Genomic DNA, 114942 nt, shown 5'->3' on the forward strand with positions numbered 1-114942 from the left:
GCAAGACTCACCCAGGCCCCAAGGCACGTGTGTGCATCGAAGTGAGGGGGCAGGTGTTTGTGGGAGCAGCATGTGTGTGCATATATCTGTTACCCAGGAGGGTGTGTTCATGTGTTTTTGAGTCCACACACAGATGGATGCATGTTGGGAGTGTGTATGGAAACCTACGTGTGCCAAGGTTGTGAGCTGGCAGGGGAAGGGAGGACAGGAGCTTCTGGGCAGGAGCCCGTGGGTGGGAGGGGGCGGTGTGTGGACCCATGGACTAGGAGTGGCATGGGCATGGGAACACAGATGTACATGCATATACATGGGGGAGGGCTTGACCCCCTGGCCTCTCCATGGCCCCAGCTGCTGGACCTGTTCCTGGAGGCCCTACCGGAACCACCGTCAATCAGCCAACAGCCCCAGCGGGAAAGCTGATTGCCACGGCCCAGCCCAGCCCTGCCCTTCCCAAGCTGATTACATTTTTCTGTTTGTTTCTGCTTTTGTCGTTGATTAATCACAGCCCTATCTTGGGGCCTGGGGAGAGGGGGCTCAGGGACAGATGTCAGCCCTGGCCCCCAGCACTCCTCGGCATGGCTTGGGAGGGAGATACCAGCAGCGTCCCCAACCTGCAGAAGAGCCAGGAAAGACCTCAGCTCTTTGTCTGTCTCCCCAGCCTCTATGGATCAGCTGGGTGCCCCTTAGAACCAAGGGCCAGGGGTGGGAGAGGCCCCCCAAAAGCCCTACCCCAAAGCCCTCCTCATCCATCTGTCTCCCAGTCTGACGATGTACTGTCAGACCGGAATGTTTTGAGTTCCCTAGGTCTTCTGGTGCAGCAGAGGAGTGGGGAGGAAAGAACCCAGAACTTGGAGCCAGGCAGACCTGGGGTTCCTGTCTCTACCACCTCCTTGCTGCCATGGGACCTTAGTCACCTCCCTTAACATCCCGGAGCCTTGGATCCGCCCCCCCCCCCATGAAGTGAGGGTTGGCAGTGCCACCTTCCAGGCAGTGGTAAGGATGGAGTGATGTAACATGGGAGAGGTGCCTGACAGAGTATCCCCTGTAGCTCTTGGGAGTTTCCTATTAGCATGAAAATTCCCCCCAAGGAATATGAATTAATAATAATTATAGCTGCTATGTATTGATCAAGAGCTTGAGCTACAGCAGCTCTCTTTCGTTTTTTCCTGAGTGCTCAGGCTGCACCAGCCCAGGGCAAGTAGTTCTAAATCAGGACCCCCGCACCAAGGAAGGCTGGGCTGGAGCTTGCCAAGGGGTTGATGGGAAACCCGGCTCCCAGCCGCTTCGAGAGGGGCTGTTAGAGAGCATGTGGTCACCCACCTGACAGAGGCTATATCCTCTGTAGCTCCCAGCCCAGCGGAGAATTTCCAAAGGATGGGGCAGAAACGGTCCTTGAATAAATTAAGCAAAAATCAAGTGAATGGGTCTACCCAACACAGCCCGGTCCTGAGAATCTGCCCTGAGGGAGGGCATGAGTGTCCAGGGAGACAAAGCCCTCCTTCTGGTCTGTAAATAAGGGTCAAGTTCTACATCTTGTGACCAGGCTGCCTCCTCGGACAGGCTCCCACCAGGCCAGAGGGACAGGACCTTATAGGGTTTATAGCCCCAAGGTCACGGTACACCCCACTGCTTGGGCCATCCCTGACATCCTTGTCTCTGGTGACTCAGGCCAGTCCCTGTGTCTCCCCTGATCCAAAGCCACGACCCACAGAGCTGACTGTGGGTCCAGGCGACTTCCATGTGTCACCAGCCTCACCTGTCCCCCCTTCTTGATCTGCCCATGGGTACTTGAGCTGTGCACATAACCTGAAAGCCATCCCCTGAACCTCTGAAAGCAGTTTGTCCTTGCCTCCATGTATGGTTGAGGGCAACCCTGCTAAGGGACAAGGATAGGTCGTGTATCCTTGTGAGGCAAGGCAGGGGTTCGAGCCCAAGGCAAGAGCTGGGTTAGGGTAAGGGTGAGAGCTTCAGGAACCAGGCTCTGGGTCATTCTGATTACATCCCTCTGGGCTCAGAGGTTGGCTGCCTCTGCCGGGAGCCATCACAGACCTCCGCAGCCCTCCAGCACTGTGACCCTCAGGTCACGGGGCAACCCCTGGGTGCTAGGTCCTACAAACAAGTCAGGCCAGGAGTCAGAGGACGAGAGGGAGCTGCTTGTACCCGGAGCTCACAGAACAGCATGAGAATGTTGAGTAGCGTGGTCAACCTGGCAGCTCGTTGTCTGGTGAAGGGCTGGGGGAGGGAGGGCAGCTTTTGTAGAGGAAGGTCACAAAACCAGCTTGAAAAGCCTTGGACATGGGGTGGCTGAGGCAGTGCCACAAGGTCGCCTTGAGAACCCAGGCCTGGGCATATGCCTTTGGGTGACTACACTTACCTCTCTGAGCCTCAGCTTACTCACCTGTTAAATAGGAACAGATCTAGTTCCCAGAATGAATGCTTAGATCCTGCATGTGAAGTGTTCAGCGCACAGGACTTGATAGTTCTTACTACGAGTCAAGGGAACTCCAGGAGGAAAAGCCAGGGTAAGCAAAAGCTCAGAAGTGTGAGAGGACCACCCTTAGCCCTGGAGGGCGGGGTCTGTATGCCCCAGATCTTTTGTCTGGCACAGGACTCAGCTGGGCGTGGGAAATTGGCAGGGGCTGCCTGAACCTCTGTTGGATGAATGAAGGAGAGAACGAATGAATGAATGATCACCCACCAGCCCACCAGCCCTTCGGCATTGCAGCCCCGTCCTCTCCTCTGCACGTCACTGGGGAGCAGATGGCGTGATTGCAGGGTGTGAATTATGTCTGTCGCTCCCCCATCTGGGGAAGGTGCTGCCGCCATCACACTACACTCCCTGGGGTGCCATCGGGAGACTCAACTCATGGGCCCCTCCAGAGGGGGATCTCCACAGACTTTGCCCACAAGTCCTTGGCTCAGGGTGCTAGAGACACCAGGAGAGGTGAGCCCCAAGCGACCCTGGGAGAATCCACCCAGTGGCAGAGAGGAAGGGAAGAGAAATGGAGACCACCCTGTCCAGAGGCTAGGTGCCTCCCTTCCAGAGACTGGAGCCCTCTCCTCTCAAAACTAGCAGGCTTGCCACCCTCGCTGGCTGGAAGCAACTCCTCCGAGGCCAACATTCTCTTGCCACCCACGTTCAGCACCAGGGAGAGCTCCTGGCAAAGCCCTGGGCCCAGCCACGTAGGGTGCAGTTGTGGAGGCATGGAGAGCCTGACAGGGCAACAAAGGAGCCCACTGTCCAGAAGAAGATATCAAAGTGGAGGGAGGGCAAGTGCCAAGCTCAAGGTCAATCCGGGACTGCTAACCACAATGCTGTCCAAACTGTGGGGCCTGTGGGGGTAGCTGCTGAGGGGAAGGGGGTATCCAGGGAGGGCAGAGGCTCTGGCCTCTGCCCCTTGGCTAGGGAGCAATATTGTTCCAAGAAGCCTCTGGGGACAGTGTCTGGAGGTGAATAAAATATTCATCGTCTAGGCAAACTCACACAGTCACTTGATGAATAATGGAATTTATAGACTTGCAGAGGCTGACCCAGCTGGGAGGGTGTGTGGGCCAGAATCTAGAGGCCCCTGTCTGCTCTGATCCCGCCCTGCCATGGGCACCCAGTCTAAGCCTTCAGATTTCCAGCTCCTGTAGATGACAGGGGTAGACAGGAGAGAGCACGAGACAGAGCCCATCAGAGGGACACAGAGCAAAGGGGACAGGTCCTTGAATTTATTGCTCCTTGAGAAGAAACTTGGTGATGGAAAAAGAGCACTGGACTCAGAGTCCGATGTGGCTGGGATGAATGCTGAGTGCTGTTACGAGTTCTGTGTCCTGAGTATGTCAGTTCTGCCTCAGTTTTCTCTGCTGTGAAATGGGGTTGACGCAGCCACCACACAATTAGGGTTGCTGAGATCTGATGAAGTGAAGAAGGTGGCGGTACCTGGTGCCCCTGTCCCTGGCACACAGTGCTGAGACCTGTTGCTGAAAGGCTGGACCTTTAGAACCTCTTTCTCTGGCCCCAGACTCTCCTAAGCCCAGGAGCAGTCTAGAAGGCAGAGAGAGGCGTGGCCACAGAAGTAGACAAGCTTCTAGTCCGCAGGGCAGGGTTTGCTGTCAATATGTGCAAAAACTTGGCCCAGGAGAGATGGGCACAGGAGCTCACGCAGGCCCCCCCTACCCCAAAGTCAGCTTCCACGGAGCTGGGCATGGGCCTGGGCAAAGGTATTTTTAAAATGCTCCCTGGGAGCTTCTTCTAAGGTATAACCAGGTTTAGAACCACTCACTGCTCCAGAGGACGAAGGCCTGGAGGGGAAACAGTGTAAGCCGCGGTAAGAAGAACTTGGGAATGTCCCACCCAGGAAATGACAGAGATCCGTGTCCCTCATCCCCTTTGGGGCTTTGGCTCCCGTTTTGGGAAGTGGGAGCCTATGCCCAGGGTATGGTCAGTCTGCTGGCCGCGAGTGGGACATGGGTACCTCTGGTCCAGACCCTGCTCCAGCCCTACTTCCTGAGTGACAGCTGTGGCAGCTGGCAGGAGACAAGGCGCGAGCCAGCTCCTAATTGCTCTGGGCTCCCAGATCCCTGCCTCAGTCTGTTGCCTCTGATGAGACACTCGACTGACCTGCCCAGGGCGGCTGCTTCACCCAGAAGAGGCCCCGTCTCTGGCTGGCCCTGGCATCGTGGGGGTGGGTGGCAGAAGTTGCCTCTCCTTGCAAGGTCTTGCTACCTCTGGAGTCAGGTGAGGTCGGGACCCTGCAATTCCCCCAAGAGCCTGGCCTGCCCCCTCCTCTCTGCCTCTCTCTGTGCGACATGAAGAGCTGGGTGTAAACTTCCCTTTGAACATCAGCTACACAGGGCCTGTGGGTGAGCTCTGCGGCCTCACCTGGCATACCCTGTCCCTTCCAAGGGGGCTGGAACATGTCCTCTGGGGTCAGACACAAGAGAAGAACTGTGTGATCTCAGGCAAGTGGGGACTTGGAGTCTTGGTCTTGGTCTTGGTGTATTTGTCTGTGAGGGTAAGCATGGCCAGAGAAAGGCACGGAAGGCGCTGAGCCCTGGGCCCAGGGTCCTTGAGATGCTGCAGACCAGCAGCCTTTAGCATACCACCTGGGGCTGAGTTTTTAGGTTCCTTCCTACCTCTGTCTCTGGTTGCCTGGACCCCTCCCACTGCCCCCTTCCTGGCCCCTGGCTTTCTCTTTCTTCGGAAGCAGCTCTAGGGCAAGATGTGGAGAGCAGAGGACTGAACCCTCTGGAGATTCTCAGACCCTGATCTCTCCAGTTCTTTCTCAGGAGGACCAAGTCATTTACCTGGTTGCGGCGATTGAGCCCCAGGCTTAGCCTTCCCCATGTGTGAGCTGCTGTCTCCCCCTGCTGCCACATGCCAAGTGGTAGCTGGTGTTTGCACACCTCCAGGGACAGGAAGCTTACCCCTCCTCTGAGGCAGAGCCACCACTTGCCTATTCCCTGGGCTCTTTGTCCTCCAAGATCTCCCCTGTTCTGAGGGAGAGGGGCCCCCAGAACTGTCATCTGGAGACAGTACTGACCTCTGAGCAGCTCATCAGAGTGGCACCCCTGCCCCTACAGTGGGGACATGGAGTAAGAACAGCACCTCAAGGGGCGCCTGGGTGGCTCAGTGGGTTAAACCCTCTGCCTTCGGCTTGGGTCATGATCTCGGGGTCCTGGGATCGAGCCCCACGTCGGGCTCTCTGCTCAGCAGGGAGCCTGCTTCCCTCTCTCTCTCTGCCTGCCTGTCTACCTGTGATCTCTGTCTAATAAATAAATAAAATCTTAAAAAAAAAAAAAAGAACAGCACCTCAAGCCTGTGGGCCAAGGAGAGGGCTCTATGGTGGCAGAGAGGGGGCAAGGGGAGTGGGGGCCAGACTTTCCGAGCCCCTCCTGCCCTGGCCACCATGAGTTCTCTAGGAAACCAGGCTGTGATCCTCTCTGATATTGAGAGACAGGTCTGGGACAGGGTCCCAGGATGCCAGGGGTGGTGGATAGAAGACTTGCTTCTGGGTGTCTGTCCTCCAAGGCTGAACTAAGCCTCCTACCCTGGCCCCAGCCAGCACCTCCACCCAAAGGCCTCCTAATGGGCCTCTGTGGCCCACAGTGCCCTGGTCCTGTCGAGCCTAAGTGATGATAAAATCGACAGCAGTTTAATTGGTAATTTTAATCCTGGACAGAGCAGTAATGGCGTTACTAATTGGATCGTTAGAGATTTGTGCTTTATGGCTGTGTAATTAGAGGACCTGTGGGGGGCCGGGGTGAAGTGGGGGGCCATGTGGCCAGGGGCAGGGAGCAGCAGGCAGGACCCTTTCCCGGCTGGGGCTGCGTCACCACTGGGACCTCCTGCTCATCGACTGCTCCTTCCCAGCAGGGCCCCTGGGGTAACTGGGTGAGGTCCCAGTGTGGGGGACTTGTGCCCCTCCCATGCCCCATCATGTTAGGAAGAGGAGGCCTTGGAGACCACTCCACAGAAAGACCCCAAAGCTCACACCCCAGCTCCTCATAGAACAGGCTGGAGGGGTTCCCACAAGCCCAGTCCTTCCCCGTATCCTTATATGTGTGTTCCCTGAGCTCATGTGGGCTCACGTGGCTCTGTGCAGCCTTACCCGTGTGTTTACCGTGTGCACCGAAGTCCCTGTCCATGCAGGTAGAGCCGCAGCCCTGTGTCCTTGCGGTCTGGCCCCCAGGACTCTAGGTAGCCACAAAGTGTCCTCATTTAACATAGGGAAGGGTCTTAGGTCCTCTGACCCTGCTCGTTTCTCATACAGGGAAACTGAGGCCCGGGGAGGGGAGAGAACATTCTGCCTGTGTTCCGTGCTAGTCTCATCCATGCGTGTGAGGCTTCCCCGCCCTGAACACCAGTGTTTGGTAGGTTTTCTGCACATGTGCCACTGTCATTCTGCACCTGGGTGAGGGACATGTGGGCTGACATGCGGGCCCAGCCCCCACCCCAGGCACCTGGGGCAGACGTGGTGAAGTGTTCAGGGGAGGCAGGATGGAACGTCATTTGGATTGAATTCACAAAAGGTTAGAACAGCGCCTGGCGCTCCACAAATATTTGCTGTATTAATTAATAAAGAAAAGAAAGAAAAATAGAAAAGAGAGGAAGGGATGGAGGGAGGACAGGGAGATCATGGGCCATGGCCCTCGTCACATGGTCCCTCTCCTTGGTCCCTAACCTGCCACTGTTTGTCCTTCTAAACTCTGGTGTGGTCCCCTTAAAACCCCACCATGGTATCCGCCTTATTCCAAGAGAGAGTCAAAGTCACAAGGGGCCCAAAATGCCTCGCTTCTCACCTCCTGGCCCCCACCTGCTCCCCAGCTCCAACTGCCTTACCCAGGTGTTCCCAGCAGAGTGCCAGGCCCACGCCTACCCCAGAGCCTTTGCACTGGCTGTGTTGTTTGCCAGGAATGCACTCCCCCTAGACATCTTCATCACTCGTGCCTTAAACTCTTTTCTCAAAAATCACCTTCCCTATGGGCCTTCCCTGATCACCCTAGCTTAAAACATTTAAAAACACACACACAGAGAAAGACAAATGGCGCCTATCCTCCACAGCCTTGCTTGTCCAGGCTTGCACGTACCACAGTGTAACATACTGTGGACTCTTCTTTCTTTTTTTTTTTTTTTTAAAGATTTTATTTATTTATTTGACAGAGAGAGATCACAAGCAGACGGAGAGGAAGGCAGAGAGAGAGAGAGAGAGGGAAGCAGGCCTCTTGCTGAGCAGAGAGCCCAACGCGGGACTCGATCCCAGGACCCTGAGATCATGACCCGAGCCGAAGGCAGCGGCTTAACCCACTGAGCCACCCAGGCGCCCCTCTTCTTTCTTGCCTGATCCTGGATTCTGCTCACTGCTGCATCCCTAGTGTTGTGACATACAGGAGGTGCTCATACATAGTTGTTGGATGAATGAATGAATGAATGAATGAATGAGAGGCTCCCTCCAGACTCAGCCCTGGGAGCCGAGGGCAGGTTGTGGAAAGTGTGCTGGCTGAGGGGGCTGGAAGCTGATGCCAGGCGGAGATGATGGCCAAGGTACCCCTAGCTGTGAGCCCTTCTCTCTGGCTGACGCAGCCCCCAACCCTGTCCAGTACCTCAGTTAGGAGATGGGGCCCTAGTGACCCACATCAGCAAATGAGGCAGGTGGGCACGGGGGAGACAAAATGCTCTGCCTCAGTGTCCTCCACCTGATGGCCGACAGCCCAACCTCCCCTCCCCTCTTGCCAGGTCATCCCGTGATCTCTGACTGCCTCCCCCCACAAGAAGCGACTACCTCTTGGGGAGGAGTCTTGGGGACTCCCAGGAGACCCCTCTTCTGCTGGCCCTAGCTCCCTGTGCCTGAAGTGCCACCCCAGCCCTGAGGTGGCTCCCACATGGGCAGAGCACGGGGGTCTGAGCTCTCAGCAGTGCCCCACCCACCCACCCTGCCCGGCTTCCTCAGGCGTCAGGTGATGTACGGCCCACTGGCCCTGCCAGGAAGTGACAGCAGATGGATGGGCAGTGCAGAAGGGTGGGCTCAGAGCCAGGAACAGGGGGGAGGGGGAGGTGCCTGGCTCCAGAGAAAGCCATTCCCGGAATGCCATCCTCCCTGACTAAGGGCGGGACTGGGAGTACCGGAGTCCTCTCAGGCATGGCTCCCACACAGGGGCCCTTCTTGTGAGGAAGTACAGGAAGCTGGGGGGCTCTGGAGGCTTCAGGGCGCCTCTCCCCAGGCCTCAGTTTCCTCATCTGTAAAATGACAACGAAGCACCCCTGGGAGGTGGCAGGTGCACCAAGAGAAGGCACACGAAACACAGTCCCCAGACTCAGGGTGCTCTAGTGACCACCCACCCACCTTGCTAGGCTTGGTCCCTAAAATTCTTCTTCCTTCTCCCAGTATCTTCCAACCCAACCCTTTCCCCCATCTTCTCTCTCCTGGCCTTCAGGAGACTCGCACAGTCAGAAATGTATAGGATCTTGGCAAATTTCTAGTTCGACTTCCCTCCCATTTTCCAGAGGGGAAGACTGAGGTCTTGAGAGAAGAACCTGCTCAGGGTTGGTTAGGAGGGCCGGTAAGGCTCACCACCCCTTGCAGTGATTCCTGAAAGAAACACTTTCTTCGCCATGGACCCGGGAAGGTGGTGAGTTGGCGGTGGGTGGCGGTGGGGGAGCTCATGCAGCTGCCAGGGGGTGAGAAATGGCGGGCAGGACAGGGCTGGGCACAGGGAAGGGGGCTGGGGGGTGGGGGTGCAGTGCCGCTGCTTTGGCCAAGTCCGGAGGCGCCAGACGCTGCCATGGGCTCTGTCTGCGTCCAAGGAGACCAGGACATTGGGCGGGCGGACGGCATGTCCTTGCTGGCTGGTCCTGGAGGAGGGGTGGAGGGGGGTGTCATTCTGGGAACCCGGGCCGCCTGCAGGGCCAGGCAGCATCTCCCGGCATCTGTTCACCTGCCCTGCTCCCCAGAGCAGCCTGGACCTCACGTGGGTCTCCCGACAGTTGTGGCCATGTGACCCAGATGTACACTGCCAGGTCTGGTGGACATGTGAGGGGGTGTGGGCGTGCATGGGTGTGCATGGAGGTGTTGGCACAGATGTGTGCATCTGGGGCCGGGTTTGTATGCATGCGTGGGGCTTGATATGTGCGTGCAGGGGTCTTAATGTCCCGACCCCAAAAACCTGGGGCATTGCACGCACCTGCAGGAGCATTGCACTTTGCATTCCCGGGCCCCACACTCCGGCGTGGATGAGAGGATGGCATGTATCAGTGGGTATGAGGCAAGACGTGTGCTCAGTTGACACCCGACAGGTCCTCAGCTTCAGGCAGAAGGAGCAGTGACAGCCCCCCCTTGTCAGGGAGGAAACCAAGGACAGCAGCCTGTCTAAGGCTACTGGGGTTCCTGCCTATAAATCCTCCTTACCAGGTGGGGTTCAGACAGGAAAATGTCCCACCCAAGTGGGAAACGGGTTTGGCCCCGAAGAAAGGCTCTGCCCAGATCACAGGCCCTATTCTGGAATGTGAGGCTTGCTTTGGACTTGTTCTTCTGTGTAGGGACAGGGCAGGGGGCCATGGAATCCTAGGGTTGGATGGGCCTTTGGGGTCACTCGGGACAGCCCTCTGCTGCTAACGTGGGGGCTGATGGCCAGGACCCTTGCAGAGGAGGGAGCCCCAGTTGGAGGGCCTCGCTCCCCCTACTCCTTGGAGGCTGCTTCCTCACCTGTAGAAAGGAGCTCCCCCTCTACTCCTTTGGGAGGGGGTGCCCTGCTGGAGGGCTGAGACCCAAGGTCAGCTCAGGGACAAGTGGGTGGTCCTTGCCTGCTCTCCTGCCGGTCTGGAAGGGGAGATGAGCTGGTGGGGCCATGGGGAGGGGGCAGGAGGAAGGAGACTGAAGGGTTCTGAGGCGGGGAGGCAGGCCTTCCAGTTCAGTTAGTGAAGGGATTTGTCATTTTAATGATGTGATATTTCTTGCCTGGCTCTGGGCGGTGGCAGCACGGAGGGGACAGCTGCCTCCTTGAATGAGGAGGCGCCTGTGGTGGGGGCTGTCCTCAGGCTTCTGCGCTTACCCCAGCCAGGGTCTGGGGACAAGACCTGGATACCGGGGGTTGGGGGACCATTGGCCATCACACAACCCCATCTCCAGTCCAGCTCTGCTTCTCCCTCCCTGGGGGACCTGGACAAGCCCTTCCCCAAGCTTAGTTTCCTCATCGACGAATTGGGGCCAGTACTGTCACCCCTGGCTCCCAGCACTGACCACCATTGACTCCAGAGGCTTTCACATCCTCCCCTTTGCTGTCTCTTCTGGTCCTACCACCCAGAACCCCTCTGCTGCTCCTATGTTTCTGCAGACCCTCAGTAGGTCCCCTCCCCCAAGACAACAGGGTCTTTTGGAAGTGCTGACCTGGTTCCCTCACCCCCTGCCTCCCTGGCCCCCTGCCCCCATCCCAAGTCCACGCCTCTGCCTCCCCTCCCTGGCTGCCTCCCCTCCCTGGCGTCTCTCACAGCCACTGTCTATTTGTCACATGGGAGAGTGACAGCTGGTTTCCCATTCAGTCTTGCCTGCCCCATGTTCCGGCACATAGTAGGCTCTCGATAAGTGTGTGTTTGTGGAACGATTGGAGGGGCCACACAGCTGCCCTCCTGCCCCTGGTGGGCAGCGGCGAGGTTGAGGGCAGTGGCTGCAGCCAGTGTGGCCCGGTGGGTGGCCTATCCTTCAGCTTGGCTCTGTGCCTGACCAGATGGCATGGAGCCCCTGGGGAGGGGAGAGGAAGAAAAGATCCATCACCCAACCGGCTGGTTCTGCGGGTGTGTGGGTGTGTCGCACCTGCCCCCCACGAAATCCCCATTCATCATGCTGTCCCTGGGATGCTGGGACAGGATGAGCAGGCGGCACCCACCTCTGGCGGGCTCTGTGGGGACCCAAACCTTCAGGATGTCATCAGAGCTCTCCCAGGGCACGGGGGAAATTGAGGTCTGGAAGAGGGTGGCCAAAATTCAAAGTGGGGAACCTGGGGCCAGACTGACCAGTGTTTGAGTGACAGCCCTGGGACCCACTTCTGTGACTCTGGGTAAGTTCTCTGGCCTCTCAGAGCCAATGTCTTCATCCGTAAAATGGGGACACAGTAGTGTCCCCTCACCCAGAAGAGGAGAGGATTCCTGGAGATGAGGCCCCCCTTCTGTCTCTTACCCAGCTGGCCCCCGCTCCTCCGGCTGATGGCAGAGGGGGTAGGCAGTAACTGGCCCACCAGATTCAGGCGGGACCCGCTCATTGTCTGGGCATCAGGGAGAAGGAGACATTGATGGATGTCCCTCTGGGCCAGAGGGGCTGGGGAGGGGGAAGAGGGGCACTGAGTGAGGACCAGGTCCCTGGTGATTACAGCTCAGCTGATGGGACCAGCTGGCTAGGGGACATCGTGCCCCAGACTCTCTCCCAGCCCCCCTCAGCTGGTTTGCTGGGAAGTCACAGCCTCCCTCCTCCTCAGCATTTTAATGATAAAAGCAAACACTTTCTGAGCTAGCCTTTCATCAGAATCACACAGCAGCCTAGGGAGTAGGGTAAGATCCTGGGCCTTAAGAACCTCATTGCACAGACAGGGAAACTGAGACCCTTTCCCTCACTCAGCAAATATGGACTGAGCTTCTGCCTACTCAGAGCCAGGCACTGTGCTGGGCACGGGGAAGTCGGACCAGAAGGTTTTGGCCACGTGCTTGCAGCCGGGTATTCTGGAAGTTACAGGTGGATCGGGACTGAGTTTGGCATCAATGAGGATGTGGCGGCAAGCAGCCCTTCGGGTAGCAGATACTCCCCCCGGCAGTCACGGGGCGCACTGCACTCAGTGCCTGGTGCTGTGCTGACCCCTTAAGGTGCATTGTCTCATTTCCTCATCCAAGGCAGGCACTGGCGACCCTGTTTTTCAGCCTCAAGAACTGGAGCTTCAAGCGCTGATGTGACTGGCTTGGAGCCCCCCAGCTGGGACGAGGCAGAGCCCACCTGTGCACCCAGAACTTGGGTTATTTCCACCCTCCCCCCGGGCCCACGTATCTGGGCCAGGCCTGGCTCAATAAGGAGCTGCCAAGTGGGGGACTCAGGAATGAGCTAGCCCAGGCATCCCAGCAGAGCTAAGCCCAGCCCAGAATCCTCCATTCCTTCTGTGCCTTGGGGGGCTTCCAGAATGTGATCCCACCCCCAGACAGCCCCTCCCACACCTGTCCTGTCCTGGGCTTGGCCCCACTGCTGGGCCCCTTCAGATAGCACATGGCCACCTGGAGGTAATGTAAGGAGGGGTGGGGGCTCTGTTCCATCCACTCTGAGCTGGGCCAGGGGGAGGAATTCTCCTCTGAAACTGAGAAGCAGAATGATCCGGATCCCTGGATGGGGGAGGGGGGAGGGGCAGATGGGCACCCTGAGCTCAGGCTCCTCCCATCTCACATGGGGTCAGTGCAAAGGGCTCTCTTGGGGCCTCATGATGCCACCTGGTATGCAAAGTGGTGAACGTGGCCCTCCTCGGGGCCACTGAGATTAAAGAGAGAGACCCAGAACGCCAAGCCAAACACAGATCAGTGCTATTCTTTTCACACTCCTAAGTGTCTGGCCAGAGCAGGGGCTCAGGGGACCCTGTGGCCCTGACCCCAGGCAGACAGGGTCGGTCACTGCTGGGGTGGGGTTTTAGAATTTGCTCTCCTGAACCACGCCTGGTGCTGGACCGGCCCGAAGGAGGTGGGGGGCTCTGGGAGGGGGCCGTGCTTGGCCTGTACTGACCTACCCAGCAGAGCAGAGCTGGCTGTAATGAAGTGGGCTAGTCCCAGGCTGTAATGAAGTGGGCTAGCCCCAGGCTGGCCCTGATTTCACATCTCGGTGGCCACTTCCCAGCCGGTAAATGTCACTGGAGAGAGCAGCAGTGGCACCTGGCATGGGACCAGTCAGTGGTGGGGGTGGACAGGCTGCCAGAGAGGCTGGGGATGCCTGTGGAATCCTGATGCTGGCTCAGGGTTCCCAGACCCTCCAGACACCCCTCCAGGTCCCAAGGGTCTATGCCAACCAGCTGCAGCTGTCACCCACTCAGGTACCTTTGCCACCACCAGCGCCTCTCCAGAGTCAATCTACGAATAGCCTGAGCTCCAGTGCTAGGAGGTCTCCCTCACACCACCACCCCTGCCATTGGCCCCCTCCCTTCCCTACCCTACACTTCTCTGGGGTAAGCTCAGGGAGGTTTGGAGAGAAGCACAGCTGCCCAGGACACCTGAGTGGGAGGCTGAACTCTGGGAGAGCCTCTCCCAGCCCTGAGCTGTCTCCTCTGATCACTGAGTCTAGAACAAGCTAATAGTAAAGGGCTATAAACCACACGATGACTGTCTTGTTTAATAAACTCTCGCTGCAGCAGGCACTTGCTCAGAACCCGGTGTCCGTGACCCTGTTTGTCCCCCACGATGACCCTGTAGTCAGTGGGAACTGATTCCGCTGTGCAGGAAAAAATGTGAGAGAGCTAAAGAACATGCCACAGGAAGCAGGATCCCACCCCCTCCAGCTCTGCTGTGCTACCTGGAGTCCTCAAGGCACCCTCCCTCTGCTCAGCTCCCCACCCCGGAGGAGATGGGGCTGTCTGCCCTGCATCGTCTTCATCTTCCCCTGTCTCCTGGGGTTGCCAGGAAGCAGGAGGTGGGATGGGAGGTAACCTGCCCGTTAGGCTGTTCCACTGCTCATCTTGGACTCTGAGCAGCCCTCAGCTTCGAATCCGGGCCAGTGAGTGCTGTGGGGAGGGAGATGGGGCACAAGTCCCTTCCAGGTCTGAACCCAAGGAGGAGCTGGGCCTCCTGAAGGACTAGAAAGCAAAAAGGGCTGATGTGTCACCACTTACTGTTCTCTGCCCCGTCCCCGTGTCCCCTTTCTCTCCTAGAACCTCCTTTGAAAAACCACAATCTGTCCAACCCACACCCAACCTAGACTCAACATTTCCTGGGTGCACCCACCCTAAGTTGCACAGATGGGTTCTTGGCTGACAGGACATGGGGGTGGCTGACGCCAGGCCTGCTGCTGGAGGGTCTGGGACCAGTGCACCTGGGGCAGACACGCAGCAGCCCCTGAGTCAGGCCTGCCTGTAACGCTGTGACTTCCACATCGTGACTGCTGGGGCCCTTTGGCCCTGTGGGAGCCACCCCCTGAGTTATCTGTATTTCCTGGCCCCCTTTCCTGCCCAGGGAGCTCCTCCTCTGTGGACACCCATTGCCTTCCCAGGCCTCTCCACCCTACACCCAGCACTGGCTGGCCCCAGAAGAGAGTGGCGGATGGGGGGTCCTGGCTTTGGCCCAGAGAGGGGGCTGTCCCTGGCATGGGGTGGCCTCTCAGAGCGGGGGATGGGGAGGTTAGGGGACAGCTCACAGGCCTGCTTTGTGGGCAAGAGGTGCCCACTCCACCTGGCAGCTGGTCCCTGCTCCCCCTTCCAGCGGTTCCCTGGACACTCCTACGTGGGGCGGGGAGCCCTGGCATCCCCAGCCGCTCTCTCTCTTCCATGGGAAAGAGGAGGGAGGAGAGAAAAGCCGTATTAATAAAAGAATAGGATACTGCGACTAACTCCGCAGCGTGTGTCGCTCAGAATAGCAATGTGCTTTCTCAAGGCAAACAGAACTCCCCAGGTGTTAATGCAAATTCACTCCAGTTAAGATGAAAGAGGGTTGTTTCCCCCTTTGCTGGCTAATATGAAGGACTTAATAGATTCAGCTTCGGGAACTTCAGGCTGGGAGCAGGAGGCTGGGGGAGGGATGGAGGCGTGGGCGAGGAAGGGAGGTCCCCATGGGATTCAGGGCACCGCGACTGCCACAGTGCAGCGGTCCGGCTCCTGCCGCCTCAACCTCTCTCCCTGAAGTGGACAAGAGCCCCGGCTCAGGAGGAGGCCCTGGGAAAGCCCAGGGGGCCCTGCCCCGTGCCCGCTGCCCTTCATATTAACTTGGGGGCTGACGCCACAATCGTCAGTCCTTCATTTGTGCCAGAGGAGCGTGGAGCTTGGAGAAGGGACTGACTGGGGCGAGCCTGGCTGGCTGTGCTGGGTACCCGGTTCCAGGGTCCAGTCCAGCTCAGCTGGCCGTGACTGCCCCTGTGGGAGAGAGGGTCCCTCACTTCCCATCAGGCTCCTTGGGTGGTGAAACTGGTTTGACAGGGCCTGGGGAGACCAGCCTGAGGAATTCCTTTAGAAACATGCAGTTCGAAGACTATTGGAACAAGAAAGGGTTTCAGAGTTCCTCTGGCCCAAACCTGACCTTTTATAGCCAAGGACTTGGAAGCCCAGAGAGTAGAGGGACTTACTCAAGGCCACACAGCTGCAAGCAGAGAGCCTCTCAAGGACAATACTCCAGGCTCTGCTCTCCTGGAAGCCTGAATGGCCCTCTGTGGCACACAGTCTGGGGGACTCCACCAGCCACAGGCCCCTTCATCCCATGACAGAGGAGGGGAGAGTGGGGGCACCCTTCTCCCACCCCGGGGTCCCTGGGCTAAGCTGTCTATCCCAGACCAAGCAGATTTGGCACACATATTTTCCCCAGAATCATCCTCCATTGAAAATTGCCTGCGGTCCCAGCTGGGCCAGTCCAGGGAGGGGAACAGGGACACCACACAGGGGCTGGTCTGAGGCTGGGACCCTGGGAGAGTGTCTCCTGGCTCAGCCGGGGACAAAGGGCAACTTCAGGGAGATCAGGAGGGGGATGGGGGGTAGTGGGGGGGAGGCTGCCCCCAACCAATCCTCTTCTCTCATCTGCATTTAACTCCTTTCTCTCGGGGCAAATGGCACAGCAGGTTCCCGAAAGGAGACACCTCCGCAGCCTTTTCCCTTTTGTTTACGGACTTAATTCCTTCGGATCAAAGAGTGCCCCTTCCTCCCCTAGCAGGCAGGCGGGGGAATTACATTATTTATATTGGAAATGGGCAAGACTCCATGGGGACTTCTTCCTTATGCCTGATAAGAGAAAATCAGGTCACTGCCATGCCTCCCTGGTGTCTGCGGTTGGGTTCTGACAGCTCGGGCACCCACAAGCTGGGGAAGAGCGCCAGGTGCGGAGCCAGTGCGGCCCACCTAGCCCCTCTCTTGCCCTGAGCCTCCGGTAAATTATTGACCAGAGCAGTGGGCATTAATGTGACAACACTAGAACATCCTTTCCATGCAGCCCCAGCCTGGGTTATCTATCATCTCCAGGGCTTTGCAGCTGGCACTGGGCAAACACAGTGGGGAAAAACAAGCCAGATGCAGGTTCATTAAAGCTCCCGGCACAGGTGGAGGGACGGCTCCCCCGCACCCCCGACTGGGGGCAGCTGGTGGGCTTGATCCCTCGGAGCCACGGCTTCCTCTGGTCACCACTGCTCTTTTCTCTGCTTCCTCCTTGCAATGCCCACCCCAGCTCCCCCAGCGCCCCCTCCAAAGAGCCACCCTCAACCAAGTGGCACCGTGCTAAGAGCTCTCTTATTAATCCCCACAAAAACCCTGTAACTTGCCTAGGGTCACACGGCTGGCAAGTCGCCGAGAAGGGATGGGGACCCAGGTCTGAGTTCCAAGTCAGGAAGGGCTGAGCCCTTCAGCTCTATGGTTTCCTTAGCCCTCTCCCCGGCTGGGTGTCAAGAAAAAAAAAATGTGCCGCTTCACGAGTGCCGCTTCTATTACTTGTAAATAATGGTGACAGTGACCCACGTCCTCCCTCTTTTTCTTAGAAATCTGAGTACTGCTCAGAATCTGCTCCTCACGTTATTCGGACAACATTCCAGAGGTACCCAGAGAGGTCACTGTCAACCCTCTTTTTAGAGGGGGAAGCGGTTTGGAGAAGCAGAGCCCCTGGCCCGACAGGGATAGCAGGGACGGCAGGGACAGCAGGGACAGGGACGGCAGGGACGGGGGAGCCTCTCCCCGCTCTGACTGCGGCATTCCTCACAGGTCTGGATTTCTTCAGCTTGGAGGCAAGATGCCAGGTGCTATTCTGGGGCTGCTGCCCCAGTGAGACGGGCATCAAGTGGGCACCTGGAGAGGACGCGGCGAGGGTTCCGCTCTGAGTCAGCTCAGGGGCTGGTGGCGCTGATGATCCGCCCGAGCCGGCTCCCTGCAAGCGAGCTCCTGACTCCCCAGCCGAGCCCGGACTGGACTGCGGCCGCAGCCAACCTGCCATAATGCAGTCATGACAGGCTGCCAGGGAGCCCCGACGCGGCGGGCCGGCGGGCCAAGTAGGGAGAGGAGAGGGAGACAGAGGATATGCGGACGGCTCGACTCTCCCTTACCCGGCTGTGCAAGAAATTGGATTTGACGTGGTTGCACCAATACCTTTCCACCCAGCGTCCTGCTGGCAGGATTCACCGTTGTATGTGGGTGGCTCGCTATCCATTCCTCCAAAGTGAAGACTTCTGGGGTGGGCAGCTCTGGGAGCAGCCACCAGGCACTTGGCTCTCAGGCGATGACCAAAGGCCGACCAAGTGCTGGTGGGGAGGTCAGAAGGGGCCACCTGGGGACCCCACGGGACCCTGCTGCAAACACTATCATTGAGCCCTGAGGTCCGGCCAGCGGCTTTGGGTTTACAGCACAGTCAAGACAAACAAACAAAAAAAGCAGAGTAGAACTCAACTGGTGTCTCCAGTACCAAAATACCAGGTAATATTATTGCTCTCACCCCATTTAATGGAGCTTTCAGGATCTGTATGGGAATATTACTATCTTTAGGGGGTTGGCTTTAAACGGTCAGGTAAAAATATCATCTGGGCAGCTTCAAATGACCAGTATTTACGAAGTACTTTCTCTGGCTCACACTATAAGGGGCAATCAAACTATTTCCAATCACTGAAAATAACAATCTACATTTTTTAAGAAGTGAAGCACCTTCATATTATTTAAGTCTAATTAGCTACCAATTTTATAAATTTAAAACAAAATAAATATTTTTGTGCCACATGGCTCGGCATTTTCCGGACTTGGAACACACACACAAAATAAATAAAAATTTTGGCCATTTTCTAATTCTATGCCTTCAAACATATCTTTCCAAAATAGATTTAAAAATATATATGTATCTCCACCTCCTGAAATTTTTGTGAATTGTGATAGCTTATTTTCGGGATTGGCCTGTACAACAGAGACCTGAAATGTATTCTGACGTGTGGCAGGCCCCCGAAAAGGCCTGATAACGCATTGTGCCGCCTGAATCTTTCATTTTAGGCTGCATGATTTGAGACAGAGCTGTCCCATGGTAGTTGTGGTCTTCAAGGATTTTTACTGATAAAAAAACAAAACAAAACCCACAGAAACAGGACAGAAAACTATGAGCTCTACAACAATGCTTCCTGACTTAAAGTGTGACTGCCACGTGGCCTGTGACAACAGCATACTTCATCTGTCCAGTGGACTGTGCCCAGGGCCCTGCGAGTCCCTACCTCCCACCCCCTCCTCTAGCGCCCAGAATGGGGACAACTGGAAGCAGAAGCACCTGAAGGGGTTGCTGAGTCCAGCACCCTAGTTGTCAGGTCTGGCATTGAGGATAGGCAGGGAGGAAAGGAAACACAACGGGACCCTCTCCAGGGCCCTCTCCGAGACACTGAGTGCCCCACGGGGTGTGGTAGGGAAGGAAGAGCATTCCCAGGTGAAAGTACAGTAAGGGGTGCTCTCGTCGACCTGGAAAAGGTGATCCTTCTGTTACAGGTGAGGTCCCTGGGGCAGGCAGGGAGGGCGGAGGCCAGGTTTCCTCAGCGCCCACAAGAGCGAGCCCTGCCACCCAGGCTGGGGCGGCAAGCAAACCAAAGAAGCCCAAGACACTTTTGACAGCTTAGAATTTTTATTAAAACAATCATTTAAATTACAACAATCCCCCGGAATAGAAAATAGCCTTCCGTGGTCAGGCCCTGACAGGAAACGAGACTCAGACCCCACTGGAACAAGTGTGGTCTGACATCTTTGAAAAGGCATGGAGCTTCCCTGGAAGCCCACGGGGGGTGGGGGGTGGGGGGGCCTGCCTGGCCCCAGGGCAGCTGGGAGGGGCTGTCCCCACACTGAGGCGGCCCCTGTAGCCCCAGCCCTAGCGGTGAGCAGCACTCTATCCCAGTCCTGGCTGTCAGCCTCTGGATTTGCTGTTCTGATTTGTCAGAGAGAAGAGAGGGAGAGAGAAGCCTGTCCCCAAGATTACAAAACACCATCACTTGAGAAGTGTTACATAATGGCACAGGGTGTTGTCTAGCGGGGCCTGGCAGGTTCGTGAATAACTGAGTGGACGCCACAGGTCAGAGCGCTGCTGCGGCTGACGCGGGGCCCTGGTCAGGACGGACGAGGTGGTCTGTGCGCAGCAGCAAAGGCCAACGGCGCAGCCACATGTAGTGTCACCAGTGGGGCAAGGACCATCAGCAGCGGCCAAATGAAACTGCTCTGAGGGGGCGCTCAGAGGCCTCTACCTAATAAGCTCCCATGCCCCCAAAATGTTCACTTGAAAAGAACACAGTCACCTGAGCCACAGGCACGAGTCCCTGAAAACCACATTCCTCTTTTCATTCCTTTTCCTTCTGCTGTGGCTCAGGGCCTTTCGGAGGGCCATCACCCTCTCTGCCCAACCGTCTCTGGGAGGTACACGCCAGCTCCCGCCTCCAATGAGAGCTGAAGTGTTCCTGGTTGAGTGAGGCTCTGCTGCGCCCCCCCCCCCCGCCCCGCAGTCTGCTCTTGGGCCCGAGGGTGCTCCTGCCACAGCTCAGATGCCAGCTGGCTCCCTTGTGGCCACATGGCTCGGCATTTCCCGGACTTGGAACACACACACAGCAGTTAAATAATAAAAAAAAAAACAAAGCCTGACAACATTTATATAAACCACTACCATGCTCCTGTGCCCACAGCCACTGTTACAGATTCAATTTGCAGGTCGGAAAGAAAGGAACTCGTCATGGAAATTCAGGGGTGGGTGGTGAGGCCAGGGAGACAAAGCCTCAACACGAGAGCCAGGCCCTACATTACAAACGCCTCAGGACTCGCTTTACTGGGACCACATCTAGGGGGAATAGGGTTTTGAGGGACAAGGAAACCCTGTCAGCCACAGCCATCCACACTTAGCACTGGAGGTGGAGTTCCACCCTGCACGCCCCAAGCTTGAGTACACACACGGCTGCCTTCCTCAGGGCAAGGGGGTCCCAGGTGTGTGTGTGTCGGGGGGGGGGGGGGTGGCCAACAGGGGACATCGTCAGGTCAGCCTGACTGCGTAAAGGCAGGATCTTTGTTTCTCGGAACCACACAGGACAATCATAGACCCCTCCTCTCCCAGGAAATCTCCAGACCCTCACTCACATGTCTACACTTAATAAGCCTCTTCTCGCTGGTTCGGACTTATCTCCTACTCTGTGTAATACCCCACTGGAGGGATCCGAATGGCCAGTGGGTCACAGCAGCACCACCAAACCAGAGAAGAGAAAGTGGCCCCGAGCTGAGCAGCACGGTGCCTGGGGTGGCTCTGGGATCCGCTGCTGCCCGAGAAACAGGGAGCCGTGCACAGCCGACGCAGAGCACCAACAGCGAGGGGACACCCGGCTTGTGCACCTGGCTTGCGCTGGGACCCCGCACGGCCCAAGGGGGAATATAAGATAAAGGGCTGCCTGGGCTGCAAGGGCAACACCAAAAGGAGGCCCCGTACAATCAGGGCTTAGGAAGGGCTTGCTGGCACGCGGCCAGGACAGGTGATCTGGGTCAGCCGCACAGACGTGGGGCTCAGCAAGAAGTACGTGGGGGGACTCGAAGCCCTAATGGAGCCTGGCTGGGCTACCAGGGGCTAACTACCAGTGACCAGGGAGCTCCCCAGCCCGCCACAGGCAGGAAAGACTAAGGCTGAAGGGAGGTAAGGAAGACACACAGCTCCTGCCTGCCTCCCTGGTCTGAGGCGTGAGCACGTGTTCTGTGGAGCAGATTCCCACACAGCTCTGCTGGCCTCCCTGCCCCTCTGCTGGCAGTCGGCCCGTCATCACAGCCTCAGCCTAAAGTCTTCCCCCGGTCACAGCTGTCTTCCCCATTGCCCACCAGCTGGCATCCAGAGCGCGGCCTTGGGGGTGCCTGGGCTGAAGACCCATTGCGTGGCCTGTCACGAGCCACACGCCAGCTCACCAGTGACATGCATGCAGCAGGCAGGCTGGCAGGCAGGCCGCTCCGGGCCTGGGCCTAGGCAAGCCACACTTCTTTCCATGCCAGTTCCTCACCAGTGGAGATGAATGTTCTGGAACCCAGGGTGGGGTGGGGGCAGGGGCACCAGCCTCCCTGTCTCTGGGGCTCCCGTGCACCGCACTCCCTGAAGCCACTTCCCTGGGTTGGGGAGGTCAGCGCTGGACAAGGACCCACATGCCCCAGGGTGCCTTTGACAAAGGAAGTATGGAACCCCACATCAGATGAGGAAAGACAAATACTTCTTTAAAAATTTTAAAAAGAGCTAGAACCCCACAAGAGAGCTCTCTGCAGGTCACAGTTCAAGGCAATTGCACATGAAGGGGGTTGGGCTCTCCACTCAGCTGGGGAAAGTTCCAGAGCTCCCACAGAAGCTCCAAGCCAGCCCACCTACGAGGACTCCCACGGTGTCTGACCCATCCCTTTGGCGCCGGGAGCAGCAGACGTGACAGATCTTGGGGTGGCTGGGAACCTGCTAGAGCTCTTCAAAGAAGGCCACTCGGGACTTGGCGCTCTGCAGGGTGAGCTGCAAGGAAGCAGAGAAGAAGTTGAAAGGCAGCTGGATTCCTGCTTTCACGATAGGTGCCATCCTGCCTTGGGCACTAAGGGTCCAACCTCAGGGCTGGTTTGGGGTGAAAGGGAAGACTGCTCAGAGAGACGCTGAAGAAGCTGGCGGCCAGTCCCAAGTAAGTTTCCAGATTTGCCCAGGAACTCAAATGAGGAAGTGACAAATGAGGACATGCCAGGAAGGATGGCTGGTGGACAGAAGCATGTCAGCAGGAAAATGTCATCAATATCATCTTTTCACAGAGGGCAGGACACTGGACACTGTAAGAGAGTCTCATGTCCCCTGCAAGAGTCTCTAATGTGCCTCTGTGGGGCCCTGCCTGTGGTCATGTCAGGATGGGATGTTCATCGTCTCCAGGGCTCAGAGGACCAGCTTGGCAGCACAAGCCTCAGGCAAGGCAGGCCTGTGTCAGACAAGGAGGAGTGTGTCCCTTCCACTGCTGGTTCCCCTGGTGGCCCCAAAGCAGATTTGCCTGTGACCTGGCAGCTCAGAGTGGGCTGGGAGGCAATGCTCTTTCTAGTTGAGGCTGGTTTTGGCAAGGAGGATGGTGTCCAAGGGGCAGTGCTCTGTCTGGAAACTACAAGGCCTTCCCAGGAAGGCTGCTGCCCTGAGAAGCACAGGGTGGGGAAGCAGCAGAAGGGAAGGGGAGGATCAGGGGTTGAGCTCTTGGTGTGGTGGCAAGGCACGAGAGTTTGTGACCCCCTGGAGTGCTGAACCCCTATCCCCTGACTCAGGAGGCCACCTCCCAGATCTCCCCCAACAGAAGCATCCGACTCCTGACATCACCCACCTGGGTGAGACTGTGCTCTACATCCAGCTCCTGGACTTGACAAAGGGGGTCTTTAGGGAAGGGGGACACTGATCACCTTCATATCCCCTAAACCTAGTTAGTTTACTGTTTCCTACCTAGTAGCAGCTCCAGTGTTTGCTGAGTGAATCAGACGTAGGCTAGAAAGGGTGGGATGCACAGGAAAGGCAAGAGCTCCACATGGGGCTGAGAAGACCTGGGCACTAATTCTCCTTTGTCACCAGCTTGCTGTGTGGCCTCAGTGGACCTCTCTGAGCCTCTTCCCGCTGGAGTTAAACCACGGAAGCCGGCTGGACAGTCTGGCCATTCCCTCGAGCTCTGGCAGTCTCTAAATCTGAAAAGTCCTTGGTACTATCTCTGCTCCCTAAAGGTGGGGGAGGGAGGCTCAAAACCCATCGCTTCGCCATCAAACACAGGCAGCGTCGGTGTGCTCAGATGAGACAGCTTGAGAGCCGGCTCTTTAAACCCTGCCAAATCTTGTGGCCTTGAAGTTCCTGACTAACAAGCTGAGTGTAGGGAGGCGTCTGAGCTGTCTTCTTCGGTGGAACCAATTTCAGAAGCCCTGTGGAAGAGCCAGCTCTAATAAGACTGGAGAGAGCTTTCATTTCTTTGCTTAAATGGAACTCCCTCTAAAAGGGAGCCAAGTTTGGATGGGTTTCTCCCTAAACGCAGTCAGAGGAGAACGGCCAGGAGTTATGTGTTGTGTGATAATGGGACTCAAAACGGTAACCAGGAAAGAACGAGAACCGAGACTCACTGGGACAAAATCCTCTCAGGGGAGAATTTAAATCAAAAAGTATGAAACCAGGGGCGCCTGGACGGTGCACTCATGAAGAGTCCAACGTGGCTTCTACTTGGGTTCTGATCTCAGGGTCCTGGGATTGAGCCCCGTGTCGGACTCTGCAGTCAGGATGGGGTCTACTTGAGATTGTCTCTCCCTCTCCCGCTGCCCCCTGCCTCCACTCATGCTCACATGCATGCTCTCTCGCTCTCTCAAATAAATACACTTTTTTTTCCCCCTAAAAAAAAGGTGTGAAAACCCAGTGTTTCCACTGAGGTTTCTTAGACCTCAGATGGGCTCCTCAGGGGGACAGGGAGACACCCACAGCCCTTCCCCACACTGAGTCACACACAGGCACAGCCAGGCTGCCTGATCCAAAGCCACTGACCAGCTGGGTGGCCCTGGGCGGGTCACTCACTTGCTGTGCCCTCAGCAGTCTGCTGTGAAGCGGGGGTGGTGGCGCCCCTTCCTCACAGGGGGACACGTAGTTACTGGGAAGCACCGTGAGGCACTCAGCAGCATGCGTGAGGTGTGCCGAGAACTCAACAGCTGTTGTTACTCACCACGGCACCCCGCTTTCCCCCAGCTCTGGCTCCTCTCCTTCCAGGGGGGGAGCAGGGCAGAGTGCAGGCTGGAGGCGGTGCAGGAGGGGGCAGGCTCAAGCTCTGTGCCGGCCTTCACGGCCTCCGAGATCGGGCACGAGGCTGCCCCCGAGAGACCTGACCACTTCCCCAGGCAGGAAGCCCAGGCTGCGGGGGCCTCCGAGAGCCTTCCGCTCGTTTGTATGATGTTGGCTCCAAGAATTCCTGGATCCTCTACCAAGTTGCGTGCTGGCTGTCCCCTTGAGGTGCCAGGGGAAGGTTTTGGCAGCTCCGTCAGCGCCACATTCCAGTTACTCAACCCTGTGTTTGTTGGGATGCAAAACCCTGTTCCGGTGGGCCAGAGGCTTCCTTAGATCCGCACCCGGCACTGCAGGCCAGGGGCTCGGTCTGACCTCTGATCTTGCAAGAGCAGAAGTGGCACCGCAGCCCGAGGAAAGGTTTGGAGTGAAGTCAAATACTCTGGCCACACAGAAGTAGCAAAGCACCGTAGACCCGTGCCCTCAGCAAGAGGAGAGAGTACCATGGTCTTCCATAAGGCACTAGGCTGCTACAGCGACAGGCAGACCCACCAGACGGAGGTGGCTGACCACAATGCTGCCACTGAGGATGCTGGGAGCCTCCCGCATTGGGCCACAGGCAGACCTGACTGTTGTGTGGCTCCTGGCGGTCCTAATTCCATTAGGGACCCTGCTGTCTGAGAAAATTACCTCCATAAGCCCACTTATCTGCTGCTGGAACCCATCCAGTCACCACCCTGGCCTCTGCCTGCTCCCCCTTTAGCAGCATTCTTTCTCTTAGACATCAAAATGTCCTCCTCCTGAGTCAGCCAGCCAGCTCAACCTGTGCTCGTGCAGGAAAGCAGGTGGGGGAGGCAGCCAGTGAGAGAAGTGTCTGCAAGAAGAAGCCCTGGGGTTCCTTCCTCTGGGCGGCAACTCAGAAGCCCAGGGGCAGAGGTCAGGAGGGCCTCCTGGACACTGCCAACAGCAGCTCCCAGCTGTGCTCCGGCCTGGTTCCTCTCACCTGTGGGATCTGTCACCACCTGCTGTTTCTAGAAACCTCACTGACTGTCACGTTTACTGTACAGCTACAGGCAGGAGGTATTCATAAGAGAGAAGGGGAGGGTTCAGAGGATCACAGCACAAAGCGAGCCCTTCAGAAAACAAATGGCCTCTGTGTGTCTTTGTGTGCTCATGAGAATTGGCTAACAAGCGTCCTGGTTTCCCTGCCACCCGTTCATGCCCTAAGGTGTACGAGCCCATGTCAGTGTTTGGTCTGCCTTGTCGTTCAACGACAGGCCCAGCTCTCTCCTCACAGCGCCACGGAGCTGGCCTGACGAATGCCCTCACCTCGCTCCTGCGGGTCAGCTCCCATGGGTCACACCATGAGAACTGAAGCCAGTTTCTCAGCTCCCCCACCACCACCCTGCACTCTCTTTAGCGGCCCAGCACTACCCCTCCTTACCCTCCAGCCTGACCAGCTGCGGGAGGGGGAGCACGGCCTCTAGGAGCCAGGAGAATTCCCCAAGTACTCGGGGCATAGGCTCTATGACCACACCGCCACGGCTTATCTCCACGTGTGACCAGGAAGAGGTCTCCTCCGAGCTTCAGTAGGTGTTGAAGCAGAAAAGCCCCAGGATGCCTCGCAGACAATGGCTGCATCATTCTGGAACGGGCTGAATCTGGTCCGCCTTTTCGGATTCCTCCCGAGGACAGGCGGCAAGAGGTCTGTCTGAACACAACTAGTGACCATGTCTGCCACGTGCCATTCCCGTGCCGTTCAAAAGTCACACTGAATCCAGACAAGGGCCAGCCACGGGGCTCTTGGAGGTCATGCCCAGCGCCTTGGAGAAGCGGTAAACCACACAGGCCCTGCACAAAGCCCCCAGCCCGCAGTGCTCTTGCCAGTTCCCTGAAGATGACTAAGAGAACATGAAGTTTCCTCACCAGGCACTGGGCTGACCCGCTTCTCTCTTCCAGCTGTCTCTTCACATCTGATTAAAATCAGCCGTGTGAATAATACAGGAGGAATTAAGTTCTCTCTCGACCGAACCGGCTGTTCAAGTCTGTCACTAATCCAATTCCACTCTGAGGAGACAAACTTCCTCTGCTTTCCCTGCCGCAGATCTATACAGCTTGGTTTTTATCTTACAGGGGCTCTGATCCACCTGTTGGGCCTGGACCCTTCTTCCTGCCCAGCATCAACAGCCTCGAGCCTGGCAGAGTCCCCCTCGCCTCCTGCCCATTCGTCCCTCAAACTGCCAGTTGTCTGTGGCAGCCAGCAGGCTGGGAAAGGGCGGGAGAGGGAGCCACCCAGAGAGCTACACCTCTTCAAGCAATCACAAGTGTGTGTGGTGTCACCACGTGGACGCGTCCACGTACTCCCAAGTTCGGCAGACATATATGCCTCCTTAAAGAGACAGAGGAGGCTGGCTGCTCTCAAGCCTTGGCAGGACTGGGTGCCCAGCAGGCGCTCCCTAACCCGGGCATGCAGGCCAGATGCAGACTCAACTGGTTCCTGCTCAGAAGGTCAGCATTTCGGGCAGCCCCTTGGGATGCAATGATCTGGCACTTGCCCGCTCCTAAGAAATAGCTCCAGGGTCTGGGGACACCAAGCCTGGAAGGCACCTGTGACAAGCCCAGGCTCACCAACCCTTCCCTTCCCCCCCTCCCAGGGGAAGGCACCCAGCTACAAAGGATCCTCCAGCATCATTCCCAATAGTGCCCCCTGCTGGAAAAACAAAACACGAGGCGATCTGCCAACTCTCCTTCCAGCTCTCCTCTAAAAGTCCTTTTGGGGGAATCATTTCCCAAAGTGATGGGAGGGTAACGAAATGTATTCCGGCACAGAGCCTGCAGCAGCAAGGCTGCTTGATTAAGAATGAATTACACTTTCATCAGCACATAGGGAAAATTGATTCACAAGCCTGCATTGTGATAATCTTGTTCCTAAAGCAAAAAGGGGTGGCGTGGGGGTGGGCAGGACACAGAGCCACTTCGGCTATCAGTGACGAGAGAAAGGAAGTGCTACAATTAAGCTGGGAGAACAAAACTAATCAGAGCGCCAGGATTCATCCAACTTGTCTCTGGAGGCCTTGCCTCAATCCACTCATCCCCAGGGAGGAGAAAGGAAGGTGGGAGGGGGACCGTCTAATTCATTTTCAACAATAAGACCCACAATGCTGAACCCATTTTAGATACTAACCTAATAACTCTAGGCTCGGAGACTCTGCTTGTCCCATAAAAATGCAGTGGAATTGAAATGCAAGCCCTAAAATCATGTTATACTTCCTCTCCGCCACTACATATTGAAAATGAAGGAGCGGGGGAGGGCACAGATTCAAAAGGACATGCAGATTCTCTGGCGCTGGGATCCTCCAGGAGAAAGCCAACTCTGGAGCAGAAAGGTGATAGCCAAATCCAGCAGCGGCAAATTCCAACATAATCTTTGGTTTTGGGTGTAATCAACATTCCCCCTTCCAAATCAGAGCTGAGGGGGCAGGGCCAGGGAAAGGGGACAGTTCCTGTAAGGTGGCCAGATTGAGCATTTCTGCCATCTTGCTAGTGACGGCTTACACCCAGATGCCATCTGGCGATGTCCACGGGGAGAGAGCTGTGCGCACACTTACCCCTAAGCAGGGGTGGGATGAAAGGCCAAGTCCATCCCAATTAACACATTCATTCAATTTGCTATTAGCTTCTTCATCTGCTCTGGAGAGAAATCGGCCAGGGAAAACCCCGAGGGCCTCTTTCGTACACTAATCCTTTAGGGACCTAAAGCAGGAAGATGCCTGGAAACTGATGCGTGCCTGTGTCTTGAGCTGCCCGTGTGATGCTGGCAGGGCCCTTTGCTACCCCGTTCCTCTGCCTGGAAAATGGACTAATCAGCCTGATTGACCTCACTGGGCAGGTAGAGGCTAACTCACAGCTAAGGCGTACTCTGAGGACCGAGTACCTCTGCAAGAAGGTACAGATATCCTGGTGTTGTTTTCAAATCGCCACTATCGGAAGGGAAATCACGGCAAGGATCGTAAGAACAGAACCTCCAGACCGCAGAATGAGTTTGCATCCCGTCTCTTCCCTCCCACTGTTGCAGTAACAAATCAGGTGCTGGAGGAGAGCTGCACTGAAACACATCTCCAGTGCTGAGGGACCAAATGGAATGTTTTACTGCATCAAATAAGGCCCAATAATGTCCTCAGGCACTTCCAAATGGTTGTAAAATATCCTAGGAGGGCAAAGCAGGTTTTGTAGGCTACTCAACGCCTCCCCAAAGGGCAACTGCTTGACGGGGAAAAGTCTTCCAACCAAAAAGAGGAACTAGGTCATGGTCTTTTGGAAGAGAGGCTGACAGAACCTTCTACCTAGAGAGCTACCAGAAACAAGCAAGAGAACAGTAAGCCCACCCCAGTGGAGAGGCCCGTGGACATCTAGCTGGTGCATGTATGAGGTAGGAGTGGCCCTCGGGGGGTGAGCCCCTGCGCCACGTCCAGGGAGACCACATTCCCTGAAACCAGGCCACGCTTCCCAGCGCCTTCCCTGGGCTTCCCCCAGAGTGGGGAGGAGTTCACCACTGCCCTCTCTTCCATGTGTTTTCTATCCTGCCAGTGCTGCTGCACCTTGCTAATCCTTGCTTCCACCCTGCGCCCACCCCCCTTTCTTCTCCTGCCCTGCTCCAGCCTCTGTCACCCTTCAACAACAGCAACAACAGAAGATTCTGGAGCCGGGGAGCCAGTGCGCTGCCTCTTATGTCAGGGCGGAGGATGCTGCAGCGGTCAGGGTCCAGTCTGCAAAGCAGGCGGAGCCACTTGGCTTGAGCGACCGTGGTCACAGAAGGGCTGAACGCATGAACACACCAGCAACAGAAACTGTTCAGAGGCGGCTGACCAGAGGTCACCAGGGAGGCTCTAGCCATTTGTTTTAATTGTGGGAGACGCCTTTCACGCATACGCAGTCTTGCCCTGTGATTTATCACTTCCCAGGGTGTTTTAAGTGTTCTACTTCACTTCGCCAGCCCTGCGTCTCCAAGGGGAGTCCACGCAAATTGAAGATGACATTGGACTTTTATGTCTTCCTGATTCAAGAGGCAGCTACGGCTTCAGAGTACTGTCAGGGCTCCTCATTCCTGCTCCTCCACCAGCGCAAACCACAGCTGGATCTTGAAGGCTCAAACCATTTTACTAATAAAACAAGCGCTCTAAGCTCCATGACCCCCATGATTCTCATCTGTCAATTTCCTTTGAAATCCCATGCTTCCTTGGAGATCGGGGGCACAAAACTGATGACAAGTCTGGGGGCACTCAGATCCGCTCGGGATCAGTGGAGTGAAATCTGTCCCTTGAGAGGAGATGAAAGCAAGACCCTGAAGTGTGCAAGCTCCCGGACTGCATTTTCGCCTCCCAAGTGTGCAGCACAGCTGGCCACTGCTCACCTCATTAGCACTGTGGCTCTGAAGCCCATGACACCTGTGTCCCCCTCACCCCAGTCTCACTGCTAGAACTCGCTCCCTCACTTGCAAGACTCAGAGGCCAGGAATACGTGTCACTGTCGCTCTCCCTGAGAATGAATGAGTCTCCGTTCAGGGGTGGGGGAGATGGCTTTTGATCACTACGTGCCAATCTGGGTCACGCGCAAATGCTAAACCAACTGCACTGATTGTCAGCTGAGGGGGAAAATGTGGGGAGTTAAGATCAGCAGGAGGGGCAAAATACACCCTTGCAAACTCAAATCAGATAGTAAAAGAACCAGGGAAGTTAATTCTGGCTTTTTCTAAGTTTTTATCTCCAAATACACGGAAATTAATTGCTGAAGTCTTATGGTGAGCTATTTCCTGTGTATTACCTCATTTACTGCTCAAAACAATCCTGGGGGTTAAGGACTGTTTCATTCACTTTTTATAGTCGGTGAGGACACTGGGCTTTAAGAGAAAGTAAGAATTATGGAGAAAGTAAGTGGCAAAGCAGTGGTAAATAAGCTCAGTTAACCAGACCAGACAGCCTCTTGGCATTTCTAAGGGAACATGGTAACCCCTGAACCAAAGGGTAAACCCCTGGAAATTAGCACCCCCGAGGGTACTGCGCAGACAGTGTCAGACACAGAAGCCTCATGGTCAGTCAGAAGAGCACTGAAGGCGAGGAGGAGGAGGAACGTGCCCGGATCACGGTAGGTAGGTAGGCAGACCCATTCTTTTCTTGAAGAAATCAATGATCAGAAAACATTAAAAACAAAACAAAAAGCAGGGCAGGCTGCTTTGAACCAAGACTCAGGAGTGAAACTCTGTAGTTCGCCACTAGCCTTCCACATCCCGGACTTTGCAGATGGAGTTCTGCCCTTTACATTCTCGGTGGTCTCACTTCCAAAGCCCACCGTGGTGTTTCCTCTTCAGTTAGGCTCACTTTGGCCCAGACAGGAGCAGGCATGACCCCAGAGCTACCTCTGAACAGGCAGGTGGCTGCTCGGCAAGTGTGGTCACTGGCCCCAGGGACTACCGAAGTCCAGGCAATGGAAAGGGTATCAAACTTCAGGTGTAGCAAAAACTCCATTATTTCATCTAGTGATCCTGAGATAAGTCCAGCTGTATTAAAAGCCAAGTACATGCTTTTATTAACCCTCGAGTAATCAGAATCCTTGATTAACTGGAACATGGAAGCCTGCTTTGAAAACAAGTTCACATCAAGATGTTTTTTTTTTTTTTTAAAAAAAAGGCTTCTGTGAATGTCCTAGGAGCAGTACAAATTTGACTACAAATCAAACCTCATTTGTCTATAATAAGAGCTCAGTGAGAACTGACGGTCAAAATCAGGCCCCTGAAGAATCTAATCGTTCTGAATCATTACAGGAAGAAGAACGATGAAATCTTCTCAAGGTGGAATGGTAGGGTCATATGCAGGCATAGCTGACAGCACGGGCTGAGACAGGAAGGGACTTTCTGCTGGGCACGGTGCCAGCCACAAAGTCCAGGAAACCACGGTGGATCCACCCCATGGTCTTCTGGGCACCACGGGGTCATGAGAACAGATGATCCCCCTGGTCTGCCTAATTCTGGGGTTCGGTCATATCGCCCTGTTCAGAACATGCACGGCTTGGTGTTGGGGCATTTGATGTCAACGTGTGGTATGAAAGCCAAAGAAACAGGAGCCTGCTAACTCAAAGCATCACACACAAATCGGGGTTCATGCTATGGGATCTTGGAGCCACTGACAGATAGAATCCATCTTGTAATGAGATCCATCTGGGACTTTAATAGCGAACCTCTCTTGCTTGGATAATAACCGCAAATAAGATCTATCTTACGCCGATCTCGCTTTTTGGTAGAAAGCTTCCAATGTGGGGCGCCTGGGTGGCTCAGTGGGTTAAAGCCTCTGCCTTCGGCTCAAGTCATGATCTCAGGGTCCTGGGATGGAGCCCCGCATCAGGCTCTCTGCTCGGCAGGGAGCCTGCTTCCCTTCCTCTCTCTCTGCCTGCCTCTCTGCCTACTTGTAAACTCTGTCTATCAAATAAATAAATAAAATCTTTAAAAAAAAAAGAAAGAAAGAAAGAAAAAGAAAGCTTCCAATGAGCTTATTTTATTCTAATAGCAGAAACTGTGCTGAGGACACCAAAGGACATGTCCTATGTGACTGTCGGGTGTCAGTGGGCTCACTGGCTTTCATACCGCTGGGGATCAGGAGCACAGGGTGTTGTGTTATTCTGGGCACTAAAATGCTCCCCACTGCCAAGGCATGTTGGGAGGATGACGAAGCACTGCAGAAGGAAAGCAGCAATCATTCCACTAATTCACTCAACAACCACTGACTCTGCTCATGAGCTGGGTGCCGGTGGCTGTCCCAACGTGAGTTCGTGCTGGCCACAGCTCTACCCCAGGCTATGGCGGAGCTGAAGCAGAGATGGCCTTTACAGTGCCGTCGGACAGAGAGTCCACTTAGACGGACTACAGATCAGACTGCTGTGCTGGTGGTTTGCTTGACTTAGAAAGAAAGAGGATGTGTACAGAAAGGGGAGGCTCTAACAGAAAATGAGGGAGTGCGGGCAGCCCCTTCGTTCCACCACCAGAAGTGGCCCGCTATGACCATGGGTCTTCGAAAACTGTCACCACATGAAAGTCTCGATCTGGAGTTAAAGATGCCCCAATTTATCCCATTTCCATGCTTGGGCTATCTGTCTAAGGACTACACCACTGAGACAAAGGACTTTTAGACAGACCTCACTGGACAAGAAGCCACGACCATCCCCAGCCCAACGATAACACAAGATGTGAAGGACAGCCGGTCCTACATGCTCTTCAGAACGAGGCAGCCTTCTGGACCCCTGGAGGCTGGTCTGGCCCCACAGGGTGGATGCCTGCTCTCAGACTCAAAGCATGCTGCGGCCAGTACCCAGGTACCACCTGCCCTCGGGAGGGCTCGGCATGGCCCAGGGACAGAGACAGGCAAGCTCATGCATGGGTTAGTATCACAGAGGGTAGTACCATCACCACATACAGAGTACCTGGGAATAACCTACTTTGAGGGCTCAAATGCAGATAGGTCTTCTGCCTTGGGCTTGAGGCTAAACCAGCAAAATAAAATGAAGAAAAACAAAAACATACCCTGTGATATCAACAATGCCACATGTGCCATTTGCAAAATGCTCAGACAGGCCTGAAATTGTGACAAGTGACTTCATTTGTTTGTGTTTATGGCTGGGAAACAGGTCTCTCCGGCTTTCAGCACTCCAGGTTCCCGTGCCTGAGGGCCCAGCTCACCGCAGCAGCTGCAAAGAGGAGACTGCTTCGGGTGCCCAGATGGGGGAACCGGGGGCTGGGGAGGGGACGGTCCTGGGGTAGCTCCTTCAAGGGCGGACTGGCTCACTGGCCCAGGGGTCATTTTACCTCTAGGCTCCCTGGGTGAGGCCTCAAGTGACCTCTCCTTCTGCTAACTGTTTAATAATTTCATTTCGGAAGGGAAACCCAGTAAATGACGGGAGCAGAGGAAAGCAGAATGTGCACTGGGGTAAAGTCTTTCCTTTTTGGTTATGCTAGTAAAAGGAATTCTCTACCGGGTGCCAATACTAAACTGGAGTTCGGAGAGAGAATTCCAGGCTCCTGACTGTACCCATCAACAACGTCAAGGAGGTAAGGAGCCCTTGGGAGTTTTCAGATACAGCTCAACTATTGAAAACAGATACTCCTGGGGTGCCTCGGTGGCTCAGTCGGTTAAGCATCTGCCTTTGGCTCAGGTCTTGATACCAGAGTCCTGGGATCAAGCCCCACAGCAGGCTCCCTGCTCAGTGGGAAGCTTCCTTCTCCCTCTTCCCAGCCCTTACTCATGCTCTCTCTCGCTCTCTCTCTAATAAATAAATAAAATCTTTTTTTTTTAATAAAATCTAAACAATAACAACAACAACAACAACAACAGATATTCCTTAACCTGGGACACCACTTTAAAGACTAAGGTAAAGAATAAAACACCTATCTAAACCATCATGATCGAAACTGAATGAACAGTCTAATCTTAATGATACCTCTTTTACAGGCATGTGCCTGACCCTGGGCTATCAGTCAGAAGCAGGTGACTAGTAGGATAGGCCATTTCTGCTTTGCCCAATGTGAGAGAAATACACTCTTGGGCTGACATGTATACAGGATGTAACCTTCTCTAAAATGCTGAAGCTCAAACTATCAGTAGAGAACGATCTGAAACTGCTAGCAACATAAATGAAGTCTCACCTTTTAAAACATTAAGCTTCTTCTAGACAGTTCTGTGTTAAGTATGAAAAAAATGTTAAAAATTCAGGATTTATGGGACTCCTGGGTGGCTCAGTGGGTTAAAGCCTCTGCCTTCAGCTCAGGTCATGATCCCAGGGTCCTGGGATCAAGCCCCACATCGGGTTCTCTGCTCGGCAGGGAGCCTGCTTCCCCCTCTCGTTGCCTGCTTCTCTGCCTACTTGTGATCTCTGTCTGTCAAATAAATAAAATCTTAAAAAAAAAAAATTTAAAAAAAATTCAGTATTTAGGGGGCACCTGGGTGATTCAGTGGGTTACAGCCTCTGCCTTCGGCTCAGGTCATGATCCCAGGGTCCTGGGATCGAACCCCGCATCGGGCTCTCTGCTCAGCAGGGAGCCTGCTTCCCCCCCCACCCCCGCCCCGCCTGCCTCTCTGCCTACTTGTGATCTCTGTCTGTCAAATAAATAAATAAAATCTTAAAAAAAAAAAAATCAGGATTTGGTTTCTTTAAAACAAGAATTTTTTTTTATAGTCCTTGCATTTAAAAACCCAAAAAGACCATTCTTAACAGCCTCGTTTTGCTTTCTCAAGAAGTAAGGCAACTCCCTGGGCAGAACTCCCCTTGGCTTAAAAGACAGAATCGCTTTACTGCTAAATGATGGATCAAAACCCATCTCATAACAGTGATTCATTTCATCTGAGCTTTTAACACAGGCTCCCCTTCCATCAAGCCAATGGGTTCACCGTCATTGGTGGATTAAATTCCTTTTCTGGCATGAGTTAAAAAATTTCCTCAAGTACATATAAAAAATGATAACAGTCTAATGACTCGGCTGCTCAGGAAACCAGATGCCAACCTCACATTTTATTAACAACCGTCCTGATTGGAGGAGGACTGGAGACTCGATACCTTTTTGATGGTATTGTGCTTGCTGCTGGTGCCACCCCGGTCGGAGTTCTCGTTGTGCAGAATATCCAAGGCTGTCTCCCTCTCTTTGAGTTTCAGGGCCTCGATCTCAGTCTTGAGTTCATTGAGCTGCTCCTGCAAATGCTTGCTCTTCTCCATGTACTCCACTCTGTCAGCAAAAGGACAGTGTGTGTCACAGCTTTTGGTGGCCCTGAGACATGGGATCCAGGGCCCCATGCAGCCCAGGGTCCACGTCTCTGCCCAGCCACTCCCAGGCTGAGGGAGCCTGGGCCCGTCACCTAAAAGGTCTGAATCTGTTAATGCTCACAGAGCTATGGTCAGAATTAAGTAAAAGCAAGTGCAGGAAAGGCCCCTGGTAAACTCTCATAAAGTAGTCTCTACAAATACCCATGACTGCAGAGAGCTTTGAGTTCTGCACAAGCAACGACACATGAATCAATACTGCTGGCAACCAAGTCAATTTCCTTGTCTCAGTCCTGCTCTGATAAGTGATTCTGTTCAAGTGACCTCTTCCGATAGGCCCTGGCCACATCCCTACTTGTTTTGTGATGTCATCTCCTAAAGAGGGTGCAACCCCAGGAAGAAAAAGATCCCCGCCATCGCCTGCAAGTAGATACTCTGTATCTGTGATGGTGAAAATCTGGAAATCATCCTCAAAGTGTCTGCCTTCAAGGGCATCAGGAGAACCACGCAACACAAACACAGGAACTTTCTGTAGCGATGCCCATGGCTGGTATGTGGCTTCTGTCATGTGCACGGGTAATAAGAAAATACAAAGTATAAAAAAACAGGACTCAACAGAAAGTAGCCTCACCCCGCTCACAACCACGAAATGCTCACTGTGCCTGGTCAATGGAGAAAGGCTGGAAGGGCAACTCGGACAGCAGATACCACAGATAAAGAGGCTGTGGCTGCTCAGCCTGGGCTCCAAGGAGACACTGTCCCGAGAGAGCAAGCCCAAGGATACTGGACAAGGTGAGAGCCTCACACAGGCCTCACACAGAGACTCACATGGGCTTGGAGCTGAATCCTCGTTCTGCCCCTCACCAGCCCTGTGATGCTGGATGAGCTCATTAAACGCTGTAGATCTCATTTATAAATGTCACACTAAAACCTACCTCTGATGTCAGCTTGATGTTCGTTAGCAGGAATGAAATGAGACAATGCTAGAAAGCCCCGCCACCCAGGCACTCTGTACATGGTTCTCCAGCAAGCCATGGCACAAGCGGCCAATTTGGGGGTACAGCTCAGTGGTAGAGCATTTGACTGCACAAGCGGCCAATTTACCTACGGCTGGGAACTGGGGGAACTGCAGTCGGATTTCTTCCGCAGTGAGACTCCTTGTTTGCCTTGGTTCCACCAACCGGGAAAGGAAGGAGGAGCGCACAGCAGAAACTGCTACGAACAGGGCAGGCAGGGCTCAGCTCAGGACTACCCCAAGCAGCAGGGCTAGCCTGACCCAGATGTTTGCTCTCCCCCGACCTTGAACCCGAGTCTCTTCCCTGACCCTCATTCTAGACCTGGGAAGTGCCACCCGCGCCTGTCTCAAGTGCCAGAGAAGACAACCAGGAAACCTGATCTGTTCCCGTGTTCGGACATTATCACAGGCTCTACCTCCGTGCGAACAGCAGTCTGACTCGGAGATCCCTGACAAGCAGTCCTAGACTGTAGATGAGGTTCAAAACGCCATAAACTCCAGGTCACCAATCAAGGATCATTGTTAGCCTGCAAGACTGAATGCTGGCGTGATGTCCTTCACTTCTGATGAGGAAATTCTTCCTTCAGAGGGTGGGAACAGAGCAACCCCTGCAGGGCTAGTGACAGGCTCTTACGGTGACCCTCCACATTCTCCAGGTCCAGACGGCCCCACTCTAGCTGGGGAGGGTACAAGGTCAGGGGGGACTACGTACTTTTCTTTCTCTATCTCCATGGAAAGCCGCTTCATGTCAGTATCCTTGAAGTCGAAAGACAGGCTGTCACCAATGAGGTTGAAGCTTGGTATATCAGGAGGCAGTGGTGCTGGAATTGGGTTCATGGGCTATGAATGAGAAATCTCCAGTTAGGAGGGCCAGGTTCTATGAGAACTGGGCCACTGCTGTGTTTACCATCCCCCTCCAGCAGCCACAGAGGCAATGGGCATAGCTCGGGTCCTGCCTCCCACCCAGCACCACCATGGCCTCACGTCACCACTGTCACTCATTTCTCCTCCTCCAATCTACCCATGTTGGCTGCTGCCAGATGATAGACCCCAAAGATCTCAGATCCAGGTAAATCATTCCATTCCTCTCCCCTCAAACCTTTAACAGCTCTTTGTGCTCAGCCAAATTGAAAAACAAACTCCTACTCACTTCTTCATTGAGGAAGACCCCGAGCTAGGAGCTGGAGATGCAGAGAACAAGACAGAGCTGAAAGTATTATCTGGTAAACAGAGGGTGCTCATAGACCATCATGGTTAGGTAAGAGAGATGCTGTAGCCAGAGAGTAAACAGTGGCCAAGGGAGCTGGAGAAGGCTTGCTAGAAGAGATGCTGCTTCTGCTGGCACCAGATGATGTGCCAGAGGAAAAAGCTTAACCGGCAAGAGGCATGGAACTGGGCAGCGCAGAGAAGGCTCAGTGAGAACGCTGGCGGAGGCGGGTGCAAGACAGAACCAGACCCTAAGGAGTTACCCTGCATGGTGAGGGGCTTGGGTTCAGATGGAGACAGAGGAGGGCTTGAAGCAGAGGATGAAGGGATTATGAGGACTTTCTCATCCCAAAACAAAGGGTCATCTCAAATATGGCCCCAATCTAGTCTAGCTTTTCCTAGGAACTGCTTGCCCTAACAAAACATGAACAGTACCATTTCTGTTCCTTTGCTTAAACCACTGCTCTCCCTATACACAATCTCTCTTTCAAGGCCCTTCTCAAATACTAGGATTTCTCACCAAAGCCTTTCTAGATCCCTCTTGGCCAGATGGCAACTCTCTGCTATGCGTTAACATTGTCTTTCTGGTTCTGTTAGGGCACTTCCCTAACTCCGCCCTGTTAAAAAAATCCCTTTTGGCTGTGTCTTCTTCACCGTTGGCAAGTTTCCTAAGGGCAGGAAGGATCTGCCTCTCTCTTCACCCTTGGATCCTTGGCTGAGTCTGGGACAGCATCTGGGAAAGGGGAGAGGCCCCGAGCACTCATCTGAGACGATGACAAGGCCTGAGGCAGACTGTCTGCGTGGGCATTGAAGGTGGTGCTGAGAGGGGGCTTCTGGGGTACTAGAACGTTCTGTTTTCTGATTTGGGTGCTGGGTGCATGGCTGTGTTGAGTTTGTGAGAATTCATCAAGCTGTACACTTATAATCTGGGCACTTCTCTGTACATACGCTATAGCCCATCAAAATTTCCGAAAAGATGGCGCTGAGCGCTGCACTGTGGGTGAGAACAGACACTGGTACGACCTCTGTGGAGAGCATCTCGATGGAAAACCTAACCCCACAGCTCTATTTATGATAAGTTATTCTACCAGTATATTCCCCGTATGTGCGAAGATTTGTGCTCAGGGGTATTTTCTGCAGTTTTGTTCACAACTGCGGAAGAAAACAGACTAAATACTCATCCATAGAGAACCACTTAAATGAATTACAATCCATCTGTACTGCAAAATATGATTAAAAGACTGATATGAACTCCTCCATGACTTATTTATTTACTGCGTGTAGAGTGTATAAAGTTTGCTCCAGTGTGCGTTGTTTTATTTTATTTATTTCTATATTTTTAAAGATTTTATTTTTGAGTGATCTCTGCACCCAACGTGTGACTCGAACCCGCCATGGCAAGATCAAGAGTCGCATGCTCTACCGACTGAGCCAGCCAGGAACCCCCCACATCTCAGGTGCCCAGCCCAGACAGTGGCAGACAACCTGAGGCAGGACCATTGGCCCACTCAACCCACCGGGCCGTGAGAGACAATAAGGAATGGCTGGCTTGGGGTGGCCTAGAGAACCGGAACAGATGACAAGAGCACACTGCTCACATTTCCCTCCACCTCAAACCCTGGGCTACTTCAGTCGCTGCGCACCTCTTCACTGCCTATGCCATACGAGTGGGCAGTGTGTGTGTTTGTGCCTGTGGATTCCACATGCACACCTGTGCGGTGGCTGAAAACACCCCCCAGTCTCTTACCCACCTAGCTCGTTCTGACTTCCCCTCTAAGAGCCTACCCAGGTACCACCCTATGCCTCTCCTGCCCCTGCAGGCTGGGCTACATTCTCCTCCAGGCCCCTGTGCACCCTGTCTGGGTACAGACTGAGCATCTGCCTGGTATTACATGGAACAGAACAGTCTACTGAACTGAATGCACAGAGGAAGGGCAGGGAAGAGACTTCTCTATTCACTGTGTGGCCCTGTTTAATTGAAGTCTGCCTCCTTGTCCCAAAATTGAGTCTGGAAACTTGTTTTTATGTGGCAATCATTCATTCTGAGGTACACGGGGTACCCCTGCCCAGAACTACAATGACAATATATGGTATACACAGGTAGCTTGAAGGTTACATTCAGCTTGGCATCCAGAGCCTATCCTCTTCTGAAGATAACCTGGGACTATACTACTTAGAATAAGAAAAACATTTCAGAGCCGGGAAAGGCCCTGCTGCCCGTTATCTAGGTAACTGGACAGGTGACTTGTCCAAGGCCAGAGGGCAGACCAGGCATCCTCTCCAGTCCCCAGCTGCAGGCCTGCAGCAGCACTCACTCTGCCATGGCCCCACCCGGGGAACCAGAGGAAGCAGGGGAGCAGAAGGTCTGGGAGAGAAGGGAAAGCTGTGAGGTCTGCAGAAGCTCCAGGCTGGCAGCCCCCAGCCAGGCTCACCGGGTATGTGGGCTTGGTGGTGATTTCCAGGAGCTTCTGCTTGGCTCTTCGCTCTGCCTCGCGGGCTTCCTGCAGATCCTGCTTCAGCTGATCAGCCTCCTTAGCCCTGCAAGGAAAGGAGGAGCCAGTCAGCTCCTCGAAGGCAACAGGTGGCAGGAAGCGAGCCCTCTGCCCCACTATTCCCCTGGAAATGAAGGTCATGGGTTAATCCTGAGGATGGCACCAGATCAGGCAATCAAGGCCAGTGGCTGTGGGGGCATTTATGTGAAAATCAGAACTTCCAAAGTAAGGACAACATTCCTGAGTTCTGTTCATTGCAACAGTAAATCTAAACCAGAAGAGCAGGGAAGCCAGAGGGCAGGAGTCAAGTTCAAACCTTTGCAGTTGGTAGAGGGGGAGGAGAAGTGGGGGAGGAGCTAGCAGCTTCCTCTGCTTCACTTCTGGGTGAGAGTGGGCTGGGCAAAGGTACAGTACAGTGGATCGGAGGTCTAATATTAGATTCTGAAGGGCAGGATAGGAGAGAACTGATTCTTCACAGCCCCTAAGTAAAACACCTGCAGGCCTGGGGCCAACCTCAAGCAAGATGACGAGCACCAACGCTGAGGGCGTCACACCTCACCCTGCAAGACACAGGACCCAGGGGGCCCGGCCCAACATGCATCAGTCAGCAGGGGAAGTGACCCGCACACAGAAAGAAAGGGGCCCAAGACAGGGCAGGAAACCAAGAACCATATTCCCAGAACGACATGCAAAAAGTGGAGAGGAAACTGTAGTGAATGCACCTTGGTAGCAAAAAGCCAAATTCAACAGAGCCAAATGCTGTGGGGAATGCGCCAGTGTTTATCTGAAGACGGCAGGGCCAGAACAATCCCGAGCCTAGAACAGTCTTTGGGAAGTAGAGACTACAGTTCCATCCTTCAACCTGGTTGTGAGCTGGCCACAAAGAGGACCCTGGCCCTCCCCTCCTATCTGTCTCAGGAGCCTTAGCACCAAGAAGGGCTGCAGGGAAGGGGGTTTCTCCTTACTTCATTAAGGGTAAATAGCTGCTGTCTCCCCACATGTTCCCTAAATGAAAAGGGAAAAGAACCACATTTTTTAAACGTAAGAAGAGCCTCCTTACAGCTCCTCAGCTGAAAGCAGCTGGCGGCCGTGCTTGATGGCTTTCCTGCCAACACGGCTATCAAAGGGACGGCGGTTTATCACAGGCCCAAGCATGACCAGAGGTCCACTCAACAAGAGACCTGTGTTCCTGAGCCTTTTTACTAATTCCAGCCCTCAAACCCTACACCGGCTTAAGTACCAGTTCTCACCAACCTGTCAAGGGAGGAGCCTCCCTCTGCCCCAGAAGATGGAGAAGCGGCTTGCGGACAAGTGCAATCAAGCTCTGCATGACTGGATGGGCCTTCGCCTGAGCCCCAGTGCCCGGGACTCCCGACCTCTCACCTCCTCTCTGACTCCTCGGCCATCTTCAGAGCCAGCACCTCGGCCTCTAGCACCTTCTGCTCCATCAGGCGCTTCTCCTCCTCTGTCCGAATGGCTGTGGCCTTGATGCGCTGCATTTCCTGTTCAGCCTCTGCAGCCTTCTGTGCCAGGAGTTTGGCCTCCTCCTCTGTGATTTGGGCCTTTTCTGCCAACAGGTCAGCCGTCTCCTCAGACCGCATCTGGAGAAGACCACTGTCAGCTGAGACTCGGACCACGTACCCATCACCCCCCCACCCCGATGTGGCCTCAGACATTCAGGTCAGCGAGAACCAGGGCCTCCGGGGCTCTGCCACTGAATGTCCCATCAGAGGACACTTGGGCACGGGATGACAAGCCACACTCTCAACTGTTTGGAAAGGTTCTTCAGGTTCTGCCTACGGGGAGCAAGAAGAAAGCGCCTTTCTGAGTGTCCACTTGAGCTGAGGCATATGCTGTATGAGGAAGAAAACCAACTTTACCTTGTTTTTTCCTTTTAAATCAGTGGTTCAAACCAATAGAGACTACTCCCCTGGGAGACAGGTAACAATGTCTGGAGGCATTTTTGATTGTCACAAGTGGTGGTGGTGGGGCGTGCTACTGGCATCTAGCGGGTAGGGGGTCAGGGACATTGCTAAACATTCTGTGAGCCACTGGACAGCTCCCACCATAAAGGGTGATCTGCCCTCAGTACCAGCTGAGAAGCCCCGCTTTATTATTTTTTTTAAAAAGATTTTATTTATTTGACAGACAGAGATCAAAGTAGGCAAAGAGGCAGGCAGTGGGGCAGGGGCAGGGGAAGAAGGCTCCCTGCTGAGCAGAGAGCCCAATGTGGGGCTCGATCCCAGGATCGTGATCATGACCTGAGCAGAGCCGAAGGCAGAGGCTTTAACCCACTGAGCTACCCAGGCGCCCCGAGAAGCCCCGCTTTAAAGGCGAGACCCAGTCAAAGTGGGGCTCGGCCGCACATGAACTTCACCAGTCGGCCTCTGCCGACATAGGTGGAAAGAAAGGCACTGTTTTTTTTTTTTTTTTAGCTGAAATGTCAAAGCATGTTACTAATCTGTGGTCATTGGGAGGCTTAACTTCCTAAACCCACGCGAGTCCCCATGTAGCCTCCAGGGGCCCAGACCCCCAAAGCAATCACCAGAGCTTCGTTGGCCATTGTCGCCTCTTCTTTCATCTGCAGCAGCCTCCTCTCCAGCTCGTCCCTCGTGCGCTCTGCCTCCTCCCTCATCTGCTTCTCTCGAGCAAGTCGCTGCCGCTCCATCTGTGGGCCAATGACAGTGGCCACTGAGTCACGGAGCCCATGGTCTGCAGTGCCACGGGGGCCCAAGAATGCCCAGTGTCCAGATTCCCCCAAGGAGACCCTCTTTTCTCCCCTTTACTTTAGGTTGCCAGTGTCATTCTTGTCACCCGCCACCCTTTGTCCTTCGAAACCAGCTGCAGGATCGAAGGCTATGTCCCTTGAAAAAACGTCTAGAGGTGAGAGAACAAACACAACAATAAAAAGGCAAGCCCTGTCAAGTGTACCGGGATCGAAGGTGCCAGTCTTCCGCACTGTGTGCTGAAATGGCCACCCCGCCAATATCCCTTTATGTTGGGAGACCTCACATGGCTCTGCCCTGCGGCTGACAGGACACAATGCAGGATCCTTCTACTGGAGACGGAGCCTCAGAAACACACCGCTCACTTCTGGCTGGAAGAGCCACTTTGCCATTTCTCTTCCACACGGACCCCTCCCACATCTCTAATTTCTTCCCCAGTTACTCCTGCCGCTGACCCACGGAGAAGATAGAATGGTTCTACGGGAGACATCTGGAGTTCACACAGTGTGTGTCACGGTGGGGAAGCTGCAATGCCACCATACAGGGGCCCAGCCTCACGCAGAGGCAGCTCCTGGCCAGGACTGCAACAGGAGGGAGCCGAGCAGGGAATGCAGCAACCTCCCCCAACCCCGTCCTTAAGGCACCAGTACAAAGCCACTGCCGCCTCCCATGCCTTCTGGATCACTGTATTAATTGGGCCACATGCAGAGCTTAATAAGGGGAACAAGCACAGGACAAGTGCTATTCTCTGTGATCGCAAGGTATTAACGGAGTTCAGAAAGCAGAAGCCAGAAGTGACCACAGCACTATTTTCTTCCTTAAATAGAGCACATTTAATTACTTCTTGCTTCAATCTTTTCCCAAACACAAGATTTTTAAGACTGCTGCCTTTTCTAAACACGGAGCCAAAAAAGGGGCATTGGGCCTCAAAGGAATAAAGCAAAGACAGCAATAAAATACTGTAAATTCTTCTCCAATTTTTCACTTGCAGATCAGTGAAAAGCTAGGCCAATTTTTTTTTTCCCTAATTTCCACTGCATTATAAATTCCATTAGGTAGATTACTGTACCTCCATTATTCTCCACTTGAAAAAATCCCAGGAAACCACCTTCTGTTCCCAGCACTGCACTTTCCCTGAGACCGCCACCCACTAATAAGGGGCCTCCTGCCTGCAAGGTCGTTTTGGTCCGCAAAGGCTTTCAGGGGCAATGGTCCTCTGATCTGAGACCGAGAAGATGTACCATTAGCTCCACTGGGCAGATGGGAAAACTGAGGTCTGGGAGGTAAGTCATTTAGTAATGTCACATACTAAGTTTCCCATCCGGCTCCAAGGTCTGTGTCTATTCCACTGGGCCATAAAGCCCTCGGCCTGTGGCTGCCAGATGCCAGGGACATGTCTCTGGTGTTCTACAAGCAGTGCAGGCCAGGGCCGTGTGCATTCTATTCTCTGCCAACAGCTCCAAGGCTGTCGCACTCATTGCCGTTTTCAGATCTCTTACTTCTAAGCTTTGCTCATCTGAAAAGAGGTCAAAGAAGGCCCTTCTTGAAGTTGCCACCTAGACCCGTGCTGGCTCAGGAGTATTTCTTTGTCCAAGAAAACCCACTCTACCACCGTGGCCCCCAAAGCAGCCCAAACAGTCTGTCGTCTCACAGAGCAAAGGGATGGAACGCTGAAGGCATGCTGGCTCAAACTGGGCATTTCGTTCCAAATCTCAGGGCAGGGAGCCAGCCTCACCGGAGTCCCCACATCAGAGAGCTGCACACAGACTAATGATTACACCTCTGAGTCTGCAAGTCCTGAGGGCAGCTGACTGCAGCTGCTGCTACTCTGTCTAGGAGTTGGTCCAAAACCACAGTGGATATTCTCGGCAGCGAGGCTCAGATTAGTTGTGTGGATTTCGGTGAGTCGACATGATTTGTGAGTAGAAAACAATGATGCAGACTGTCCAGTCTGCTGATAAGCACTCCCAGCACCTCCCACCATGGGCAACATGCCGCCTGGGCTGACCTGTGGCAGGGAAGTGGGGCCGGAGTCTAATTAGCATTCCCTCAGCAAGCACGAGACGCTGCTGTGCATTCTATCACCATCTAATTAGAAAAGGACAAGGCTGGGCAAAGGAGACAGGCAGGCAGAAAGAAAGCAAGCTAGCTAGGTGGACAGACTATGAGTGGATGGATGGATGGATGGACGGACAGACGGATGGACAGATGGATGGACACAGGCTTGCCTATCCCTTCCCAAGCCTGCATTAATCACACTTCACTTACTTAAGTGGGGAAATACTAGAAATGTTTCTTTTACATATGCTGTCAGAGTTTATTCCTCATTTCAGAGCAGACACCCCATTGGCTGGGCATCAGCCAGTGAAGATCCAACAGAGATAAAATGAGAGAAGGTATACCTATGGCTGAACGACACCTGTCAGCCCATGACTGCTGCTCACCTCCCAGGCCAAGACCACGAAGCAGTGACAATGGTGGTTCAGATACGGTCTTGCTCACCTGCTTTCTAGCCTTCTCCTCCCTGGCCTGGGCTTTCATCTGCTGAACTTCCAAAGAATCGGCCTTCCTTCTCCTCATAAAAAGGTCATGGTTCCCGATACAGAGCTGGAGAATCTGTGGTTGGAAGCAGTGGCAATGTTAAAGCCAGAAATTTACTTCACTGCCTACCAGCTCACTAGCCCTATGGTGTCTTGGTTTCGGGGCTCTTGGGGTCAGCAGGAAACCTGAGAAATAAAGCACGGAGTGAAACAGTGAGGCCCTCCCTACTAACGGCCTCCAGGGCTCTCTGCTCAGGCAAAACGGAGGTGCCTTAAGGATGCCAGGGGGGCAAAAATCACAAGTGAGGAGAGGAACAGATGACACTTCTGCATGTCTTCTGGCTGTATCTCATTCTCCTAAGATGTAGCTCTGCAGAGGAGGGAGGGTAGGAAAGTTCATTCAATAGATTGGGCTGGGACAACAGGTGATTCACGTGGAGAAAAAGAAGCTGGGCCCCTCCCTTACACCATACACAAAAAACAGAAGGATTAAACATTTTTTTTTTTTAAAGATTTTATTTATTTATTTGACAGAGAGAGACACAGCGAGAGAGGGAACACAAGCAGAGGAATGGGAGAGGGAGAAGCAGGCTTCCCTCCAAGCAGGGAGCCCGATGCGGGGTTCAATCCCAGGACCCTGAGATCATGACCTGAGCCGAAGGCAGCGGCTTAACCCACTGAGCCATCCAGGCGCCCCGGATTAAAGATTTATATATTTATGGGGCGCCTGGGTGGCTCAGTGGGTTAAGCCGCTGCCTTCGGCTCAGGTCATGATCCCGGGTCCTGGGTTCGAGCCCCACATCGGGCTTTCTGCTCAGCGGGGAGCCTGCTTCCTCCTCTCTCTCTGCCTGCCTCTCTGCTTACTTGTGATTTCTCTCTGTCAAATAAATAAATAAAATCTTTAAAAAAAAAAAAAGATTTATATATTTATTTATTAAGATTTTATTTACTTATTTATTTGACAGAGATCACAGGTAGGCAGAGAGGCAGGCAGAGAGAGAGGGGGAAGCAGACTCCCTGCTGAGCAGAGAGCCCTATGCAGGCTCAATCCCAGGACCCTGGGATCATGACATGAGCTGAAGGCAGAGGCTTAACCCACTGAGCCACCCAGGTGCCCCAGATTAAAGATTTAAATGTGAAGCCTAAACCCTTGAAATTTTTTAAGAGAATGTAGAAGAGGGGCGCCTGGGTGGCTCAGTGGGTTAAAGCCTCTGCCTTCGGCTCAAGTCATGATCCCGGAGTCCTGGGATCAAGCCCAGCATCGGGCTCTCTGCTCAGAAGAGAGCCTGCTTCCCCCTCTCTCTCTCTGCCTGCCTCTCTGCCTATTTGTGATCTCTGTCTGTCAAATAAATAAATAAAATCTTTAAAAAAAAAAGAGAGAGAGAATGTAGAAGAATATCTTTATGATCATAGGATAAAGATGTCAAACAAGACACAAACAGTACAAAGGATTAAGGAAAAGATGTATATATTTGTCTATATTAAAATCAAACATTCTTTGTTAAGACATTAAAAAAGGAGGGAAAACAAGCCACAGGCTGGGAGAAGATATAACCAATAAAGAGTACAAACATCCCGGAAAATGATGATGGAAGGGCATGAAACAAGTGCTTGACAAAAGAGACAATGAGCTCGGGGAGGACGTGTGTTGTAATGAGCACTGGGTATTATATACAAGACTGATGAATCACAGACCTGTACCCCTGAAACAAATATGTTAATTATTATAGACAAATGACATGTTAATTATTAAATTTAAATTAAAAAAAGACAATAAGCTTGACCAAAAAATATACAAAAAGATGTTCAACTTCATTAGTAAATAGATAGATGCACATTAACTTGCACTGAGATACTATCTCATATGCACAAGAGTGACAAAAAATTTCAAAGGCTGATAATATAAGCACGGAAGACTCAAAAAAGGAAGTTGCACCCACTGCATGGGATCTGCCAATTAATTCACCTTCTCTGGAAAACAACATGGTATAATCTTGAATTTGGACATACACTACAGCCTTGCATCTGTACTCCTAAGCAGATACTCTCTAGAGAAACTGTTGCAGGAGGCAGGTACAAGAATGTTCGCAACAGCCTGGTTAAAATGGCAGAGAAGTAAAAAGTAATTATTCATGAATAGAAGAATGACAAATACATACACACACACACACACACACACACACACACACACACACATATCCATAAAAGGAATACTATATAGCAATGAAAATAAAGGGATCGTATCTTAAAGCATCAACAGAGATACACCTCAGAAAATAATAATGCATGCAAAAAGGCGACAGAAGAACACAGACAGTTGATAGCACTTGGTATATTTCAAAAGTTCACAAAACTTAACAGTATATTCATTTTGCTATATATGAAGTCAAGTTCTGAGGAAAAGCAAGGGAATAATAGGCACACAGCTTAGAACAGTGATCACCCTTGGGGAGGTGGGGGGGGGGAGCCATGGGGATGCTAACATGAGGGGTTCTAACAGTACTGGAAGTGTGTTGTTTCTTAAAGCTGGGTAGTGGGTACGTAGATGTTCATTTTTGCCTCTTTTTACACCTAATTCACATACTTATCCTTTTATATGTATAAAGTACCTCCATAAAAATAATTTTTAAAAATTTCACATCATGGGCACCTGAGTGGCTCAGTTGTTAAGTGTCTGCCTTCGGCTCAGGTCATGATCCCAGAGTCCTGGGATCGAGGCCCGCATCAGGCTCCCTGCTCAGCAGGAAGCCTGCTTCTCCTTCTCCCACTCCCCCTGCTTGTATTCCCTCTCTCACAGTCTCTGTCAAATAAATAAATAAAATCTTTAAAAAAAAAATTCCACATCACAAAATCTAGGTTTGACTCGTTAGGTTAAGCTAAAGGGAAGAGTCTTTCAAGGTCTACTGGAAAAGCGTGTAGCAGGTGAGGTATCCTTCTACACTTCCCTCGAGGTTACTCTGATACTCTCTCAAAAAAGGCACTCAGGGGGCACCTGGGTGGCTCAGTCGTTAAGCGTCTGCCTTCGGCTCAGGTCATGATCCCAGGGTCCTGGGATCAAGCCCCACATTGGGCTTTTGGCTTGGCTGGAAGCCTGCTTCTCGCTCTCCCACTCCCCCTGCACTGTTTCTCTCTGTCAAACAAATAAATAAAAAATCTTTAAAAAAAAAAAAAAGCACTCAGAAAAAGGTATCTCAGAAAAACTACAGTTATCAGTAACAAAAACCGGGATCTCAACTTACCAGCTTATTAACACGAAGCTTTGAGGAGTTAAATTTGAAGACATCGATTTTCTTATCCAATGGCTTAATAGTAAACTGAAAGAAGGAAGCAGAAAACAGTTTCAGTCTCACAGCCTAGAGTGTGAGCACCAACTGGGAAATTCCACAAAAGCAGCAACCAAGCTGGCAAAGATCCAGCACGGGGCTGTTCTGCCTTGTCCTGGCTTCCTGGTGCCTGGGCACTAAACCATGGTAAATCACAAGCGGCTGAGGGCGCCAAGTCTGGGGCTGTGGAAGTCCAGGATCCTGGAAGGTGTGCTGTCAGCACCATCTTAGGCTTAGGAACCTGAAACGCCAGCCTTCAGTGGGCCCCACTGTGAGGCCAACAAATGGGAAGCCTATTGCAGACCCGCAGGCCCAGTTCTGCCTTCAGGAAGCTCACCATCTAGCTGGAACCAGACATATGACGGTCAGTTACTCGAGAAATTACATCATCTATTAGTGCCTCATTGGGAAGCACAAATCACAAATGTCATGGGGGTTCCCTCCTACCATAAGTAGGAGGGAAACTTCAGCTGGTCAGACACAAAAAGAGTATGAGAGGGAAGTTAAAAGGTCGGAAGGAGGGCCATTCGGGACAGGGCAAGCAACAGAAATGAGGGGGAGATAAGGAAATGAGCTGTGTGTGTGTGTATGTGAGAGAGAGAGAGAGAGAGAGACGTTATTAGCTCTCTGATGACTATGCTGTCATGAGCTCAGACTGGGAGGAAGGCAGGTAGGCTGGGGTTTGATGGGGCAGCACACAGGTCATCACTCCGGGTTCTGAACATGGGGATTCTCAGCTGAAAGCTATTAATAAAAGGAATAAAGTGTGAAGACCAGACTGTGGTAGAAGAGGGAAACTGGTCCTGAAATCAAAGGGGAGAGAAAGCTGAGTAAGGAGAGAGTGGTAGCCAAGTAGGAGATCCCAGGACCAGACTGCTAGGCACGGAAGCATAAGAAGAACAAATGGCAACTGCTGTTCTCAACCATTCCTGCTCAGACCAGTCGGATCCTCGCTTGCAAAGACGCACTGAAAAAAAATGAGTACCTATTCCCGAGAAAGATGTGCTAAGCAGATAAAAATACGTCTGTGGAGATAAATTCTTGGGTATGTCTTTCGCATGTTTATTTTGTCCGAGGAGGAGTCAGCACACCGAGGAAAATGATCCTTCGGTTAGCTTTTGGTCAAGCCAACTTGGAAGCACTATTGCTTTCGTGTAGGTTATTTGTAAATTTCGTGAGCTTATTTTTGGCTTTGAAGTCAAACCCCGGAGCTGTCAGTGGGAAACCACAAGTAGTGGGGAAACCACAGGCTATGTGCTGGGTTGGGACGTGCACAAAGAATCAATGGATCACTTAAAATAAACCAACATTTCTGTTTTGGCAGCACAGCTGTCATGCATAACTACTAAGACTACTTCCTATTATGTCAAGTCAGCTTGAGGTCCTCTTACTGCCTGAGTTATTGACGTGATGGAACATGATGGCACCCTGCCCCTGGAGAGGGTATATTAGGGTTTATTGTGTCAGGCCGTACTAGGGGAGACTTGAAGCCTTGGATTCTGTGAAAAATGAGTGTCTTGGGAGCCTTTAGCACACGAATGCGTGGATATGCAGTAAACAGACTTTATGAAATTAGAGATGAAAAACTACCACGCCATAGCATACCTACTGCTTTAAGTCACGGGGATCGTTCAACTGAAGTACTTTAAAAAAGAAATACCTAAGTGCTGCTCTTCTGGGCTACTTACAGAAAATTCAAGAGCCAGCATGTTTTGAATTAAGCAGCTCGATCTGTCTCATCAAGCATGGCCAAGGAGATCTCAACCACATTACTGGAAACCAGGAGCCTGGGGTTCCCTTTCTCGAGTTGCTATTAGGGAAGGGAAAACAGGAAATCTGTTCTGGTGGGGGCTCCACACAAGTCTGACGTTACCGTTCCTCACTCCACACTTGGCTTCCCAGCTCTGCCAACGCCAATACGTCACTGAGCACCATCCGGGCCCGCTGCCTTCTGCCCAGTTCCCTGTGTTCTCAGGACTCATGCTCTGCACCCTACACCACCAAAGCCCCCCACCCCACCCCGGGGCCAGGACTTCAGGGAACATGGAGCTCAGCCCCTGCTAGTCCCCTCACAGATCACAGCTTGCCTGATTCCTCCGCAGCTCCACTCCCTGATACAGCACAGACACCCCAAACCCGGCCCCTAATCTTGCTGCATGTTTTTGGGAGAAGGAATCAGAGTTGGGGTGAGAGCACCCGTGAGTGGTAAAACAGAAACGCACTGGGTCACCATCACCTGCACCATCAGTCAGGGCCTTGCTTGACTCTAACGTCCCTGAGGGCTGAGACTGGATTTCCTACATCTTTGTTACAAAACCTAACACAAAGCAGATGCTTGATAATTCCTTGAAAATTAACAAAGAACAAACGAGTGAAGAAATGAACATAAGATGACAGTGTTTGGGAAAGGTCACCATTCTGCATTGAAATATCTGACTTCTAACTTAGCATGTTCAGCCAAGTTATTCGAACTGAATTATTCTCAGATTTTCACAAGTAGTTCTGATAGCCTTATTTGTATCATTGCTGTGACACACAGAGACAGACAGGTGGATAGATAGATAGATAGATAGATATCCCCACATGTATCAAGCACTGGACACTGAGAAAGGACTTAATGTCCCCCACATTTAAATATACACAGCAAATTTCTCACTAGAAATAGCAAGGCAAGTAACAATAAAAAGTTACTTTCTGGTTTGTTCACTATTCTTTGGAGGTTCTTCTGGACAAGCTGAGCTCCCCAGCCTCTTGTTAGTCAGCAGGAGGGGTTTAGCGATGCCATTTGAATAAAGGATGCTGATACCATTCTCTAAACAGAAAACAACAACCCCAAACCCAAAGCCTGGGGATTAAAGGATTTTACTGGTAACAAGGAGCAGTCTGGCTGGGGACCGCTACAGCGAGGAGGAGAGACGGGGAAAGCCCGAGAGCGGCACTGCTGGCGGGTCTGCATGCGAAGCACGTCCTACCTCCTTGTCGCTGTAAGAGATGTTTCGGATTTCATTCCACGGGAAGGAGATCTTGGGGGTCAGCCTGTTCTCAGGGTCATAGATGTGAAGCCCCAGAGCATCCACTCCAAGCAGCAACTCGGTGCCCTTTTTATTCTGTAGATTCAATCAAGAGCAGCGACCATCAGCTCCAGCGGAAGTCTGAGATTTTATTCAACTTCCCAAAGAACCTGGCACACACTATTATATGTGACAAGTTCCAACAGGTCCCAACAGAAGTCACAGCTGCTGTGTAACCCAGGGGGCCTCCAGCTTCCTGAACTGGGGCAGGCAGAGACAAAATACCATTCTCATGACTCATGTCCCGGAGAGGGATCACAGGGGGCTTCTGTTACCGGCTCGATGGCTTTAGTCGTAGCCACCTAAGCACTGTTACCTCCAGTTAAACACAGTGGTCGTCCCCCGCCCCCTTATCTGTGGTTTGGCTTTCTACGGTTTTGGTTACAAGGTCTGGAGGCAGATGATTCTCCTTCTGAGTTACTGTCAGGTCAGTAGTAGCTTAATGCTACACTGTAACACCTAAATCAGTCACCTCACTTCATCTCATCATGTAGACACTTTATCATCTCACATCATCCTAAGAAGGGTGAGTAGTACAGTAAGATGTTTTAAGAGAGAGAGAACGCGTTCACATAACTTTTATTAGAGTACACTGTTATAACGTTTTTTATTGTTATTGTTAATTTCTTACATTGTGCCTAATTTATAAATTAAACTTATCACAGGTATGCATATATAAGAAAAAAAGCCATAGTATATATAGGGTTTGGTACTATTCACAGTTGCAGGCATCCGCGGGGGAGACTATTATAACCAGGCTATCATAGATGTAGAATAAAGACCTGTAGGATTGAATCTCTCTTGCAGTAAAAGAAAATGTAGTTGTACTACCAGAAAGAAAAAAAAAAATTTTTTTTTAAGTAGGCTCTATGCCCAAAGTGGAGCCCAACATGGGGCTTGAACTCATGACCCTGAGATCAAGAGTCGGATGTCTAACCAACTGAGCCACCTAGGTGCCCCACCAGAAAGAAAGTTGGGATCAAAGTGCTGGGATCAAATGGTTCTATGTTAAAATGTATTCTCAGTGTGATAAAGCAAATATAGTAAAATGTTAATTAAAGAACTTATAAGTGGGTATATATGGGTATCCACTGTAAAATTCAACTTTCTTATATGTTTGAAATTATTTATAATAGGATGTTGGAAAAAAATATACCAAAATGAATTGTATATAAATGATACCTTGGGGTGCCTGAGTGGCTCAGTCAGTTAAGCATCCGACCCTTGGTTTTGGCTCAGCTCATGATCTCAGGGTCCTGGGATGAAGCCACAGGTAGGGCTCTGTGCTCAGTGGGGAGTCTGCTTGAGATTCTCTCCCTCTCCCTCTCTCCTCCCACCATGCTCTCTCTCTAATAAATAAATAAATCTTTAAAAAATAAATTATACCTCAATAAAGCTCTATGAAAATTTAACTGCTGGCATATACATTTGTTGGCAGTCAGAGTAGACAGAGGACAAGTGCCCTTCACCCTCAGGTCACTGACCCAGCTATGGGCCTGGAGACTACCTCCTCAGGCTGGAGGCCCAGTCACCTACGCTGTGTAGTGTGTCCCTTGAGTGGTGGTGGAAGGAAGCTCCCTGAACAAGGACCTAAAGCGCTTGACCCGTTGCTGACAACTAGGACATCGAACCAGTCAGGTGGACAAGTGAGTGCTCCAAGATGTATCTTTTAGTCCTTCTAACACTCCTCAATTCAGGCGCTCTTACCAAACACTAAAAGAGATTCCTCCTAGTCTGCAAAGCTCTTAAAGTACTGCATTTACATAAGTGAGGCTTTGTACTTTTAAGTGCTACAGTACATTTTGGAAAAGGAGAGATTTCATTACGTTTGTGCCTGGTTCAAATTATTTTAAAAAAAGGGTTCTACCCTTCGATTCCTATCATGACCCCCAACACTTCTACAGAATAAACAGAGAGGCAAGGCTCAAGCAGTCTCTTCAATTGTTTTAAGCACTTAAGTTCCTTAGTTGATGTGAAATCACAGGAACTCGAACACAAAAGATACTAAAATATCTATCGGCTGTGTCTACTGTGTAACACAAAACACACACACAATTGTGTATTTTAGTCTGACTGCTGTAGAAATATTTCCTAATACACTGTTTTTTAAGAGCTGTAAAACACTACTTTTCTAAAATCTAGATGGTGGACATATGGGCCAAGAGGAGTTATGTTGCCAAAACCACAGAAATGTGTTAAACTAGCCTGCCCTTAAACAAACCAGACAATTAGTAAATAGAAATTAGTAAAACTTAAGAAAATAACCTTTTGCATTATTATCGAAAATCTTTTAGGCACTTGTTTACTATGTGAAATAACAAAATTTGCCAGTGTAATTTTATACAAACTAATCCGTTTTTTAAAAGTCTGTATTTAGAAAACAAATCAGGGGCACCTGGGTGGCTCAGTGGGTTAAAGCCTCTGCCTTTGGCTCGGGTCATGATCCCGGGGTCCTGGGACCAAGCCCCACGTCGGGCTCTCTGCTCGGGAGGGAGCCTGCTTCCTCCTCTCTCTCTGCCTGCCTCTCTGCCTACTTGTGATCACTGTCTGTCGAATAAATAAATAAATAAATCTTTTAAAAAAACCACACAAATCAGGTAGAAAGCTATTATTTAAAATGTATTACAGTTTACTCAAATTTCATACAAAATCTTTTTTAAAGATTTTATTTATTTGACAGAGAGAGCACAAGCAGGGGGAGCAGCAGGCAGAGGGGGGAGCAGCAGGCAGAGGGAGAAGCAGGCTCCCGACTGAGCAGGGAGCCCGATAGAGGGCTCAATCCCAGGACCCTGGGATCATGACTTAAGCTGAAGGCAGATGCTTAACCTGCTTTGCCACCCAGGTGCCCCTCATACAAAATTTTTGCAACCCAAAAAAGGTAAGCAAACCATAACTATGGTAAGAAAGGTGGACCACAGGGGCACCTGGGTGGCTCAGCTGGTTAAGCATCTGACTTCTGATTTTGGCTCAGGTCATGATCTCTGGGTCCTGAGATTGAGGACCAACCCCACCCCATCCCAACTCCCCATACCATGTCTCTGCATTGGTCTTGGAGTCTGCTTAAGATTCTCTCTCCCTCTCCCACCCACCTCCCCACCCTAAAAAAAAGAAGGAAAAAAGGAAGGAAGGAAGGAAGGAAGGAAGGAAGGAAGGAAGGAAGGAAGGAAGGAAGGAAGGAGGGGTGGGGAGGGAAGCAGGCCAGCCACTGTGGGCCACTGTTCAACATCTACTTATCTGCAGTCTGGAACCAGCAAAGGAATAGCTGAGCCAATGGCCTGAATTCCTTTAGAGGGAGCCTGCAGGTCCTGCATTTAGCAGCAGAACCTTGGGAGAAAGACACTGAAGGGGCCCACCCAGCCAGGACTGAAAACTGAAGCCTCTGGTACAGAAGCAGTGGGTTCCCAGAGGACAGTGGGACTATTAATGGTCAGAATAGAAAACCAATTAGCCTGCTAGTAAGAAGGAGAGTCCCACCCACAAATCAGTAATCTATAAAAGCAGCTTTACTCTCCTTGTGCTCTGGAGGAAGAAAGTATTTACAGGTGCTCCCTGTGGGCCAGATCTCACAGAGTCAGAAATAATCAAACATTACACTCAGAGCATTCAAACAGGTTTCTGCTGAGCACCGGACCAGGCCCAAGTCCCCCTGGGGGCTCAACCAACACTTAATTATCAAGGATCTAATTAAAGTCCAAAAATAGAAAATGAGGCTGTAAGACCCTCTCCCCTTCCTCTTCTCTTGTCCTCCACTGAACCATTAAAGAGTGTCACTCTGGAATAAGGAAATAACCCACTTTAGCTGTCTGCCTCTGATTCAGTCTCTGTTTCTACACAGGGAACTCCAAGGGGCTTCAACACACCCGGATTGCAAAGTAGTTCACACCGTACATCTCCAGGTCCTGAGCTATCTTCAAATATTCCATTTCAGCTTCGTCCCTGAGAGAAGAACGAAAGACAGTGTCACCAGAGCTAAGTGAGAAAACAGAGGGCGGGTGCACGCCAACCTGCACGCTGGAACACGCCAGCCAGTGCAGACACCAACACAGCTCTTCCGAGCCCTGAGTCTATGAAATACACTGAGGTCAAGCAGAATTTCCCATCCCCATAAAAGCCAGAGAACAGATTCATTACAGCGTCTCTTGGCTTCAATTTCATGCTTTGCCCTTGGTAAATAATGACACCCGGCTCAAGGATTCAAGAAAAGCACGTGGTATTATGTTCTTCCCTCGGATGGATTTGTACATGCAGATGTGATTTAAGTTGTTGCTTTATCTGATTGTGAACTTTCTTCACCTAGGTTTTGGTATTGAAACAATTCTCTCTGCAGGCTACCTGAGAGCTACCTTCCTGATTTCATTTCTTTGGGTGTTGTCAGAGGTCAGGCCAAGAGTTATCTGGGCTGTAAAACTCAAGCCACGTCACCTACTTGTAAGCTGTGAGTCAAATTTAAAGTAAGCTCTTAAAGCAGCAATGACTTGCAGAAAACTCCCAAATAGATACACTCTTGAAATATTTTAACTGGATCTCCTGATGACCTTCCCTCTTGCCTCTCCCCAGTCTCAAAATGCTCTCAAATGAATTTTTAAAAAATTCAACCTGAGAGAACACACAGTGTTGGCAAGCATGTGGAGCAACTAGAAATCACACACACTGCTGATGTAAATTGGTACAATTACTCTGAAAAGCTGTTTGCTGCTATTTATAAGAGCAAAAACCAAGAGACAGCCCGACACCCTCAAGGTCCATCAACAGTGGAGTGGACAATTCATGCTTTAATATAGTGGAGTTCTGCACAGCAATGAAAATGAGCATTTCACTGCTGTTATATACTACAAACCCGAATCTCACAATATGATGAGTAAAAGAAGTGAGACACAAAAAATAGAGGTTGTCCCCCGGCATTCATGTAAAGCTTAAAACAGGTACCACTACTCTGTGGAGTTAGGGATCAGAAGAGTGGTTAGCTTTGGGGAGGAAGGATGTGGAGTTATGGCTGGTGGTGGGGGGTGTCACATGCTATCTTGTCACCTGGTGTTACACCTGGTGTTTACACTTTGTGATAATTCACTGAGTGGTATGTTTATGTATTGTCCACTTTTCCCTATACATACTAGGAAGTTGATTTGAAGAAGAGGAAAGTATTTTAAAGGCTAATGAAAAGATGATCAATTCCTACAGTGATCAGGGAAATGCTACCAAATACTTAAGATATATTATCTCATCTTTTAGATTACAAAAATTAGATTGATAAAAATGAGTGTTGGGAAGAGAAACGGGGGAGGGGGGAAGACACACACATACACTGCTGGTAGGCAGGTAGATAGGTACGACCTTTACCAAGGGCGATTTAGTGGCACCTGTCAACACAAAATGCTCACATCCTTTGACTCAGCAAGTCTTGTAAAGAATGTATCCTCAGAACTACTCATCTAATTATATAACAATATTAGACTGTATACTGCAGGAAGCAAAAATCTATAGCTACTGCAAATGTCATCAGTAGAGGAACAGACCCAAAAGCTGTGGGATATCCATACACTCTAATTCTTAACATGAAACTGAGTCACCAGTGGAAGCAGTGGGGCTGTACATCTGGACAGGCTGTGCTCCTGCCTATCTTACACCATATGCGCTAGAGGGAGGACACACAAAACTGAAGGCCAGCTCTCCCTTTTCCTTCTAACTACCTCGGGTACTGCCTTTTGTTCAACAAGCATGTCCTAATTTTGTAGTTCTTCGGAGGAAAAAAAAAAAGCCCATATGGAACTGTAAACCGATAATGCAACAGCCTCACCTGGCTCGTCCTCGGTGCTCTGCATACCAGGCTGTAATTCTCTCCTCCCACATTTCTGGAGTCATTTGATACAGATTTATTACCTACCAAAAAATAGAGCAAAATAAAAAACCCACACACAAAAAAGTTTGGGTATTGTTTGCCATTTTTATAATTATGCATCATTTTTACTTAACAGCAAAGCTATTTATTACAAAGCCACATACAGGAAGAGCCAGTCACATTGCAGGGGTGGGCGTATAAACAAGCACCATTCAATTTGAGTCACAACTTAGAAGGGTGCACCCTTCCTCGGGCCTAGGTGCACCCCTCACCCAGCTGAGGCCCCTCTTTCCCGGGGTGCATGTCCCAGAGGGAGGAGCTCAGCCAAGCGGAGTGTGCTGCTGCCTCCTCCCGCAGGAAAGCCATCAAAGGACCAGGGAAAGTCAGGGAAAGGTGAGAAGCAGGGCTTCACTACACAAGACAGATGAGTAGGGCTATAAAATCAGGAGGAGTCAAAGGGTGGGAAGGCCTGCTTCTGTGGCTAATGAACAAGATGAACAGCACCAAGGATTAAAAACTACAATATCCCCCAATTCATCTTAACCCCCCTGCCCCTCTGCAAACAGCTCAGCTCTCTGGGCGGAAGGCAAGCTGCTACACTCTTCCCTAGGAATCACATTCAAGGCCCTGCCAGCTCTGGCAACCGCAAACGGACTCCATGAACCTTTGCTTTTTAATATTCTGAACAGAGACTCTACATTCTTTACTCAAGACTGATTACAAAATATTTATTTGATTTCGCCGTGTACTTCCAATATTCCCTCAAGTCCCTCAGTTAGCTTTTTCAGAGACCACATTTCTGCTGTGTTTTCCCAAACAGGGGATTGATTTCTTACCCTTTTTGGAAGCAATTCCTCTTGGGCCAAAAATCCACGCTTATGAACAGAGGGGTCATAGTCACCGTACTGGAAGAAGAAAGGGAGGGCAAGCGATTGAGATTCTAGAGACAACTGCCATTTCTGAAAAGAGCTTGACTATGTCTTATCCCCTCCTGGCTTGGGGAGCAATTCCGTTCCAATTCAGTTCCGATGACAAATCAAGATTTCAACCTTGCTGTTTTGTTATCCTTGAATGAAAATACAAAGCTGATTATATCTATGAACAGAGTTGCATAATCCCATGAGGGATGGATGGGTGATGTGCTTATGTGACATTTGTATGGAAATGTAGCTGTTTTCTAACCCACAAAGAAAGCAGTCACTGCCAAAACATTAGCTTTTGAAAGGAAATAACAAAACACAACTGTGAAAGTTGTAATTAGCAATGTGTGATAAGAGTCTTACCTACAAATCCTTCTAAGTGGCTGGTAATTGGAGCCAATTCTAGGTTGGGAGTTGGTAATAACGCAGGCAATAGTTTTAATACCTTTCATTCAGGCTCTGAAAAGTGCTTTGGAGAAATCTGATGCCAACGTTGTCATTCCCATTGTAAAGACAAAGAAACGAGTCAAAGGTTTAAGGAGTCAAAGGTTAACTGATTTTCCCAAAGCTACAGAGCAAGTCACTACCGGGGCCAGAAATGGGCCCTGTATTTGAAGGTACCCACCATTTAGGGATAATAACTTGGAATTTCACTTTCTGATTTAAGAAAAAAATATCCCTCTCTTTCCGAGAAAACTTAAGTCTGACCAGGAAATAATAAAAAATGAAGGCATCCTTAGCTCTTTCTTTTTTTTTTCAGAGAGAGAGAGAGTGTGCATGAGCTTGCAGTGAGGAGGAGGCGAGCAGGGAATCTTAGGCAGACTCCCAGACTCCATACCCAGCACTGGCCCAACACCGAGCTCAGTCTCACAACCCTGAGACCATGACCAGAGCCAAAATCAAGAGTCAGACACTTGACTGACTTAGCTTCCCAGGCGCCCCCTAAAATAAAGCCATTTTTTAGAAGAAATTATAAACATATAAATGTAAAATCAAAGCTTATCTCTTGGGATAGAACAATGTTTATCAGCAACTTTAAACTGTGCCTCATTCCCATACAGTGCTAAAAAAGCACTGTAGGGGCGCCTGGGTGGCTCAGTGGGTTAAGCCGCTGCCTTCGGCTCAGGTCATGATCTCAGAGTCCTGGGATAGAGCCCCGCATCGGGCTCTCTGCTCAGCAGGGAGCCTGCTTCCTCCTCTCTCTCTGCCTGCCTCTCTGCCTGCTTGTGATCTCTCTGTCAAATAAATAAATAAAATCTTAAAAAAAAGAAATAAAAAAAATTAAAAAGCACTGTAAATTTAATGTTTTTTAAGAATCTATGGGGGGCGCCTGGTCGGCTCAGTGGGTTAAGCCTCTGCCTTCGGCTCGGGTCATGATCCCAGGATCCTGGGATCGAGCCCCGCATCGGGCTCTCTGCTTGGCAGAGAGCCTGCTTCCCCCCCACCCCGCGCCCCTCTGCCTGCCTCTCTGCCTACTTGTGATCTGTCAAGTAAATAAATAAAATCTTAAAAAACAACAACAACAAAAAAAGAATCTATGCGGGGGGGGGGGGGGGCGCCTGGGTGGCTCAGTGGGTTAAGCCTCTGCCTTCGGCTTGGGTTGTGATCTCGGGGTCCTGGGATCGAGCCCCGCATTGGGCTCTCTGCTCCTCGGGGAGCCTGCTTCCTCCTCTCTCTCTGCCTGCCTCTCTGCCTACTTGTGATCTCTCTCTGTCAAATAAATAAATAAAAATCTTAAAAAAAAAAAAAATCTCATCATTATCTTTCAAATAGCAGAACTGTACCACATCATTTTTAGTGTTAAACCAATTAATTTACCAAACTTAAATATTTAAAATATGCCAGTTTCTGTACCCCTGTCTAGGCACGTCATTTAAAAAAACCTGAAGGAACCTGGCCTCTCTTGATCTCCCAAAGGCCTGAGGGCTGTGATAAGTTAAGTAACTAGATGGAGTTTTAAGGGCACTCTCTCAGGACGGAGCTGCAGGACACAGGTAGGAGCCTGACTCTGGAGGCAGGATGCGAAAGGTTCAGTCCCAGCTTTTCCACTTATCAGCTGGGACCTTGGAAACTTTTGTGTCTTGGTTTTTTTCATCTGTTAAGGGGGATAATAACAGTATTTGTCTTATAGGACTTTGGGGGATTAAATAATACCGATTATTAAATTAAAATTGTGAAAATATGCTTGATACACAACACTCAATACAACCTGATATCAAAAGACAAAAACTCAGATTGTATTACCTCTGAGTCTGTTTCCTCATCCGTCACATAAGAGTGTCAGTCTTAGCAGATTTTGAATGGGGAGCTGCTCTGGTATCCCTCTGAGGCCTTGAGTAAGGATTCCTCTCTCTCAACTTCAGCTTTCTCATCTGGAAAGCCAGGGTCATAAGCATGGCTGCCTCGTAAGAGGGTGACGAGGATGAAGATGATCTGGAGAAGCATTTTCCATACTGCCTGGCTCACGTAAATGTACTAGTGTTACCCTCTGCATTATTTATGACATTGGTCACTGTTTGCCTCTCTGATTTCTGAAGGGGTAGGATGCTAACGCAAGCCCTTGTTAGTCGCATTTGCAAACCTCTTAATGGTGCTGACCAAACTCTAAATGCAGAAGTAAGCAGATATGCAAAGTTAAAGTTGTAAATTCAGGTTTCAAAGGCTTACGAGATTAACGACCCACATTATCATACTGAGCTCCCAGCTACTTCAGTGATCAAATGTAGCACATCTGAGCAATGCAGAGGCAGCAAAGACCCTGCTTAAAGAACTTCCGCCACTAGACTAACTCCACTTAAAACTTTTTAAAGCCACCTTGATGCTTGTGTCTGCTCTCAAATGTCTCTTTAAAAAACAAAAGAAGGAGAAAATCCTTAAGTGGTGGCAGTTGGTTAATATAAAAGAAAGTCATACCACTCCATAGACAGAGATGGCTGTTCCTCATCCTTGCTGTACAGATACAGTCTGATAACATAACCAGAAGTGAATTTATTTATTTATTATTTATTTTTATTTCTTAAAATATTTTATTTATTTATTTGACAGAGAGAGACACAGAAAGAGGGGGAACACAAGCGGAGGAGTGGGAGAGGGAGAAGCAGACTCCCTGCTGAGCAGGGAGCCCAACGTGGGGCTCGATCCCAGAACCCTGGGATCATGACCTGAGTGGAAGGCAGACACGACTGTGCCACCCAGGCACCCCATAACCAGGAGTGAATTTACTTTGAAACTAATGAAGTTTGGATTTGAGGTCTCTGCACCTGTGTGGGCTTGACCCTAATTTTATATTCACAATTTGGTATTCTTGCATTGAAAAGAAGACCCCTAAGTTATATCAATGTCAGGCCCCACAAAACCTGGATCCACCCCTGATATAAACCAACTGAATTTAAATTCAAGAAGGGAGTTCACCATTTAAAGGACTCTTGAAGTCAATTCTTAGGTTAAACAGATGTTCTTTCTGGTTATGAAATACTATCCTCTGCCAAATACGTGGAATATCAGACCAAATGCTCTGAACAGGATTTCAGAAATCTTTTAAGATTTGATCAATACATACGCAGAGTAAATAGTTAGATTCCTACCCACGCACCTGTCTACTAAATTCCAGGTGGATTAAAGATCCAAACCTATAAATGAAAATCCATAAAAATACCAGAACAAAATACAGGGCATGTGTATAACAACGGCTGGTGAAACCATTCTAAAATCACTCAAAACACAAAAATATTGACAAGTCTGATATATGTAAGAAAAGACAAAAGGTTAACACCCATACTATATGGCACTCCTATAAATCAATTAGAAAAAGATAATACAGTATAAAAATGGGCAAGCTGTAAACACTTGATGCACAGAGGAAAGAAATACAGTCACCAGTAAATCTGTGAAAAGATTCTCAGCCCACACGGTTATCAGGAAATAAATACTTAAAAAAAAAAAAAAAAACCAACTCTTTTTCTGTCAGAATAGCAAAAATTTTGAAACACTGATAGTATCCACTGTTGATGAGGATGCAGAAAAACAGGTATTCTCACATGCTGTTGTTAAAGGTTAAATTAGGAAAAAACTTTCCGAGGACAATTTGGCCATACATATTTAATGTTTTTTATTCTGATAAATACACAAAACTCACCATTTTAAGCAAACAATTCAGTGTGTTTTAGGATATTCAAAATGTTGTACAACCATCACCACTCTAATTACAGAATATTTCTATCACGCCAAAAAGAAATCCCATACCCATTAGCAGTTAAGTCCTGATTTCCTCCTCCTTCCAGCCCCTAGCAACCAGTAAATCTACTTTCTGTCTCTATGGATTTGCCTGTTCTGGACATTTTATAGAAGTGGAATCACACAATAGGCACCTTTTGTGTCTGGCTTCTTTCATTTGGCATTATTTAAATTTTAAAGGTTCTTATCCTTCGGCCCAGTTATGCCATTTCTTGGTATTCATCCTAGAGAAAGACTGTTCATATGTGCCCAAAGAGGCATATGCAAAGATGTTCGCTTCATTCATTTAAATAATAGGAAGAAAAACAAACCTACATATCTACCAATAAAGAGACATTTAAATAATCCAGTCCCTCCTTTTCAGGAAATACTGTTCAGTAGTTTAAAAATGAAGTGGGACGATCTCTTTTGATAGTTTTCAGTAAAAATGACAGCTGTATGGGAGTTCCTCTAGAGTAGCCAGAGGAACTAGAACCAGAGCTAGAAGTGGGATTTCAGGGACTCGGAGATGGAGTATCCCCTCTTCTGATGGGTTCTTACTGCATCCATCGCTCTACAGAGGTCATGCCAGTTCATAGTCCTTTTCCACCAGCACATGAACTCAAACGATGCTCTCCTATTTACAAATCCTTGTCAACCTTATGGGTTTGAAATGGTATGTTAGTCTTGCTTTTAATTTTTCTTTTTCTTGAGTACCAGTGAGATTGAACATCTTTTTGTATTTACTGACCATTCTCATGTTCTCTTCTATAATGTACCTGTTATGTATACCCTTTGTACCCACTTTTTTTGCTGTCTTTTTCTCATATACTCAAGAGTTCTTTATATTCAGGGATATAGCCACAATTCTGCTAGTAGAAATCAACCTTAAGCAGAGAAAGCTTTTGCACGTGTACACAAGGACTCATATAAAAAGATTTTCAGTAAAGCACTGTTTATGATAGGAGGAAAAGGAGGAACTAAACCTACCTCTTCCTTACAGCGGGGATGGATCAGTAAATTAGGTTTCCTCATCAATGTCCACCACATAACAATTAAGATCAACGTACATCTACACATACAACATAATACATCTCAAAATCAATGTTGAGTGGGGAAAAAATATCAATGTCTAAAAGCACAAGCCAAAAAAGCAGAGAGGGATATGCAAAGTATAGCACCATTTATATTCAACTTTTACATCCTGGATATTTTTTCAAGTTGGTCTCCTCCCATCCAACTGAACAATGCCTGAGGTGTGACCCCAGAACCTCTTACCAGTTCGACCACCATATAGCCTTCTAACAGGTCTCCCTGCTTCCAAACCTGCCTCACTCCAATCTGTCCTTCACAGAGCCACCAAAGGGTCTAAAATATGAACCCTTTACTGGCTCTGTACCACCCACATGATCAAGTTAAGACCTGTTCATAAGACTTTATGATCTGGCCCCTTGTAGACCTCTCCAGCCTCAACTCTTGCCACTCTTCACCTATACTTTACATATACCCAACTTTTTTTTTTTTAAGATTTTATTTATTTATTTGACAGAAAGAGATCACAAGTAGGCAGAGAGGCAGGCGGAGAGAGGGGGGGAAGCAGGCTCCCTGCGGAGCAGATAGCCTGTTGCGGGGCTTGATCCCAGGTCCCTGAGAGGATGACCTGAGCCAAAGGCAGAGGCTTAACCCACTGAGCCCTGCAGGTGCCCCTATACCCAACTTCTTAATTGCCTTTTGGCACTCTGTCCCTGACTGGCATCAAAGAGTACCAAGAAACACGAAGCCTCTTTTCCCACCATTCATTTCTCTCTCTGAACCCTAGGAGTCTATAGGCTAGTGCTACATAGAACTCTCTCCCAAAGTCATTTTTTTTTAAAGATTTTATTTATTTATTTGACAGACAGAGATCACAAGTAGGCAGAGAGGCAGGCAGAGAGAGAGGAAGGGAAGCAGGCTCCCTGCTGAGCAGAGAGCCCGATGCGGGACTCGAGCCCAGGACCCTGAGATCATGACCTGAGCCGAAGGCAGAGGCTTAACCCACTGAGCCACCCAGGCGCCCCCCAAAGTCATTTTTAATAAGAAAACATTTCAAACACCAAAATCCAACAGGTGGCTTAAAATATTGCAAGATGGTTTGCTGTGTCATGTCACTGGACCCCAAAAAACCCCCCAAAAAACAAAAACCAAAAAACTCAACAAAACCCAGCTCAGACATTTGATTCAAACATTCAAACATAACTCAAACTCTAACCAAGAAATACGGTTCTTGTTAACTGAACCATGTGATTAATATTTGTATTTATACTTTGAGGGTAATTGTTTCTTTATGTCTTGGAATTAGCTGTGTCTGTATCATTCGAACAGCTGAAATACTGTAATGAATACATTTGTGCATAATTACATTCCATGTGTTAATGAGCCCGATTCCCTTTCCGCAACCACACTTCTAAAGTTCCTTTCTGTTTCAGAAAGGTTGTGAAAGAAAACAAACTGAATATGATGGAAGGAAACCAGTATGGTTTGCTGGAAAGTTTGGACTTATGTGACCCTATAAATGAATCTGGAATTTGGTACAAGGCAGTGCGTGCTTCCCAGAGACTTCCCTCACACTCTACACAGGGAGGCAAGAGCCGAGTGCTGAGTTAGGCAACCCGGATGTTAGGGTTCTCATCCTGGCTCCACTCTCACGTTCCATTCTGCTTCAAATCCCGTCCATCAAGAAGCGGGCTATAAATTCCATTAAAAAGGAATTAACATAAAGTATTATGACATTAGATAAATTACTAATCCTTTCTGAGCCTTCAATTCCTCATCTGCAAAACGGGCATAATAGTCTCAAGCCGCGGCTCATGGAAAAGACTACGCTGAGTACTGCACGAAATATTCATGTGTAACACTCTGTAAAACTGTAAAACATTACAGGTGTGTCAGATCGTATTAATACTGTAATCAGAGGCAACTTTGTAATATTAACCAACAGTCCTAGAAACCGGAAGCAAGCTATAATAATCTTTTGCAGACTTGAAGCCATAGATTACCTTTATTTGTAAGATCCTGAAAATTTACACCGGAAAAAACAGTTAGAACATCCTCCTCCATATGAACCACATATGCTGTCTGTGAATCACTTTCATCTCTAAATTAGTCGGATCCAAATTAGTAGGGCTTTCCTACAGTGAAATCTGTTTAAGCAAACATCTGCTGGTTCCCTGAAAAGTTTTTTTTTTTTTTCCACAGGTAGCCTTTGAATTTGTGGCCCAAAATCCATGCAAAGGAAATGTAGCCTTTGAGGCTGAAGCCCTTCAAAGAGAGGTAATGTCCTTGAGAGTTTGGGTCTCCTCTCAGCTGGGGAGAAAGCGTGCTAAAAAGGAACTCGGTTCTGGGCCAGGAAGTGCTCGGATTTGATGAGAGTGACAATGACTGCTTCATCACTGTCAGGGCAATACTGATTGAAAGGACACATTTTTCCTGTTATTAATATTCTTAATCAAAGCATAAAAGGAAGCATATGTTTTAGTTGAATCAAGGCCCATTTTCTGTTTTTTCAATTACTCATTTTTCTGGGCAGCAGAAGAGGGGAGGCACAAAACACAATCCCAAAGCCATGAATTCTGCCCTTAGCTTTACCCAAGATTGTCCAAATGACCTTGGGCAAATTGCTAAGAGCAGATACTCGCTTTTGTGTCTGTATCTGTGACAGAGTCAACAATCCCTCCTCAGGCCTGATGAATACTCAGCAAATATTAGACGAGTCATCAAATCATTGAATTGATTCTGGTGCTTCTGTTAGTCTAACCAGCATGAACAGACTCTTTCCCCCACCCCCAAATGACAGGCCAGTCATTTCCTGGCTTTGATCTGAAATTTTATTAAGCTACCCTAAAGAAGTGGGCTAAGAAGTTAAGAGTGTCTTACTAATTTTTATAACGCCCCAGGGAAATGGCTTTGTGGACACCTCTAACAAAAAAGGAAAATAAAAATGGAAAAGATTATGCAAAATCACAAAAGTAATGAAAGTGCCCCAATTCTGGGGACCTTTCCTTATGCTGCCGTGGGAGGCAGGAAGCAGCAGAACCAAATACACGGGGTACCTGAGGGATGTGAAGCGCCCCTGACTGACCCTGCTGGTCTTTTTTTTTTTTTAACTTTATTTTTTATTTACTTTTTTTTTTTTGGAGTTGGCTTTATGAAAACAGAGACGATAAAACACAAGAGCGGTGTGATCCTTCACCACAACTCCCAATCGTGGTGACTTCTTCTCTGTGAATGACACCCAGGCAGCTCCACTGGGCTCAGGGCATCAAGGGGCTTGCCGTACCCAGCCAGGCAAGCGTGCCCGTCAGGGACCGATGAAGGAGGGCATTCTCTAGGCATTAGGGTGGCTCCCGCATACAGGGTGGCTGGTCCTCGAAAGATGAGTTTGGGGCCTTTCTGACCTAAAGGCTATAGTGGGGCCCGAACTGGAGACCATAAGTTCATTTTCCCTGGTTAATAAAAAGTCCTGTGACTATAATTAATCACATGTGCATAATAAGATTACACGGACAGACAATTCCCCAGAATTCTCACAAGATTACACAGAATCTGGGACAGGGATAATGGTTTCCCCCAACCCATAAGTCCTAAACCTCTCCCTCCCAAGGAAAGTTTCTCTGAAGCCTAGAAAACCCAAAGAAACAAAAGACAGCAGTGATTCCCATGATACACATTAATGCCAAGGAGGGAGGCACTTGCCTTCTTCGAGCCTACCTTGGCCTGGACGGCGTAAGAAGCCAGGAGCACAGAAGCCTCGGGAGGGCAGTAGATCTTTTCATCTAAAATCTGCTTCTTTACCTAAAAGGGGCAACAAGGGAGACATGACACTGTGTGCGCGGAAGTGAGCTGTGCATGCTGGTCACGGCAGATGGCTGCAGGGTGTTCTAACGAGGGCTGCCAACCCAGCCTGTTAATGATTTTCTGACAAAGGGTACAATTTTTTTATTGCTGCAGACAGGTTGGGAGTTCAGGGACTGAGAAGTTATTGGTAAGATGACTACGCATAAGAAAAACCCTTCTCTCGTCTGTTCCGGATCAAATGCTGAAGAGGAAAAACACTTTTCCGTGGTTAAAACAGAGACTGATCTCGGGACTATGACAGAGGGGAGCTGTGAATTCGGGAAGTGTGAGGAGCAGCTCTGGTGGAGATTGTGGCCTCGGCCCCTGCTGAGCGCACATAGGAGGAAACGGAGTCTACTTTAAAGTCTTAACATAAGAGAAAAGTCAGCAAGGCCACTGAGTTATGACTGCAGGGGGGGGAAAAAGTCTATCACATTCAAAATGCCTGCTCTAAGGAAAAAGGAAGCAATAAAGTTTGATTGATTAAACTTTTAAGTACATGTGAGGTCCAGGAAATATAATTCTTAAGCTATAATGTCAAATTAACATATCTCATTGCATTTAACTTCTTAGAATGGGGCAGTGTGATTTTCCAGACACGGAGGCAATGAGAGCCTCACCAAGTGGGGGCACAGTGAAACAAACACAACAGGAAAGCCAACTTCCTTGTCACAGATGTCAAGACTCACCAGATTCCTAAGAGTAGTAAATTTTGCCTTGCTCGGCCACGAAAACACTCCAGTTCTTCAGTATGAGGGGAAATTAAGCCAAAGTCACATGCGGGATGGGCACTGCTTCTAAGGAAGCACTAATAAGAAAACCACCTCTGTAACGCTAGTGCGTTCTGGGGCCTAGGAGATCATTATGTGGTTTTAGTCAAAGCAGTGCAAGTTTCTAACCCCTTGGTTTCTTTTCAAAGGGGGAAAAAAATCCACACTACAGAAAAACTGCAAGGGTATCCCTTTGAAGGAAAATGTCAGGGACAGGGATGCATGCATATATGTGTGTATATGTAAATATATATGCACTTGTGCTTTTTTTTTTTGCAAAATAAATTATTTGGGGGTTTTACTACCTTTAACTTAATATTTACTGGACGTAACAATCCGAAGCTCAAACTAATTATGCGAGGACTCTGTGACAACACACATATATCCACTTTGGGAAGTCACATAACTAACGCCCCGGGCAGTCTTCTCTGTTACTGACAGCAGGCACCTTTGGGCACACGGGCAGCTCCAGCATCAATCACTACAACTACCCATGAAACCAGGGCAGCGCTCTGATCAAGCAGTAAGAACACCAGCAAAACTGACAGGGTTTTCATCCTCCCACTAACCCCCACTCACTGTGCCCCCAACGGCACAGTCTTTGAACCCACAATTACAGAGCTCCGCCTTTCTTCAATTCGGTTGAGCAGTTACTTCTGGAATGCCCACTGGGCACTTGGTGAGCCTTGCCTGTAAGGGGCTTACACTCTAATGAAGGAGCGGGAGACGAATAAGACATTTAAAGACAATGGGTGGCATGAAGCACAGTGTTTGAAGTTCTACCATGTGTGGAATTAGCCACATGGAGTTAAACTCCAACTTACTGGCATTGTGAAGTCCTGTCTCAATGACAGCAGATTTCAAACTTTCGGAAGAACTACTTTTTCTAAGACCCTCTCTTTGGACTTCCTTTGTCACTCCTAGGTACTTTCCACTCAGTGACAAGAAAAGAGGATCCATCCTCAAAGAGGCTTCCGGTCAGGTACCCCTTCGTATGTCACCACGGTTTTGCCATCTCCTCGGACACCCATCCACATCACTCGAGCTTAGCTCTAGCCTGAAGACTCTTCCCCCTCACTACGGAACCAAACGGACTGACTTCCCAGAGGCAGAACATCTTCACACCGCAAAGGCGTCTGTGGTCAACTCTGAGGGGGCCATCCAGGCTGCCCTGGCGACCAGGCCTGGGGGTGTTCTTGCCGAATGAGCAGGACTAGCATGCACTTGTGTACCTGCAAGAAGAAGAGATGCTGCGTGATCTCCTGAACCAGCTCCTCCTCTGCATTCTCAGGATAAAATTTGGCCAGGAAGTGAAAAGTGACTGGCTCTTCCTTTGAAACATCATGATCCAGTACCTGCGCGGTTACAGAGCGAAGGAAGAACAAGCTATGTTGGCACCTGTTCCTCCCCTGCCACCACCAAAGAGCCTTTTGCAGGGAGCATATAAATATTTTTCCCTCTCTAAATTTATCACATTTCCCAAAGGTTATGATCTTACGGTTTGAACCATTCACAAAGCCATCTATAACAAGGGGGGAATGTTCACCTCCCATGGCGTTTCTGAACCAAATTAATCAATATCCCCGAGGGGTGAGTGTAACTGAGATTATTAAGGCACAGATGTTCTCAAGGCCACAGAGATAGTTAAGAACTAGAAATTTTTAGCTCAAAGGTATTGGGCACTATTCTTTAAAGTAGGATGAAGGGTTTTTTAATTTTCTAAACTCGTGGACTCTTCCTTTTTTTTCCTTGCTGCCAACCCCCAATAAGTCCATATTGGGAGGGAGCTTAGAGATGATGGACCTTATCTTTGTGAAATCCCCTAAACATTAAGTGAGCAACAAAAGACAAATGTGTCCGTGGTGGCAACCCTTTGCTTTAAGGAACCTCTAGAGATGCCCTACGAAATACTTGAGCACAGTCAGTAAACCATGCTGCCTTTAATCTTCCAACAATTTCATCCACCCACTGAAAAGCCTGAACCATCTGCTCTCCAGAATGAATTTCATTTCAGGACATAAACATGCCATGTGACAGGCTACAAGGCTCCATTAACATGTGTCATAGTTTATTTCCTTTGAGCAGCAAGGTTCCACGGCTCCTGATGCCCCCAATCTAATATCCATTTGGCCAACACTCAGGTATGATTTAAAATTTACTTTGCGAAAGAATCACAAAAACATACAGAAAAATTCTGCTGTCTTAGATAGGTAGTTCTTTGTGCCCCTACCCAAATTCCAGGGGGCAATGTCCAAGAGACCCACAATAAACCAGATCTAGGACATGCTCACTGACATTGGCACATGGTGGCACTCTGATGTTCATGATCGTTGGCAATTACCATATGAAATTTATAACCAGCGGAGAGTCCAACATGAAGATTCAGATTACTGTGTACATATGGAAACACAATTTGAACATTTGAGCTTAGAGTCAAACTTGTAAAAAAAACAAAACAAAACAGGAGGCATTCATTGTCTATCATGCCATGCAGCGGATGATAAAAATTAATTGCAGATGGTACCATTTGGGGTAAGGATTAGACACTGACTTACTTTGAGAGGGATCTTTTAGTGGTTACTAACAAAACCAAATGGCCCCGTTCCCAAATATCTTCCCGGTTAGGTAGGCAGGTAAGTAGGTAAGTGTGCATCCGTGTGCACATGTGAATCCACACAGCAACAATTCCCCATTCCCAGGCAATATCCGTTTCTAAGCCACATTAGAACTGCTGGGAGCTCCAACTTGTCTTTCAAGCCTTAGAAGCCCCAGAGAATCATAAAGAAAAAATGGATAGTCTTTCTTCACCACAGGAACCAGGGCACTCTCTATTCCTTAGATCATGTGAATGACTAAATTGAGTTGGGCCACAGTATTTCTCAAAGACTTAAAAACATTCCCTAAAGAACATGAGTCCCAAGCAAACCTTTCAAAGATATAAACTGTTAAAAAAAAAAAAAAAAAAAAAAACAGGATAATATCATAGTAATTTTTATTCATAAAGCCTGACTAGTGGTTCGATAAATTGAACAGCATAAAGCCAGAAGCTTTAGTGATGATGAGTAAAGAAGCCAGGGAGGGCAACAGTTTCCTCCTGGTTGGTTCTGCGGGCCTAGGAGAGTGTGTGAGGAGCAGAAAGCCTGTGGCATCTCGGGGACCTGTTTTCTACACGAGTTACTTCAGGACTTGCCCCCTTCTCTACTGGGTGTCTCTAGTGCCCCATGATGAGCAAAGAAGCTAGGCACATGCTCAGGGAAAAACCAGAGCACACACCAGCCTCACTGGTCTCATCAAGTTCCAGCCCAACCTTCTTGTCCATTTTGAGCCAGGCCACGGTGTCCTTGATCGTGTACTGCAGTCCAAAAAACCAAGTTTCCCGAAGCCCCAGGGTCCGGCATACCAAGTCGAAGAGGTCCTTCCCTTTCCACTTCATCTGGAATGTAACAGACCAAAAGGGAGGGTGTTGTGAGCAAAAGTCATAATCCACTTGAGCAAAAACCTTTTTTCTCTGCGCTCCCTGCTCTCGGGTTCCAAAACACGGGGATGACACTAAGACGAGCACAGCAGAATCCCTCAATAATTTTAAAGCTTCCTACACAAACCATGAGTGGGAAAAATACCAATTAGAGCTTAATGGCTTAATCACTGCAAAGCATACACAATACCTCCTTTGGACAGTTCTTTATAGATCTTAATATCCCCAAAGCTGCTAATTTAGGAAAGCTGGTAAATAAGCACCTTCATTTAGGAGAGTCCAGCCTCTTGAGTTAACCCAGGGAGATGGCTAGCTTCTAGGACATTAATTGATTTTTTTTTCAATTGATTAATTGATTTTTTTTCCTTTTAAAATCATGACACTGTCCTTTGATAAAAAGCTACCAGGTTTTTTGTTTTGTTTTAAAGACTAGACTTCCTGCAAGTTTTTTTTAAAAAGCAACAGAGGAGAGGAAATGGTAACAGAAGTCCTAAATCATGCACAAAAAGAACCATTAGCGACCAGTCAGCCAGACCACAGGTCTCTCCTAACCCAATGCAGAACTGAGGCTAAAGGGGAGGGGACTCAGCCACAGTCACACAGAGCAATTTCAGACTCTTGGTATTTAAGCTTGGGGATGAAGAGACACCAATATACTGCAGCAAGCTTACCCCACAGCTTCACTTTCAAAAGGACCTAAACCAAGGCTGCTAAACCCTTTTCTCAGCTTCAAGCTGAGAAAATGGAAAAAAGCAAGTTCAACATCTAAGAGAGGAAAATGCCCAGCCGTCTTGGTAAATGTTGCCACCTTGTGGTTTCCAAGTTCAATCACGCAGGATGTTCCCACACTAGCCCCAGGCTCGCCCCTGGGCCCCCAGCTCCATTCCCACCCCCTCCATCTGGTGGACATTCAGATATACACCGGGTGCAGCTGTGAGCACATGAGACACATCCCAGAGATGGAGGTCACAGTAAGAATAATTTGGGGATTCAAATGCAAAGTCGCCAGACACCGGAAGGGCAAGACCACTCAGGTGCAGAAGCATCTGTCCTTCTGCCCTCATTAGAAATCTCCCAATGTCCTGGCACACGGAAGATGCATAATGAAAAGGACTGGGAGAAAATCTAGGGGTTAGAGACAGGTTATAAAAGCAAAAGGAATAAGTAAGTTAGACCTCTGATACCGGATTGACTTTTGCTAAAACCTGATTGTACAGAGGATTTTTCAAGTAGACCTTCTATTTTTAATATATATGAATGAACAGTGTGTTCTCTATGAGGTACTCAACAGGAAAGCCCATCCCTTCTCTGTGTTTACAAAGAGCAAAGTAGCAAGTTAGATGGAAGGGCACCAAAACCGCAGCAGACAAGTGGCTGAGATATGAATTGGCTTTTGTCCTTCACTGGGGCCATTTCTACTGTCTGCCCTTCCAGCTCCGCCCCATCAGCTCTCCGTGACTTCAGTGAGGCCCCTGGAACACTACAAAGGTTGAGGTCTTTAGAAATGATTTTGAGTAGAATAAAATAAAATGACAAGTTCTATGTTAAAAAAAAAAAAAAAAGATGATCTCCTGCAAGGCTTATTACTAAATGTCGGCACACCCATTTCTCCAGTCTGGTAACAGCACAAAGGTTTTTTAATTCACGGCAGGTTTTAATTCCTACAGGCAGACTTCACTGAAGAAATGTTACTTTGGAAAACTAGAAGCTTCGGGATGCTGATTATCCTCTTGTCTCTATTTTAAGCCGGTACATAGTACATAAATTATAAATGACTACCTTTCTACAAGATAATGTAACGCTAAAGAACAGACATTAACTTGGAGAAGTTGAACACCCAAGGGCCAGGAAGCTCATGGCGTCGATTCCCAGGCTGCCATAACTCACAGCCACAGTGGGGCCCAAGCTCAGCCACGGAGGGGCCGTCGGCAAGCAGGACGAGCACTTCATCTCAACCAAGGCTGTAAAAAGGATGAGTGAGTGAATTACTTGACTTTGGGGGAGTTTAAATTCTCAAGCATAGTATGGTATGAATGCAGTTTTCCTGTATTCCTTTCTACTTCTTTGTTTTTAAAATGCAAAACAATCCCTGCCAAATGCAAACAGACAATGTCTTTGTTCTCAAGAAGCTTCCAATAGTGAGGAGGGGGGATGGAATTCTCCCACGAATTCAGAATGCCCTATTTAGATTCTTAACTTTGACTCTAAGGATCACAGAATGCCAGAGTCAGATTTGAGCCAGAGTAATTACCTACTGTTAGACCCTTCCCTTTCATTATAAATAAGGAAACTGAGTCACAGGTTCTTCGGCAGCTTTCTGAGTCAGACACTGGTCTTCTCCCTGGTGATCTAAGGTGGGCAACCCCTCAGTTCCTCAGTGGCCTCTCTGCCTGCTCTGAGGGCTTCCATTTGTCTGGCTCTCCACCAGCACTCCCCAACCACCTTTTCCAGTAAGAAACTCATGTCGTAAACTCTTCTCCTGACCTGAAACCAAACCCATTCTTGGAAGAGCCAGATACTGCTTCTTTACGGCTCAATATGAATTAAAGCCTCAGCTATCTCTTACTCTTTCAATAAGCACCACAGAGCCCGTCCTCTGTGCCCAGCAATGCCAGACACGGAAAATGCAAAATGGTGGACTCATGGTCCCTGTGGGAGACACAAGGAAGGACTTAAGTAAGAAAAGGTGTTAGAGAACAAGTGAGAGCTAGACGAAGGAGGGAAAGAAAGAACTCTAAAAAAGAAAACCATGATATCTACAGTGAAATTCAAGTCATCTGGTAGAGCTGAGACAGACAGCCTGAACTCAAGATGGGGTGTGGTGGGAATTCGGTGCCATGTGGGGCCAGGTGGCTCGCCATGGAGTCCTTGAAGACTCTTGGGAAGAGGGGTGATGGGATCAGATCAGCACTCTGGAATGTGCTTCCATCAACAAGGCAGAGAACGGGTTGGAGGAAAGGAGCCTAGAATCAAGAAAAGAAAAAACAGAGGCCAACTCTGCCTGGATGAAGGAAGTGGGAGAGAGGGAAGACAGACTGGAAACCTACTGTTAGACCCTTCCCTTTCATTATAAATAAGGAAACTGAGTCACAGGTACTGGAAAGGAGGGAGTCGCAGAGCTGACTCCTGAGTGCCAGTGGGGACTGAGGGAACAAGAATGACGAGTGACCACCTGCATTTCTGGCTTGAGCATGAGAGATGGCAAACAGGAGGAACAGCACGTTTCGGCGGGGGGGAATAGATGAGCAACCAAGTGTCAGACAGGATAAGTTAAAGTGCTGGAGGAAACCAGGTAGCAATGTGCTAAATTCATTTGATTCTAACTCTTATTAGCTCTATTTATAAAAGAAGATGTTCTATCATTAAGTAATTACAAAGTTTTTCTTTTGGGTTAAATCTAACCTCCAACATGTTGTGTACCTACATGAGGTTCTACTTTTCAACATGCCCTTCCCCAAGTGTATGAGGTTTGCTTAGTCCTCCTAATTTGGGCTTCTCCTTCTTCACAAACAAGAACCACTGGTCACAGTTGCTCTAGGTGGTTCCCATGACACTCTGTGAAGGGAGGTCCTAGGTTGTGAATGGGCTTCTCTGGTGCCAGCTGACTCACCAGAATGTGACCGTGTCTTTACAGTTTTATCAGCGACCCCCTGCACTGTGCCGATGCTGTAACATGATCTGAATGTCTCCCAAGATTGCAGGCGCCTCAGAGCAAGAGTGACATCGGTCATCCTCTATTGCCCACAGCACCCAGCTGACTTTGTACATACAAGACACAGCAAACAATGACCATCCAACAGAAGACTTGTCTAATTCAAAAACCCAAAGCTCAAAAACTTAAAGCAAAAATTAGCCCCCATAAGGGACACCTGGGTGACTTAGTTGGTTAGGTGTCCAACTCTTGATTTCGGCTCAGGTCTTGATCCCAAGGTCATGAGACTGAGCCCCACATTGGGCTCCACGCTGGGCATGAACCTGCTGAGAATTCTCTCTCTCCCTCTCCCTTTGCCCCTCCCCGGTTCCCCTCCCTCCCAGCTCATACACGATCTAGGCCTCTCTCAAAAAAATAATCTGGGGCACCTGAGTGGCTCAGTAGGTAAAGCATCACCTTTGGCTCAGGTCATGATCCCAGGGTCCTGGGATCAAGCCGCACAATGGGCTCCCTGCTCAGTGGGAAGCCTCCCTCTCCCTCTGCTCTTCCCCCTGCTTCTGCTCTTTCTCTCTCTGTCAAATAAATAAAATCCTTTTTTTAAAAAAGGATTTTTAAAAAATCTTTCAAGAAATACTTGGTGAACACAGATTGTGTCTAAGCACCACCCAAGATACAGGAGATAAAGAAGACAGTCTCTGCTCTTACAGAATAGGACTAGGGCATGAGTCAATCAGGAACAGATAATCACCTCCCTCACCCTACACACAATAATCAACTCCAGTTATGAGTGCCACACAGGGACCCTCAGAGGGTGTAGGGACCCCTAAGAAAGAACCCTCTATCCTGGAGGGGTGGGAAATGGTATCTAAATCAACTATCACGGTAGGAGAGAAGCGTCAAGTGAACACTGGGCTTGGGGAAGGAGCAAGCCGGGTAGTGTGTTCCAGGCACAGGGAATAGCATATGCAAAAGTCTAGAGGCAAAAAGCTCAGATGGGGGCACCTGGCTGGCTCAGTCAGTGGAGCATGTGACTCTTAATCTCAGGGTCGTGAGTTCTAGCCCCACATTGGGTGTAGAGATCACCTAAAGAACTTTAAAAAAAAAGTGGTGGGGGGTGTCTGGGTGGCTCAGTGGGTTAAGCCTCTGCCTTCAGCTCAGGTCATGATCTCAGGGTCCTGGGATTGAGCCCCACATTGGGCTCTTTGCTCAGCAGGAAGCCTGCTTCCCTTCCTTTCTCTCTGCCTGCCTCTGCCTACTTGTGATCTCTGTCTGTCAAATAAATAAATAAAATCTTTAAAAAAAAAAAAGAAAGAAAGAAAGAAACAGCTTAGATGGTCCTTGTAGGAAATGAAAGCATTTATAGTTCAGTTTGACTGGAGAACACTGCTGTACTTCTAAAAAGACCAAAAGTACCACCTAAAACCAATTCTTTGTCAACAAACTCCACCTCTCGTTTTAACCACAGAAAGTGGTTACCCACCAAAAAGTTATTCAGGTGACTGTTTTCTCCTTTGTTTCTTCCAAAGGATAGAATATAACCATATCTAGATATTCTAGATACACGGGAGAGAAATGAAATCATTACTAAGATGGCTGCTTCTGTCCACTAGGGTTTAATTCTTTCCAGGAGCCGGTCTAAGAGGCAAAGACAGGCGATAGTTACCTAACATCAGTATGAATCTCAGCGCTGTCACTGTGTGACCTTGGGCAAGTTATTGAATTTCCTTGTGCTTCGCAATGGGGCTGATAAACAGACCCTGTCTTAGCAGATTGATCTAAGGATTAAGTGCATTAATATATTTTAAAAGCCTAAATACTTTAGTAAATATAGTGCCCAGCCCATGGCAAATACTCAATAAAGGCTGGTTATTATTCATTCTAAGCCCTCCTCCTCTCCTTACATTCTCAAGTGGTGCCATGTAAAGTCTCCCGGTCCTGTTTCACTCCAGGGATGATGGATGACAGATCAGAAAGGGCACCATCAATTCTCATCGAGCTACCCATGCTATCACTCATTTGACAAACATTTATTGAGCACCCACTACGTCCTAGTCATTGTGCTCGGCACGAGAGATAAATGATGAGTTCAGGACAAGACACTGTCCCCATTCACGTCTGACAGGGAAGACAGGTAGGTAAATGAATAACGAAAACGCACCCTGGGAAATGCTAACAGAACAGGGAACACAGTTCAAGCCTGAGGGACGGGGGTCAGGGGCTTCACGGAGGGGACACTGTCTAAGCTAGGTTTGGGGAGCCAGGCAGTAGCTGGTACCCTGGTGAAGGGGCTAAAGAAAGGGAAGTCATGCCAGCAGGAGGGAACAGCATGTCTGCCACTCAGGTCCAAGCTGTTGCAAAGTGAAGGAATGTTCTTTGCACTTTTCTGGTATCTGACGAGCAGCCCAATTACGCTATCTGCAGTACTGAATGTTCAATGTGGTACTGAACACGCTTCTGCCCGATGTATGTGACACTTCGGACTCCACAAGTTGACGGCGAACTACGCTGCTCGGTCCCCGGTTCCGAACGGCCATGCGTCCGTAACAATACCTGCCAGGTCTCTAAGGAGCCACAGCCCAGGGGGATGAGGCTCATGTTTATTTTGTTACTAAAGTATTTCCTTTCCTGATACCTTTTAGCCCATAAGCCTTTTGGGCTTTGCACTTAACATTACTTAAAGGTCTTTTTGTTAGGGTTTGTCATTTTTCCCGGACAGACTGCCAAAAACAGAACAGCTCCTGGGTCTGCTGAAGTGTTCACTGAGGCCCATGTCTCCACCTGGCCAGAGTGTTTGAACTGCTCCACGCACACCAACACTGCTCCCCTCTCAGCTTCCTGAAGAGCAGGGACACTCACAGGCCAGGGATCATTTTGCCGACAGAAAAAGAGAGACGGCAGGACTGAGAAAAGCAATCTGCAGGGAGAAGAAGAGCAGGGAGGAGCGCAAATCTGGACTCCACAGTTGTCAGCTCCTGCTCTGCGGGCCTCGTCCTCAAGGTGCCCTTCAAGCAGGAGGGGGCTAATGGAAGTGAGCCTGGAAGTACAAGGCTTCTCGCTTTGTGCCTCTGCTCTCCCATTACTTTAACAGGCTGCAGTGCTATTTCATAGATATATACTTGTGCCTGTATCAGAGATAGATGCGTATGAACTTTATAAACAGGACTAAGTGCTGTCAGCTTGTTATTTTTCGTAGGGGCTGGATTTATGAGCTTTACCCAAAGTGAAGTGCTTATAATTTATCAACCTAGAATGTTTTAAGTAAATAGCACTAAGCACTCACCCTCCGCAGCAGAAACAGAGCGCTTTTCTGTTGTAGGAAGCAACTGGCACCAATAAACTACAGCGCTGATTGGGGTCTATTACCCCAGGAAACGTTATGAATAACAACCACAACGGTCGTCTTACAGTTGGCCAGGTTTGGACGCACAGCCCTAAAATTTCTTTCTTTTGAGCCTTCACACTGCATTCTCCCACTCCTTTCTCTGGGCCGTGCAGCCATCAACAATCGAATCCCTCTTCTTCTTACTGATAGAACCAGGGAGGGTCAACAGGAAACCAGCCAGTCACATGGTGGGAAAAGGCCATGGCTAAACAACACGATTAAACGACAACTTTCTTGAAGAAAGAGAATCGAATTTGGCCGCCATATGTGAAATGCCCGAGAATTAGGCCACAGAGAAACTTCGACTTTACAGAGAAGACTCAGATCTGGGAAAAGCTACAGAGAAACAACACTCCATTTCATAGAGGTCTGGGGGACTACATATTTTGGCCACACAAAGATTAGCTATTTCTATTTGATTAGCTGTCTATTACACAAAAGATGAAAGAGAACAGACCAGACAAACCCAGCATTCACTTCTTAGGGTTTAGCTCACAAGCTGCCCTAGCATTTGCCATAAAAACTGTCAAGAGGCTGGCCCCCTTACATATAAAGCAATGAAGGAACTGTGTCTTTCTGTGCTCAGGATATGTGCCATGTGTCTACCACTGTCAGAAACAGAAAACCAAGGATGACTGTGATTTCCCCTCTCAATAGTTATCCCTGATCGACTTCTGCAGTCATGACTGGCCTACAAGAACCGGTTTATAAAAGTCTAGAAAACTTAAGATGTTAACCTAAAACAACTTTTATTTAACCATTTTGGGGAAAAAAAACCTAGATGACAAATACTTCTATTTAAAAGATAAACACAATGGAAAAAGTTACAAAAAGGATTCTGCTGTGCAGTAAGTGAATGATGAGCTCCATTAACATCTATTCTGGCTAATCAATGAGGATAAAAAAGTATAGTAATGCAGGGGTAAAACCAACAGGACCCAGTTCAGGATGTGGTATCATCACACTACAGAATCGGGTTCTTGTGTTTCATGAGCCAAAATTGCAAAACTATCCAGTCATGTCTTGTCACAAGTAAAGGATACCCTAAGCCTAATCAGCCATTATTTCCCAACACAAGGGAAAAGGGGATCCTCCAAAAAAGAGACTAATTTCTCTGCTCTATCAATCACAACCCCTACATCCCTCATCTAAATCTGAGCGAAAACCTTCTCTTTGCAAAAAACCCCACCTCCAATCTCTTGACTGTCAGTTTCTGCCTTAATCAACCGCAGCTAGTAAATTTCCTCTCCCAGTCCTTAAATCATCTGCTGTTTGCCAAATCCATTTAAATTAATGGTTTCAAGGCCCTCCACCAATTACTTCCTCCCTGCAACCAATTACCCTGCTTGTTAAAACCCAGCCTGTGCCCTCCCCAGTCAGCAAACCTACGTGCTTCCATTTATCCAGAACCAGATCCTTCTAAAGTCCATCCCTCACCTCACCACTGTCCCCTCCCCCGTCCAACTCCAGGTAAGAGAGTCAGTATGTACTTTACATACACAGGAAAAGGAGGTGTTTGTCTTTCCCCAAGATTCCTGTCTTTCCTCCAGTCTTACAGGTTACACACTCCTTGAAGGCAAGGGTTACTACGCACACATCAAACAGACACACACACTTTAGGTCTCCCAGAACCCAAGCAGGTGCGGCACAACCTGTGCATGCTTCCGGTTGCCTGATGATGTTGATGGTGATGATGATGATGATGACCAGATGAGGCTTCTGAGTGGAACAGTCTTCTAAGTCATGATTGCAATGAAGAAGCAAGAATTTATGACACTCCACGTTAAAATTCAAAGTGCAGAATAGGGCCTTAAGGTATGTATTTTCCCCCCTTTGGTGACACACACTCATTTCTTCTCTCTAAAAATTCCTTGGCAAGGAAATCCAAATCTCAGAGAACCAACCAAGAAAAATTTCCACAGAACCAAAGAAACGAGTAAGAAACAAGTCACAGACCCTTGGGAAGCCACAAAATGGAGGTTTTAAACCCTCAGTCTTTCGAAACTAAATGAATGATAGTTTTCTAGGGGAAAAAAGAAGTCCTTATTTTTGTAGCTTCTGGCATGTTTCCTGCTACAGTGGAGAGAGGTTATGGGAGCAGCAGTGAACCTAGAGAATGGATCTGGATCCTAAACTCCCTCCCTCTACCACACACACAAGCCCATATATAATCCTGAGTGAGCCACGCAACTCCACTGGGCTTCGGTTTCTTTCTCTGTCAATCTCTTATGCCCCATGCAAGGCCCCAATTTTATGATGTTATGAAAAAAGATGAGGCGTTTCAAAGTCAGCTGACAGATGACAGAGCGAAAAGAAACAATACAGTTATAGTGTTATAAAAGCAATACAGTCCCCCAAAAGCCAAGGAGACAATCTCTATCTTTGGAATTTAGCTCACAACATGAGAGCAATCACAGCCTTGTCAAATAGCTACAAAACCCCCAAACCTGCTGTGTTGGGAAAGTCACTTAACCTCTCCGGGTCTCAGCTTCCACAGTCATCAAGTGGTCTTGGAGGATTAACACCCTCTGAGTCTATGAGCTTGAGATGGTTTTGTATAAACCATGTAGCACTTTGTCCACTGCTGTAATAATTTTCTTTTTTTTTTTTCTCTTAAAGATTTTCTTCATTTATTTGAGAGAGAGCAAGTGAGAAAGCATAAGCAGGGGGAAGGGCAGTGTGGAGGGAGAAACAGACTCCCCGCTGAGCAGGGAGCCCTCGATGTGGGGCTGGATCCCAGGAGAGGATGCTTAACCAACCAAGCCACCCAGGCTCCCCAATACTTTTAATTCTGTAACATTCCATTCTGTATCTTAAAGTCATTTCAGGCAGTAAATGACACTTGACAATTTATGTGTGCTTTCTTTTTTTTTTTTTAAAGATTTTATTTATTTATTTGACAGAGAGAGATCACAAGTAGAGAGAGAGGCAGGCAGAGAAAGAGGAGGGAGCAGGCTCCCTGCCGAGCAGAGAGCCCGATGCGGGACTCGATCCCAGGACCCCAAGATCATGACCTGAGCCGAAGGCAGCGGCCCAACCCACTGAGCCACCCAGGCGCCCTTATGTGTGCTTTCTATGTGCTTTTTCCTCACTTAGGTCCTACTATTGCTGCTGTGTTCCTTACTCATAATAATCAAGAGCAGACTATATTAAGAATAAACTCTCTAATGTAACAAAAGTGGTCATTGTAATGCTGCTGAAAAATAACCTTCTTTTAGCACCTAGCACCCTGCTGATATTCAGCAAACATCAACAATCACAAATGTTGAAATACTGAGAATAATTCCGCAGAGAGCTACAAATAGGAAACAATCGTAAATTCAATGCAGGTAGACACAGAGCTAAATTTTAAATGTCTAAATAGGTAAAACCAGCAGACCAAAATAAAACCCATGACAAAGTATCAACCAATTGATTAACTCCTCCTGCCCTGGACATCACAAAAATTACAGTCTGTATTTAAAAGAACATTCTTTCAAAAAACTTCCCACCAAAACATAGCTAGAGCATTAATCCATTCATGCAAACCGGCTCATGAAGAACCCCAGCTCTAGCCTGGAAAGAAATTTTTTTTTAAAGATTTTATTTATTTGACAGACAGAGATCACAAGTAGGCAGAGAGGCACGAAGAGAGGGGGTGGGGGAAGCAGGCTCCCCCCTGAGCTGAGAGCCCAATGAGGGGCTGATCCCAGGACCCCAGGATTACAACCTGAGCCAAAGGCAGAGACTTTAACCCATTGAGCCACCCAGGTGCCCCGGAAAGAAATTTTAAACATTCAGGTTCCGTTTCTAGCTTGACCTTTTAATTCCGTTTCATAGTCATCAGCGATGATGACACTGGTGTCACAAGGCTGGAAGGATTAGGTATGAGTGCACAGGGCTGGTAAACATGTCTGCAAATGGATGAGAACTACTGTGAGCTGTAGATTTCTTTAATACATTTATGAGACTTTTTTTTTAAGACTTTTATTTATTTGACAGAGGGAGACACAGCAAGAGAGGAAACACAAGCAGGAGTGGGAGAGGGAGAAGCAGGCTCTCCGCTGAGCAGGAAGCCCAATGTGGGGCTTGGTCCCAGGACTCTGGGATCATGACTCTGGGACTCAAAATGATGACTCAAAGTCCAGGACTCTGGGATCATGACCTGAGCCAAAGGCAGACACTTAACTGACTGAACCACTCAGGCGCCCCTCTGAGACTCTTTTTTAATCTCCAGTCAATCTCCAATCAATACACTAGATAAAGACACTGTTGCTGAATTTAAAACTTTAGATCAGTTCAGATAAGTTTAATAATGACTCTGGGCTTTGGTTTTAAGTTTTACCTGAAAGTCAATTTATCAAAACAACTACAACTAGGAGATTAAAACTGGCAAGGTGGATGGGGAAACTGTAAGTAACGTAACTCACTAACAGAGAACTTTTGGAAATTTCCAACGCTCAGTCCAAATTTGGCAAAGAAGGAAAAAGTCGGACGGCAGTGAGGGCTGGAAGAGGAAAAGGATCCAGTGACTTTAGAAATTATGTGCTCTGACCCCACCTAGTGGCGGCTGGAGTGATTTCTAACACCTTCAGTCTCCGCACTAGTGACTGAATATTTGATTTTTTTTCCCCCTGAGGTCAGCACTGGTTTGGTAATAAATTTTTACGTGCTAAAAATGTACTAAAACATGTGGATTTAGACTCTAAATTAGACAAAGCATAGACAGGAGGATGGAACACATCATCCTGTAACAAACCAGAGAAGCCTCATCACCAGCTGGCTAAAAAGATTAGCGGCTCTGAGAAAACTCAATTCTGGGTTTTTAAGACCTCAAATGCCTTTAACTTCTAAAATTAAAAATAAACAAGCACCAAAAATGTTCTTGGACAAGAATGCAAAACTAGCAGGAATAACTGGAAAAGTCATTAGAAACAAAAAAAAAAAAAAAGGGAAAATTGACACACTGGGGACAAAAGAATAGGGAGTAAAAATGGCAGAAGAGAATCCTGCTATCACAGTGGACATCAAGCTAGACAGAGATCAATTACATATAAATCCTTAAACAGAAATATGGTGTCAGATACAGCTCATAATTATAGAGTCTAAGAGTCTACAATTGCAAAGGCATGGATAATCTGAAAAAGATTCAAAGAAAATGAAGGAGATGATTGAAGGAGAAAATTCAGGGGCGCCTGGGTGGCTCAGTGGGTTAAGCCTCTGCCTTCAGCTCGGGTATGGTCTCTGGGTCCTGGGATGGAGCCCTACACCTGTCTCTCTGCTCAGCGGGGAGCCAGCTTCCCGCCCCTCCCCCTGCCTGCTGCTCTGCCTACTTGTGATCTCTCTCTCTCTCTCTGTCAAATTAATAAATAAAATCTTTAAAAATAATAGTAAAAATAAAAAATAAAGGAGAAAATTCAGAGTGCCTTCTAACATGAGACCCTTCCGCTTTACTCCCACACTCCCATCTCATGATAACATGAGAAGCTAGTATTTACCAAGAGCTTCCTAGAGTCAGGCCCTGGGATAAGTGCCCATAAAGGTCCACCTCATTCATTCACACCTTAAACAATCCTATATGAAAAATGGTATTTTTCTCATTTTATAGATGTGGCAACTGAGGCTTAGAGAAGTAAGTCCAAGATCACTCTGACAGCAGGTGGCAGTGGTAGGACTTAAACTCAAACCAACATACCCCTTCTATTGGGATGCCAGCTCTTATTCCCTAAGCAATATCCTTCCTGTCCTCTGGCAGATTTTTCTCACACCTACATGCTCAAATCCTGAGATGGTTTCCTACTAAGAAGGAAATATGAAAGGGGGAGTTGTGCAATGAGCTTCTTCCGCCCAGATCACCTAAAATAGGATGCTAAAGCAGAGGGCCTTTGGAAATCAAATTCTTTCCTCTCATTTTTCAGACTAGGAACTGAGGCCTAGAGTTGGGGGAAAGAAGAGACATGGCCAAGATCACACAGAGGAGCTCTGCCTAGAAGCTAGGGGTTGTTCAAATACCAGTTCAGGGCTCTCAATGGGTTTATACAAGTAACACCCTGACTACAGCCCCAGACCAGATACAGGAAGTGTGCTGACCTCCTGAGCACTATGCTGACTAGGCTTGACTGAAAAACTGCCTCCTGCTTGGCTGTCCTTGAGGCCTGAGGACCAGCTCTAGACCTTGGTACCTCCTGAATCTGGGGCTTAGAGTTCACCTACTCATTCTTTGTCACAGAAGGCCCTGATCCCTGGCCTCATCCTCCTAGTGCCCAGGCCTTTGGATTCAGTCCAGTTTTGTCCCAGGCCCCAGCTGGGACAAAACCTGAACTATCAGGTTTTGGCGTGACACCTGGCCCAGAATGTTTGTCTTCTAATTGGGCTCCTTGTTTCCAAACTCTTCCCATTCCCACCCCCAAACATTTCAAGTCATTCTGCATGGAGACCACTTTAAATCGCCATGAGCACCATGGAAATCTGGGACCTTCCCTCTTAAATATCTTTCTGTGTGCTTGAATGCCTTAAATAATTGGCTATTCCAAACCTGAACTGAAGCGGGGGGGTGGGGGAAAAGGAGGTGGATTTCAAAGTTAAATAACTAACTTTTCAAAGCACATGAAAAGGTCTCAGAATAGAGAGGTTAACCAATTGCTATTTATGTGCACACACCAAATTTAAGAAAATATCAGGCTGAATAATAGGGAAGAATATTCGGACCACAAAGCTTATTAAATACGCAACCAGAAAATACTGAACTGTTGCAAAAGAAGGTCAAAGGCAAGGAATTTTAAGCCAAAGGCAAGGAATTGCAAACAGGATCATGGCAAGTGAAAAGGATTCACTTATGGAAAGTGTCCATCTGATTCAAAGGAAAACCAGACACTGATCCAATGCAACAGAGGTCATCAGTAACATCATCCACTGGCCAAAATTTAAGTCCACTGGCAAGTTCACAAAATGTTTTGAAATGGTATCTTATGGCAAATGCAAAATAATAATAATAATAATAATAATAATAATAATAATGCCATAGACAAATGATTGAGTTAGAAAGTCTAAGTACTTTACCAACGACTCAGTTATAATCCCTATAACAATCCCTTGCAGGAGAATTAGTATGCTCCCCATTTTACAGATGAGGAAACAGGCATCTGAAGAGGATTAAGGAACCTGTCTAAAGTCATTGAGCTGGTTAGGGCAGAGCCAAGGATCAGGCTCCTGAGACCAAGCTCTCCCGAGATGCTCATAACCTCTAGGCTGTGCTGCTTCAGAGTCCAGACAAGTAAACTGGAACTTGAGCTAAGACCTCTCCAACTGGGGCGCCTGGGTGGCTCAGTCATTAAGCATCTGCCTTCAGCTCAGGTCATGATCCCAGGGTTCTGGGATCAAGCCCCGCATCGGGCTCCCTGCTCAGTGGAGAGCATGCTACTCCCTCTCCCACTCCCCCTGCTTTGTTCCCTCACTGTGTCTTTCTCTGTCAAATAAATAAATAAAAACCTTAAAAAAAAAAAAAGACCTCTCTAACTGACTTGAAAATTTCGTTGTGAGGTTCAAATAAGCACTGGTCATTAGTGAGATTCTCCCGCTGTATAACAGTCCCTGTCCTCTTCTTTCTCTTTCAGAATAGACAGTGGCTCTGCGGGGACTTTAAGCAAGCTATGTACCCTGCTGGAGTCTCCAATTCCTACTCTGAAAATGAAGCCAATGACAAGACCTCCATCCTAAGTAGGTCTTGATCACTGCTATGTCCACACGGGTACTCAGTAAATATCTGTTGAGTGAATAAGTGAACGAGTCTCTGTTGTATCAAATGAGATAGTACATTTAAAGCATTTAGCATGGGGCCCGGCACACAGTAACTGTTATTCCCTAGCCCTTCCTCCTACAAAAGAGCAGACATGGGGGCCAGCAGATGGCAGCACCAGCCAGTGTATGTCCGGCTTCCTTCTATCTTCACCTGCACAACTATATCCAGCATTTCACCTGACTGCCCATGTCCCATATCCGCAGACCCAGGCCATCTGCGGGCATGCAAAAGCCCAATGGGAGAATACAGGGATAAGGCAGAAACAATCTTTCTTCTGAAATAAGAAAAAAGGTTTCTCAGTGCCCTCAAAGAGAGTCCCATTACTATACACAACTAGCAATGAAATGACCACCACTGCCCTCCAGAAGTCTGCATCCTAGAAGGGAAGCATTTGCCTAAATCTTCAAGTGTCTGGGTTGTAACATCTTACTGAAAATACCAGGGTCGTTCTTTCTGTTTTCCCCTTTCAAAGGTTTCTACTTTTTGTCCACTTGTATGTTGGAATGATCTGTAATGCTGGTGTTTAATCCAGTCATATTCCCACTTGGGTATGTGAAAACATTTGGGATGTCAACCAACAGAAGAAGGAGACTTTGTTTCCAATATAAGATGGTATTAGAATCTCTCACAACTCCACTCGGAGAGGTTTTTCATATTTGGCTCTTCTTACTGATAGATTGAATTATTAGAGTAAAATTCCAGCCTAGATAAGAAATAACATAACCGTTTAGCCTCCTGGCAAATTACGTTCAGCACCCACTTTCTCAAAATGACAAATATCAAATCTCTCAAGTGGAAAAATCCTCTGAAACAACAAGCCAACTGTGCAATGCAGCAAGTAGTGCAAGAAAGAGATTTATTCCTTATCTCTACAGCAAAAAAGTCTGAACTTATTAGCATAAGGTAACATGATTCATATGTTAACTACCACTGGTTCTGAAATTGAATCCTTAGACCACCACCTACCCTTGACCTCAAAAAAGCCAAGAATTTATCAAATACCATCTCTCTTTTTTTTTTCCAAATGCATCTGTCATCTCCTTGCATTAGTACCTTCCTCAGTTAATGTACAACATAAAAATAGCAAGAGAGAAAGACTGATAGTTTCTCAGAGCTCTAGCCTCATAAATCAAACTACTGTTACTTTTTTTTTTTTTTTTAGATTTTATTTATTTGACAGAGAGAGAGATCACAAGTAGGCAGAGAGACAGGCAGGGAGAGAGAGGGGAAGCAGGCTCCCCGCTGAGCAGAGAGCCGATGCGGGGCTCCAACCCAGGACCCTGAGATCATGACCCTAGCCGAAGGCAGAGGCCTAACCCACTGAGCCACCCAGGTGGCCCTACTGTTACTTTTTTAACAGAATATTTGAACATATTCGTTTACAAACAAATATTTACAACGAAAAGTCAATGAAATGCAACGGCTTGACAAATCACAACAGGGCAGTAACCATGGTGACCTGAGCTGCCTCCTACTTTTAGCCAACTATAGTCCCTTCTAGTTCTTACTTTCTGCCTGGCACTATGCATTCCATGAATCCTTATAAAACCTTGCAAGGCCAAATAAATAAATAAAACAAAAATTGGCAGGGTCAGTATTACTAGTTCCATTTTACTGACGTGGGAACTGAGGTCCAAAGAGCTTAGGTATCTTATCCAAGCCAGGAGTAGGTTTGCTGGAATTCAAGCCCAGGCCTATTTTATTTCAAAGCCTATACACTTTCCACTAATGCTTTGCTACTCAAAGGATGGTCCCTGAATCAGCAGCCCTGGCATCATTTGAGAATGTGTTAGAAATGCAGAATTCTCAGTCCTACTATAGAAGTACAGAGTCAGAATTCTCATTTTATCAAGATGCCAGGTCATTTACTGGCACATTTAAGTTTGACAGACTCTAAGCTATAGCATTCTGACTCTCTGAATATCACTACTCTTTTTTTTTCTTTTTTTTTTTTTTAAAGATTATTTATTTACTTATTTGACAGAGAGAGAGAGATCACAAGTAGGCAGAGAGGCAGGCAGAGAGAGAGGAGGAAGCAGGCTCCCCGCTGAGCAGAGTGCCCGATGCGGGGCTTGATCCCAGGACCCTGAGATCATGACCTGAGCCGAAGGCAGCGGCTTAACACACTGAGCCACCCAGGTGCCCCTGAATATCACTACTCTTACCTTCTTCTATAGATTAGTGGTTCTCAACACGGTGGCAGGGAGAGGGGGAGAAGGAAGGGTACTCCCCTCTCCCGGGACACTTGATGACGTCTAAAGACATTTTTGGTTGCCTCAGCTGGGAGGGTGGGGAGGTGCTACTGGCATCTAGCAGCGCTTCTGCCACCCTGACAAAGAATTATTCAGCCGAAATGTCAATAGTGTCAAGGCTGAGGGGCGCCTCTGCCTTCGGCTCAGGTCGTGATCTCAGGGTCCTGGGATCGAGCCCCACATCGGGCTCTCTGCTCAGCAGGGAGCCTGCTTCCTTCTCTCTCTGCATGCCTCTCTGCCTACTTGTAATCTCTGTCTCTGTCAAAAAAATAAATAAATAAAATCTTAAAAAAAAATGTCAAGGTTAGAAGCCCTGCGATAGCTGGTAATATTGTACATTCTCTTTGGGCCTGAGGTCTGTTTAAAGAAAAAAGAAGAGATTTTCATGGTAGAACTGTGGCTGAAGAATTCTCATACAAAATCCCCTTCCCTACCGGTCAGTCTCTCATAATCTCTCACAACATTTGCCAAACAGAAACTTAGATCTGGGGGGCACCTGGCTGGCTCAGTAGGTAAAGCATGTGACTCTTGATCTCAAGGTTGTGAGTTCAAGTCCCACACTGGGTATAGAGATTACATACATACATACATACATACACACATAAATAAGATAGATCAGGGATCAGCAAACTATGGCCCACAACACAAACCTAATTTGCCATCTATTATTGTACCATCTGAGAGCTGAGAGTAATTTTTCCATCGTTAAATGTGAAATTTACTCATTTATTTAAGATTTTATTTCTTGATTTGAGAGAGAGAGAGAACACAAGCAGGGGGAGAGGCAGAGGGAGAGGGAGAAGAAGGCTCTCTGCTGAGCAGAGAGCCGACGCAGGGCTCAATCCCAGGACCCCAGATCATGACCTGAGCCGAAGGCAGACACTTAATGACTGAGCCATTCAGGTGGCCCCTTAAATGTAAATTCTGAAACAACATTTCGTCACTTGTGAAAATTATATGAAATTCAAATTTCAGTGTTCACAAATAGTTTTACTGGAACGAAGTCATGTCTTTTGTTCCCATTTTGTCAAAGGCCACATCTTCCTTAACACAGCCTAAGATATAATTCATATACCTTAAAAATTCACTTATTTAAAGTGCACAGTTCGGGGAACCTGTGTGGCTTAGTCAGTTGGGTGGCAGCCTTCAGCTCAGGTCATGATCCCAGGGTTCTAGAATCAAGCCCCACATCCGGCTCCCTGCTCAGTAGGGAATCTGCTTCTCCCTCTCCCCCATGCATGTTCTCACTCACTCTGCTCTCTCTCTCTCATAAAAAAACCTTTTTTAAAAAATGCACAATTCAGGGGCACCTGGGTGGCTCAGTGGGTTAAAACCTCTGCCTTCGGCTCAGGTCGTGATCCCGGGGTCCTGGGATCGAGCCCCATATCAGGCTCTCTGCTTGGCAGGGAACCTGCCTCTCTGCCTACTTGTGATCTCTGTCTGTCAAATAAATAAATAAAATCTTTTTTAAAAATGCACAATTCAATGGTTTCTAGAATATTCACAGTGTTGTGCAACCATGACCCCTGTCAATTCTGGAATATATTCTTCACTCCACAAAGAAACCTTGCATCCCCTGGCTATCACTCCTGTATCCCTGTACCCTTTTCCCAGTTCTAAGCAACCACAAATCTACTTTCCATTTCCCTACATGTCCCCACTCCAGACTTGCTGATGAATGAAATAATAGGCACACTTTTGTGATTGCTGCTTCCACTTAGCAATAATGTTTTCAAGGTTTACCCATTTGTAGCATGTATTTATTATTTCATTCCTTCTTAGTGCCAAATAATATTCCATTGTACTGATATACCACCTTTTATTTACCCTTTCATCAGCTGATGGACATTTGGGTTGTTTCTACCTTTTGGCTCTTATAAATAATGTTGCTATAGATACCTGTGTACAAGTTTCTCTGTAGATACACATGAATTTCTCTTGAGTAGATACCTAGTAGTGGAATTGCTGGGTCAGATGAGAACTCTATATTTAACTGTTTGAGGGAATGGCCAGACTGTTTCTCAAAGTGGCTGCACTGTTCTACATTCCCATCAGCAGTGTATAAGGGTTCCAATTTCCTCATATTCTCACCAACATTTATTATTATATGACTTTTTGATTCTAATCATCCTAGTGGTTGGCTCTTATTGTGGTAAAGTGGTATCTCATGGTGTTTTTTATTTTCATTTCCCTGATGACTAACGATGTTGAGCATTTTTCATGTGCTTATTGGCCATTTGTGTATCTTCCTCAAAGAAATGTCTATTCAGATCCTTTGCCCATTTTTTTTAAAGTAAACTCTATACCCACCATGGGGCTTGAACTCACAACCCTGATATCAAGAGTCATGTTCTACTGAAAAGCCAGTCAGGCACCCCTCCTTTGCCCACCTTCTAATTGAGTTATTTGCCTTCTTATTACTGAGCAATAAGAGTCCTTCATAAATTTTAGGTAGAAGACCCTCATGAGATACATGATTTCCTCGTATTTCTTTTCAGTTCTTGGTGGCATCCTTCAAAGCATAAAAGTTTTTAATCTTGATGAAATCAAGTCTACTACTTTTTCTTTTCTTTTTTTTTTTTTTAAGATTTTATTTATTTATTTGACAGACGGAGATCACAAGTAGGCAGAGAAAGAGGAGGAAGCAGGCTCCCTGCTGAGCAGAGAGCCTGATGCGGGGCTCGATCCCAGGACCCCAGGATCATGACCTGAGCCAAAGGCAGAGGCTTTAACCCACTGAGCCACCCAGGCACCCAAGTCTACTACTTTTTCTTTTGTTACTCATGCTTTTGTTATATCTAAGAATCCTATGCCAAATCCAAAGTCATGAAGATTTATCCGTTTTAACGGTGTTATAGTTTTAGTTCTTATATTTACATTTTTGATGCATTTTTAATTTTTGTATGTGGTATGAAATAAGGGTTCAACTTCATTGTTTTGCATGTGGCTCACCAGTTGTCTCAGCACTGTTGGTAAGTCTATTCATTCCTCCATTGAACGGCCTTGACACCCTTGTCAAAAATCAGTTAACCGGGGGCACCTGGGTGGCTCAGTGGGTTAAGCCGCTGCCTTCGGCTCAGGTCATGATCTCAGGGTCCTGGGATCGAGTCCCGCATCGGGCTCTCTGCTCAGCAAGAGGCCTGCTTCCCTCTCTCTCTCTGCCTGCCTCTCTACTTGTGATCTCTCTCTGTCAAATAAATAAATAAAATCTTAAAAAAAAAAAATCAGTTAACCGTAGATAAATCGATCTATTTCTGGACTCTCAGTTCTATTCCATTGATCTATATGCCAGTACTATACTGCCTTGACAATGGTTGTAGTTAGTTTTGAAATAAGGAAGTAGGAGTCTTCCTACTTTCCTCTTCTTTTACAAGATTGTTTTAGCTATTCTAGATCCCTTGCAATTCCATATAAATTTTAAAATCAGATTTTCAATTTCTACAAAGAAATAAACTGGGATTCTGATAGAGATTATGCTGAATGAGTAGATCGGCTAGGGGAATACTGCCCCCTTAACAATGTTAAATCTTATGATCTATGAACAAGGGATAACTTTCCATTTCTTTAGGTCCTTTAATTTCTACCAACAATGTTTTAATAATTTTCAGAGTATAAGTTTTACACTTCATTGGTTAAATGTGTGCCTAAGTATTTTATACTTTTTGATACTATTGTAAATAGAATTTTCATTTTCATATTGTTCGTTGCAAGCATATAGAATTACAAGCGATTTTCGTGTATTGCTCTTGTATCCTGCCACCTTGTTTAACTCATTTATTAGTTCGAATAGTTTTATAGGAAAATCCCTATAGGGGATTTCTTAGAGTCTATATACGTGATCATATTATCTCTGAATATATTTTTATTTTCTTCCTTTCCAATATGAATGTCTTTTATTTCATTTTCTTGCTTAAGTGTCCTGGCCAGAACCTCTAGCACACTGTTGAACAGAAGTGGCAAGATAGGGGCGCCTAGGTGGCTCAGTTGGTTAAGTGGCTGCCTTTGGCTCAGATCATGATCCCCGGTACTCAGATGGAGCCCGCATAGGGCTCCCTGCTCAGTGGAGAGCCTGCTTCTCCCTCTCACTGCCACTCTGCCTATTTGTGTCCTCTCTCTATATATCAAATAAATAAATCTTAAAAAAAAAAAAACTGGCAAGATAGGGGCACCTCAGATGGCTAAGGGTCTGCCTTCAGCTCAGGTCATGATCTCAGAGTCCTGCAATCAAGTCCCACAGCAGGATACCTGCTCAGCAGGGAGTCTGCTTCTCCCTCTCCCTCTGTCTCTGTCTTTCCCCTTGCTCATTTCATGCTCTCTCAAATAAATAAAATCTTAAAAAAAAAAAGTAGCAAGATATCCTTGTCTTATTCCTATTCCTGATCTCACTATTAAGTATGATAGTTAGCTGTGGGTTCTTCACAGATACTCTTTATCAGGTTGAGGAAGCTCCCTTCTATTCCTATTTTGTTCAGTGTTTTTTCATGAAATGCTGCTGGATTTTGTGTTTTGGCATGTATTGAAATATCATGTGATTTTTTTTATTCTATTGATATGATGTATTATGTTAATTGATTTTCAGATATTAAACCAACCTTGAATTCCTGGAATAAATCTCACTGGGTTATGATGTATGATATACATATATAGGTGTATCATATAGATAGATAGATAGATGCTGGATTCAGTTTGCTAATATTTTTGTTAAGAATTTTTGCTTCCGGGGTGCCTGGATGGCTCAGTTAAAGCCTCTGACTTCGACTCAGATCATGATCCCAGGGTCCTGGGATCGAGCCCCGCATCAGGCTCTCTGCTCGGCAGGGAGCCTGCTTTCCCCCCTCTCTCTCTGCCTGCCTCTCTGCCTACTTGTGATCTCTGTCTGTCAAATAAATAAATAAAATCTAAAAAAAAAAAAAAAAGAATTTTTGCTTCCAGGAGTACCTGGGTGGCTCAGTTGGTTAAGCATTTGCCTTCAGCTCAGGTAGAGATCCCGGGGTCCTGGGATTGAGTCCTGTGGTCCTGTGTTGGGGCTCCCTGCTCAGCAGGGAGTCTACCTCTCCCTAACCGCCCCCCCAGCTCATGCTCTTTCTCTCTATATATAAAATAAATAAAATTTTAAAAAATAAGAATTTTTGCTTCCATATTTTTTTTAAGTAATCTACACCCAACATGAGGCTGGAACTCACAACTCCAAGATCAAGAGTCACATGACCCACTAACTGAGACAGTCAGGCACCCCGTTTTGCTTCCATATTCATAAGAGATTTTAGTCTCTAGTTTTCTTGTGATTGCTTTGTCAGGTTTTGATATCAGGGTAATGCCAGCCTCATAAAATGAGTTGGGAAGTAGTCCCTGCTCTCCTATTCTTTTGAAAGAGCATGTGAAGAACTGGTATTAATTGTTCTTGAAATGTTTGGTAGAATTCAGTAATAAAGCCATTTGGGCCTTTAGTACATACAGTCTGGACATTTCTTTGTGGGCGTTGTTATTACCAATTTAATCTCTTCACTGGTTATAGGTCTGTTCAGATTGTCTGTTTCTTCTTGAGTAAATTTTGGTAGTTGGTGTCTTTCCAGGAATTTGTCCATCTCATTTAAGTTATCTAATTATTTGGGGTACAGTTGTCATTTTACTTTTGTTTTCTATGTGTTTCACGTTTTTGTTTCTCCATCCCTCCTTTACTACTTGTTTACATTAGGTGAATATTTTCTAATGAAGCATTTACATTTATTTAGTGATTTCTTCATATCTTTTAAGTGTTTTGGGGAAATTTTTTTAGTGGTTGCTCCAGGGTTTAGCAGATAAATCTTATCAGAATGAGCTTGAGATTTATACTAGCTTAATTCCAGTGATATATACATCCTATGTATCTATATATATAGATCCTGTATCTATATATATATCCTGTATCTATATATACCTATATATCCTTTCACTTTTCACCTTTTTTGTAGACTATTTATATTTGTATATTAAAATTATATATATATATATTATATATGTATATATACACATATATATTATATATATGTGTGTATATACACACACACATATATATATAAAAATTACAAACCCAACAATACATTGTTGTTGTTACTTGACCATCTGTGGTCATTTCCTTAGCCCATTACAGATTTGCTTCCATCTACCTCCTTTGTGCTGTTATTGGAAAGTACACTACACATATATTATATTTGTATGTTATAGGCCCAACAGTACATTATATACGTTATTTTATACAATTGCTCTTTAAATCAATTACAAGAAAAGAAAAATATTAATTTATACTGTCTTTTGTCATTATATAATTACTTTTCCCAGTGCTCTTTTTTTATTCCATGTAGATTTGATTACTGTCTGAGGCCACTTGCTTTCAGCCTGAAGAACTTCCTTTAGTATTTCTTGTAAAGCAAGTCTTTGAACAACATCTACAATTTGCATTTACCTGGGAAAGTCTTTATTTCACCTTCATATTTGAAATAGCCATTTTGAAATATTATAGGATTCTTAGTTGACAAGTTTTTTCTTTGGCCACTTTGAATATGTTATCCCATAGCCTCTGGCATCCAGATTCTGCAGAGAAGACAGCTGTTAATCTTACTGGGGTTTCCTTGTATGTTATAAGTCCTTTTTCTCTTGTTGCTTTCAAGATTTTCTCCTTGTCTTTGACTTTCCAAATTTCCCCTTTTTCTATTTGTGGATCTCTTTGTGTTTATCCTCCTTGGAGTCTACTGAGCTTCCTGAATGTCTACGCTATTGTTTTTCAACAAATTCAGAAAGTGTCAGCTACTTTTTTTTTTAAATATTTTTTCTCTCTCCTCTCCTGGTATTCCCATACATATGTGCACTTAATGATTTCCCACATTTTTCTGAGGCTCTGTACCTTTTTCTTCATTGTTTTTTCTTTCTATTTTTCAGCTTGCATCATCTCTATCATTCTATCTTCAAGCAGGCTAATTCTTTCATCTGCCTGTTTGAATCTACTCTGAGCCCCTCTAATGAATTTTTAACTTCAGTTATGGTGCTTTACAACTCCAGAATTTTCATTTGGTTCTTTTCTGTAATTCCTATCTTTTAACTTGATCTTCTACTACTTGATGTGAAAATGTCATACCTTCCTTCTTTAATCATGCTTTCCTTTAGTCCTGAGAACATATTTGTAATGATTATTTGAAATCTTTTCTGCTAAATCTGACATCTGGTTGCTCTCATGGCAATTTCTACTGCTAGTTTGTTTCCATTGTCTGGGTCATATTTCCCTACCTTTTTGCATGTCTCACAATTTTTTTGCAGGAAACTGGACATTTTAAGTAATATATCATCTAAATAATATAGATACTGGACTGGTTCTCCCTACCCCAGTCCCAGGGCTTTTTATCGTTCTTTACTTATTTAGTGATTGGCTGGAATGTTTTAGTGAAATCTATTTCATTCACACAGTGTTAAGGCCTGTGATGTTGTTGTTCCTCAAAGACACACAAATTTGTTTATGGCTACAGTCATCCTGGAGTGACAGTGGTTTCAGCAGGGCACTTTCTCTTCCCCTGATCACACCTAGCTGTTAAAACTCCTTTAATCATGTCTTACTGTTCTATTATTTTCAACCAGACCCTGGGGCATAACTTGGTCTACAAAATAATCCAATCAAAGGTGACTCTTTTGAGGGAACAGTTTATTCAATCCCATAAGGGATCTTCCCCACCCCATCTTAATCTTTGACTCTCTGCCTGCAAAGTAGTGGGTCTACAGCCTAGGCTGTATCTTCATTAAATCCATAATCTCCTCCCAACTCCCCTTCACCAAATCGTCCAGGTTTTTTGTTTGTTTGTTTTTGTTGTTTTTAAGATTTTTTTGACAGAGAGAGAGACAGCAAGAGAGGGAACACAAGTAGGGGAATGGGAGACGGAGAAAGCGGCTTCCTGCGCAGTGGAGAGCCAGATGTAGAGCTCAATCCCAGGACCCTGGGATCATGACCAGAGCTGAAGGCAGACACTTAACACAGACACTTAACAACTGAGCCACCCAGGTGCCCCCCAAATCCTCCAGTTTTTAAGAGTTCCCTTAGTCATAAACTTCTCCACATTTTGCTGCAAATGAAGTAACTGTCTTTGGGAAAAGAGCAGGAACCACAGGTTTTAAAGCCTTCTTCTCCTTCTAGGTAAAATCTCTGAATCCTTGATGGAAGGGGTGGGATGGCACACAACAGCCTAAGATTTTCTCAGTTTGCCTCCTCTGGTATGGAACCACCATTATGCAAGCTGGGTCTGGGATGAGAGCAACTGGGGAGCCCCAGTAGTCATGTGCCATGTTCAAGGCACAGCTCCCATTCTGTGAGTAGGAGCTGGATAGAAGGAAGACTCATATTTCAACTACACACACCTGGGACTGTCTCAGCAACAAGTAGGCTTGAGCAGGATAAGAAACACTGAAGTACTGCTCCTCCTGGGAAGAAAGTGGTCTGACAGGGAGCTAGGGGAAGAGGGAGCCCTGTGTTCTGGACTGCAGCAGTCTGGAATGGAATCTCCACCTTGCTGAGTTGGAAGTGGGGAGAGAGGTAGCAGCCTTGGTTCAAATACTATAGACTCTCGCCTCTTAGCAAATTTTCAGATTTTCTTGAATAGATGTTTATTCATTTGATAAATGTTTGCCCTTAGGGCCATTTCCAGATGGTTTAAATTGTTGAGTTTTTTTAAATAATTTTCACCAGTCTTACAGACGAGCAAGGTCAATGACACCCCTCACACTGTCATGCTGGAAATGAATCCTAAGCTGCTTTTGTGCTATAGTAGCTGAGCTGAAGAGCTAAGTTGTAACAGAGATCCCATGGCCTGCAAAGCTGAAAGTATTTACTACGTGGCCCTTCACTGAAAAAGTCTGTCAACCCCTGACTTAGGTCACTACTATCAATGCTGCTGTTTCACAGACCACACTTTGGACTAGCAAGGACTTAAATTACTTGAGAGACAGTACTTTTGGCTAAAAGCTTGACTTGAAATCCCACTTTGCCACTTACTAGATGATGTATGGTTTGGGGTACCTACCTCATTGGGTAGTTGTGAGAATTAAATGTAGGAGCATCTGACACTTAGAATATATTCAACAAATAGTAACTGTTCTCATCATGATGTAAACTGCATCAAAAGTATTAGTTATCAACTGTTTCCTTTAAGGCTTTTGGAAAAGGGAAAGAAGTACAGACTTTCCAATATACAAGATGCAACTTTTAATGCCTGGGGCACATAATAATATCTAATGAAGTAAAAAAATAAATAAATAAAAAGCCCACAGAGCTGGAACTTAAGCTTGACACCAGAATTCGCCACCATGGATGCTTCCAGCCTCTTGCAGTAACAATGAATGAAAACCTTCAGGAAGTGCTTCCAAACCCAAAAGCCCTATGAAAAATGAGCAGCAATTATCTTTAACGTGAGGATTTGGGCCTAGATGGCTCCTTCCGGTTCTGGTCACCTCTGTCTATGCTCAGAAACGATATAAGCTGAATCCCTCAAGCTTCCACCTTGACTGTCACCGCGGCAGGGGGGCCCCAGTTCGTGCCCGACCCACGACAGGGCCCGGCGAGCGGGGATTCCGCCGGATTCCGCCAGGCTCCCCCTTGCCGCAGCCCGTCGGGGCTGCCAGCCGGTTACCTCGCAATTGAACTCCATCTCGGCGTCCATGGTGACGATCCGCACGGTGAACGTCTTGGGCTGCTTCCTCTTGAGCGAGCTGAAGCTCATACGGGAGGCGATGGCCCCGGCCATGGCGCGGGGCTCAGACTCGGGACCCTCGCGCCCCGAGGCCTGCGCTCTGGACCTGTTAGCCCCCCTGGAGGAGTCGCACAGGCCTCAGGGCCACCATGGTAGCCAACTGGCCGGCCTGGGAGCTGTCTGGTCGGCACGGGCCCCCAGCGGCCAGCATGGGCCGTGAGGACCCTGCCCCGGGTGCGTAAAGGGGAGTTGGGGGGCGGGCCCTTACGGCCACGGGGACGAAACACGAGCCAGGACCGACGGGGTGGGCTCGGCCCGGCGCTCAGGGACTCGGGCCCGGGACGCTGGGGACGCCTCGGGACAGGGCCCCTAGACAGCAGCAGCCCAGCCCCCGCGCGCCTCTCAGCGGCCGGTGAAGGTCTCGGGGCCGCGCTGCGGCCAGGCGCGCACGTGCGCGCGTGGCTGTCACCGTCTCCGCTCCGCGCGCCCGCAGGAAGTGTCCCCTCCCCACAGACCCCGGCCTGCTCCCCGCCCCGCCCTCAGGCCCCAGATCATTACACACAGCGCAACCGAACCGGCGGCTGCCGCCCGGACTCTCCGGTTGGCTGAGAACCGCTAGGGAGGCGGGACTTTTCCCTCCCGTCCGCCCCACTTCAGAAAGGCCTCACCAATTGGAAGTTCCGCTGTGATTGGAGGCGCGGGCCTGGACTCGGCGTTGAGTGGTCATAGCGGCAGTCACTCCGAACGCTTTTGTTCTCAGGGAGTACGCCTACTCTAGCAAGATTGGTTGAGGCATCGGAACTCGGCGCGCCTTCTCCCGGGAACCACGTAGCGGCTGGTCCCCAGTTGCGTGTGGGTCAGTGAGGGACTGTCGGTCGGTCCAAGTACCTGCCGAGTGTGGCGCCCCAGCAGGCTGTGTTTCGGACACCCGGCGGACAATCCTCCTTGGCACTTAATTGCATATACTGACCTCTGTGTTTCTCAAACTTTTAAATCACGTGGAGGCTGCTTAGGTTGCCTGTGCTCTCTCCCAGATCCTCTTCTCTTTGGGAGAAATTGTATTATTACCAAGGGAGGATAATAATTGTACCTACCTCGTGGGGTTGTTGAGGAATTTAAGGTAGTTAAAACATATAAAGCTTTAGAACGGTGGCTGGCACATACTAAATTGAAACCCATGAAATTGCTTTTTTTTTTTTTTTTGTAAGTATAAATTGGTCGAAAAATGAAAGCTTTTCTCATTTTGTACTCTGACTTCCATTTTCAAACCATATATGTGTTTTCTTTATTTTTTAAGTGTCACCAAGTTAAAATGGGTGTGTTGTGAGGTGGGGGAATATATAGTTTTCTGTATTAAAAAAAAAATCCTACTTTTAAATAACTCTTAATGGTTGAGTAGACAGTTTCCTGTTTTGACTGAAGAATAAGCAGTCCTTAAATGTTAACTATCATTAGCATCACCTCAGTACAGTTGGGAAAAGTGAGAAGCTCAGCAGGACAGAGCCACATGCTAACTATTATCTAGATAATGAGAAGCAAAGATGGGACTGAAAACCCTGATTTATCCCATCCAGAGCTTGCTGGCATTACTATTTCTTTTTTAAAAGATTTTATTTATTCATTTGACAGAGATCACAAGTAGGCAGAGAGGCAGGCAGAGAGAGGAGGAAGCAGACTCCCTGCTGAGCAGAGAGCCCAATGGGTGGCTGGATCCCAGGACCCTGGGATCATGACCTGAGCCAAAGGCAGAGGCTTTAACCCACTGAGCCACCCAGGCGCCCCAGTGTTACCATTTCACTGCCCTGCTTCCCTAAGTGTGGCTGCCCAGTTGCTCCCTGTTGCAGCCCCGCAAACTATGAACTACCATTCTGGAGCACACAGCAGACACCATTGCTGTAACCATACCATAGCATAAATCTAGATCTCTACAGGCCCCTTTGGGGCCATGAATCACCAGCGTTTGCTGGCCCACCCAGCAAAGCTGTGTGGGGGAACTTTATATCCTGTCTACTGCTAGCAAATTCTCCCCACCAAAATGATTGTTCAGAGTAGTGTGGACTTGAAGCGAGAGTGTCTTCATTTTAATTGCTTCAGTTCTTCCCCACAGGTGGGAGAATGAGGGTGGATTCTCCTAAGGGCTCCCCCACACATGGTCAACAACTCAGGACTTTAACCCAGGGCCAGGACTGCTGACAAAAAATAAGTGATTCTGGGATCCTACTGAGGAGTAGAAAGAGGATGTAGATCAGATGGCAGGGGTAAAAAATGACATTGATGGCCAGTAGTAGCTCCTTTTTATGGAAAGCTTACTAGGTGCTAGGCACAAGGCTAATAGGCCAAACATGCCAAATTTAAACATTCTTGGGGAGACCCCCAGATAGAAACATGGGTCTGGATCTCAGAAGGGAGGCTAGGATGAGAAATAAAAATAGATGTAATGGAATATTATGCTAGCATTAAAAGGGCCATTCACAGAAAATAAACACAAATGATAATACCTACCAGATAAGGGCTTGAGCAGGAATAATTCAAGCAAAGCTCATTAAGAAAGATCTGGGGGACCCTGACTGGCTCAGTCAGTAGACCATGCAACTCTTTTCTTTTATTTTATTTTATTTTTTAAGACTTTATTTATTTATTTGAGAGAGAGAGAACACAAGTGAGATAAGGGGCAAAGGGAGAAGCAGACTTCCCCACTGAGCAGGGAGTCTGATACCCTGAGCTGAAGGCAGATGCTTAACCAACTGAGCCACCCAGGCGCCCTGAGCACGTAACTCTTATTATTTTTTTTTAAGATTTTATTTATTTATTTGACAGAGAGAGACATAGCAAGAGAGGAACACAAGCAGGGGGAGTGGGAGAGGGAGAAGCAGGTTTCCTGCCAAGCAGGGAGCCCGATGCAGGGTTCTGTACCAGGACCCTGGGATCATGACCTGAGCTGAAGGCAGATGCTTAATGACTGAGCCACTCAGGCGTCCCCCTGAGCATGTAACTCTTGATCGTGGGGTTGTGAGTTTGAACCCCACATTGGGAGGTAAAGTGTACTTAAAAAAATTTTTTTTTAATTTTTTTTAAAAGATTTTATTTATTTGACAGAGAGAGACACAGCGAGAGAAGGAACACAAGTAGGGGAATGGGAGACAGAGAATCAGGCCTCCTGACGAGCATGGAGCCAGATCCCAGGACCCTGGGACCATGACCTGAGCCGAAGGCAGGTGCCCAACAACTAAACCACACAGATGCCCCCAAAATATATACATACTTTTTAGAAAAATAATTAAGGGGCCCCTGGCTGGCTCAGTGGGTGGAGCATGTGACTTTTGATCTCAGGGTCATGAGTTCAAGCCCCACGTCGGGGTTAGAGAATACATAAAAAAATAAAACCTTGAAAAAGAAACAAAGAGGGGCGCCTGGGTGGCTCAGTGGGTTAAGCCTCTGCCTTCGACACAGGTCGTGGTCTTGGGGTCCTAAAATCAAGCCCTGCATCGGTCTCTCTGCTTGGCAGGGAGCCTGCTTCCTCCTCCTCTCTGCCTGCCTCTCTGACCACTTGTGATCTCTGTCTGTCAAATAAATAAATAAAATCTTTTAAAAAGAAAGAAAGAAAGAAAAGAAAAGAAAGAAAGATCTGGACACACAGACCCCAGTTAGTAAATACATGTTGAATGAAGAAATAAAGGACATAAGGAAATACCTAATGGTCTCACCTATGGGAACAGTATTAATAGCTACAATATCTTAAGTGCCTACCATATAAGGTACTCTGCAAAGGGCTTTGCACGCTTTATTTCTTTTGATCTTTATCAAAACCCTGTTTGGTACGTACTGTATCCTCAGTTTACACATGAAACTGACTAAGGCTGAAAGGAGGTAATTTACCCAAGATCATAACTGGAAGAGATGCAATTTGCATCCAGGACAGTTTTTTGTTTGTTTGTTTGTTTTTTAAGATTTTATTTATTTATTTATTTGACAGAGATCACAGGTGGGCAGAGAGACAGGAAGAGAGAGAGGGGGAAGCAGGCTCCCTGCTGAGCAGCGAGCCCGATGTAGGGCTCAATCCCAGGACCCTGAGACCATGACCTGAGGTGAAGGCAGAGGCTCAACCCACTGAGCCACCCAGGGGCCCCTCCAGGACAGTTTTTATCTAGATTTCACCTGAGTTACATTTGGTTCCTCCATTCTTCCAGAAGATCAGTGGCTCTCAAAGTAAGGTCCATTTTCTCCAGGAGACATTTGGCAACATCTAAAAGTTTTTTTTTTTTTTTCTTTTTGATTGTCACAAGTAGGGGATGTTCCTGCACTCCATGGTAAAGTCTGAGAATGCTCTTAAACATTGAACAATGCACAAGACAACCTCCCACAACGAAGAATTAGGCAACCCAAAGTATCAATAGGGTCCAGCTAAAGAAATCCTTCTCTAGAGCAATTATTCTTTTTTTTTTAAGATTTATTTATTTACTTGAGAGAGAGAGAGAGAGAGAGAGAGTACAAGTGGAAATGGCAGAGGAAGAAGGAGAGAGAATCTCAAGCGGACTCCGTGCTCAGTGCAGAGCTGGACACTATCACGACCTGAGTTGGTGCTTAACTTACCATGCCACCCAGGCACCCCTAGGGCAATGGTTCTTTAACTGTTTTTGTGGGCTTTTTTTTTTTTAAGTCAAAAATACTCTATCAAAAATCTGATAAAACCAGTGGACTTTCTCCACAAAGTACTACACACACACACACACACACATATGCACAAAACTTTAGAATGTTCATGAAAAGACTCCTCCAAAGTAAATATTAACCCCCAACGTAAATCAGCTCATCACCAAGATTGAATCAACTCTTGCCAGATGCTGCATGTGAATGCAAGATTATAAACTGTCTGCCAAAAATTGAACTTTGTTGTTTCTGGAATTACTTTTACTGTAACTTGGCATGACACCAGTGTCCCACACTAAGGGTGTTATGAGGAACAGCCCCATGGAGCTCTGCCTTCAGTAGAGATTTAACTGACAGAGGTACACACAGCACCTTTTCTAGGAAGACTTGCAAGAGAAATGTCTCTTAAACTCTGGCACTTATAATTCTCATGGGAGACTGGTTTGCTTTCTATTATTTAATAACATTCGTGGTGTTTTCCTTATCTCAAAAGTAGTCCATATGTGTTACAGAAAAGAAATAGAAAGTGCAGATAAGCAGTGTGGTGGCATAATTCTAAAATGTTCCCCACTGAGACACCTGGCATGGTTCAGTTGGTTAAGCGTCTGCCATCAGCTCAGGTCATGACCCTGGGATCCTGGGGTCCATCGAGCCTGGACTCTTGCTTAGTGGACATTCTGCCTCTTCCTCTCCCTCTGCCCCTCCTCTTGTTTGTGCTCTATCTCTCTCACTCAAATAAATAAATAAAATCTTTAAAAAAATACCTAAAAATTTTTTAAAAAGCAAAAAACAAAATGTCCCCCATTGATCTACAGACTTGCACAATCCTCCCCATTGGCCATGGGCAAGATCCAATAGATATGATGGAATATTATTCCTGTGATTATGTTGCTTTATACAGCAAAGGGAATTTTTGCAGATAAAATGCCCTAATCAGTTGTGTTTATCAAAAGAGAGATTATCCCAGGAGGATACCGAACTCATCAGGTGAACTCTTTTTTGTTTTTTAATTCCAGTATAGTTAGCATACAATGTTATATTAGTTTTAGGGGTACAATTTAGTATCAGGTGAATTTTTTTTTTAAGATTTTATGTATTTATTCAAGAGAGAGAAAACAGAGCCAGGGGCAGGGGCGGTAGGTGGTAAAGAGGGAGAGGGACAAACAGATTGTGCCCTGAGCACAGAGCCCTGAGCAGTGCTTGACGAAGGGCTCGATTCCATGACCCAGAAATCATGACCTGAGCTGAAATCAAGAGTCGGACACTTAACCGACTGAGTCACTCAGGCGCCCCTCCAGATGGACTCTTAAAAGGAGATTTAGGGATCAAAGATAAAGGAAGTCCAAGAGGGGCACCTGGGTGGCTCAGTGGGTTAAAGCTTCTGCCTTCGGCTCAGGTCATGATCCCAGGGTCCTGGGACTTCTGGGAGTGGAGAGTGCCAGCTGTCGGATCTGACAGCTAGCAAGAAAACAGGGAATTGAATCCCACAGCCGCAAGGAGCTTACTCCTGAGTAAGCTAGGGAGGAGGATCCTGAGCTCCAGGGCAGAACCACGGAACGGCTGACAGTTTGATTTCAGCTTTGTGAAACCCTGCACAGAAGATCATACTAAGCCATGCCTGCATTCAAGACCCATGATCACTCTCAGATAATAAATGTAATTACCACTAAGTGTGTGGTAATTTGTAAACACAGCCGTAGAAAATCGACACCAGCAGAGAGAAATAAACAAACAAAAACAACGAATGAAATGTTTTATTTTGAAGTAATCAGACCTCTCCCATCATGTCCTCTACCCAGTTTCCTTTTTTTTTTTTTTTTTAAGATTATTTATTTATTTGACAGAGAGAGACACAGAGGAACACAAGCAGGAGGAGTGGGAGAGGGAGAAGCAGGCTTCCCACCGAGCAGGAAGCTCCATGTGGGGCTCAATCCCAGGAACACCAGATCAGGACCCGAGCCAAAGGCAGACACTTAATGACTGAGCCACCCAGGCATCCTTTTACCTAGTTTCTTTGATGGCAACACCACCAAGGAAGCTAGAACAAGAGCCAAGGCCACAAATGGAATTAACAGGCCTTTTCAATGATCAGAAACCCATAGCAACACCCAGCAGATTTAAGTTACAGTTAATGATATAAAATGTGCTGGTACAAACCATTAAATCCTTTAAAGGCTAATTTCCCCCTGAACTCCCTCTCACCAAATTGTTTGGCTAAACTAACACGTGAGTGATAGTTGCTCCTTTGTACTGCACAAATGGGACAATTTCCCCCATTCATTTCGTTTGCAGTAAATTTATTAAAATAATTTCAGGGGCACCTGGGTGGCTTAGTTGGTTAAGCACCTGACTCTTAATTTTGGCTCGGGCCCTGATCTCAGGGTTGTGATCTTGGATCAAGCTCCACACTGGGCATGAAGCCTGCTTAAAATTCTCTGGGGGCACCTGGGTGGCTCAGTGGGTTAAGCCTCTGCCTTTGGCTCAGGTCATGGTCTCAGAGTCCTGGGATCAAGGCCCGTGTCGGGCTCTCTGCTTGGCAGGGAGCCCGGCCTCCCCCTGCCCCCGCCTGCCTCTCTGCCTACTTGTGGTCTCTGTCTGTCAAATAAATAAATAAAATCTTTAAAACAAAACAACAACAAAAAAAACCCCATTCTCTCTCTGCCTTAGGCATCTGGGTGGCTTAGTCAGTTAGGTGTCTGCCTTTGGCTCAGGTCATGATCCCAGGGTCTGGGGAATTGAGTCCCACATCAGGCTCCCTGCTCAGCTAGGAGTTTGCTTCTCCCTCTGCCTGCCATGCCCGCTGCTCGTGCTCTCTCTCCCTCTCTCTCTCTCTGTCAAATAAATAAAATCTTTAAAAAAATTTTTTTTAAATATATTTTCTTTTTCCCTCTGCTCCCCCCACCCAATAATAAAAAAATAATAAAACACAGCCAGATCTCAACATAGCCATATGTGTGTGGTTGGCACAATGCCCTCCGGGGTCCTGGGCTAATGCTGAGAGGGGGCAGATGCAGAAAGAAACAAATTCTAACTTGCATCGTCCCCTGGCTAACCTTTCATATAGTCCATATTGTTTTGTGATTTGCTAATTGTTACTCATCAATATGTTGTGAATATTTTCCCTATCATTACATATTCTATAATAAAGTCTTCAAGGGCTGCATAGGATCCTATGTATGGATATCATTTAGTTTTTCTCTCTTAACACATGTTGTATATCGTGTAACCAATCCCATTTCTTTCTTGGAGTTTGCTGTAAGGAAGCTCAGAGTCAGATTTACAGTCAGCCTCTGGCAATTGCACAGGCCTTGCCTTATCTGTGGCTTTCCTGCCCTTGTTCCTTACTTTGCAGTAACTTTTTCCCTACCCACTCACTGTTTATTTGTTGCACTATTTGTTGTATTTTTACTCAGTTATGGATCCCTTAACTAAAGCTTTTTTCGATTATTTTTCTTAAGTTAATATATATAATATAAAGTTATATTATATATATTATATATTTATATATTATATAAAATTAATGTATTATATAAAATTTGTAAATATATATAAACAAAGTATTGTTTACATGTATCTAATTTTTTAAAGTAAGCTTCATGCCTAACATGGGGCTCGAACTTACTACCCTGAGATTAAGAGTCATGTGACCAAGACAACGAGGCACCCCAGCATCTAATTTTTTAACTTTTATTATTTAAAAAAATTTTTTTAAAGATTTTGTTTATCTGGGGCGCCTGGGTGGTTCAGTGGGTTAAAGCCTCTGCCTTCAGCTAAGGTCATGATCCCAGCGTCCTGGGATCGAGCCCGGCATCGGGCTCTCTGTCTGCGGAGAGCCTGCTTCCTCCTCTCTCTGCCTGCCTCCCTGCCTGCTTGTGATCTCTCTCTGTCAAATAAATAAATAAAATCTTTAAAAAAAATAAAATAAAGATTTTGTTTATTTATCAGAGAAAGATACGCACAAAGATACACACACAAGCAGGGGGAGCAGCAGGCAGAGGCAGAGGGAGAAGCAAGCTCCCGGCTGAGCAAGGAGCCCCACAAGGGACCTGATCCCAGGACACCAAGACCATGACCCAAGCCAAAGGCAGATGCCCAACAAGCTGAGCCCCTCAGGAGTCCCTAAAAATTGTTTTAAAGATTTTATTTTACTTTTTTAAGATTTTATTTACTTATTTATTTTTTTATTTGACAGAGAGATACAGCGAGAGAGGGACCACAAAGCAGGGGTAGTGAGAGAGGGAGATGCAGGCTTCCTGCTGAGCAGGGACCTCAATGAGGGGCTCAATCCCAGGAGTCTGGGATCATGACCTGAGCCTCTAAGGGCCTATTTAGCCAGAGTGGCTCCATCTCTGTTGAACAGCCATTTTGTTGTTTATGCAGTAAAACTTAAACTGACCCTGCTCCCCCCACCCCCCCAGGGGACTTACCTAAAAGAAAGTCTGGGAAACTAGTAAAATATGGTCAACCAGTCCCAGGTAACAGAGCCCAAATACAAGGGTGGGTCAGGCCAGGTGGAGACATCCAATCAGTGGAACGAGCATGCTGTCTCCCTAGCTACCAAGGAGTGTGGGCCCTGCCTTTTGGGCGCCTTTTGGGCACCAGTTCTGACCAAGGTGATAGGCTAGTTCAAATAGCTACTATGGGGTGAATTGTAATTCAATTGGCCACCTGTGTGTGACCTAGCATGACTATGCAGCTTTCTCTGTGTGTTGCAATCTCATTGGCCACCTGTGTGTGACCTGGCTCAACCACATGGCCTTTGCTCTATAAAAATTAGTCTGTGAAGCTGGGAGGGGTCACCCTCTCTGTAAGAGGCGGCCCTGACCCATTGGTTTGATTTTCAATGCTTGACCTTCGCTTTGCATCAGTCTCGCTCCTTTGATCATGGACCTATCAAGCCTAAGGCAGACGCTGAGCCACCAAGGTTCCCCCAAGATTTTATTTTTAAGTTACCTCTACAGCCAACCTGGGTGTCAAACTTGCAACCTCGAGACCAAGAGTATCACACTCTACCAAATGAGCCAGCCAAACGTCCCTTAACCTTTTGAAAACTAATATCAGACTAAAAGTTTGCAAAAATAGTAGTTTCTCCAAATCCTTCACTCAGCTTTCCCTAATGTTAATATGTTACTTAATCATAGTACAATGATCAGAATCAAGAAATTAACACTGATGTACCACTATTAACTACAGACCATGTTCTAGTTTCACCATTTTCCCACTAACGCCCTCTTCTGTTCCAAGATCCTAGCCAGGATTCCGGGTAACATTTGATTATCTCTCTTGTTCTCCTTCAGCCTGGAACAGTTCCTCAGCCTTTCCTTGTTTTTCATGACCTCGACCCTTTTAAAGAGTATTGGGCAAAGATCTATCAAATGTCTCTCAAGTCAGGTTTGTCTTAAGTTTTCTCATTGTTGGACTGATGTTCCAGATATATTTTTGTAAGCTGTACCACATTCTTTTTGGAGTGGGTGGAAATCAAAATCCAAACAAACTGGGGGGCCTCTCTGGCTCAGTTGGTTAAACATCTGACTCTCAGTTTCAGCTCAGGTCATGATCTCAGGGTAGTGAGATCAAGCCTCGCTCAGTGGGGGGTCTATTTAAGATTCTCTATCTCTCTTCTCCCTCCCCCTTTAACCCTCTCCCTGTTCATGCATGCTCTCTCTCAAATAATAAAATAAAATACAAAGAAAGAAATTGAACAAACGAACGGGTTCTGGCCTGTCTGCAGCCTGAGGCTCAGGGAGGTGATCTGATTTATGAAAATCACCCAGCCAAGTGATCTGAGACCTAAGACTTCTGAGGCCATGGCCAGGAACCAGTGTTCCAAGGTGCCATCCTGAGGCACTGAGCCTAAAGACAGGCAGACTGCAGGAAACAATCCTACCTGAAATAACAGCAGGGAAAGGAACCTGAACAGCTTAGGAAATCACTAGCACTCATCCTGTTCCCTTTGGGCCCGGAATTGAAGATCTTCGGATTTTCCCGGGATGTCCTTTGCAGTGTTAGAGAGGCCGGCAAACCTGAGTCAGAATTTCTACTTTTCTGTGATCTTGGACAGCATAGCTTCTCTAAGCTGCAGTTACCTCATCTGTAAAAATGGGCATTAATAATAGATGATGTATTTAAGAGCCCTTTTAAAAATAAGAATCGATGGGCACCTCAGTGGCTCAATGGGTCTTGATCTCAGGGTCTTGGGATCAAGCCCCACATCGGGCTCTCTGCTCAGCGGGGAGCCTGCTTCCCCCACCACCCCTGCCTATCTCTCTGCCTACTTGTGATCTCTTGTCTGTCAAATAAATAAATAAAAATCTTAAAAAACAATAATAATAAGGGGCGCCTGGGTGGCTCAGTGGGTTGGGCCTCTGCCTTGGGTTCAGGTCATGATCTCAGGGTCCTGAGATGGAGCCCCATGTCAGGCTCTCTGCTCAGTGGGGAGCCTGCTTCCCCCTCTCTGCCTGCTTCTCTGCCTACCTGTGATCGCTCTCTCTCTGTGTCAAATAAATAAATAAAATCTTTATTTATTTATTTATTTTTTTTTAAGATTTTATTTATTTATTTGACAGAGAGAAATCACAAGTAGGCGGAGAGGCAGGCAGAGAGAGAGGAGGAAGCAGGCTCCCTGCTGAGCAGAAGCCCGATGCGGGGCTCGAACCCAGGACCTGGGATCATGACCCAAGCCGAAGGCAGCGGCCCAACCCACTGAGGCCACCCAGCGCCCCTAAAATCTTTATTTAAAAAAAGTAAATAAATAAATAAAAATTAAAAAATAAGAATTGATAATTATTGAGCGCCCTCTAGGTCTAAAGTCCTGTGTGACCTTGCAAAGGTGTTTTATCATCTCTGGAGCTCCATTTTACCATCACTTAAAATGAGAGAATAGAAAATGGGGTTGCAAGTAGCAAAACCTCAAAGCACACATTTATTGCACTTTTACTGAGTGATCATTTCTGTACCCATGCATTCTCATTAAATTCTCATGGTTAAATAGGTTATTATGCCCATGAGACAGTTAAGACAACTCAAGAGCCCAAAGCTGGCCAAACATAACAGACTGGATCCTAAACCCAGGTTTCTAGCTCCCAGCCCATGGTCTTCCAAGGATAGCATACTGCCGGTAGCAAGCATCCCTTTGTCTATAGCAGGTATTGAAAAATGGGCCATTGTCTGGCCTAAAATTTATAACTTGCCTAATTGGCATTTGATGCTGTTTCTGTGTTCCTTCCTGCGGTAGATACTTTTGAATCTCAAGCTAACAATATGTATTAGCTTCCCAGCGCTGCTATAACAAAGTAACACAAACCAGGCAGCTTGGGACAATAAAATGTATTATTATCTCACAGTTCTTGAGGCTAGAAGTCCAAGATCCAGAAGTCAGCAGGGCAAAGGCCCCTCTGGAACCTGGAGGGGAAGCCCGTTCTTTGCCTCTTCCAGCTCCCGGTGTCCCCAGATGTTTACTGGCTGGTGGCAGCATCCCTCCAGCCTGTACATGTCCTCTCCTTGTGTCTGCATATTATCTTTTTTTTTTAAGATTTTATTTATTTATTTGACAGACAGAGATCACAAGTAGGTAGAGAGGCAGGCTGAAAGAGAGAGAGGAAGAAGCAGCTCCCCGCCGAGCAGAGAGCCCAATGCGGGACTCGATTCCAGGACCCTGGGATCACGACCTGAGCCAAAGGCAGAAGCTCAATCCACTGAGCCACCCAGGCGCCCCGTCTGCATATCATCTTTCCTCTGTGGATGCCTGGCCCATGTTCAGATCTCCCTTCTCCATGTAGACACTGGACATGTTGGATGAGGACCCTCCCTAAAGACCTCATTTTAACCTGATTACCTCTGTAAAGACCTTATTTCTAAATAAGGTCACATTCTGAGGGCCTGGGAGTGGAACTTCAATATCTCTTATTTAGGGGGCATGAATGGGTAAACACTCTTATGTTTCTCCTTTACTGTCACTCTCCCTATGCTTCTGACACTAAATCTGGGGCTTTTCCACACCAGGACACCAGCTGGATGTCCCACAATTCAATTCAATTCAATTCTGACACTAACTAGAGTTAACACAGACCCTATTGGGTAAGGACACAGTCCCATGAGACTACTCCTCCTTCAGACACCAATCCTAAGTCCTGGTTGTCATCTGTACTTCTAACTTATTGGCTACAATTTGGGGTTCTTGTGACCTCCTCCTTGGACTTGGTAATTTGCTAAAGGCTTGCAGAATTCGGGGGGAATACTTGGGTTGTTTTCTTATATAATAAAGGGTACAGATGAACAGCGAAATGAAGAAGTATATAGGGCAAAGTTAAGAAGGATCCAGGGAGCAAGAATTTCTGTTTCCACAGAGTTGGGGATATATCACTTTCCAAATATATGGATATGTTCACCAAGCTGGAGGCTCTCTTAACCCCTACTTTTGGAATTTTTATGGCAGTTTCATCTTGTAGGCATGTTTGGTCATTAACTCAACCTCCAGCCTCTCTCCCCTTCCAGGAGGGAGGGGGCTGGGGCCCAAAGATTCAAGTTTCTAATGATAGCTTCATCTTTCTGACAACCCACCCCCATCTAGGATCCCACAAGGCATTGCCTCATTAGAACAAAAGATGTTCCTATCACCCAGAAAGTTCCAAGGGATTTAAGAGCCCTGCATCAGGAACCAGGGTCAAAGACCAAATATTTGAACAAAAGGCGCTGGTAGCACTCTTATCACTTAAGAAATAACAAGGGAGCTTTGTGCCAGGAACTGAGGGTACAGATGAAACATATTTTCTATAATCTCACAGGACGCAATTCAACCCTTAAGACTCCCCTTCCAAGAGCAGACCCAAGGAGCTGCATTTAGGCCAGTATAGCCGGGAGATCCAAGAAAGTCACATTTCCAGGAGGATGCCTTCTGTAAACTTCTCATGATTCAAAACTTCATATTCCAAGACCCGTTTTCCCGCCCTGTGAATGAATGTAAAGTCGGTGATGGAATGTGCTCCCACAGTTCATTAATCTAGGACCGGCTTACTAATAAATATTTGTTTTGATGCTGCTTTGTATCTTTGCAGCATTCTGTCTACTTGTGGGGACTCTTCTAAATCAACAGCAACACCTGTGGGGGAGGTGATTAAGTCTTCTTTTGTAGTGATTTTACATATCAAGTGTCTACTCCAAAGGTATTGATCTGGGTGTGTTTTTCAGCACTTTGTAAATCCTTGGATGATGTTGTTACAGCTTTTTCAAGTGGTTTGTAGGGGCGCGTGGGTGGCTTAGTCGTGAAGTGTTTGCCTTTGGCTCAGGTCATGATCTCAGCGTCCTCGGATCGAGCCCGCAACCGGCTCCCTGATCAATGGGAAGCCTGCTTCTCCCTCTCCAACGCCCCTGCTTGTGTTCCCGACCGCGGGTCTCTCTCTGTCAAATGAATAAGTAAAAATCTTAAAAGAAAATAAAGTGGTTTGTAATGACCGTTTATGGCAAAAATAACAGTTCAATGGGCACAAAAACAGTTGCTAGAGTCCAAGACATGTTAACACAGTGTGATTTGCTCCATAAGAGCGCAGAAGGTGGTTATTTGTTTCACCCGCCCATTCCCCGCCCCCGCTAAAGTGGCGCCCTCCTTGTGGCAGCAACATAAACGTTTTTCATTCAATCTATCCCCTCGTGGCTTTGATGTTGTTCAATACCTAAGGAGTAAAAATGTTTTCTTTTTCCAGCATTTGTGTGATTTCCAATTTTCACATGGAGTGGCATTTTGTTAACATTTTTGTGGCACTGTGTCAGAGTCACATAATTCCTATCTGCATATGAGAGCTAGAAATTGGCAATGTTGCGGTGCCCTCGCTGAAACATAAAAGCTTTCTTATACCTGTCCTTCCTGTTTGGGGTCCCATAGGAGCTAGGGGATGCAGTTCTCAGAGAGCAGTTGGGCCTGAGCAAAGAAGCCCATCAATAAGGAAGAGGTGACACTGCCACAGCTGGGTAATTTGTCTCTTTGCTCTTCTGCAGCCCATTTGGTGATGATGTATTGTCCCAGAGAATAGATGATGGCAGGTTTGTTCATATTTTACACTATGAACCTGCCTGTTCCTCTCCGCCTGCCTCTGTCCATTTGTCTTTGTCCTTGCTCCTCTCATTTATTTCACAGATTGGGGCAGCAGGCCTTGGCCATAAGTTATGAAGGTGGATTCTGTGAGGGCAGCTTTGGGAAAGGAGGGAGGAGAAGAGATGGGTTAGCTCTCTGCAGAGAGGGGAGGGATGGACAGGTCTGGGAGACAGAGATGTCACAGACTCGATGGTGGGCAAGAAGGGAGCTCACAGAAGAAGAGGAAGGAAAGATCCTAGGACAGAAGACAATGATACTGGGGTGGCCTGCTCACAGAGGACGGTTTGGAATGCTAGGTCCAGTCCCATAATAAGTTGGGCCTAGTACAAAACCTAATCACGGTAGCCATCCTCCCAGGTCGCCCCCATGACTCTTGCACTTGATATTTACAAACCCTTGTAAACCCCTCCCACACTGAGCAGGACTGACATGTGTAACCAATAGACAGGCAGAAATGAAAAGTGTGATTTCCAAGGTCACAAGAGTCCGTGAAGGTTTCCACTTAACTCTCTCTTGGACCACTTGGTTTAGGGGAAGCCCACTGCTATGTAGTGAAGATACCCAAGCAGTGTCTAAGAAGTCCATGGCCAACAACCAGCACTCACTTGCAGTGTGTGAACAGGCCTACTTGGAAGCAGATCCCATAGCCCCAGTCAAGCCTTCAGATGACCACAGTGCAAGCTGACACACATATATATTTAACAATACATATTAATTAATTTATTTATTTAAATAACCCTTATACCCAATGTGGGGCCCAAACTCACAAATCCAAGGCCAAGAGGCATGCTCTTCCAGCTGAGCCAGCCAGGTGCCCCAACAACGACAGCTTCATTGCACCTTGTGGGAGATGCTGAGCCAGAACCACCAGCCCAGCTAACTACTCAATTCTGAATTATTTCTGACCCATTTGGAACTATGTGTGATAATAATTGTTTATTGTTTCAAACTGCTAGATTTGGGGGTGATTTATTCCACAGTAATTAGAAATGGTCTAATTCCTTATTTGTAGAATTGTTGTCCAACATCTACCTGGTTTGCTGCCCAGAATGCCCAGTCCGTGGGTCAGGGGATCCACTCCTATCAGCTGCTCAGTTAACCAGCACTGCATGTCACTGAATGTACACAAAGAGAGACCCTGTGCACCACTCCTTCAAGCAAGGTAAATGGAGTTAGTTAAGCAAGGAAAAGATTCTGGGATGAAGTGGGCATGTGTTATGAAGAGAGTGAAAGGGCCACAATTGGGATGAACAAATCGCCTGGTTTTCCTGGGATAGAGGGGTTTCCTGAATGGAGGTCTTCCAGTACAAAAACTGGGAAAGTCTAGGGTAACTGGAATGAGTTGGTCATCCTAGCTGGGGTTAGGGTGGGGGTCTCGAAGCTGTACTTCCAGTCAGCTCCACACTGTGGTTCATAGGGAATGTGGGGAAGAAGATCCATCTCCCATCTCTCCTGGAACCACCTAGTGTTATCTTCTTTGCCCCACTTAAGTGGGTGGAGATGGGGAAACCCTCTTGGAAATGTCAGACCAGTGTGAGGAGGCTACAGGTCAGCCCCCCTTCCTTCTCCTCAGCAGATGTGGCCAGAAACATCTGAATTTGGTGGAGACTCACCCTAGACCAGGAGGGCAAAGCCCCTTCCTGTCCACAGGGTTCTGGCTTCCAAGGTTTCATTACCAAATCCCTCTACCGCTTGGCCAATGTATTGCTCTGTAGTCTCCCTTGGCATAATTCAGTCACAGGTTACCAAGGATGCCCCCCTCCATCGTTTGAGAGGTATTCTTTGTACTCGGTGAGAAAGCTGGCTCCAC

At 47.9% G+C, this 114942-nt stretch overlaps 1 protein-coding gene across 6 annotated transcripts; it reads right to left on the minus strand.

The window, feature by feature from the left end:
* Nucleotides 1-19236: 19236 nt before the first annotated feature.
* NF2 (NF2, moesin-ezrin-radixin like (MERLIN) tumor suppressor) lies at nt 19237-98952 on the minus strand. Of its 6 annotated transcripts, none has more exons than XM_047696725.1 (17): nt 98339-98950; nt 71464-71589; nt 69389-69511; nt 67261-67344; nt 58219-58287; nt 57341-57423; nt 55407-55482; nt 51448-51582; nt 48392-48466; nt 45115-45228; nt 42432-42554; nt 41270-41487; nt 39827-39932; nt 36901-37028; nt 34973-35138; nt 32861-32905; nt 19237-22129 (listed from the first exon to the last, which is right to left on the minus strand). In XM_047696725.1, the coding sequence occupies exons 1-16, from the start codon at nt 98450-98452 to the stop codon at nt 32870-32872; spliced, it is 1776 nt and encodes a 591-aa protein (XP_047552681.1). In that variant the 5' UTR covers nt 98453-98950; the 3' UTR covers nt 19237-22129; nt 32861-32869. The 6 variants fall into 6 exon arrangements, with proteins under 6 accessions (XP_047552681.1, XP_047552682.1, XP_047552684.1 ...); XM_047696726.1 differs by having other exon boundaries at nt 32846-32905; XM_047696728.1 differs by lacking the exon at nt 69389-69511 and having other exon boundaries at nt 98339-98951.
* Nucleotides 98953-114942: the final 15990 nt, after the last annotated feature.

This window comes from Lutra lutra, chromosome 12, assembly GCF_902655055.1.
Source record: "Lutra lutra chromosome 12, mLutLut1.2, whole genome shotgun sequence".
NCBI classification, from domain to species: domain Eukaryota; kingdom Metazoa; phylum Chordata; class Mammalia; order Carnivora; family Mustelidae; genus Lutra; species Lutra lutra.

Coding starts and splice junctions, on each gene's coding strand:
- NF2 (XM_047696729.1), bottom strand. CDS start 98,452: ATGGCCGGGGCCATCGCCTCCCGTATGAGCTTCAGCTCGCTCAAGAGG. Junction 71,590..98,338: donor AGATGGAGTTCAATTGCGAG/GTAACCGGCTGG, acceptor GTTACATTCCAG/ATGAAGTGGAAAGGGAAGGA. Junction 41,488..42,431: donor CAATGGCCAACGAAGCTCTG/GTGATTGCTTTG, acceptor GGTCTTCTCCAG/ATGCGGTCTGAGGAGACGGC.